Source organism: Anastrepha ludens, chromosome 6 (genome assembly GCF_028408465.1).
Source record: "Anastrepha ludens isolate Willacy chromosome 6, idAnaLude1.1, whole genome shotgun sequence".
In the NCBI taxonomy this organism is placed as follows: domain Eukaryota; kingdom Metazoa; phylum Arthropoda; class Insecta; order Diptera; family Tephritidae; genus Anastrepha; species Anastrepha ludens.
This window is the reverse complement of record NC_071502.1, coordinates 59,190,198-59,302,742: the sequence shown is the minus strand read 5'-3', so window position 1 is coordinate 59,302,742 and position 112,545 is coordinate 59,190,198. Positions and strand designations below refer to the sequence as shown.

The following is a 112,545-nucleotide window of genomic DNA, read 5'->3' as shown; positions in this document are numbered from 1 at the left end:
CTGAGATATCTTGCAATCCATCAAACTATGGTCCCTCCAGATATTTTAAGTATTTTTTGAATAACGCAGGACGGCCGCAAAGGAGATACTCTACACTTTGCCTCGAGCCCTGCTCACCACATTTCCTGCTTTCCTCACTGTCCGAGATTCTTATTTGATAAGCATAACCTGCTGCTGGGCTATGTCCCATCAGCACGTCTACCATAGTTCTACAATCTCTTCATATTAATTATAGCATAAATCGAGTACGACTGTGATCGTCATGTTTATGCATGATCTTAGCATTCTTGCTAGTGGACTAGCTCTCCCATCTCATTGTATAGTGTTCGTATTGACTTTGGTACTTCGTTGACAAAATCCGAGAATAAATAGACCCCGTTTTTCGCTATATTGTCTACTATCTCGTCCCCTACAATACCCTAATGGCCAGGAACCCTATAGAAATGGGGGCTGCAATTCGCTGCTAACCTCTCTACTGCCTCCCTGCTCTGAAAAACGATCTTGGACGTTATACTAGACGGTGTAATTGCCAAGTGGCTTACTGACTATCTTTGTAAAAGTTAGCTTTGGAGTTGGTCCCAGTTCTAATTGCGAAAGCCGGCAGTGATCTGGAAGCTTATACGACTTTCTTAGGTTTAACTCTGGACAGTATATCCCAACGCCTACTCCACTAGCCATTTTAGAACCATCCGTATAAAAGTGAAGTGTATTATGTTTGGAGCTAAAGCCCTTACGCCACCTTCTTCTTCGATAGTAATCTGCAACCTTGTTTCCTCTTTAAAAACCGGAGCCTAATAGTCCATATTGACTATATTTTACCAGTTTATTGAGCTATGTCCATAGGTCTTGTATGAGAGTTCGTTTAGTGTTTTTAGACTTCGTGCAGATTTCGCTGCAAGGTTTTCTGCAAAAAGATCGCCGTTAGAGTAATTCTTAGTGCTTTCGTAATGCATAAAGCAGCTAGTCGCTGAATCTTTGTCATAGGCGCACAAGTTAATTCTTCAGAGAACTAAGTTGATTTAAGTAAGCAGGCGAGCAGCTGGTTATGTGCAAACATCGCTTCCTATGCCGAAGAAGATCAGACGAATGCATGTATGCGCACCAACCGGACCTGACTAGATTCGATTAATAACTTTGGTAAATTTTTTAGTTATTTCCGTAATACATTGGGAAAATTTCTAGGCAGTGATATAAAAAGAGAGGTTTGTATAGCTTCACTAAGAAACCATTCATCTCAGAATACATATGATTTATTGCACATAAAATTTTATAAAAATATTCCAGAAAATGTTATAATTATGTGCAATATTATTACCTCACAAGTAGGCTGCGTGATCCATCTATGGTTGCTTGAATTGATTTTGAAATCCGTTACCCTCCTATCCAACTTATTCGCGATGCAATTTCCAGGTATGTCTCTGAGTCCAAGGTCCCACACACCGCTTAGTTAGCTCATTTAGAAAAGCTCTATGATCCATTGTTACTTTAGATGAAGCAGAGAGAAGTTGAAGTTGTAGAGATTTTTAGGCTGCTTGACTGTCAGATTTGATCAACAGACAAGTCCCTGACCCACCACAATGCCGCCTCTTTTATAGCTATAAACTCAACTGGAGAGACACTGCAGTAGTCAGGTAGTCGCATACTTGGTTCAGCTTCTACACTTCTACGTGGATAGCACTCCCGACCAAACAATATGATCTTGAGCCGTTAGTGAATATCGCCACTGACTCTGGGTCAAGGTTTTTCACGTTATTCTCTACATATCTTTCTAGGATTTGTGTGGAAAAATTATTTTCAAAACAGAATTGTTGAGCACTGTAATCTTCCTCATCCGGGAAGAGTTAGGTGAATTTTTGAGCGACCGAATTTCAAATATTTCCAGGATAGGCATGCATTCTGTCTGAGAGCGTTGCAATTAGCCCGAAATTTAGCATAGATATCTGCAGGCAGCAGGTCTTATAGAGCTCCAATAGCTTTGGCAAGTATAGAAGGCGATTTACGATAAGAATGTAGTAAATAAAAATAAAAAATTCCATGCTTTTGATAATGTTGACTTAGAAGAAGATTCTGAGGAATTTCAGAGGCAATCAAATCTTTGGTATAAAATAAGTTGCCATATCAATTCTGAGTAAAGGCTAAAAACTGTTGTCAAAGCCATTGAACTGTGTCGAAAAAGTACACTGCCGAATTTGTATAATTCTTGAGAAATCATTCATCCATAGAAACTTGCGAGAATGAAAGACCGAGCCAAAACATACATATTTATGGAGAAAGATGTCACAAAAGCAGTTGAATGGGCCAGCTCATCTTTATATCCATATAAACATATACCTATAAGCGTATGGCACCGTTTATTTTCTTCATTTCCGCTGTTAAGGGAAGAACTTCTTCAGTTTTTCAACTGATGGCGTTGAAAAAAAAAACATATAGTAAAGTATTGTATCACTGGTACTACCGCCGGTTATATCTTGGCAGTATTTTTAAGGTTAATTGCTGAAAATTTACAAAGTCTGTATTGGGAAGCATACGGCTTGGGAAAACCTTGAGTGAATACGAGTATTCGTATTAAAGCTGCCAGTTTTGAAATTTTTTAACTTAATATTTTCAGGTTTTATTTATAGTAGTGCCATATTTTTTTATAACTAATACAAGCATACGTAAATAAAAAAAAAATAAAGTTTCTTATTTTTTCGTTAAATATTTTATTTAAGTCTATACAACTAAAGCTAATTTGTAATTGCACCTACGAGAAAAAGCAAAACTTATTCATTGCTTCCTTGTACCTTTACTTCTATAAAACAGACAGACAGACTATTCTACATATAAACAGTTAAATAATGAAACGCTTGAAAAAAACACAAATTTTATTATTTATGTAACAAAAAATTAAATCAACTCAAAAACAAACGCATTCCACAAACAAATCAATTTACGCAGTAGTTTCAAACTTCATTTGACTTTGGTCTTGTTGTTGTAAATTTTTCAAATAATTATTTAAAATAGCATAAGCAAAATCAAGCAGCTAAATAAAATATTTTAAACCATATTTACTTAAATTTTAAATTTCTGCAGCGTTGATATTTTTCTTTGTTTTTTTGTTTTTCTTACTATTTTTCAAGATTTATTTGTACATATTATTAAATATAAATTAATAAGTTTATGTAGTTAGACAATTTACAAATACTTTTTCGACACAATGGAAAAAGTGGAAATAATTTCACACACACTGTACAAGTCCATAATGAATTTAAACTTTAAGCTCTTCCAAGAGCTTGCTGAGCGAGCAAGTGTATCTGAGAGTGTGTTGAAGCAAACGCACATACTTTGTACACATACACATACATAGACACTTTTCATTTAATAAATATCACCAAGATTCTTTCACTTTGGGCTATCAGTTAAGTTTTTTTGACTTTGTGATGTGTTTGACGTATGCTGTGATGTATGACTTCGGGACGAGAAAGCAAACGTTTCAATAGATAGTAGAGTAAATAGATGGCGCCCATGTAGAGAGCGACTACATCGACAAGGTAGTATTGGATCCAACTGAAAAGAAATAGATGAGGTGAAATTTGAATTGTTTATTTGTATTTTGTGGAGTCTCGAATGATCTTCATTTAATAGTTTAAAAAAAAGGATTATTAACAGCTTCTGTGTGAAACTTCATCGAATAGGATAGATTGAAAGAGTAACGATGTGAAGATATGCAGATTAATAATTATTGCACAGGAATTTATGGAACAATTTTGACGATTTATTTATTTCTTTTTCCATTTTAATATATTTTTTATAAAAATGTAGTTTATTCTCCTGCAAAGCTATATAACTCCAAGTTTCAAACTTTGTGCAAATTTAAAACCAAAATGCAATTTACTTTCATCCATGAAAATGTCGAACATTTTAATTTTAATTTTTAGAACAATTTCGAGTAGGTACAATAGTTTGAAGTTTGGATTTATATGGCTGTTATAGGCGAATGAACTATATTTTTATTAAAAAAAAATTTTAAATAAAAACAAATAAATTATCAAACTTGTCGATGAGTTCCTTTCCCTATTAAATGCATCGTATCAAAATAAAACATTTTACAGCGTCATTTTCATTATTTCATAGCCATACCTCGGTCATCGGGATGAAAGTTGACAGTTCTTACAAGTGTTAATATTCAAAGTTTGTGAGACTCGAAGCTTTGTCTGAAGTTGTTTTGCCAACAAAAGATTGCTGAAACTTGAAAACCTGAATAGGAAGTCTTGATTTGATCCAGAAAGCAAATTAGGTGTTCGAATACCAAACGAAAGTCAAAATGTTCCAAATTCATACGTTCCAATCGTTCCAATATATACCTTACATTTTGCGAAAAAAGGTTCACGTTTTCAGAAAAATGTTAAAAACGTTACCACTTAAATCATTAATGTGGAGAAAACATTGATTAATAAGTTGGGTTAACGCCGTGTTGCCGCATAGTTGGTCCCAAAGAACCTGAATTTCGTGCAAAATACAATAAAGGGACCGTGTTGATATCGCCAAAGATATTTCCAAGGCGGAATCCGACCCAATATTCACCAATCACATCATTACTAAAGACTGGAGACGAGGTGCTGGTTTATAAGTAAAGCACGCAATCCAGACATCAGGCGAGTGAGCGAAGAGCTTCGAAATAACCAAGACCATAAAAATCACCTCGTCTTCAGTCAAAAAAGAAAGCTGTGATGACTAATTTTATGGATTGCAACTGTATGTAGACCACAAATTTTAGTCACAGTTAATATGGACTATTACTTGGGTGCTATGAGACGTTTATGTGAAGCAATTTGCAAACAAAAAGGATCTATGGGAAAATAACTCGGTGACTTTACACCATGATAACGCACCGTCGTACAGTGCCATCATTATCCGTGAATTTTTGACCAAGAACGATACAAATACCATTCAATAGCCATTAAATTCACCCGACATAGCACCCTGCAATTTTTATCTTTTTGATTTTTATCTGAATCAAACGCTGGCATAAGTGCGTTATGTTTGAAGGGGAGTAATTTGAAGGCGATAATATCACTTCTGCGGAATAAGCTTGTATTTTGAATTTTCAGAATATATTCAGGAAACTTTTTGATCTAGGTGGTATACAATCAAAATTATCAGTCGATAGTGTGACGTGAAATATGGCCATATACATATATATTACCTATTTAAATAAACTCAACAAGACAAAGAAAAATTCTAAAGGAAAAATTTAACCATAAAATTTTTTTTTTGAATTTCGTGGTTTCAAACTACAGTACAATCGTGATAGTCCGACATTTCTTAATCCGACACGTTCGGTAATCCGACAACCTCATAACGTCTATGGATGCAATTGGCATTATTTTATTTTGATCAGTCGCAGCAGAGCAGCAGAGGGGGATTGTGTTTTGTTTCCCGGTCACAACGTATTTGTCATTAAATTTGAACGACGCCAGTTCTCTCGCGAATTCTGACGGTGTTGATGTGATTTTTTTCTGTCTTTTCGTGTCGTTATTTTCTGATTTGCTTTTACTTAGTGATGGCATCGACGTCAAACAAATGTAAACATACAACACTTACGCTGAATGAGAAATGGGCCATAATTCAGCGATACGAGTGTGGTGAAACACCTCTTTACCTAAGTGGGATCTACGGAGTTGAACCTTCGGTAGTCCGGAATATTTGATAATCCGACAACGAGTCGGTCCCGTATGTGTCGGACTATCACGATTGGACTGTACATAAAAAATAATAGTAGTTCAGGATGGATATCTATATACATTTTTTCCATTACTTTTGATCCAAGTATTTTGCATATTATCGTACTTGTTTCTAAAAATTGGCTTTCAGGTTGAAATATAAGTAAAGTAGAAGAAAACTGAAAATATTTGAAAGCGAAACTTATAATTCATATTATATTATAATTTATAATTGTCTTAAATGGTAAAAAACATGTACCAAGTTTTTTTAAAGGAAATATTCCCTTCTTTGTTTAGGATAAAGCAAACAAAATTATTCGGGAAAAAATTTAATTCCAAAATTTTTGGGAAGCATTTTTTTTTTTTTGACAATTTTCGAAAAATTCTTTGTCTCAAATTTTGTCTTATTCTTTTATTGGTAACGTAGACTGTGTTCGGTAATATCAAAATGTGATTCTCATAACTTTTCGTGTTATATTCACATATGAGCAGCGAATCAATGAAAAATACCACTTTAGCGAAGCGCGAACACACACGTTAGGTACTGATTTATAGAATAGTATCAGTTATTAATAAAAAATATATGAGAAAAAAATCCGAGGAGGGTGTTTTTTAAAATTAACAAAAAAAATTTAGCCCAACAATTTTAAACAGAAAAATTTAATTTTTCCTCCAAAAAACATTTTGTCCTCAAAAATTAAAAAAAAAAATTATAAAAATGTTAAAAAACTATACCCATATTTTCAGTTTTGAGTAAATCTTTTATTAAATTTGTTCCAAAATTTTTTCATTTTACGTTTTGAAGTGAAACTTCTTAGGCGTCGATGGACGAGCGAGAATGGAGAGTAAAATTTCAAGGCCATGCAACGTTTTGAGCATTTTCGTTCCGCGAGAAAGAAAAAGATATAACGTAGAGGAAAAGGAGAGAGAGAGCTATACCCTATATATATCTTAGATACACTTTAGGCTATTTTTCCTGAGTTTTTCCCTGTGGTTGCTAATTTCTAGGGAGAAATAACACTGCCTACTTTTTGGCGTTGTTGTTGTTGCTGCAAACTTGTAGGAAATATATTTTTGGTGCCTACTGTTTAAGGCGTTGTTTAGTCCAAATTTTCTTGACGATTTTGGTGCCTACTTTTTGGCACTTATTTCCGTTTCCTGGCTAGTGCTTGTGCGTACTATAAAGTGCTATCCATTCCGGCGTCGAATTTATTGGTATTATAGCTGCTGGTGACGCTCAAGCATGCATGCCCTGCAGCCTATATGTGTGCGTGTTGGGTGCATGACGCTAATATCTAAAATTTTTGATTTTCATCATGCGAAAGCCGACAACATGTATGTGTGACACGAAGCAAGTCCGAGTGTCACCCGACACGCACACATATAAGCCTACTGGGCATGCATGCTTGAGCGTCACCAGGAGCTATTACCTTGCAGTAATTTGTGCCGTTGCTGCGGTCCTGCTGATAAACGCTCGGAGTAGTGCGCGTTGTTGCCACGGTTTGTGTTCGGCGTTTACCTACACCGGTCGACCCTTCTCCGTTTTTTGTAAATTTTGTCTATTTGTATTTTCTGCAAATGTTGTGAATTTATTTAGATATATATTATTTCTCTCTCTCTCTCTCTCTCTCATTCTCTCTCGGGTCTCTCCCTCTTTCTTTGTCTGCCTTGAAAGTTTCACTTCTGTTATGTGTACTACGCCACAAGCACTTTTTAGGGTATTCAAGGAGGACTAACTACCTTTTTCTCTGTTTTTATTCTTTCCTAAGTCTTTCTCTGATACTTTTCTCCTTTCTTGCTTGACTATCTACACTCTTTCAAGAACTCTAAATACAATGGGTTTTTTTAGCCTGAAGGGTTTGGTTCTCCTTGGCTCGACCTTTCAAATTTCAATTTCAAGTTTTGTATATGAATACATCCCCACCTCAGGACCATTTAACGGCATATTTGTTTGCATTGCTCTCACGTAATCGCTAGCAATGCTTACCTCAAATTTCTGGCGGGCGATTGCAAATGGTAGGCTCCTTTGTGACGCAATACATATTCAGTCCAGTATATAGATGTCTCCAACGGCGTAGTACGCTGATCAGTCAACAATTTTTGACGGAATCTGCAAGAATTTGGAAACAAAAAATTATATTCAACATGACAATATTTTATTGTACACATATTTTTTGATTTACCTCGCCGCTTTCCTATATTGTGGATCGTGTATGACCTTCATTATCGCCTTGTACAGTTGACTAACTGTCAAAGTCTCCAATTGCAATTTGATTGCGTAACCATCTACCTCCGCCTTAGCCGAGTTAACATCATGATCGCAGAACACTGGCATCGTCACTACGGGCACGCCATGGTACACCGTCTCAAACATGCTCAGCAAACCGCCATGTGTAACGAAAGCGCGTAGCTTGTAATGCCCCAAGATGTCCTGCTGTGGCAACCAACGGCTGAGGCGCACATTTGGTGTAAGATCATGCATTTCCGATGCGTCGCCCTCGTACTTCCAAAGCACATGATAAGGCAGGCGGGCGAACGTCTTCACTAGCAATCGTCGCAATGACTCCGGCATATTGGCGGCCTTCACCGAGGAGCCCATCGAGACATAAATGAAACCCGATTCGCCAGCGGAAGCAATGAATTCTTCGAGATCTTTAGGAAGCGCTTTGGCTGGTTTGCAATGTATGCAGGCGATTTCGGCGACATTTGGGTTAAGTGCGCGTGGATATGACACTACAGCGTGGCCATTTTGCAATATGAAACTGACATTTTTCGAGATGTCATAGGGGTGTGGTATATGTGTGCCAATGCGTTCACGCAACACGCGATAAACGAGCGCTATAACGAACTGTGGAAGATGGAAGCAAGCGTGAGTTTTTTATTTAAGAGTCGGCCATAAAAGATAGTAAGTTTTCATAGTTTACCCTATGCATAATATTCTGAAAGACTTGTATGCCTGTATTTGCAGCGCGCTGCAAAATATTCATTGTGTCTGTAAAACCCGTATAGAAATTCGGCGTTATCGCATATGAGCCCGGATTGCCCGATTTCGCCAGACTGCCCGTATAGAAGCCGACAGTATTCATATACATGAATGGTATTTTGTAATGATAGACCATGCCCAGTGCGCATTCGGGAAATGCGCCATCCAAGATGGCCAAGTCAAAGTTGCGATTCATCAGCTCTTTGGCTTCAGCATCCTCCAGCATAGCATCGCAGGACTGAGTAAGAAAATGGTTATATGCATTGAATTAGAAATGATAATAAAAAACTAAAAACTTCAAATGAACAAAATATTTGTTATATTGAAGTTTAAATATTTTTTCCTCAGCAAATTACAGCTAACCGAATTCGAATTGAAAATACGTAACACGTAATGTTGAGTAAAGCTAGTAAAAGCTCAGCAACGGCTTAGTCAAGTTGGACGTGCCAACCTTGAATGATTAAATGACTATTGTAAAAATCATAGCAAAGAAAAACTAAAGGTTTTGTTCAGGGGCGTATTAAGGCAACTAGTATGACCTATGGTGGGTGTAGCGCAGTTGCCTCCGTGTACCACTTTCTTGAGGCAAAACGAAACAGAAAAGGGAAAGAGTAAAAGATTTATAAAAAATTAGGTTTTTAGTGCTGTTCAAATGTTGTTTCTAGAAAAAATTTCTTCGCTATCACTTGCGCTTCAAATAGGCATGTATAACAGTAATACTATTTATTTATAATATTTAAAAAAATTCTTCTTACAAGCTTAAACTCTAATCTTAACTAAACTACCCGTATTTTCGGTCTCTTTAATTAATTTATTTTTCTTGGACTCTTTGGCAAAACAAACTCTTCTATTTATAGTTTAGAATTTCAAGTTCAGAAAATAATTCGGTTTCATCAGGATCGTTTTCATAGTACACCATTCTATGCAAGAAACTCATTCAATTTACATTCATTTATAACGTTTGAAAAACCCGTTTGAAAAAATCAAAAACGTCTAATTATTTTGTATGTGAAAATTGCAAATTACATCAAGAAATTTTGTTTCAGGGCGCCAAAAAACACTAACTCGAAACTGGTATTCGGGTTCGATTATTCTACTAAATAGGGTATATTGAGATGTTATTTGTGTTCCAATAAGTAGAAGAAGAGAAAATCTTTTTACTATTTTAGCAGTAGAAAAATTGGGTAAAGTCTTCGATTTCTTTAACTGATTGGTTAATTTAATTTAAAAGTGCAGAAAGGTCAATATGAAAGCATAATAAATTGATGCCGCAGCTTGTGATGCTGTTACCGACTCGTTAAAAAAATTTGCGTCCGCAGCGTGCGTAAAAGAAAGATCAAATATTTCCTCAAATATTATAGAAGTTCAAGGGTTATCTAGTGGAAAAATATACCTGGAAGTCCGTGGAAAATTTGGATTGCTCAGATTTGATACGGCAATATAAAGCAGATCGTGTAAAAGACGAGCCTGTCGCACTTAGTAAACAAGACGAAAAAAAAATCCAGTAAAAACGAAACTTGCAACAGTGGACACACCAGTGCTGCTGAAAGCATATGCAACTTCAGAAAATACAGGGTGGCGCACGAATCGTGCTACAAAAACAAAACGTAATAACTTTTTTTCTGTGTGAGTAATCGGCTTCTTTTTTTTTTTTATTTTGCAGATTAGTATTTAGATTTACAAAAAATGGAGGCTTGGGATACCGAAAAGAGGATTTGGATAGTGCAGCGGTACCATGCTTTGCAGTCCATCATTTCCGTCCAAAGGGAATTTAGGCGGGAGTTTGGCGGCACTCCCCCGAGCAGATGGACCATTATGAGGCTGGTGAACATGTTTGCTAAATCTGGAAGCATCGCACGCAGACCGTACCATCGAGATCCCCATGTTCGGGTCGAAGCCACAATCGCGGCTGTAGCATCGTCAATTCAGGCAAATCCAAGAGTTTCGACTCGTAACTTGTCGGCGCAAATTGGAGTTAGCAGACGGTCATTGCAGCGGATAGTTCATGATGACTTAAACTTGTTTCCGTACAAAGTTCAAATCACAAGCAAATTAAACCCTCTGGATTTGCCTATTCGCCTGGAATTTTGCCAAAAAATTATTGAAATGGCCGAAGAAGACAACAACTTCATAAATTGCTTGTTTATGTCTGATGAGGCCCATTTTGATCTAAACGGCAATGTAAACAAGCAAAATTGCCGTATATGGAGTCAATCAAATCCGCAAATACTCCATGAGATGGAACTGCACCCAGAACGAGTCACAGTGTGGTGCGCAGTTTCATCAAGGTGCATTGTCGGGGCATACTTCTTCGAAGAAAACGGTGTAACAGCGACTGTAAATGGGGACCGTTATTTAAACATGTTGAAGGAGTTTTTTTATCCAGAACTGCGGCGAAGACGTATCCCTTTTAACAGCATTTGGTTCCAGCAAGATGGAGCAACTGCACATATAGCCAGACCGGTTATGGAGGAGCTCCAACGAAAATTTAGAAATAAATTGATATCCAGAAATTCCACTTTCCGCTGGCCCCCAAGGTCACCTGACCTCACTGCACCAGATTTTTTTTTTATGGGGTTATCTCAAACAAGAGGTGTATAAAGCAAAACCAAGTAATTTGACTGAATTGAAGCAGTCCATCACAACAATAATTGAGGCAATCCCGACTTCAACCCTTCAGTGCGCAATGAACAATTTTCTCATCAGGTGTCGCATATGCGTGAATGAGCATGGAGGTCATTTACGTTCTATTATTTTCAAAACTAATTAGTTACATAAAATAAAATTGAATTATCTATACAATAAAAAAACAAAAAGTTAAATACATTGATTAGAAAAAAAGTTATTACGTTTTGTTTTTGTAGCACGATTCGTGCGCCACCCTGTATAAGGGAGCAAGAAAAAAATCGGTGTAACTACTTTAAATCATAAACGGACAATTAGTCAGTGTCCGATGTTTCATCGCATACCTCTGAGCGCACAGGCTTTGATGAAGGGCTAGAAGGCTTGGCGCCTCAGACTCGCGTGGTGGCTTGGCCTTCCTTATACAATTTCAGGATGCCCTGGTCTCTTTTTTTTTGGAAAATTCCTTATGGAGCCTTTTTCCATACTCACCGCTAACATCCCCAAGACTTTTAGGAAAAAAGTAGAGAGTGGTAAGAGTATAAAAATCGAAGTTTTAGTGGCATATTACTTATATTGTATAACCCAATGCTTGTTATATCATACTTGTAGTTCTTCTATCGAATTTTTGTAGTTACTCGCTTTGAGGTTGCCCAAACAATTTTTCACGTCATTTTTGAAACTTTTCCAAACAGATTTCTCTAATGATCAAGTTTTCTTCTAATATTTCCTTTTGGAGAATTTTCTGACCTGAGGTCTAACAAAAACTCCTTCCTTTGTTTTAGTGTCACTAGAACCTGAAATCGAGTTCATCACATATAGTATGTAGGTAGCAAAAACTGTTAGGAAAACTGGATGCACTTCCTTTGCAAGTTGAGAAACTAACAACGATTATCTTAATGAGTGCTACACTCGACATTTTACCCTATGTTGATCTTGAAACTTAGTTAAAAATATAGTAAAATCATAAGTAGCTGTCACAACAAAACAAAAATTATTTCTACGATAATAAAGATTGTAGTAAAGTAATAATAATAAAAAAATGGTGCAGCATCCATGTGGCAAAAAACTTGTTGATCAGCGTTTAATATACAAGAAAATAGAATTTTGCCAATTAAAAAGGTTTCGTTGACGGAACTGGTAAAGCGAATCAAGAAACAAGTCTCTCATACGGCGTTGTCTAAATTTATACCTGAATTATTTTTTTATTTTTTTTTTAGGCGGTCAAATTTTACCTCTGTTTAGGTTGAAAAGACATAAGAAATTTCAGAATCTTTATGTGCAATACTGTGAGGATTATTATTATTGTTTTTTTTCTGGACATATTACACCCGCAACTATTTCACATATAGGTCTCTTTTGTCGCCTTCGTGGAAAATTGGGGTAAAATCATAAAACTAGTGTTTGGGGCTTAAAATACAGTATCAGAATTTTTTTCTGCTAATATCCGGCAAAGAGTTCGGAAAACGGATCACTTTTTTCACGATAAAAAGTAACATAGAATGGTTCTTTTTAGAATACATCTCAATGTAAATGTTTTCCCAAACTATTTCAAAAATGTACATTAACTATTGGCAAATTTATTAAAGATTTAAAGTTTTTGGCCCTTTTCTTAAATGTTCCTAGAATTTAAATGACGCATTTTGATTAAATTTTGTCGGAATAAGAAGTGTTCAAAATTTCATAAATATTGCACGAAAATAATTTAATTGCGAAAAAACAATGGTTTTCAATTTACAAATTTTATTTACAATTTTTTATAACTACCTCAAAGATTTGATGCAAACTTTTTTACTCCTTGCATTTGCCAGTATTTTTGAGGGAATAAATTTAAAAAAATGTTGGATTTTTAAAGCACAAACGAGTGGCATTCATTTCTGAAATTGCGCCCAATTGCGATACGTAAGTTTTGCCCAATTACCAGACGTTAAAACCCAGTGCTTTCGATACTGCTTAGGGATTCTGAATGAAAGTAGGGATCCCTCTGTGTGAATGTGCCGGGAAAAAATGAAAGAAAAATATACAATTCGCATGAAATACAAACGAAAAATACAAAATTGAGTACAAGTTAAAATATATAAAGTAACACTTAAATGCTTCTTTTGACTCTGAGCAATCCTATATCGTTACCAAAGGGTGCCTAGCAAAAGTGGAAAACAGACTTATGTTAGTATTATTGCTTCTAAATAATTTTGAATTATCTTCAAACTGGAAAAAATACCTTTCGGCACCAGAATTTCTGACACTCAAACAAATCTAGCATTCTTTGTTAGGGGTTTGGCCAAGCTGTTTTTGCTACTTGGGGTATATGTTTTGATGTTGTCCTACAAAATGGAGAGATATACAATTTAATACCAACTTCGAATAGCAAATAGTTTTTATTAGAAACTTATTCATAGCCGAAATACTGTTAGTGGTCTGCCATGCCTGCTGAGGCGGAAAATGCTATTGCAAAAAAAACCTTTTTTTATCGTTTCACGTTTCATGTCCACAGTGAGTTTCATAAGCTGAGTCAACTGAAGGACCGTCAAACGTAAACTCGATCAATGACGGCGGTCACCTATCAGAAGCAACATGTGTTTTAAAATTAATGAAAATTTTCCGCCCTCGCCCTTTGCCTAGATTGCCTTTGTAATAGATCCGCCCCTGCTCATGTTGTTACATTCATTTGCATACATAAACAAAGCAAATTTACGCTGCACGTTTGTTGCAGTTGTTTGACGTCTCGTCTATGCCACGTAATTTGTTGGGAAAATACTTTAAAATACTATTCATGTAGTAACCTGCAAAAAATGTAGAAATACACTAATTTTTAATATACAGTAATGCTTCAGAAAACAATCAAAATTGCTTAAATTACATTTCTTCAAATTTATTAGTAGCTTTTTATTTATTATTCTTCACATGTTGTGTTTTTATAAAATTTACAGAAGTGAAGGAGAGTGTTGTTAAGATTAATTTGCTACTATGACAGCAAATAATTTAACAAACTCTAATACGGGCAGCTCAATACGCTCTCATATTTGTTTAACATGTGTTGAGTGCCAGAAATTACACTAATGATTGACTTTAATTATTTTAAAAGCTATTTCCGTAAACAATTATTTATGAATTACCAGCTAACAGCTGGCGTGGGTTGCTACGCATCAGTAAGTATGTAAAATCTTAAAAAAATTTGGTTGAAAATTTAAACAAAGTTGGTGGCAGGCCATTTGCACTGCTTGACTTCAATTTCACATGTAACCATCACTCACCTGAAACGCATATCGGAACGCATCCCATAGCGATAACGGCATTTCACCAGACATGCGTGACCCCAGTAAGTCCCAATTCGTATAGTTCTGTATGTACTCAACCAGGCCAGCTGGTGTAATTTCATGCAAGCCGTTTATGTGAAAATCTGATGGAAAACCATTGAGGAAAGTTATGTTGTGACCTCTGAAAAAAATATATAGAAAATTAATGCATAAATGTTAATAATATAAAATAAGTTGTGTACAATATTTGTACTATGTATAATATTTATGTGTGGGTATCTTTTCCAATTGATTCTAAAACTCGGGTAGCACAGAGCCTCAGGTAAGCAAATTAAAGATGACTAAGGTGGTAAAAGTGGTATATTTGCGTATTACACTAACAAAAAATGTTGAATAATCTTGGACCAAACTATGTACACAACTTCCTTCTGGAGGTGGTTTGGGAATCATCCAAGTTCGAAATTCACTATGAACGTGAAACACAAAGCAATAGAGAAGGTCGGCAAACAATGGCACACATCCATGTGTAGTATTTTTGCCAAAAAAACAGCTTCCCATACAAAATTATGAAAGGATTCGGAGGCCGCATAAAAATGTAAGTTCATCCATTTGTGTAGAAAGTTGTACGTGCCAATTACATGCCCTATGATAAGAAAGTACGGGGAATGTTTAATTTAAACGAACCGAAAGCGCAGTGCACCATGAGTACCTTCCATCGGGGCAGACAGTCAATAAAGAATATTACGTACCCATTTTAAAGCATTTTGAGAGATGGTGTACGTCGCAAACGGCCGGAAATATGTACTTAAGTATACAATGACGAGCATAACTGAGATCATAATGATTTCTATTTATTATTAACAATGGGTTTGAGTAAGAATTTTTTCGTAATTTTTTTTTTTTTGTTATAATTTTTGTTTTCTTTTACCTAAACAATAGGCGACCGCCGTAGCCGAATGGGTTGGTGCGTGACTACCGTTTGGAATTCACAGAGAGAACGTTGGTTCGAATCTCGGTGAAACACCAAAATTAAGAAAAACATTTTTCTAATAGCGGTCGCCCCTCGGCAGGCAATGGCAAACCTCCGAGTGTATTTATGCCATGAAAAAGCTACTCATAAAATATCTGCCGTTCGGAGTCGGCTTTAAACTGTAGGTCCCCCCATTTGTGGAACAACATCAAGACACGCACACCACAAATAGGAGGAGGAGCTCGGCCAAACACCCAAAAAAGGGTGTACGCCCCAATTATATATATGTATAAAGAATATAAGTCAAACTTTCTAACTTTATAAAAAAATTGAAAGTATAATAAATTTTCATCTAAATTTTGAACTAAATTTCGATTAAGCATCTGAATCTATGAAAATTTTCTGGTACGTAGTAACTAACCCATAAAATTTTTGGTGAAAAATGTTCAAATTTTAAGCGGTTAAAAAATCGTTTGCATTTTGAATAATAATACTTTTTTATGTAACTTCCGTTTGCACTTTATTCTGTAAAAAATTAATTTATTGTGGATGAAAATGCGCGTTTGCAAAAAAAAGAATCAAACCAGTTTTTATAAACTGCAAAACAAAAAAACCGGAAGAGCCGCAAACAAAAAGCACAGAAAGGATTTTAAATCAACTGGACTCGGTAGCCTGTTAAAACTTACAATTTATTGCACCAAAATTCAATGGAGCATAAAACTGCATGCTCGAAATTTTTCTAAAAATTCAGATTAAAAAGTTCAAAATTTAGATGCAACTTTTTTGAAAGTTTAATTTATATGGCGTTGGGAAAGAATGAACAATATTAAAGGGAAAAAAAGAAGAAAAAAATTTTACGAGTTAAATTTTAAATAATAAAATTAAAAAAAATCAACATGTACTCAATTGTTACCTCCAGTGTATATGTATACAGTCTACTGCGCAGAATAAACTAATCTGCGTAAGCATGGCCATGTCAAATGTATGGACGATGATGGCCAGACAGTGGCGTTTATCGATATAAACTGGATTGTATCGTTGAAACAACAGTCGTGGCCGGGTGAGGTGCAGTTGAATAATGTAAGGTGGATCTGAAGGTGCTTGTAAGCACTTCAAGTCACGGCACAAGCGGGTTATTGCGCCTAAGTAGATTATATTAGATACATAGTTTTCAACTATTATACCAGGATGCGTGCAAATTTAATTGTTTATGAGTAAATCTCCACTGGTTTTATTCTTATTTTTAAGCTCTATCTTCCGGATTTACTTCAATTCCTCAATATTCGATCTAGTTCACTAAAGATTCAACGGACCGCACCGCGAGTGAAGACGACCTGATCAAAAATAGATCGCATCTCAAGGTGGATAGCACCCCAATATATCAAAACAATGCTGTTGAACTTCAATGAAAATTCAATATACAGACGAAAACTTTCTTTCCAAATTGTCTGTGACCATGTACCAAAAAAAGAAATATTCATATAACTGAATAGAGCACATACCTAAAATGATCTATTGAAATCATGCTTTTAGAATTTGGTTCGGCGGTTTGACGCATGAAGTTCTCCACAAGGGTTTTTCAAATAAAAATTATTTTGATATTCAAAGAAAAATGATATTTTTGAATATAAATGATCGGATGTTTATTTCATTATAAAGAGGAAGGTATGCCGTTAATAGTGAAAAATAACATCAGACAAATGACCACCACGACCACGCTTAGAGGACAATATCCTTTTCATGAAATTTTCCATAACCGAATTGTGGCTGCCCTATGTCCTCAATAGCCATTCCGAATTCCATCTTTGAAGTCTTGAATCGACTCTAGTCTGTTGGCGTAGACCATCTCTTTCACGTGGCCCCAAAGAAAAAAGTCACAAGGTGTTAAACCACAAGATCTCGATGGCCAATTGTGATCACCTCTTCGAGAGATAACACGGTCCAGAAACTTTTCCCGTAAAATATCAATGGTTTCGTTGCTTGTGTGGCACGTAGCGCCGTCTTGTTGAAAATAAACGTAGTCCAGATCAATATCATCTAATTTCGCCAATAAAAATCGTTAATCATCTCTCGATAGCGATAGTTAACACCTGCTATTGGAAAACCCTTTATACTGAAGAACATGGACGTTCTATCAAAAAAATGTTTCTATATAGTTTAGGAGCTTATTGAAATATCGAGTCCGTGTTGAATGCCTTCATTTAAAACATCATAGGCATGTTGTCCAATTTTCAGAATTTTTGGGTTTTGGTTTTGCTAAATAACGACATTCACTCTCTATTATCCCCCTATCTCCCTTTCATGAATAACGGCATCTACGACTCTTATGCCGCTATGACGAAGCACGTGAAGAGTAGCAATGCTGTAGGGACCTATTCAAATCAGGTCATAAGCAGATTTAAAAGGGCGTGTAACTACTCCTTGCAAAACGTACAAAAAAAGGTATTAGCTTACATGTTTGAACTTGTAGACTTCGAGTTCAAATCCTAAATCCAGGTATCAGTATTATATTAGAGCAATCCGTGTAAGTGTTCCAAATATTTTAGACATGCTCTTAACTTTTTTTGAAAATTGATTTATTTGAAGGTTTAAGTAAGCAGACTAAACGAATTTTGAAAAAATTTAGGTGTTTAAGGTTTGTTCAATGTAGACAATTCCGATATGGAGTTTGTAAAGTCATTTCTTTTCAGCAGTTTCTGTATATTTCTTTAAGTTTTTAAATAATTTAAGTATAAAATATAGTTTTAAAAAAGTTTTTTGGAAAATAATTCTGGGAAAAATTTGTTAAATTTTTTTTTTTTTTGGACAATAAAATATTTTTGTCAATTGCAAAATTTTTCTTATTTTTAGCACTAATAGCTGAAAAGTAGCTCTGTAATTTCTGCTAGTTTCATAGAGGGCTTTAATTAACCTCTTGAGTTATATTCAAATATTCCTAGCGAATCAGTGTAAAATACTGCCCTAGCGAGGCGCTAGCCTACGTTACTTGTAATATGTATAAATATACTCGCATTGCTAAGCAGATGAAGGAAATTTTTCACTGACTCAGTATGTGGATCAGTATTTAATTACAGGCCCAAAAGTTATGGGAATCCCACTATGAAACTTGTTTTTGGGGTTACTGAGTATAGTCTCAGCTATTAATAAAAAAAGAAAAACTCTGAAAGGTGTTTTTTGCAAACGAAAAAAAAAAGCAAATTCTTCACAAAAATGTTTAACAAAAAAATTTAATTAAAAAAAAAAAAATTTCTTTCCAAAGGTATTTTATCTAAAAAATATTTGTTTAAATGATGAAAATATCTTCAGATAGTTAACTTTAAAAAATTCTATACCAACATTTTCTTCATTGAATAAATCTAAGAAAAACTCTCCCTTTTTCAAAATTGTTTCAGTTTACTTCTTACCCAAGCCTACAAATAAACCAATTTTCAGAAAAACTGAAGGCTTTAACTAAAATACTTGAATCACTTGGCATGGAATCGCCTAACAGTAAATGTCTCGAATAGTTTTGAAACGGAACTATAGAATCCTGTACACAGCTAGTCAAAACAATCTCCTAAGATTTTGAATAAGTACACACACATTTTTTTTAATCCACTCACCTGTGTATTAATCCCTTCGCCAACTCCCAAAAGGGTATTTTATGTGATTTGGTGCCGCCCATTGTAACCATCAGAATATCAGCTGCCATGATGTTGGCAGCGCAAAGCAGCAGCGCCACACCGTACCACACTCGATTCGCCATATTGAAATCTAGCATGTTCCAGGTCAAATAAAATATATAAAATTTGAATTTAGTAGGTTTTTAAATTTTCGCGTAGATTCTAAGTAATAAAAACACCTTTGTGTAGAATATTCTAAAACTATTCAATAATACGCACTATCCACCGCCCTTTATAGGCAATGTGGAGCGGGTAAGATAGCAATCAAGCGATTGTGGTTTTAATATATTTTTAATTGTTGCATGTCAAATTATTTGTGCTTATATTTTTTATAATTATTTAAATAAAAACAAAAAAGTACTAAAATACAATAAGCCAAAATGCCGCTATATTGAGCCAAATAAATTAAACTGGCATGTGTTTTTTTTTGTACTCATAGTTACAGTGTTGGCGAAAATGTGGGTTTTCGATTGTCTCACATGCATGGCCAATTTTATGTGGCATTCAGTTTAGCGAAAATGACGCAAACAACGACGTATCTGCCAATGAGTTGCGTCAAAAACGGTACTAAAAAAAAACATGGCATGTCGCTGGTTGTGTTAATAATAAAAGGGCAACTAAATAGACGAAACTGTTTAAGCAACACCAATTCATTTTTATATAAAAAGATTTCAAAATTCAGTTACTACAGATTTCACAGTGCTCAGTGCTTCCTCTTATGTGGAACAACGATCAAAACTCGTTTTCCCTGAAACTGAATGATATTTCGCAATGATGCACTCATTGCCCATTCTAGACTGGTACTGCTTTAGACGTTATCGTATCAAAACTAGATCTACGTTCTATATAACGGTACTTTTAGAAAATGCAAAAACTGCGTAATTTAAGTAACTATTGGATCCAAGAAAAAAGTTAGTCGAAGCCACTAATTACTATGACTTTAACAGGAACACTATCTAAGGCGATGGTACAAGGAAAAATCTCTCAGCCTTTCGATGATTTCACGGGAGTCACGTAATTTTTAACTTAGTTTTGAACTTTGTTATCAACGGCTGCGACACTGGCGCGACTATTTTCTCCAAGATCGTTCAGATCTGTGATTATGCAACGATATTGCTATCATCGTAAGAAAGCAACATGTGCTTGCCGAAACTCCGTTAAATCTAATTAACAAAGCAAAGCTAGTTAGTCTTGAAGTAAATATCGAAAGGACTAAATAGCTGGTTAAATCGTGAAGCAATGGTCGTTACGGTAACCTGAAAATCGGCATCACATATTCCAAAAGGCAAGACCTTCAAGTACCTAAGAGTAAACTTAAGTAGTACAGCAGATCCGCTTATCTGTATAAGCGACAGACTGCAGGCTGTAAATGGAAGCTATTATGCACACCTCAAACTGCTTAAAAGCTTACTCTTGTCATGGACGTATAAGCTACATATACATATATAGGACTTTTATAAGGCAAATGGCCACATATGAATGTGAAACATGGGTTCTGACTATTAATATATACTTGTAGAACTATCTCTTACGGTTTGAGCGTAAAATTTTAAGAAGAATTTTTGGTTCTTTACTATCAGATTCTCGTCTTGTCTTATAGATAAAACATAATAATGAGATCGAATAATTTATAAATGTGCAAAATGCTTCGTGAAGGCGAATGTCTGAGGTAGGTAGGGCACGTACTTCGAATGGATGACAACAGAATTGCAAAAAAGACTTTAAACTCCACCAAGAAGGTAGGCATATGTTGTGAAAGACAATTTGTGTTGTACGAACGCGCGATGAAGCCATGCAATGAACCGAAACGTATGGAGCGTAATAGTAAAGGAGCTCACCCCGAGCTGTAAATCCTATGATGATGATGACTGGATCCATTTCACCATTTTTACCTAAACTTAGCCAACGTATTTCTCTTCACTTAGAAATCTAGGGAGGAAGGTGAAACCAGCAAACATGTGCTGCCCAACATATTTTACCAGAGGAGGAAGAAAACTAAAAAAAAGTACAAATACTAAAATTTATTGAAGATGCTAAGCTCAGGGAAATACTCTGAGTCTATGAAGAATGCGCAATATATATTTCAAGTCGCAGAGCTAAGTCCCCTCATAAGCATAGTAATAGTACACCCATTGTAATTTGCAAAAATTCTTTGCAGCTCTTGAAAACCAGACAAAACCACGCTCACCTTCCATGTAACGGTATTTTTAAAAGATATACTTATAATTTCCGCAATATTTCACTATGTTATAATGTTAAATTTCTCAGGTTTGTATTGGGTGTTTATTAAGAGCTTGAGAACTTAAAATGATAATACAAAACTTAAATATTGTTGGAATGCATTTTTTTGTATTATAATCTGGTAGATAATTTCATGGCATTTATTTTTTGAATACGATATCTGGAATATGTCCGCCGCAGCTACAAGTCACATGGTCCAGTCGAACTACATGGTCGAACAGTCCCATTTTTGACTACTTTTTTCAATTAATCTGGCCGTATGGCGTCAATGATCGCTTGAATAGTTTTTCCCCCTTTATTTTATACATCTGTCCATTGACATTAAGTACGTTGTTTAACAATTTGGCCAGGATTTACATACATCGCTTAATGACCAGTGCCAAAGCGATAAAAATTTAAATAAACGAAATAATATACAATTAAATAATATTCAATACAAGTTTTACTCTACATAATTACAATTGTACAACAATATAACAGCAATTTAACCCCTTTTGCACATTTATTATTTTTTAGGATTCATTAAGTCGCTTGATCGAGTTCTCTTTAGGCGTCTTTCAGTGTTTTCCCCCCTTTCCAGAAGTTTGTTGATTTCTGCATTATTGTGTTCCTGTATTTTTTCAAAGTGGCTTCTTGCTATTTTTTTGGTCTCTTCCTCTACTGTTGCTATATTAAAAGTCCTGTGGATGTCATCATTTTTCGTGTACCTGTCAGACATGGTCAAAATTCGAAGAATCTTCGATTGTTGTCGTTGAATTTTTACTATATGAGAGTTTTTAGCCGTTCCCCACACCTGTAGTCCATATAGCCAGATTGGTTTAATCATGGCTTTGTACAATAATAGCTTGTTCTGTATAGTAAGTCTGGATTTTGTGCTGACTAACCAATGAAGTTGTCGCAGTTTTTCTTTTATTTGTTTGACCTTTTGCTTTACGTGGTGATTCCAATTTAGTTTCGATTCCAAATGTATTCCAAGGTATTTAGTAGTTGGTTTAATTGTAATTGCTTTGCCATTTATTTTAATTGGAACTGCAGTAAATTTAGTTTTGGTAGTAAATATAACCTGTACGGTTTTGTTTTCATTTATTTTTAAGCATCAATTATTGAATATTGCAATAAATCGATTTTTAAGCGCGCTGTATGGCAAGTTGTGCCGTCTCGTTGGAGCCAAATGTCGTCAAAGTTTAGTTCAATACTTTTTGGAAACAAAAATTTAGTCAGAATGGCTCGATAGCTCTCGCCATTCACCGTAACGGCAGCTTCTTTCTCATTTCGAAAGAAATAAAGACCGATGATGCCGCCAGTGCTTTAAGAACTTATCAAACAGGTTTATTTTTTCTAATGTAATTGTCCACAATTTGCATGCGTTGTTCTGGCGTTAAAAGATTCATGATTACTTGCCAACCCTGTCAACACAATTTGCCATTCTCAGCGGTCAAGCCATAGTTATTGATATCGATCGTTCTCATGCAGCTAAAAATTTAGATTCATAAAACAGAACAGCTCTCAAAAATAATTAGGTTCAGTAGAATGCAATAAGTTATCGATTCATATTAAATCCCTACAAAAATTTGGCAAAAATATAGAACTACAAATATAAGAACAGTAAGTCCAAGGCCGTTCGCCGCATCATTATTTCTATCTTCTTTGATAGCTTACTTAGGCCAGTAATGAAGGATTCGGAGCTCAAACTCAACTAACTTATTTGATAAAAATTAATTTTGAAGCGAAACTTTTATATTTTCTTAAAATTTAGGCATTTTACTTATCGTAATAAGTAATGACAGTGACAAAAAGAGGAAACACCTTTTTTGTTTTAGTTTTTTCTATGGCGGAGATCACTGTATAGAGAAATTGTAACGTATTGATGCAAAACGATGTGGCCAGCTTCGGAAACTTTTGTTATAATATTATATTTTTCTTATATTTGCGTATGTCAAATGGAAAAAAAAATTTGTTTCACTCAAATAGCCACCTACGAATGCTAATGCGAAATGGTTTTGTATTTATTTGTGTAAGTACTTTTTTAATTTACATATTAAATTTTTTGTAAATATGTTAGCTTTAATAAATCAGTAAAGTGCAAAATTTCGAAAATTATTTTCTTATATATTTTTTTCAAATTAAATTTTAAGCCTTCCCACATTTGGTACAAGAAAACAGTTTTTCTTAATATTTTTGAATAAAATAGTTTTTGCTATCGAATGATAAAAATATTGTGTTTTAGTGCTCTATTTTGAATTTTAGCAGTAATAAAAGTATTAAAAATAATTATATTTAATAGCAAAATGTCTCCAAAATGCGTGAATGATCCGGCTTATTTTTGGAACATTTGTAGTGCTGTGATACTTAGTAAACAAAGGGCGACTGCAATAGAAAGGTATTTTCTTATTACTTTTACTTATTAAGGGCATAAGACACCAAGACAAAAGCAGGATTCCTCATTTCTGCTGTAATCCGTGTGCAACAAATTTGAGAAATTGGCTGAGTGGCAAAAAAACATAATTTCGTTTATCGTGTCAATGCAGTGACGAGAATCAACAATCCAAATATTTGATAGTCATTTCCGGCTGACAACTCATATATTCGGAAAGGGCAAGGGTATTTCCAAAAAAAAGAAGAATACCATACTGTATCCAAATATACCGTCGACTATGTGTCCTCTGTCACACAGCAATCTGCACCCGATTCCGAAACATCCCAATATTGACGACAGCGAAGATAAAATCAACAAAATCGTCAACAATTTCTTCAATGTCAGAGTACGAAGTACCTGACACATAATCACAGCCACATAGGATAACGCAAGCTGAGTTCAATGATCTCGTAAGTGATTTAGTCTTGCCAAAGAACAAAGCATATTTCAAAACTCGCGACTGAAACAGTGGGTCCTTTTAGAAAATGATATCAACATGCCGTTTTTCACTGACACAATATTTTGAAATCATTGAAAGTTTACTCATCTCCAAAGATCAGGACCCAAATGGTTTGATGGGATCCCTTAATATTGCATATAAACAGAACGAATGGAGACTTTCATTGATAATAAAATACTGCTGCTGCAGATTAAGACTGATCAACACAAATAGCAATTCTGCGGAGATTTCAAAGTCGTTTATCTTCTATTTGGCTTGCTCTTAAGTTACAGGTATATGAAGTTTTGTTGCTTTACTTACAAATGGGATAGTCGGGATAGAAAATGGCATTTTAAACGAGAAATTTGGTCTCAGAACCAATCATTTTCACCTGGGCAAAAAAAACGTTAAGCAAGACCCTTCAGTTGATCCAAAGAAACTGCTACTTCCACCGTGACATATTAGACTGGGCTGATTAAAAATTTCATTAAAGCAATTAACAAAGATGGAGCTACTTTTCAATACCTTCGCCAGAAATTTTTAAGGTAAAGAGAAGCTAAGATCAAGGAAGGTTTATTTGTCGGTCTTGAATTAAGAAATTTATTTAAAGATGTTAACTGTTACTCTCTTTTAAAAGGGAAAACAGAGCCTGGGAGAATTTTTGCCTTGTCGCAAAAAAATTCTTGGGAAATAAGAGGAATATAATTGTCTCTCCTAATGTTGTTGAATTTGTCGATAAAATGTGTTCTCATCATATTAAGAACTGGGCTGCAACATGTTCATAAAAATTCACTTTTTTCCTTTCACATTTTTCCAGACAATTGTGGAGCCTTCAGCGGTGAACATGGGAGCGATTCCATTAGGATATCGCAAACTTGGAAAAAACTTAAACTTATCAAGTGGAACGTTGCAGTGTTAGCGAATTATTGCTAGCCTCTTTGTCGGGGTGATGTAGAAGCAGAATGCAAGAGGAAAGCAAGAAAGCCATATCCCAATTCCACAAACGAATAGAAGAACGATTTAATTTCTGTTGTTGTTTTTTTTTTCAAAAAACCTGATATTTTCTCGAAGAAATAAAAGCTAATTTTAAATATAAAAATAACTGCTTTGCTTAAAAATATTTTTTTAAATAAAAATTTGTAGACTAGTGTTATTAATAGTCCAAAGATCGCAAATTAAGTTATCAATAATTTCGTATATCATTTAGTTTAATCAGATCAGGGATTATCCAGATATTAGAAACTTTAACAAGAAAGAAACGTTTTCTTCGCCGCTATGTACATTTGCTATGGAGCTATTTCCGGCCCGAGTCGACACTTCTCGGTATATACATACATAGAAAAAGAACTACAGCTCAATAAATGCTCCTTAAAATAATGATAGCCTCCTGATGGCATAGCACGGGAACATTACTAAAACCCTATGTCATTTCAGATTATTATAATTTCAGGAAGAAAAATACAACAGTTTATATTTAAGCCCATTCAGTATGTTCAGTAAAGTGCAAGAGGATTGAAATGGTGAAAAATATGTAAGCATACCTATTTGCTCAGGATATTTCATATTATCACTAGCACCTTTCACTTATCACATTTTAACTAATTTTAACAACAGAGAGAGCAAAAATGTTGCGCTTCCCTTTGTTGACACATAAAAAGGATGATATGCTCATTCAGGAAGTTAACCAGATAATTTAATGATTGCTTATTTATTTATTTATTTATGGTGGTCCTATTTATATTTTTGGTTACTTCTGCAAACTGAATTCTGAGACACTATCTGTTAAAGTAAATTATTATCGATTGAACAAAAAGAGCTTTATGTTGCTTATACGCCATAGTGTACTACTTATTGCATATAAGAAGCCATTACAATGTTAGCGAATCGGTTTTACGGATACAAAATGCGGTTTGATATAAGTATATCACATGAAATAACTGTAAAAAATTTAATAGATCAAAACTCCATCTGTAAAACACCACTAAAATGGAACGAATTCGCATAACTTTGAAAGCGAATGAGAGGAATGAAAACAGATAACTATTACTAGTATTAGAAATGGCTCTCATACGATAATTATATACATATTAAAAATTTAACTAGGCAAGCTGAAGGCTCTAAAATAACATTTCAAAGCCGGAATTGGGACTAAGATAGTTATTGCTGTGTGTTTTATGCGATCGGAAGAGAATGGAACTTTATGAGCTCTTATCAATTGGCCACACAATTAATTCTGTCTAAAGCTGCCAACAGTTGATCAAATTGATAATAACCAACTACTCAACTGACATGAGTAGCGCAGTTCACCTAACTAAAACCTCACTTTTGCGTTGGCGCCAGGCCAAGAGAGGTAGAGGTAGAAATTTTTTAAGCGTCGAGATCTAAAACTGTTCAGCTTAAAGAAAAAGTAAATTATTTATGAAGAAAATTATAAAGGAAAATATCGTTTTCACAATACTAAAAAACTGTTCAATCTATCAAAGCTGCTGAAATGAGAGTTGAAGTTTTAATATAAAAATTGAAATGCTTCATTTAGTTCGTAGTTTGTTTGAGAGGGTTTTAAAAAAGTAGCTCAAACTGTCATATTATTCGAGGAGGCACATTAAGGTTACCTTCCGCCAAAGTAAATAAGCTAGAAACCGATGCTGTAAGCAGTTTAACCAAAACTATTATTCCAAGTATTTTTCTACGACTAAAAAAAAAAGATTAATTAAAATTGCAAAAGATAATTAAAATTTAGATTACTACTGGATAGGACTAAATCACAGAGCAAGACTAATTGAAATTATCTTAAAACAAGGAGTAAAAAGTGTTTTTGAATAGATGCCAGCCGATCTAAGTAAATTTAGTAATGCGAGTTTCAGACTATCGAATCATATTCCAATATGAAACAAGTAATTCGAATGAAATGGTCAGAATCAATCAAGAGGGGGGTCATCGTACCATTACGGCAACGCATGACTACATTATTTTTCAAACGAGAGACGATGACTAGGAATAGCCCTGACAGCCAGCGCTCAACCTTCGACTTTAAAAAAAAAAATACGTAGTAGAACAAACCGCTACGGAATTTGTTGTGCCAAAAAGTGGTCCCTCTTATTACTGGAAAGCATTACTGTACTTTGTATAGTACATGTATGTGAACATACATACATTTATGCATGTATTTTTTCACAATTCTAATAAAGCAAATTTCAGAGTAACAAATGGTGAGTTTTCCTATGCGAATGTTATCTTACATATGAATTTTTTCTTGGCGGAAAGAGACTTTTGCACTATATTATTAAAACTACCGCAAATTCTTGTTAATTTCAAAACGATTGACGCCTAATTCTGCTCAGGAGCTCGCACTCTAACTCTAGTGTCGTATATATCGGAATATTTCCACATTTGCCCCACCACTGCACTTTAGTTAGCCACTTTTTTTAATCGGCCATGACCATATTTAAGCACTTATTTCATTATTTTGGATTTTACTACAGTTTCTAGCTTACTATTGTTTCTGTGTTCGCATTATTCTTTCCAAATACTCGAAACTTGCTTAACACGATTTCGATTTAACCATTCTAGTTCAACGCCGCTAATTCGTATCACGAGTACCACTAACACAACAATAAAAAATGCACACTTGCAATTAAAATATTTGACCACTTTTTAGTCCCATGCACTTTATATGATACATATACACATGCACATTTCGTTGTATGTATGTATTAACGTTAGCCGCTAAGTTACACAAAAGTCATTGTTCGCACTTGTGTTGGTTCATGGTTGGGCAACACGATGTTGCAATTGAAACTCAGCTGCACTTAATACATTTTAATTTCATGTGCAACGAAATTTGTTTGATTTTCTAAAGATTAAAATGCTTGAAACACACACATAAAATTAGCTAAACGGCACGAGTCAAGGTTCGGATTTTTATAAGTTTTTATTTCTGTTATTTTTTTCACAATATAATAAGAAGTATTTATTTTGATGAAAAAATGTAATTAAGCTTTAGAATTAATTGGTTTGTTTGTACTTGATGAAATTAATTGACCACAAACAGGTGTATTTACCAATAACCCTCAATTGAATTTAAGAGGTGGCAGTACTGTGGAAATTCTGCATCATTCTTTCAAGCTTAAACATTTCTACCATCTGAAGTGATTTTTTGGTAAACATGTTTTCAGAAAGTAATTTCATTTATAAGAAACTAGATTTTTGGAGGTATTTTCTAGGTAGGTACACTGAAATATTTTGACAAAAATCTTAAAATATAATATAAAAAGTTCCATTGTCCATTGCTTTTGACAATGTAAACCACACAAAATTGATTGAAATTCTACATAAAATAGACCTTGACGAAACAGAAATAAGTTGTAATGCTAATTTGTATTGGGGGCAAACCGCAAATGTATAATTGGAAAATGTTCTGACCGTCGATGTTAAAATTAAAAAAGGAGTCCGACAGGGATGCAATTTATCGCCAATGCTCTTCAATATATATTTGGAATATGTTTTTGAGGAAGCTGTAACTTCAAAATATATGGGCATCAAAGTAAATGGAGAATTCATAAACAATATAAGATTTGCTGATGACACCACAATATTGGCTGATAACATAGCTGATTTTCAAACCCTACTACAAGCTGACAGTGAAATAAGTCTCCAAAAAACCCTACGCATTAATACTCAACAGACAAAAACATGGTTGTCTCCAAATACCATGAACAACTGAATTTCATTGAATTCAAAGAGTGCCATGTTTCAAATACTTGGGGTGATGGCTTAACGACAGCTGGCAAAGCGATAAAGAAATTCGCTGTCGAATAGAAGTAGCTAGAACAGCCTTTTGCAACTACAGGAAGATTCTCTGTAAGAGTAACTTAAATTTAAAAATGCGGCGCCGGTATCTTAAATGCTATAAGAGGTATGTTTGGCTGTACGGTGCTGAGTCTTGAACACTGAAGGCTACGACTATGAATAAATTGGAGGCTTTTGAAATGCGAAGATATCGAAGAATATAGCTGCAGATGGACTAAACAGAGGGGAGTGCAGACGGCTGGTTGAACTGATAACGAGCCGTTTTCTATGGCCAAATGGAAAAGGTAGGCATCTCAGACAGTGCACCCTACCCAGCTTGTGAAGAGGAGGATGAGACAACGGACCACTTTCTGTGCATCTGCCCCGCCTTCGCTTGAATCAGGCTTGAAGTATTTGGCACTGATGTGTTAAGAAGCGACCATCTTGGCTCCTTGGCACCACAAGATCTACTCAAATTTCTTCGGAGATCGGGTAGATTTAAAGAAAATTAAAAGGGAATCCACGTCTACTACAATGGGCTTAATTACGGTCTGAGTGCTGCACTTGCTAGTTGTCCCGACAAAAAACAACAACAAAAAAAATTGGTGGATCACAGATTTTTCCTAGACTTTGTAGTTTTGCAGAACTTGGGTTGCTAAATAACTATTCTAAACAATTTAAAAGAAATTTTGTATTTATTTAATAATATTTTTTGGGAAAATTTTTCTGTTTAAACAATTCATTGAAACATTATATTTTTTTAAATTTGTTTTGTAATATACAAATTTGAACTGCTTCTAAAATTTTGCAACTCCTTTTATTATCGGGCTAATAGTTTTCGATCTAAAATTTCTTTAAAAAAATATTTCCTTCCGCTCGATTTTTTTTAATGTTGGTTCAATGGTCAGATTTTTTTTCAGTTTTTAGTTCGGATAATCGTTGATTTTTTTTTTTTTTGGGAACTTTGCTAACCTCTTTAAGCAGGCTTTTGAAATAAGGAATTTACAATACTTTTTTGACAAAATGTATATCATTTAGTTTTTACACAAACCTCGTTTGAATACACCATTTTGCGCTCGTTAATAACGCACCGAATATTAGATTTGAATGCATAAATCTATTTTCTATTCATCACAGTTTCCGCACGGATGAAATTTACTTTTGATCTGCGATTGCTAAAGTATTTCTTGAACCATCAAAAACGCCAATCCCTCAATGCAAGTACAATACATATGAATCTAATTTATACATTTATATGTAGGTATGTATACATATATTTAAGCCGTCACAAATATTTACTTACTATTTAAATAATTTCAAATTGCAGCCAAATGCCTTTATTGGTGCGAGTGGTGATTAAATTCGCATTTCAAAACGTGCGCATGACAATTTAAATGTTAATCAATATAATAATAGCGTAAACAGACAAAGTAAACACTTCAATTGTCAAACGATTGACGGATATACATATAATATGTATTTTATGCATAGTAACAACAAAAATAAATGCTAATAAATAAAAATATTAAAAAAATAAAATGTACTTATGGTTACTCAATTAAAAACAAAAACACGATGGTATTTATGTATTATTTTTTTTATTTTTATTTTATTTTTTTTTTAATCCGCGCAAAATGTAATTTGCTGTAAACAAGTTTTATAAATTTTTGTTTTATCTTTCAATCACGAGATACAAAAAATTACAATTTTCGGCTGCCCAAACACTTGATAAGAATCTCAACATTAACAGTAGACGAGTAGCAACAGTACACACTTATGTGCGCTAACAGTCTGAGTTACAGAGTAATAAACGCATCCGCTCGTTATTTACTCAATTCAAATGCCATTTACCTCACGTCGCCGCACTTCAAAATCACAGCCACTGCCGCAGCAGCAGCAGCAGCAGTGCGTGTTTCCACTTGTCACTTTCTCGTCTCGTAATTTCATTGCCTTACTTAGATTTGCGATAATTCACGTTCGGCTTTGCTTCGCTGATCTAACACGCATCGATGGCATAGTGATGACGCTGCAATGTTTCGGTGTAATCAGTGGTGTGTAAGCATGTCAACGCACGCGCCATAGCAAATTTCAAGTAGCGTTTAATATACATACTATACATAATTATGTAAGTAATTATGTACATATATAAGATGTAATTAAACTGTAGGATCGACGTGTTTGCATATTGGAAATATTAAAAGAAAAATGATTATACTCGTATATAAAATAGATATATAAGAATGATTATATGAACACACTAGACTCTAAACGATCGAAGCCAAATTTGATTGATGTGTCACTGATAAGTAGAGGAATTTTTCGAGCAGGTTATGGGCTACTGTTTTCTCCTGAAGATATTTACGTCCAAGTGCGCTGACGTCGCAATACTACTAAAAATCCTATGCATGGTCCAATTCCCTATTTTCTAAAAATAAGTATATATTGTATATTGATTAGATATATTGATTTTCTAAAAATAAGTATATATATTGATTAGATGAAAAAAAGTAATTTTCCGGGACCCCTATGATCGTGAAAACTCGCAATATGATTTCAATACATATATGTATGTATGTATGTAGGTGCAGTCAAAATTATGTGGGTCCCTGGGCATGCTGAGATCAGGACAGCCAATGAGGCTAATAATAATACACACTTAATTATAGCACTTGCAATGATAAAAAATGTGACAAAACAACATGCGACAGATAACGTTGTAATTAAATGGAAAATATATCAGCATCCTTACAAAAATGTTAACCCTTCCGGAATAATAAATATTTATCTTCCATCTTCATCGTGCCACCAGATAAAAATCTTTACTCGACTTAGAATTGGTAACTCACTCATGGCACATGCTCACTTGCTCAGCGGATCACAGAAGCCTTCCTGCCATTTTTGTGACACCAACGCTCATAACTTAGTCAAAAATAAACCCATTTTAATGATTCTGAGTTCAAAATGATCGTCATTACTTACACAAATGACTTCATGTAGAAACAATTGCAAAAAAGTAGTTGAAAATTTTTTATTTTCCAAAAAACAAAAAGTGCGAAACAGGTTTTTTACTCAAAAATTCATTACTCAAAAACAACTCATTTTAGCTACTGGGCATTCAGCTCAATTGAAGTTTGAGGTGTCGTCTTGATTTGGAAAAAGTTATAAAAAAAAAAATACACTTTTTGAAATATTGAATTACGAAAAAATTTCAATTTTTTTTCTTTTTTGACTAGAGAGCAACATATTTGAGTTACATGGAAATCGAAGAACATGACCCGAATAGCCCGGTTGAATTGAAATGGAAAGCATCCTATATTAGTAGATGTAAAGAAGAAGAATGTAAGGACATTGGCTGTAAATATAAGGACTGAAACAGGTCCATATAGCGAAATGCTACGTCAAGTGATTAAACTTTTTTTGAGATTGTCATAAATTTTTCTGAAAATTGGTTCATTTGTAGTCTCGAGTATATAAGTGATAAGAAGTAAGTTGAAAAAAAAATTTAATTTTGAAATTTATTCATTGTTGTAAAATTAGGTATAAAGATTTTCAAGAGAAATTTCTTCGGTTCTTCTTAACATTTAATAAAACATTAGTTTTTAATTTTTAGGATACAATATGCTTTGAAATAAACACTTTTTTTACAAGTTTTTGGGAGATCTTTTTTTTGTTTTTGTTTTTGAAAAGCACACATTTGTTTCTTTTTTTCGTTAGTAGCTGCAACTATAGTCAATAATCCGTGAAAGTTTCTTTGAGAGGTTCTGAGTGACGCTTTTATCGATTTGCAGAGGAGCGTTACACACAAGTATGTCCTAGCGCTTTGTTTGAGCAGTATCTTTGATCGGTTCGATGTAAGTAAGTCGAAAACTGACAGTAATCCCACTATGAACCTTTCAGTGATGACGGAGCATAATGTCAGTCTATTAATCAAAAAAGTACAAATTCAGAGCAACACTCCGCTAAAAAATTAAAAACCAAAAAACATTAGGAAAAAAGAATATTTTTTTTCAAAATTGTTTTTTTTAATTTTTAAAAAATAAAATTAAAATTCTTTAATGTTAAAAAGAACCAAAGATATATGTATCACTTTAAAAACATCAATACGAAAACTTTCAGCATAAAATAAATATCAAACCTATAACTTTTTTTTGTTTTGTTTTTCATTTTACTTATTACACTTAAGCCTCACTTAACATAGAATTATATATATAATTGGCGCGTACACCCTTTTTTGGTTGTTTGGTCGAGCTCCTCCTCCTATTTGTGGTGTGCGTCTTGCAGTTGTTCCACAAAAGGGGGGACCTACAGTTTCAAGCCGACTGCGAACGGCAGATATTTTTTATTTTTTTATAAGCAACTTTTTCATGGCAGAAATACACTCGGAGGTTTGCCATTGCCTGCCGAGGGGCGACCGCTATTAGAAAAATATTTTTCTTAATTTGGTGTTTCACCGAGATTCGAACCAACGTTCTCTCTGTGAATTCCGAATGGTGGTGACGCACCAACCAATTCGGCTACGGCGGCCGCCGTATTATTATACTGTACTATTATTTTGCTCTGGCAAATCAAAATCATTCATTACTCAATGTGGTGTTGAGGTACAATGGGGAAGTACCATAGCAAATAATGCAGGCTTATACGCAGGAAAGCCAATATATTACATTTTAAATTGGGACGCGCTATGACACCTGAGCGACAGTTTCAATACCAGTCACTGTCACTGCCAGAGCGGTCAGGTGAGAGTATGTAATCGATGATGACGTGCCAAGTTAGCTACTCAGCCAACAAGTCAATCAGCCAATTATGAATGAAGCGAAAACGGAATATATTGTAAGTATATTATGTATGTATGTCGACAGTGAGACGTGCATGCGCGCCGGCTGTGGAAATCTAAAAGTATTACAAAAAACCTTAAACACATGCATACATACACTTGTATATGTACATCATATATTTGAGTGGTGAATATTGTTATGCATGCTTGTATATGTGGGGAATAACAATTATTTGAATATTTACTTTTCTAAAGCATTTTTAAATTTTATATTATTATTATTTTATTCCATTTGCCTTAGTATCTCTTCGCTTATGCATAGTTTACATCATTATGCATGTCGTTGCATATTTTGAAATAATCAATAAAAATGAATTTAGAAATATTTAATGTGGCAACATAACCAATGCGAAGCGACAAAGCCTGACTTGAAGCGTTAAGTGTAATCAATTATTTGCGGCTTGTCTAATAAGTAGGTTTTACATGTGCACACACGCACTCGCATACACACAAAAGTGTCTTAATTGGTCACGGTGTCAGTTTTTGCGCAAAGGAAAAAGTGATACATTAAAAATTTAAGTAAAATTATTGCAACTGCTTTGCAATAAAATAATTAAAAATATTTAAAGCATATGATTTCAATTATTTTTTCTTCTTGCTTATCCAAAACATCAATTCGCAACATTCAATAGCTTACTTAAAATGCATAAATAATTATTGTGATACAGTTTTTTTCTGCATTAAAATGCAGCCATTTACTTTCGCTCAACGAATTTAGACAACTTCAAAAATTACCCAGATATTCAGTTAATGAGCAAATTAAAATCATTTAGTTATGCAAAAAAGTGTTCACACTATCTCCTTTTAGGTTTTGATTCAGCAAATCTAAATATGCAAATTTCAGTGTCTTTCTTTTTTTCAACTTTATTAGCGCTACTTCTAACAGCACCGGCACATTTTATGCTTGTAAAATTCCACTTAAGTATTATAAAACTCGAGTATAATAAATTACCATTGATTTACATAATTTAATTGCCTTTCAAAGGAGTTTTGTTTACACAAAGCTTAGCAAATTTAAAATTCAAAAGCATAATTCAATCCAGAGATTTACAAAGTTACCAATGCTTAGCCACCGGGTTTCAGCAAGAGATTTTCACTTAAGTCTACTGTTTTACTTTGTTGCGTTAAACCACAGCTGCATGATGTAACATCTGTTAACTGTTGTTTTCGTTCTGCTTGCAAATAAGTATTTTATTTCTATTTGGTTACTAAGGCGGCGGTAGGCGAGAATGATAGAGCATAGCATATTGGCTGTTAGACTGAAGCACGTGTTTTGATGATTAAAAAAAGTTGCTTTCTGAGCGGGGCTTCCCCTGGACAAGCACCCTTGGAAACATGACACAACAGAAATTGGCGTAAAAACCATTTAACATTTTGACTGAAACTGAAGAGATAATAATGAAGCAATACCCAGCATAAGAAAAGCTCGTGACGAATACATTATTGATGATTTTGTTATTAAAGTAAGACACCTTTTTAGAAATTTAAAAAAAATTTAAATTTTAATATGTTATAACAACTGGACTGAAAAGTCCCAGGCCTAACAATGGAAACCCTTTTTTTGTTCAAAATTAACTTCATTCATCATCGTGATTTTCATTAAGAACAACTCAACCATTCCAGCTCCGCTCTAACATTTCAATATCACTTTTGTAGAACGATTTATCTTTTGCCTCAAAATAAACCTCAGTTTCAGCGATAACCTCTTCATTGGAGTAAAATTTCTTACCGGCGAGCTTTTTTTTAGCCAGTAGTCGCTGGGAGCAAAATCTGACGAATACGGGGTATGTGGAAGCAATTCTAAGTTCAATTCATGTAGTTTTGCCATTGTTTTGAACCATCAACACGTTCTTGCTTTTGGTCAACAGTGAGCTAACGCGGCTCCCACTTTAAACAAAGCTTTCTCATAGTGAAATGCTCATGCAATATAAAGCCAATACGTTCTTTTGATATCTTTACGATGTCAGCTAACCCATCCAACTTCTCTTTTCGATCATTCAAAACGATTTTGTGGATTATTTGATATTGTCTGGTATTACCATCTCATTTGGACGTCTACTGCTTTGTGCATAATCGGTGTCTCTACGACCATGTTTGAAGTCAGCAACCCATCGTTTTATTGTTGTTTCTGATGGAGCTGAGGTCCCATAACACTTTCCAGGCTATTGCTACGCTCGAGCGATATTTATATCATCCCTGTATCCCATAAAGAAATTTTCCGGAGAATAAATTTGTGGAATTTTTAACCCTCTATCGATCTTACTAGCTTCATAGTTTTCAGATTTTAAAAATTAAGGTCAATATGACACATAGGGGTAAGAAAATGTTGTTAAAATGTTACCCATTAAATTTGATTATCGACTCTTAAGGACAATGTTGATGGCAAAATGTAGTACGAGTAAATGTAGGCGGTCGCTGTAACCGAATGGGTTGGTGCGTAACTACCATTGGGAATTCAGAGAGAACGTAGGATCGAGTTTCGGTGAGACACTAAAATGAGGAAAAATTTTTTCTAATAGCGATCGCCCTTCGGCAGGCGAAGGCGAACCTCCGAGTGTATTTTTGCAATGAAAAAGCTCCTTATAAAAAATATCTGCCGTTCGAAGTTGGCTTGAAACAGCAGGTCCCTCAATTTGTGAAGCAACACCAAGACGCACGTCAGAAATAGGAAGAGAAGCTCGGCCAAACATCCAAAAAGGTTATTATATATATAGGTATATATATATATAAATGTAGTTTTGTAAGTGTTTTGTTTTTTTTCAACAACTCAAAAAAACTTGAGACCAAATTAGGAAAACTTCAATACGAAATCGCCACATTTATGGACAAAACTGCAGGTAGTTCAATATTATACAATTCTCTCTTTTTCAAAATTGATATACCGCATTCAATTCATAAATTCTGATCTAATGGGATAAATAGCCTCGTAAATATCCATAAACCATATTGGCTCATCTCTCGCGACTATAAACTATTCCGTGACAAAAGGTTAAGGTGACATCAGATTAACTTCTTCTGTCCATCGTCCTCGACACACTCTAACTAAGCTAAGCAGGAAGATATTTTTTTATTAATAAAGTAAGGAAAAATGGCATAAGATGATAATCAACTACACACATTTACCAAAATTCTGCAAGCAAGGTAAGCCACTGGGGGAAATTACTTTGAGCACTGGAACAAGGCAAATGTGCCCTTAGCTCACATAAATTATGTCGAAAATAATTATTTTTCCTTCTCTATCGACTTTGCTTTGTTATATAATGGTCTTCATGTTTTCAATACTGGAAAAACAAATGACGCACTTGATTGAATCCAGCTAAAATAGGCAAGGTAGATCATTTAAAGTGGGAACCATTGTTTCTGAAAAAAAATCTTAAACAAAAATTGGTTTGTTGTTTATTTGAAAAATATTTTTTTTAGTTGAAGCGGATTTGCTCTATTTAGTTTCTGATGATGGCCTAATGTGACTCTTTTTAGCGTTCAATGTATCGACCAACATGGCTTTGCTTTCACGTCGTGTGTTGGCATTCAATGAAGCTAAATTCTTTGGCTTGTTGACATTTATCTTAATCTCAAATGACATCCCAAACTTCTTCTTACATTTAGAGATATAGATGTACAGTCAAAATCGCTTTTTCGATATGAATGGCTCTGAGAGCACAGACGCAAATTTTTCGTTGTAGAGCTCAGTGAGCGAGCAGGGGCGATTCGCTTATTGATTCATCTGAAATGGCTGCCAAAAGTTATAAATTTACTCCCACTTTAAATGGACAACCCTGATTAAAAATGGTTACCACTAGATTTACGGACCCGCCATTTTGACGGATTTCTGATTTAATACCTAATAAATTCAGAGCATGCAAATATTATTTTAATCCGCAAATATTAATTTGACTAAATCCAAATATGCAAAAATCTTTCCAAATTGAGGTTTTAAGAAAAATTGTCGTTGCACTAAGTGTAATAAATATGTATGTGGAAAATGTCGTACCCTCAAGATGGTATAATAAATAAAAAGTTTATTGAAGACAACAATAAATAAAAATCTATAATTTTTTAATAAATAATTTACAAAAAATTCCATTTTAATATACTCATCAAAAAAAGTACATATAAAGTCAATGCACGCAAATCTAGTGCAAAATTAACAACTTTGTCCGACACCTGCATGTTAAGAAAATGAATATAGAAAGAATTTGAAGTGAATTAATTATATTAGAATTAAAGCTAAGAAATTGAACAAACAAAATACTCGCACTGATGTGAAAAAAAAAATTGTTTACTAAAAATAATCTAACAAATTTACATACATTATTCAGACTAACGCGCTGACACATTCATATAAAGGGTATTTCAAAAGACGCGCCTAGATGTTGTTCTAAAGTAAAATATAAATATAATATTTAGATTCTTTGAGGTTTCACTATATCTAATTCAAAATACGGCTCTTACCAAATAACAACATACGACATAAGCACGTCTACAGGTAAAATCCGCCAAACAATCGATTCATAAAGTAGTTATGGAGAACGTCGAGATATCGATGTTGAAGGTTGTTCAACTGTGAATCGCGCTACACCAGCAATATTTTCAACACAACATCCAATTTTTACTCTGTCAGTCCTTATCCTATCCTCGACATAACCAGAACCAGTTTCTTGACATTTTTCACCAACCTTTGACGATGATTTCCTTTCTAACGAATCACGAAATTTGCGACATGTTGTTCTTAACGATCGACTATTTTTGTTCTAAAATACATTAATTTTAACGCGTGTTCTATCGTGTAAAACTCTGCATCTGTCTACTGGGCAAAAATCAAAGATGACATAAAAAAAGTACCGTCAAGGAATTTTGAAATTCTCTTTTTATTTAATTTGAAATTAAAAAAAATTTCAAACAATTTTTAGGCAAGACTTGAGAAAAGTTTTTAGAACGCAGTTTCGCAGCCAATCAATTTTAGTATAACAGAGTTCAAGGTTTAAGCGGTTGAAAATGCATTCACATTGATTTCTGATAATTTTTTTATTAAGGCCCTCGCCTCATTTCAAATGGCGTTTCTTTAACAGCGTGTAAAACGGAAACGAAAAAATATGTTTTATTTTGTTCTCATTATTTTATTTTTTGATCCATTCTTACAAAATAAAACTTTTTTCCCCATACGAGGTTCATTCAAAAAGTTGTCAACCTTCAAAAAATGGTCTTCACATGGACAATGAACACAGATATAGCCGGTTCTACTGAAGCGATTTTGATTACAATTACGTAGTATTGATATCGTTATCGTGATCATTCAGTATTAGTATTTTTTTCGGATCTTTACAAAAAAAAAAGGTAAAAAAGCGATTGTAATCTTTTAACGTCCGCCATTTTTGTAAATTTTTTTTAAGATCGTAGTTCACACGATAATGGCATTCATAATGAACAAGAACGTTTTTGTCTTTTTGATTTCAGACACCTGTGAGTCCCGGAATCCGTGTCGCCAGCGTCATACCTCTTTTTGAAAGAGCATTTTTTGAAGGCTGACAACTTTTTGAATGAACCTAAAATGGGCAAAAAATTTTTTTTTATTTTTTAAAACTATGTAGATCAAAAAATAAAATACAGAAAACAAAAATAATTTTTTTTTCGTTTTTGTTTTACACGCTTTTAAAGAAACACCCAAAAACACAATTTCAAATGAGACGAGGGCATTAACGGTGCCATGCTTCTTCTTCCATATAATGAATGCTTGAAATTTTTCTTATGTGGAAAAATCCACAAGACTGCCAGGAACCAATTGTCAAGCATGAACGCGATTTTTGAGCCACTTCAAACCTGCATTTTATTCTATCAAATTTAATGAGCTATAAAACTGCATACCTAGGATTTTCTATACTTATGGATTCCGATAAAAGAACCAAACATTTGTATTAAATTTTTTGAAATTTGTTAAATTTTTGTGAATTTTGTACAAAGTTTAGAGATTTGAAATACAAGGTGTTTGCGATATATTAATTGCATACTTAACATTTTCTTTTAATTCTGACAAAATAGTTTGAAATTAGTGTGAACATGTATTGAACTCATTTTTAATTTTTGTTTTATTTTTGTTTTTTTTTTTTCATTTTTAAAATTTCTTTAATTTGGTAAAAATAATAAATGAACAAATAGTCAAAAAATTCCAGTATGTTGCGCTGCTATTATTTTGAACACAAGTGTTCATGCAATCTCTTCTCAAGCGCAAATAATTTGCACCAACTTATGAAATCAAAACATTTGATGTGTACAAATAAAACATTAGATAAGAAACTATTTCGCGCAACCGAGTTCTTTCACCGCATCATTAAGTTTTACGCCTGCATCACTTTCAATCCAGCTCAACACTTTTCCTTAACGAAATAAACTACGGATATAAAAAAATCAAAATAAACAGCGCTATTGGCACAATGGCACGTGTGAACTGATACACATACATACATACAAACGTAACTCTCATTTAGCTTGACTAAATTGCAATTAAATTTTAGTTATGGTGCCATGAGGTAACAGTCAGCAACCAGTCGAAAAAAAGAAAAGAAAAAACAATACAAAGCCGGCTCCGTAAGTTAAGAAAATGGCAACACCTTCACCACCAGCGAAATGCATTCACTTTGAAGAAACTTTAACGAAATTAATGAAAGCACAAAAACCGTTAAGACACACACACAAATATTTTAATGTATGTGCCTACGTACGAGTATAAACAACCAACACCATATAATGGCAGTGCAGTCCACAGCCACCGATTTTGACGCCGCACACCGTCAGCCCGCATTTGGTTGTGTATTTATGTAATATCGCTCTGTGCGGTCACATTTGCACTTGCGCGAGTAAATAACAGCAACTGCAACAGCGAAATGCAATGAAAGTATTGCAATTGTGCTCCTTTATTTTGTTTTTATTTTGCTTTCCCTCCTCACCCGTTGTAGCACCTTCCGCCTACATATGTACATATGTAAGTCGTTAGACAGCGCCGGTGCCGTCACAAGCATGTGGCATGCCGCAATTAAATTACTCATAGTAGCAGAGACGACTGCAGCTGACGATTGGCCTTTTTGTTTTGTCGTACTGTGGCGATGGTGCCGTTTCTGCACAACACAACAATAAGAGCAATAAAATCTACTTTTCTTTTGACTTTGCTGTCTTTCTTCACTGCTTCTTATCTTCATTTCCAGTTTGAGCGGCGGTTTAACCCAGTCAACGGATTGTGTTACTCTTGCAAAAAATTTCAAAAAAAAACTACCAAATTTTCAAAATGCTTAACTTATATTTATGCACTTGTACTCTTAAGCCTTCAGCTACCTGAACGCTGCATGGTTTGCAGGCTGCACTGAAGGCAATAAGGAAAGTTGTTCTCGAAAATTCCCACGCAGGGGTATAATTTCTTTCACATACTCGTATGCTCGGAAGCCTTTTATACGGAAAAAAATGCTCAGCATCGTATGCAAAAAAAAAGGTTAAAAGCAACGGGATTTTCGAGCGGTTTGGAACTTTCACTTTATTATACTAAAATTAAAAGAGCTGTAAAGTTGCATACCCGAAATTGTTTTAAAAATTCTAAAGAAAAAGTTGAAAATTTTGATCATTATTTTTTGATATTTGGTAAATTTGTGGTACAAAATGTGGCGCTTGTATTTATAAGGTTTTTGCTATATAAAAAAAAAATTAAACGAGAGCACAATATACACACTGTATAGAACACCAGCCATCTCAATCTCACAACATTACACATTAGCAATAGCACAATGAAGTCCTGCTCGCCATATTATTGTTGTTACCATAATTGTATAGACCTACGGTGACCAGGACAGATGGACAGGTCCACCCGTTTTGTAAGACCGTAATATTTGCCCTGAGTAATTTTTCAAAACAAAAGAATCTAAAAATGTGCGGTTTTCCCCTAGCTTTGTTACGCATTCGATGTTTTAAAATTCATAGCAGAAGCTCTTTATTGATCAAACTACCACAGCTCCCATCCATTGGGCGTATAATTTTTGCAAGATTATTTTCGTGAGTGCTGTGCAGCGATTGATTTTCGCACAGAAATTATGTAGTATGCCTTTCGAAAATTTCCTTAAAAATTTCAATTAACGAAGCTTATTTGCAGGAAATTAATTTCATTCCCATTTTTGATCATTTTTTGCCGACGTTGTTGTGCACTCTCTTTCATATAAAAATAAAATGATCGGCTACAAAGCTGCATACCAAACATTTTTCAAGAAATTCCAATTGAAAAGCCTGGGTTTTGATGAAATTTTTATTTTTTATTTTTGTACTAAGTTTAAAATTTCAATTTATATATTTTTGTTGCATAATGAATAATACTTTTTTTTAAATGAATGAGGAAATGAACGAATAAAAAAAATACTCAAAACTGGTAAAAATATTGAGGTGTATTATTTGGACAACCGTTTTGGATTTTATTATTATAAAATTTTTGAAATATTCATACAAAAAAATTAATACGAATGAAGTGTATGTGATTTATATTTAAAATTGTGTTAAGAAATACATTTACTTTTGTGTATTATTTTTACATTACGCCAATATCGCCAAAACTTAACAATTTTTTTTATTGAAGAAAACACCCAACACCATCAGAAACAAAATTGTAAAAATTCAACGCAATTTTTTAATTAGTTATTTGCAGCTTGCTCATTATTATAGCAAACTTCTATGGTATATGAAACTGCATACTAAATTTTTTTCTAATTCTGATTCAAAAGGTAATGAAAATTGCTTGATTTTTTATAAGTCTTGTACAAAATTTTAAACTTTGTTTCTACAAAAAGTGTATGAAAACTAAAAACACAACGAGAAGCAGTCAAAATTTGGCAAAAAGACTTTTAGAAATTCTTATTACAAAGTGTGAAATTTGTATAAAAAAAAAACTTTAAAAAGTGTAAAATTATTATAAAAAAATTTTAACTTTTTTAAATTTGCACAAAGTCTGAAACTTAGATTTATATAATTTTTCCGGAATTAAAAAGTGTGAAATTTTTATGGAAATTTTTAATTTTTTTTTTAAAGGATGAAACTTGAATTTGTATGGTTTTCATAGGAAAATGAGCAATATTTTCAAGACAAATTATTCAAATTAAATAAGAAACAAATAAGTTGCCACAAAATCCACATACTATAATATGACGCAGGTATGTACCTGTAAAGATGGAAGACACGCTTCTAGTGTATTAGATGTACGTACGATCCGAGGGCCCAACATTGACTCGGACTGTGCAGCAAAAAACGTACATCTACCTACGCAAAGAATGTTCGACATCGAAAAGCTGCAATCACAACAGACAGCTAGAAGATTCGCCACTCGACTCTCACTCCTGCTCTCAGAGAGCACTTCCCAACAAACCGGCATGCACGAGCAATGGAGCAACATTTCTCGTTCCCTACGTACCGCCGCCGAAGAAGAAATCGGATTCCGGCGAGCTCGAAAAAACAATTGGTACGACGAGGAATGTCATGCTGCCGCAGAAAGAAAGGATGCCGCCTATAGAGCTACGCTGCGATCGGGCGCAACGCGAGCCATGTGGGATCGCTACAGAGAGCTGAAAAAGGAAGAGAGACGTATTATCCGACAAAAAAAACGAGAGGCCGAAATACGTGAGTGCGAGGAGCTTGAGATGCTGGCCAACAGGAACAACGCCCGAAAATTTTATCAGAAAGTTCGACGACTTACAGAAGGTTTTAAGACCGAGGCGTTTTCCTGTAAGAACAAAGACGGCGAACTGGTGACTGACATCCAGAGCAATCTTAAATTATGGAGCGAACACTTCTCGAACCTATTAAACAGTGACAGCTGCGCATGTCACCGAGAATGTGAAGATCCCGATACCCCAATCGACGACGACGGAATTGTCGTTCCGCTACCCGACCATGACGAGGTGAGAATAGCGATAACGCGGCTAAAGAACAACAAAGCCGCAGGCGCCGACGGACTGCCGGCTGACCTATTTAAACATGGCGGCGAGGGGCTGGTAAGGTGCATGCATCAGCTCTTATGCAAAATATGGTCGGATGAAAGCATGCCTGCCGATTGGAATTTAAGTGTGCTCTGCCCAATCCATAAGAAGGGGGATCCTGCAATCTGTGCCAATTACCGCGGGATAAGTCTTCTAAATATCGCCTATAAGGTTCTAGCGAGCGTATTGTGTGAAAGGCTGAAGCCCACCGTCAACGAACTGATTGGACCTTATCAGTGTAGCTTTAGACCGGGAAAGTCTACCATCGACCAAATATTTACAATACGCCAAATCTTGGAAAAGACCCACGAAAGGAGAATCGACACACACCATCTTTTCGTCGATTTCAAAGCTGCATTCGACAGTACGAAAAGGAGTTATCTGTATGCCGCTATGTCTGAATTTGGTACCCTCAAAAAACTAATACGGCATTGCAAGATGACGTTGCTCAACACCAGCAGCGCCGTCAGAATTGGGAAGGACCTATCCGAGCCGTTTGATACCAAACGAGGTTTCAGACTCTTTCAGGTCTGACTTCTTTAACCTGATGTTGGGGAGCATCGTACGAGCCGCAGAACTTAATCGTTCAGGTACAATTTTTTATAAGAGCGTACAATTGCTGGCGTATGCCGATGATATTGACATCATCGGCCTTAACAACCGCGCTGTTAGTTCTGCCTTCTCCAAACTGGATAAAGAGGCAAAGCGAATGGGTCTGGTGGTGAACGAGGACAAAACGAAGTGTCTCCTGTCTTCAAACAGACAGTCGGCGCACTCGCGTATCGGCACCCACGTCACTGTTTACAGTTACAATTTCGAGGTTGGAAAAGACTTCGTTTATTTAGGAACCAGCATTAACACCGATAACAATGTCAGCCTTGAAATCCAACGGAGAATCTCTCTTGCCAACAAGTGCTACTTTGGACTAAGTAGGCAACTGAACAGTAAAGACCTCTCTCGACGAACAAAACTAACACTCTACGAAACTCTCATCATGCCCGTCCTAACGTATGGAGCAGAAGTTTGGACGATGACAGCATCCGATGAAGCGACGCTTGGAGTGTTCGAGAGAAAGATTCTGCGTAAGATTTTTGGACCTTTGCACGTTCTCAACGGCGAATATCGCAGACGATGGAACGATGAGCTGTATGAGCTTTACGACGACATAGATACAAATAGAATATATCCGAATGGATACAAATGCTCCGGCTTTAAAAGCATTCGATGCGGTACCAGCTGGTGGTAGTAGAGGAAGAGGAAGGCCTCCTCTGCGTTGGAAAGATCAGGTGAAGAAGCACTTGGCTTCACTTGGTGTGTCCAATTGGCGTCGGTTAGCACGAGAAAGAAACGACTGGCGCACTTTGTTAAACTCGGCCAAAATCGCGTAAGCGGTTATCGCGCCAATTAAGAAGAAGAAGATGTACCTGTAAAGTAGCTTAAGACTTGAATTTTTACTCCTTCAGATCTACGGTGAAAGTGTACAATCGCAAAACGCATTTAAAAATATAGACCACAGCAGAATGTTCCAAGTTGTTTCCAAATATACATTTTTTCTTTAACGCCCATTGGAGCATAGGGCATCAATTACGCCTCTTCACCATTGGACACGGTTTTGAGCTATATATGCCAGTTCGTTCCACATAACAAAAAGAGCTTCTCTTCAGCTTCTGTTGAGCATCTCCAGGCGGTACGTGGCCTACCCACTCCTCGGCCAGATTGTTGAAAGGAGTTCCAACGCAGGGGCTGTCTTAATTACTAATTAGTGATTACTAATTAATTCTCTCTAAGCTAGAACTTTTAGTTAACCTTGAGACACAACATCTCTTTCATGTCTCTAGGCACCGATGTCTTTACTCATATCCAGATAGTCTTTAAAGCCCTTGTCTCTGTTTCACCTTCATTTAAAACATTTTGTCTCTTAACAGGACATATTGCAGATCACTTTAAAATAATCATATACCATGAATTGTCAAAAAATAAAATCAGGCTAGTGTGCAAAATATGGCATTGTTCTTTAACTAGACATGTGTAGTATCCAACATCTTAGTGACAGAGCTTCTCAAAGGATCTCCATTGCTTATTTAGTGCGAATGCTCATGGTTTATATTTTGATTGATAATACGGCCCAGTGGAAAAGCTTTTGATAAAAATACGATAGCGGGTAAACTACTTCAGAGAAAATGTTTGGATAGCAGAAAGTAAAAACAAATATATCCACTGACTTTATATGAACATTTCTTTTAGCAATACAGCGTTGCTAAAAACAATAAAATAAATAGTTTTCCCCAAAAAGCACCACGAAGTGGTCAGATAGCTTTGATATTTGGTTTTTGGTTTTTAAATCCAGCCATATTCCTGTTAAATATGCCAGATTTTGGCTATGGTGAAAATATGTTAATATCTCATTTTCTATGCCTCAGTGATTAAAGTGCCTTCTGATTAAAAAATTTGAAATTTTTATGATAATTTTTCAATTTTTTTATTACTCTTGTACAGAATTATAAATACTGACAATATACGATATTTGTTGTATGTAATGAAATATATTTCCATACAAAACTTTATTAAAATTAAAAGCCCAAAAGAGGAGTAGCCAAAATTTGACAACTTTTGCATTTTTATTATTTTTATTCCACAGTAAATAAAGTTTTGAGCAGCCAACACGAGTTGTGGGCAGGGTTAACGCTTTGTGCTTGTCAACGTCATAGCTAGCTCTGCTATACCTGGTGGCACAAAATTAATCACCCTATCGAGAGATTTATAATTTTTGCAAATGGCACTATATACATATATATAATTGCCACGTACAACCTTTTTGGGTGTTTAGCCGAGCTCCTCCTCCTATTTGTGGCTTGCGTCTTGATGTTGTTCGACAAAATGGAGGGACCTACAGTTTCAAGCCGACGCCGAACGCCAGATATTTTTATGAAGAGCTTTTTCATGGCAGAAATACACTCGAGGGTTTGCCATTGCCTGCCGAGAGGTGACCGCTATTAGAAAAATGTTTTTCTTAATTTTTGGTGTTTCACCGAAATTCGAACCTACGTTCTCTCTGTGAATTCCGAATGGTAGTCACACACCAACCCATTGGGCTACGGCGGCCGCTATACGATCCATAAAAAGATTTGCGTCATTCAAACTATTTTTTTAGTAAAAAAGTTATGAAATAAAACGAAATGGATGATTAATTTTATGCCACCTTGTTTTATGTATGTATGTGTGTACATAAAGCGTCTTTCAGAAGTGACGCCTAGATGTCAGTAATGAATAATTTCTAGGCAGTCGCTTTTTTTATGTCACTTTTGACATTTGAGAATATGTCTGCTTTGGGGCAAAGTGTTGCTGAACAACTTTCAACATCCATATCTCGACTTGCTTAACAATTAGACGTTCATGAATCGACTGTTTGGCGGAGTTTCCCTGTAGACGTGCTCACGGTGGACATTTAAATGATGTGATTTTTCATATATAATTGTTAAAAGTCGTATTTTAAATAAAACTTGTGAAACCTGAAAGAAAGATTTTGATCCGATAGGTTGTGCTAGTGGACTACTTTTTTTTAAGGTTTTTTTTACCTAACCAAAATGAGTTCGGATTAGAAATTTTAGACATACTGCGACTCAGCGTGACCTATACATATACATCCCTTGTTAGATGTTTGACCGAGTCCCTTCTCTAGTATATGGTGGCGTCTTGTTACTGTTCCACAAATGAAGCGACCCACAGTTGTATACCACCTCCGACCGGCAGATGTTCTTGCTTCATGGCTGAAATATACTCGGAGGTTTGTCATTGCCTGCCGAGGGGTGACTGCTATTAGTAGCCCATAACCTACTTTGAAAATTCCTCTACCTAACAGTGAAACTTCCGTCAAATGCGATTTATCGAGTACGGAGATTAGCTTGTTCAATCAGACAAATAGACAGAAAAAGTAAAGAAATGGTCTTATTGTAGTAATTATATACATATACAAATTTATTCTTTTGGGTTGGCAACTAAGTACGAGTAAGTGCGCATTTCACCCACAGATGAAAATGATCCATTTTTAAAAAGACTGATAACTGACGATGAAAAATGGGTTGTTTATAACAATATCAAGCGGAAAAGATCGTGGAGCAGACCAGGTGAACCAACTCAAACAACATCAAAAGCTGAAATTCATCAAAAGAAGATTTTGTTATTAGTTTGGTGGGATGACAAAGGAATTATCTACTTTGAACTCTTCCCACCCAACAGAACAATCAATTCTGATGTCTGCATTGAACAACTAACGAAATTAAACAATGCAGTTGGAGAAAAGCGGCTCGAATTGACAAACTGAAAAAGTATTGCATTCCATCATGACCATGCCAGGCCACACACATCTTTGGCCACTCGGCAAAAATTATTGGGGCTTTGTTGACTCTCCGACCTTCGAGAGAAGAGTGGGAACAGGACGTGGTAAGACAGAGCAAGTCCATCCATGTATACACAGATGGCTCAAAGCTCGATGGCAGGGTGGGCTGAGGTGTATATTCCGAGCATCTGGGGATCTCCTTCATTTTTCGGCTTCCCGACTACTGTACTGTACTGCTTCCGTGACACTGGTATAGCATGATGCGAAACCTGGAGGTGATATTTACATTTTCACTGATAGCCAGGGGGCGATAAAATCCCTTACAAAACAGTCGACAACCTCCAAGGTAGCCATGAAGTGCAGCGCATCTCTTAACGAGATGGCTGAGTCATTTCACCTAAAGGTAACATGGGTTCCTGGCCATTGCGACATTGAGGAGAACTGCAGAGCCGATGAACTAGAGAGAATCGGTACCAAATTGACTGAAGAGTATATAGACAGTGATATAGGTATACCCTTGCAAACATGCAGACTTCGTATCCGCGAGGAAATTGTAAGAGTAGCGAATGAAAGATGGCGTAATGAAGCCACTTGCAAAATCGCCTGACAGATGCGGCTGCCTCTCAATGCTAAACGCACGGAACTTCTACTAAGAAGAGATAAGCATAGTCTTAGCACACTGATTTCAGTTATTACGGGCCACTGCCAAATCCGTAGGCACGCCCAGAGAATGGGTGTGCACCCACATGACTTCTGCAGAAGTTGTCTAGACGAGGAAGAGATGATCCCGCACCTTCTGTGTCACTGTCCTGCTCTATCCAGACGTAGACTCGCCATTTTGGGCGCATATTTCTTTAATAAATTAGGAGATCTCGACTCTGTCGAAATTAGGGATCTTATCAAATTCTTGAAAAGTACACATTGGTTTCAGGAGAGATAAGGGCTAGTTTCCCACGCGGCATCACAATGGGCCATGAGCCTGAGTGTGTCCTACAGTGGACAACCGCTCCAACCTAATCTAACCTAACCTTAGTGGGGATGTTTTGCCACATCCACCATATAGTCCTGACCTTGCACCATCTGATTACTTTTTGTTTCGATTTTTACAAAACTCCATGAATGGTAGAAATTTCAATAATGATGATGATGTCAAATCGTAACTGATTCAGTTATTCGCTAATAAAAACCAGAAGTTTTATGAGCGTGGGGTTATGATGCTGGCTGAAAGATGGCAAAAGGTCATTGATCAAAATGGGCAATACAATACAGAACAAAGTTATTAAGTTCCATAAAAAAAATTGTCTTTGATTTTCTAAAAAAAATCCGCAATTACTAAGTTGCCAACCCAATATTATACTGCTAACTTTTTCACTTTCATTTTTTTTATAATATTTTCAATATACGAGCAAAGACATGACAGTCCTAAAACTTTATTATGGTACAGATAGTTCCACTATTTCCTAACTTTTTGCTGCATCATCGTAAATTATCCCCTAGGCAATATATGTATGTAAATATGTAACTCTATTAATGATGATTCATTTTTTTTCTCTTTTTTTTATTTTTGTTTTCTCCACTTTTATGTCAAGGCCAACGCGTTTGACCATCGATATGAAACTAATAGCATCTGCTTGTAGGTCGCTGAACTTGTCAGCGACGAGACGATTCAATGTGTTTCTACCGCAATCATTTAATTTGTATTTTCGAGTTTTATTTACATCATTTAAATAAATTAATATTCACTCCCAAAAGGTTATTGAGTAGGTAAATATTTCGAAAAAAAATACCAACTGGATGCTGGTTGTAACTATTAAAAATCAATTCTGGGGTCATAAGCAACAACCGCTTAAGTCGGAATTCGTGCTTTCGGGAAAAAGCACCCTATGTATGCATGCAATAGAACATATCTTTATTAAAAACTGCGGGAAAAGAGCTCGAGAGGTGGGTGTTTCAGGTAAATATATATTTTTATTAGCAGAATATGGTAGCATACATACGAGTAGATAAATCAAAGCTCACCTCAATCGACTAAGGCGTTTACTGCTTGTAACCACAGAATTAGTTTACTTATATTAAAAAATGTTTTCGAAAAACTTTATTTTCTGGCAGAAAACTACTTAAACTAGATATATGTATATGTGAAGTCCCTAAATTTTTGCTGGGTAACTATCAAACCAGATTTTCATTTACAACTACTCATACATACGAATGTATAGTATACTCGTATACTATCTTACAGCTGCATACAGATTAAATTACGTTTTCATATAAGTATTTGTAAATATTTTCACTCATTTACAGGTATCTCCAATTTTAGCAATACAAAATAAATAATTTCGCTTATCGTCGCAAGCGGACGCGAAACCGCAAAAAACAACAACAACTGTTGAACAAACATAAAGATATTGCATGTGCAATGTTACATATTCGTAATTCATTAAGGAAACAATAATGAAAAAATTATACAAAAATTACAACACAAAGCCGCTTAACACAATATTTGTCGTATATTATAAAAAATATACAAAATGCTGCAAAATTTCAACAAAATATTAACAACAAACATGATTTCACTAGTCACGAGGCTAAAATGGCGTTTAGTTGCACCTGAAATGCTTACATCTACCCTGTGATCTGAAAGTACCGGGAATGTTTAAATAAAACAAAACAGAGTTAAATTTCAGGCAAATTTATTTTATCTCCTTCAAAATATGACCCGTCTGAAGCAGCACACATGTACCAACTTTTAACCCAGTTTTCCATGCACCCCTAGTAGGCCGACGAAGGGAGGGCCTTCAGCTCCTTCGTCGCATTCTCTTTGATCTCCTCTACCGACTGAAATCTCCTTCCACGAAGTGGTAACTTCAACTTGGGAAACAAACAGAAGTCGCACGGGGCCATATCAGGTGAATAAGGTGCTTGCACGATGGTAGTTACTTGGTGTTTGGTAAAATAATCCAGCACAATTTGGGCCCGGTGCAATGGCGCGTTATCATCATGCAAAGTCCAAGAATTTTTTGCCCACATGTAAATAAACACCAGGCAGACACTAATACTGCGATGGCGCTAAAAAGTGACAGATGTGTGTCTTACAGTCCTATGAACATAAGAAAACAATATAAGCCGGTTTCCACGTGCGCGGTTCGTTTAAATTAAGCATTCCCGGTACTTTCTGATCATAGGGTACACTTACAAAGCTATACTCGTGCGAATATGTACATACATATGCATAATTAATAACGGTAGCCAAAAATATTCAAATTAATTTCTACTTACTGGTGCAATTGCTTCCTTATAAAATGAAGTCTCAAAGTATATATGTTGATCCTTGAATGGAGGGGCCTACAGTTTCAAGCCGACTCCAAACGACAGATATTTTATGAGGAGCTTTTTCATGGCAGAAATACACTCGGAGGTTTGACATTGCCTGCCGAGGGGCGACCGCTATAAGAAAACCCGTTTTCCTCATTTTTGGTCTTTCACCGAGATTCGAACCTACGTTCTCTACAAATGGTAGTCACGCACCAACCCATTCGGCTACGGCGGCCAAAGTGTAACACATACATACATATGTAAGCTAATAACTATGCACTGAATGTCCTGATTCGCACAGGGTTTCTTGTACCTTGCAGCTTATCTCTCCAGGGAGGTTTATTTCGACAAAAAAAATTTTAAACTTACGAAAAGGGAGTTTCTATAAACCAAAATATGCTAAAAACCCGTAAAGTTAATAGTCAAGCTGCAGCAAATCAAAAATTACTCAACCGATTGGAGTATTTTTGTTGTTGTAAAACTTTGAAATGTTTGCTACCACTCTGCATGTATGAAATTTATTCACAATTTCCTATTACTATTAGAAGCTTTGGAGAACAAAAGGACTTTGTTTTTTTTTTAATCTATTTACATATACGTTGATTTTTGTGAAGAGTGAACAATTTAGAGTTATCGGATTTTAAATAGAAATAAAACAACATAAATTCAAATTGATTGGGCAATCTTTATCATTTTTGTGTAGAACCATTCATTTTATTTGATTTATTTTTTAAGGATAATCCCTTTCAAATGTTCCCCGCAACTGCGGCCATCCGTAAATACCAATTTTGAATGACCCGCTGAAGGATTTCGGTTGGTTATGCGTGAATAGCTTAAGTAATATTGGCTTCCAATGCCTCGGAAGCTGGTTTATCCACAAAACATTTAGACTTTACATATCCCCACAAATAAAAGCACAAAGGTGTGAAATCACACGATCTTGGTGGCCAATCCACTGGTCCGAGATGAGAGATAATTTACTCACCGAAACGACGGCGCAGAAAATACATTGCTTCACGTCTTGTTGAAACCAAATGTTGTGGAGATCACGAACTTCAATTTCCGGCATCAAAAAGTCGTTTGCGTTCGTCATTCACTGTTACACCTCGTCTTTAGAAAAGTATAGACCGATGATTCCTTCTAGGCCGCAGCACACGGTTGTTTTCAATGGATGTAATGGCTGTTGTTGAATGGCTTCGGGTTGTTCTGCAGCGCAAATACGGCAATTTTGCTATTAACGCAGCCATTAAGCCAAAAATGGGTATCATCGCTGAATGGTTATCTACATGATAAGTTGGCCTCAGCGCGCGATGAACACTTTTCATAGAACGTCGATTTTCGTAATGCAAATGTACAATTTATAAATGTTGTTGAGACGTAAGTCTTTCCATGATGAAATGACAGTGAATAATGAAAAACATTATGTATTTAGTTTAACAGTAGTCACGCGTGATTTGTCAAAAAACTCCTTTGGAAAAAGTACCATCGATCTGATCACGCTTTATATCCGGCCACTCACCCCTAACAGAGTTACTTTACGGTATACAAATAATCGTTCCTTCGATTGTTCCTCTTTATTTGTTTGTTAAAATTTTTCCTCCATATTACAATGAATTATTCAACAAAGGTCTAGCTGCCTCTCCATAATCTCAATCATAGGATTGGGCCCGTCTTTACAGCATCGAGGACTCTCGCAACCGCGTATAAGCCAATATTTGAGCTTAACTGATTTTCAACCAACCGATTCATCACTAAAAGATGAAAGTAAAAGCGTAGTAAGTAGATAGGGTGGAAATGGGATCCCACGTATACGTAGGTTTTTATTTATCTTTTAGTAAAAAGTAGAACTAATGCTGAAACTGAATGCCAACTGTGTTTCGAGGATAATGAAATGTCTAGCCAAAATATGTGTGATACCCAGTCATAAGTCAAATTTTTTATAGAGATCTCTTAGTAGTCCATTCGGCTAGGATGGCAGCCTATACATGAAACATATCCCGTATTACCTCATACAACACAGTATTAAAAGCCAGATTTAAGCAAAGTCACAGTGCCACTGAACCGTATTTCCCTCAATTAAATTATCTATCAAGCACAGATTTGGAATAAATACGGAATGACAAATTTATAAATGAAGTTACCCTTAAATTTGCTTATAGTACTTACAGAGTGAGCAACTGAATACATATCTATCAACCAAGCAGAGCGTTTTTCTAACCCAACAGGGTCCAAATCAATTCTGAAGCCCAAATAATTCTTGATTTAAAACAAAAGCCTCAGATGTAGTCTCCCTTTAGTATAAAAATGGGTCGACAAAAAGTCAACATCTATTTACTTTGAAAAATACTTTCAAAAATCTGTTTATCTGTCCTATTTATGTCAGAATATTCGATATTGACGGAGAAGTTGAAATTTTCTACAGATGGTATCCCACATCTAGAAACAATCATTGTACGTGTCGTCTTTATCTTCTGTAAAGTAGTATCTACCGCTTGAATAGTATATAGAAAGGTTTATTTCCACCAAAATACATGAAGGAACCCAGTACTGAAGGCACTCATCTAGCACAAATTCGATACGTAAATATCACTCCTTTTTAAAAAGTTGCCTGATCTATGACAGCACAATTTTCAAATGTAATCAAAGCGAACAAATCTTTTAAAATTCTGGAATCAAATCTGAATTTTTGGTTTTCGAATCTTCATACTACTAGAAATTCAGTGAAAAGATGATTTTAAAACTTTTTCATGTAAACTAATTTTTTTTTAAATATGTGATTAAACAACCCAGAATTTTTTAAAGGACTAGATGCTCTGGCATCTACGGCGGCCGCCGTAGCCGAATGGGTTGGTGCGTGATTACCATTCGGAAATCACAGAGAGGTCGTTGGTTCGAATCTCGGTGAAAGCAAAATCAATAAAAACATTTTTCTAATAGCGGTCGCCCCTCGGCAGGCAATGGCAAACCTCCGATTGTATTTCTGCCATGAAAAAGCTCCTCATAAAAATATCTGCCGTTCGGAGTCGGCTTGAAACTGTAGGTCCCTCCATTTGTGGAACAACATCAAGACGCACACCACAAATAGGAGGAGGAGCTCGGCCAAACACCTAACAGAAGTGTACGCGCCAATTATTTATTTATTTATTTTTTAGATGCTCTGGCGCACCCTCTATAGTCACCATAAACCCAATTTACATTTTATTGTAAGCAAATAATTAAATTAATTTGAAGAAAAAAAGAAACAAATATATTTCCAAACAAAATTCTTGAAGCAGACAAACGCCTCTAAAACAAGTTAAACAAGTTGCTTGAAAAATCTCTTGCAAAAAGTCCCTGAGTATCCCAAAAATCCAAATTCACAAATTAGCCTAAGTATTAACTCATATGTAAATGTGTATATGCGTGTACTATTTATGTGTGAGTGTGATTTTGCATGAAATTATGCCGACCACTCATGCATATTTAACATTGACAGTGAAAGTGCAGGTGAGCAGGTACATACGAGCATATGCGTGTGTATGTAAGCGTATGTGTATTATGATATACAATTCGTCAACGACGCGTTGTTCCAGTTTTAGTTGCCGTTTTTTCACTAACCATGCAATACATAAGTTATTTTATTTTTTGTTTTGTTTTGTTTACCATTTAGTTCCTCCTGCTTAACTACCGATGAATTTTAATTTCGCCGTCAGACTATTGAACGCTAAAGTGGGTATGAGCAAGCGAGTGTGTGTTTGTGTACGGCGATTTGTGTATTGCTAAGCTTACATGAATTTTCATAAATTTTAATAAGGTTACAATATTTGTTAAGAAATAAGGTTACCTCACAGCTAAAACACATACAGGCGCGCATACATTTACGTTTTTAAAAAATGTATAATCGTAATTTGTATATATTGATTGAAGGGATGTCCGTAAATGCTCTTGACAGTGAACTCTTGAAGCACTCATCCGATTCACCTCCGAATTTCAGAAAGTATTCTGTGAGCTGTGAGTATGGTTTTCGTTAAGTTTGCAATAGTCTCGCTAGATGGCGCTCGGTCGTTATATTTAGAAAAACAGTATTTATGGTACGATTTGGTCGATATTCTAAATATATATTTGCAAAATATTAACCCGTTAGATGATGCTGGAGTCGAAGTAAAAAAAAATGTTTTTTTTGCGCTTTGAATTTTAATTGCCCCAAAAAGTTTCTAAATCGTTTGAACTATCAGAACTCACATCAATTATGCATTAGAAAAAACATCACGTTAGCAATTTAAGGGAGAACACCACCGTGAACGCGTGAAAATTAAGTGATTTTCATAATTTTTTTTTTTTTTATAAGAAGCGATGATTATTTGAGGTTCGGACAAATTATGATATAATATATAAGTCAAATAACCTTATATATAATATTAGATGTGGGTACTGTGGGCAAAAAGTAAGGTGAATTTGGTTGTAAAATGAAAAATCTTTATTTATTCTTGTAAATCAATTTCATCCCCTTCAAAATAATCGCCTCTCGATGAAATACACTTATGCCAACGATTTTTCCAATCCCCGAAACATGCCAAATAGTCCATTTCCGGTATAGCCATCAGCACCTTCTTCGATTCAGCTTCTATCTCCTCAATCGACTCAAAACGCGTTCCCCGGAGTGGTTTCTTGAGTTTTGGGAATAACCAGAAGTCACACGGAGCCAAATCTGGCGAATACGGTGGTTGTGGAACGATATGCGTGGAATTTTTGGCGAAATGGTCACGAAGAACGGGTGCAGTGTGAGACGGTGCATTATCGTGATGCAAAAACCAAGAGTTGTTGGCCCATAATTCTGGTCTTTTTAGACGAATTGCTTCACGTAAAAGACGCATAACGCTCAAATAATATTCCTTATTAACATTTTGGCCAGGTGGAAGGAATTCATAGTGCACCACACCACGAAAATCGAAAAAAACTGTCATCATGACCTTTATTTTTGAACGACTTTGACGTGCTCTTTTCGGTCTGGCCTCGCCTTTAGCACGATATTCGCTTGATTGGTCGGTTGTGTCAGGGTCGTAAGCATAAATCCAAGTCTCATCTCCCGTAATGATGCATTTGAGCTTGTCCTGATAGTCTGAAAGCATTGTTTCACACTCATCAACGCGACGACTTCTTTCCAAGAAATTGAGAGTTTTCGGTACCAAACGAGACTTGACTTTTGGTGGGCCCAAATGGTCTTTCAAAATGGTTTTCACAGATCCTGCTGATATTCCCATCATATCAGTAAGGCCTTTAACAGTCAACCGACGGTTTTTCAGCACTAACTCCTTCATTTTATTGACGTGTTGGTCATCTGTTGACGTCGATGGTCGTCCGGAGCGCTCCAAGTCATCAACACGTTCTCGACCCTCTTTGAAGTCTTTGTACCACTTATAAACATTTTTCTGCGACATGGTCGAATCACCAAATGCCTTCTGCAACATGCTAAACGTTTCCGCAGCCGAAATTTCATTCCGCAAACAAAATTTGATGGCACTTCTCTGGTCAATCAAATCAGACATTGTAAAAATCGAAAAATGCACTCTTGGTCGTTTGGTAAACACAAGCGTAAGTATATTACTGATAATGACATTCACATGAAAGTTGGCCCAGATGTTATTAACAGTGCTGCCAACTCATGGAAAAAATAACTAGAGCGAAATTTTAATCCCGCGAAGTTTGACAAATAAATTCACCTTACTTTTTGCCCATAGTATATTCAACTATACTGACTCAAATTTTTATTAAAAAATATTAAAAATTACAATTGTTATTAATATTAATGCAATGACGTCATAAAAAAGTGAAGCTCCCTGGTGGCCACGATACAGCGGTGAAAAATCATCTGAAATCAAAAAACCCAAAACAATTCTTAATCTATACATCAATGGCTATCGACGTATTTTTTTTCTTTTTTTGAGAAAATGGTGCAGGTTTGAAAAATGAGTTTGTGTTTTTACCCTTTTTTTTGTTTTCTAAAGGCTTCAAAAAATATTAATTTTTGGAATTTAAAAAACGGCTATGTACGACTGTAGCCAATAATTGTACAAAAACTAAAAAAAAAAATTAAAATCGGTTCATAAGTCTTCGAGAGGTCGTTTTGAGAAAAACGCTTTTAAAGTTTTCATTGGCGGCGCTCAGTGAGAGCACTCAGTAGTAAGTAGCGATAATTGAAATGATATGTAAAGTATAACTTCGTCAATTTTCAAGATTTTAGGTTAACATTTTTTTTACATATTTTTGAATATATCTACTTTAAGAAAATGCAAAAAACAATCGATTTTTTTGAAAAATCACAGTGGTGTTCCCCCTTAAGGCTACGGTTTTTCGGTAGTCGAACTGTTACAATGGTAATCCATGGCGGTGGTGTGTTTTCTTACGCCCAGACTTCCGAAAGGGCGCGAACGCGTGTTCGTTCAGCATTTTAGAAAATAAATCAAAATTTCCATTAAACATTCTCGTCACAAAGTAGGGCTTCAGAGTTACTCACTCTGTGGTTAGAGTCAGAACTGATCAGGAAATTGTACTGTGAAATGATTATTGTTGCACTCGCTTCGACTTAAGCGCGAGAAGCTCTTTTCCGAAGGTCAGAATAAATTTCTGAACTTCACATGTACATTTTTTTTAAGTAAAATTAACCCTATTTATATATTAAGTTCTGGCGGCCGCCGTGGCCGAATGGGTTGGTGCGTGACTACCATTCGGAATTCAGAGAGAGAACGTTGGTTCGAATCTCGGTGAAAGGTAAAAAAAAAAATTAAGTAGCCCCTCGGCAGGCAATGGCAAACCTCCGAGTGTATTTCTGCCATGAAAAAGCTCCTCATAAAAAACTAATTGCCGTTCGGAGTCGGCTTGAAACTGTAGGTCCCTCCATTTGTGGAACAACATCGAAACGCACACCACAAATAGGAGGAGGAGCTCGACCAAACACCCAAAAAGGGTGTACCCGCCAATTATATATATATATATTAAGTTCTACCATTACCATACCTGATTGGACTTAGTAATTACAGAGCAAGTCAAAAATGTTCTTCCAAAGAAAATAAATTGCCCAGAAGCACAGGAGCGCGAATGCAAAAAGCCAGATATTCAATATTTTCATTTAACAGATAGCTCGCTTAAATTTTTTTAATTTAAAATGTATTAATTAATAAACAATAATAATATTTATAATATTCGACAGATTAAATTAAACTAAAACAAATAAATATATAGAAAACCGCGGTTTTCGTTTGAGTGTTTCATAAAAAAATATTTTCTTCATTGTTCTTTTAAATAAGAAACTATTTCCAAGTTGACCAATACCTTCGTTTCTTAAGTTTTTATTCAATTTTACATGTAACCACATAAGATCTGATATGCAGTTTGATACTCTGTACTTTTTTTACCCGAAGACAAATTTAGGGCTGTATCCTGCACAAAGAAGAAAACGCTCACGACCCAATATATTCCAATCTAGCCTTACTCATTTTTTGAATACGGAAGTGATTTTTAAGCTCTTTAAGGACTTCTTATGCTCCCGCGTTGTGTGGAGAAACCTCCCGAGGTAGTTTTGAAAAACTTACCCGCCATTTTACATTTTTGAAATCTGAATTTCGTTACGTAAACAGCAGCCTCGGAAATCTCAATTACTCACTTTGCTAAGAAAATAATTTCGCCATTTTGAATTAGTCAGCTTTGACCACAAATTTAAGTTTAGTAGATCAACAAACCTTAATAAATATCCGACATTTGTTTAATCTTTTTTAACCGTTAACGGGTTAACATGGGCATAAAATACATATATAAATTTACATTCACTAGCATAACTGAGTGCTTGATGATTTTGTGTTAAATTTGCAATGTTTCTCGAGCAAGAATTTTTTTGTTATTTTTTTTTTTAAATATTGTACATTTTTTAAGCAAAACCATGTAATTCCAAGTTTCAAACTCTGCGCAAGTTAAAAGAACACTTCAACACGTTTTTTAAGCTACTTGGAATTTGCACATTGTTATACCAAGATTGGCCTTAAAATTGCATATTCGGAATTTTCCCAAAAATTCACTTAAAAATGTTCAAATTTAGATGAACAATTGGTTAAATTTTTCTACATTTTTTATAAAGTTGAAAGTGTGATTTATATGGTGATGGTTAAAGAATGAACAACTCTTCTAAAAAAAAAACATAACTTCATAGACATTGTAAATATTAAAAAAAATCATCATACACTCAGTTATGCTCGCCACTGTATATGTACATACATACATGTGTACAAGTTTGTATTGAGTCATTTGATGTTGTATTGAAAGGCTATCAGCTGATTTGTCTAGCCGGTGAATGACTTCATAATACTTGAGTCCGCGCTCTGGTAATGTCGTACGCATACGCAGCTACTTAGTTGCTCTTCATAGCCTCCACTTAGTTACCAGCTGTTCCTGTTAACTCGGTCATTTTGTTTTTTTTTTTTTTTTGATTTTCGAATTGTTAAATTGTTTTCACAAAGCCTCGCGCAGAAATAGTTTGGCCATAATATTTTTTCTTAATTTTCTTTTTTGTTTTCGTTTTCGTTAATCAAAATTTTTACTGATCACCTCCGTATTGTGTTGGTTTCTCCTCTCTTGCACTTTTTCTGCAAATTAGCAGACACACACACTGATGGCATCGTTGACGCTGTCATCGCTACCTCCACTACTTTTGTATTTTCTTTGCGCATTTTCCGTTTTTTATCGCCAGTGGTTGACCAAAATTGTCATATGTTACTTCTTGTTGTTTTAATTTGTTTGCCTAAATACCGGCATATGTACATACTTACATAGTAACTTTGAATACAGTCGTACAAACTTACGTGCATATACACTTGCTTTTTTGGTATAAATATTTATTGACACTATCGCCGCTACAAAGCTTACAACATCATCGCAAACTCATAGCTACGCAGGCGCATGCACAAAATCGTTTTAGTGCTTAGTCGAAAAAAAATGTTCAAAGTAGTTACATGAAAAGAAATTTAGCCAGAAATACGCCATCACAAAATGTTTAGTAATCGTCCCACACAAGCACTTAAGCGCATGCATGCATGTGTACATATTAGTAAGTAGACAGAAATAGTAACGCCTTGGTTGATAAAACTTTCTATGCTAATTTTTCGTGAACGTCTTCTTTTGTGCATTCAACTAAATCGCGTTCAATGCGGTCTATTCAATTTTAATTGTTCGCCATTTGTCAGTTATTGTCTTTTTATATATAAATTAATAAAAATTATTTGCCAATTTGATGATGGTAACAACGGTTAGTTTTCATGTTGAACAATTTAGACCTAAGTAAATTACATGCGCTTAAAATTCTCTCTTTGATACCCCCAACACCAATTTGAATTTAGATCAAATCATTCAACAATCAAGCAGGTTCATAGAGTGATCCATAAAATTAATGACGACTTGAATGAAAAAAGTGTGCATATCCATATACAGGTACCTCGACTTAGCTAAAGCTTTTGACGAAGTATGGCACTCCGGACTGCTCCATAAATTAAAAACATTGCTACCTAATGACCTGATGCTTAAGAGTTACATCCAAGACAGGAAATTCTATGTTAAATACTATGATGCACGTTCAGACATCCAACCTATTAACGCGAGTATTGCCCAAGTCGGAATTGGATGGCATTGATTTGGACAACGTTTATTTTCAACAAAACGGAGTTATGTGAAAAGTTTCGGACCGTGTTATCTCTCGAAGAGGTAATCACAATTGGCCACCGAGATCTTGTGATTTAACACTATGTGACTTTTTCCTTTGGGGCCACGTGAAATAGAAGGTCTACGCCAACAGCCCAGGGTCGATTCAAGACCTCAAAGATGGCATTCGTGAGGACATCGAGGACATAGGGCAGCCACTTTGCAATTCGGTTATGGAAAATTTCATGAAAAAAACATTGTCCTGTAAGCGTGCTAGTGGTGGTCATTTGCCTGATGTTATTTTCCACTATTAACGGCAAACCTTCCTCTTTATAATGAAATAAACATCCGACCATTTATATTAAAAAATAGCATTTTTCTTTGAATATCAAAATAACACCTCTTATTGGAAACCCCTTTAGTATCTCTTACAGACGGTTGATCTATCAGTAGCGAAGTCAAAAAGAGGTTGATTGCAACATTTGCGGATGGCAAAGACCTAATGGTATCTCATAAAGATACGAAATTCGCAAAATAAAATTTACAAAACTTTAAATGTGACATTAAACTGGTTCAAAAAAGGGATCATCGCAATACAAGTAAGCCACACGAACCCAAGGACAACCACCGAACCAATTAGGGCTATTAGCACCAAAGCAAAACAACTGGGCATCACGATCGACTCAAAATTAAACTGGCAGCAACATCTAAAGAACAAAACGAAATGAAGTTAAAAATTGTTTTAAGAAAATTGTACTGGCTGCTTGGACCTCAGTCCAAATTATCATTGCAAAATGAAGTCCTTATATATCGAACGTCAATTGCACCGATCTGGAAATATGGAATTGAGGCTTGGGGCACTGCTGCAAAAAGTAATATAAGTATAGTACAACGAATCCAGTCTAAAATATTAAGGACCATGACTGGTGCACCTTGGTACATACCCAACGCAGATATTCATCGCGGCCTTGACATTGATTCCATTGAAGAGACAATACAAAGGCTAGCAGAAGACAAATAAGCATACTATTGTCACACACAAATCCTGTGATGAGAAGGTTCCCAAATAAAGAGAAATCTACTCAAAGTCGGCTTAACTGTCAAAGACCAACAGATCTTGCAAAATCTTGTAGTTAATCGTCAACTAATCGTGTTTGTCTTTGTTTGTTATTCACTCGTTTTAAATGCTATGTATATTTCTTCCAACTGAGCTTAAGGGTACTGGCCCTTTCATATCACTCTCATTCCATCTCGTTATTATCTAACGACAGGTGTAGTATTTTATGGAAGCAAAAAAAAACATAAAAAAAATGCTCTGTGTTTGATTTTGTATTAAAAAATTTGCATTAATTTGCTAAGGTGTCAAATGTCCAGTGAAAAGTTAATCATCACTGTTCGAACCAACTATGAAAACAGATTCAAAATGCGGATTTATATGGAATAAGGCTGTGCGCACCAACCGTAAGCATTTTCGTTTACATATCTAACAGTCTTTGTTAACATTTTTATTCCAAAGAGAAAATGGTAAATAACTCAATTTAAATTAAAATAATAAAATTTAATAGATAACTCATTTCATAGAATGCCGACAAGAAAAATACGATCATAAAGACATTAACATTGCGATAGTGACATTGGGATTGGGTTCATATTTCAAATCTTCCGCAGCAGTACTTTGAATTGTAAAACGATGGCGTTACTCATCAGGCGGTAATGTAACTTGTAATTGTAATTCCATATATTTTATAATGGCACTTGAGAAGCCAATAAATTCGTGCGGCACAAAAGTGAGTATTTTTTCTACCGATGTTTTCACAATTTTTAGAACGAGTTTTGAACGAATTTCTCTGCATAAATTCCGTTTTCTTTATTTTTCTCTACGATGTTGCCACATGACCACTACTAAGAAATAAATATTCAACGGGATGTTGTGAAAATGAAATCGATTGTTTCATGACTGACTTTTTGCTTTTTTTTTCTGACTTTTTCGTAATTTGCACAATAGCGGGAAGTTAAGAGACCGATGTTTAAACACTTGACCTCTGCGTAAATCGAAAAACATTTAGCGAATTTAACTAGGGCATGGAGTTGACAACCAACCAAACACTAGCACTCACAACTTCGAAAACCGTATTTCTGAACATTTGCAAAGTTTTAGATTAAGAAAAAGGTAAAATTTCTAAATTTTAACTACGATTATTTTTCGTGAGATTTTTGTGACCTTAAATTTTTTTTTAAATTTTGTCCCCATTTTTACAATAATTTATATGTGAAGGTGAAATGTTGAGCCCCAGTAAAAGTCGTAATTAGCTGATCTGCAACCTTTTGGTTCATCATTTTGTGTTTTTGAAAGTGACGGCCAAGCGAGGGTAGGTATTATATGCGAGTATTTATGAATGTGTGCATGTATATGTATGTATGTTTATGCATTATTTTGCCAATTTTGGCAATACCCTCCACTAACAATGAATTGCATTTGCATGTCACGTGAAATCTAATCAATTTATCAAAAACGTTTAACAATTGTTATGTGGCCTAGATGACTGACGTACCCACATAGACAATCAACAGCTTCATATTGCAAGAAAAAAAACACATATAAAAAATTTAATTAAATAACAAAAATAAAAACAAAAACTATTAGAGTCATAGCAACAACAATACTTATCTATGAAAACTTGAATGCCAACAACAGCAATGAAATGCAAAAAAGGAAGCGTAAATTGCTTAAAATGGCCCGCAAATAGGCAGAAGAGTTGCTAAAAACGCAGTGAAGAGACAACACACGCACAGTTAACAGCACAAAAATATTTGAACGAAACAGTAAATGAATGAAATTGACAACAAAATTTATAAAAAAATTATATAGACAAAACTACGCAAATACACAACAACAACAGCAGCGACAACAACATAGCATTGCACAGCTCAATAAGTGACAGCCATGAAGATGAGTTATTGCTACAACAACATTAATAAAAAATGTCTACAATCTATTATTTGAAGTTTGAAAATTTTAACGTACGCCATGAACACTAACAACAATAACAAGTGCACTTATCTATGTTGAGGCAATTGCATGTGCAAAAATGTTTTATGCGTTCCTGGCTCGACGTTACTGATAGCGAACAAAACACAACAATATTTTTACAAATAAAAATACAAAAACAATTTATTGCTAGGAAGGCTATTCGTGTGGTAATAGACAAAATAAAAATTGTATTTGCTTCTTGTGTTTTTGTTTTTTGTTTTGTAGAAGTTAAGACGGTAGGTCTTGTTCAATGTAAAAAAAAATATGTTTTTATTATGAAAAATATTTATTCATTTTTTAAACACATTTACTGCATAATGTGACATAAGTATCGGGTGTTTTTTAGCTGCATGAGAACTATCCATATCGATAACTATGGTTTAACAGCTGAAAATGGCAAACTGTGTTAACAAATCGTGGAAATTTTCTTGGAAAAAATAAATCTGCTCGTGAAGTTCATAGAGCAAAGTGTTAAAGAAGACGTCAAAATGTCGATTCGTTGTCGTTATCAACTTATTGGCCTTTGTCCTTCGACTACGTGGAAAAGTTTACGAAAGGATCTTGGCTTACGTGCCTATAAATGCAGCTCGTGGAAGAATCGAAGCCAAATGACCATTGTTTGCGTAGCATTTTTGCTGATTGGGCTAATTTAGATTTATTATTCAGATTTATTGGAAAAAGTAGAAAAAATTAGAATGATCGAGGGGAAAATCTGCATCGAAGCTTGTACCTCTGACTTCACTGACGGTTCCAAGATGGAATCGGAAGTCGGAGCAGGGGTTTTCTCTAAATCAGCCAATTTATCTATCTCCTTTAAACTGCCGAACACTGCTAGTGTTTTTCAAGCAGAAGTCTTTGCGATCCTGCAGACTTGCAAAATGCTTAAGAAACGCGGGAGCGAGGGAGATATTAGCATTTTCTGCGATAGTCAAGCCACGATCAAGGCGCTGACGACGCTATAGTGCAGAACGAAATTAGTAAACTCCTGTAAGGAGGAGATCAAATATCTTGGCTGTGCATTTCTTCATGTGACATTTCGAAAACGTTTTGGGCTCAATACGATATACGAAAGACTCAGAAAGTTCTTTGGACTCCTCGTCATTCAATTTCCAAACTCGTAGCTGCGTTTACCGGTCACTGGACGATCGGTACGCCCGCGGAAAAGCTAGGGTTACCTTTTAACTCCCAGAAGCGGTGGGGAGCTTTCAGAGAAGGAGGCTGTTGAACACTTTCTCTGTAAATGTCCGGGTTTGCCAGCTAGACGATTAAGGTCACTGGGTGCTCCTTACTTCGACAGCCTGGGGCAGTGCGCCAACCTAAATCCTATCAATCTTTGGCTGGCTGTAGATATCTGCCTGTTGGAGGTCTCATAATGGTATCAAAACGGCGCTTCAGTGCTACTTAAGGAGTGCCAGACTGACACTTCAACCATTCCACCTACCAAGACTGATCGCATGAACAATGCAACTTGTAGCCGCGACCAACATACATATCATATGTATTCAAAAGTAAATGCCATGAAGTTATCTCCCAGATTATAATAAAAAAAATTCATTCCAACAATATTTTTTTTTTATTACCATTAGAAGTTCTCAAGCTCTTAAAAAAACACCCAATAGTTAAGAGTTGCGTAGTTTTTCTGTGTACGCAAATTTTGTTTTACCGTTATATTCGACAATAAAATCTTTTCATCACATCTCGACACGTCAGTCAAATAAAACGTACCGCGGTCTTAGAATACGCCTCTTAAAACCAAATTCCATTAACATATTTTGGCACATCTCATATGATGCGTTCAGCCTTGCAGGTGTGCGGTGAATCCAAGGCAAATGGTGTGATATGATCCTTCTAGTAGGAGATGAATCTGAAAGGCGATCAACAGAGATTCCCAACCTACCCAAGCCACATCTTTCGACGATTTTGAAAGTCTTAAATAGATATTATCTAACAGGAGTCCATACAGTGCAGCTTATCATCATTTATAGTCCTTATCAGGGTAAAAGGTGGTGGCATAAAATTAATCAGTCTATCGGAAGCTTTATTATATTTGCAAATGGCCACACTTGTGAGTATACAAACAGACAAGCAAGGGTCAAAATAAAGTAAAAAAGTTATTCCAAAACAAAATTGGATACATAGGCAACGAGATGGAATCAACTCAACATCTTCTACTTAGCTCGCCTATTCTGGTACTAACTTTTTTAAGTTAAATTTCAATTTCTATATAGTTTTCCCCACTTAAGTATTTGTCACTCTTTTTAAGTCTAAGTATGCTTTTCGAGGTAGCCGCGAGCTACTTCAGTCAAACCCAGCAATATGAAAGCTACCCACATTTGCTAACTGCCATGAGAAACATACTATAATACCCTTTTCCATTTAAAGCTAGCATCGCTTAGACCACCTCAATACGAAAAATGGCTGTGAAGATCAGGTTGAACTGCACAGAAAAACTACGGTATGCCAATATCACAAACGAAAGTGGCGTTGTTACTGAAAAAAGTTACATCTGCAACATCTACGCTCGCTAAACGTTGCTAAGGATCCAACATGCTCCTAAGTAACTAAGAGATTCCAACTAGCATAGTAGATTATTTCTACCAACAGCTCACACCAAGATTCTTCAGGACCAGATTTGAATAGCTCAGCTGGCGATCCGTTGATTGAGGCAACTTTAGCAAAGATTTTTATTAATCATTTATGATGAAATATATACTACATTATATACTAAATACATATACAGTAGATTCTGTTTTTATGCGGTTTTTTTTTGCTGTTTTGAAATAGTGCGGTATTTTAAAAAATTAAAAAATGCATGTGGACCTATCGGGAATTGTACATATAAACAAGATTCTAAACCAGCTAAGCAAAAACTCATCACAGATTACATCAAAAATGCTAACTCTACAAGTATAGAACCGCCTGCATCACCATCCAGATCAGTCGTGCACATTTCCTCAAGTGACGGAAGTGATTTTACGCCAAATCCTAACCGAATGCGCAACATGCGGGTATGGTCTGATTCTATTTCTGACGATGTAAATTTGTTTTTCGATTCTGACGTTTCTTAAATATTGATATAATTTTCAAAAATACAATTTTTTGTTTATGCGATTTTATTTAATTATTTCAGATTCATGCGGGTCTATGGAACGTATCTATAGTTATAATATGGGACTAGTACCCTTTTTTATGCGATTTTATTACATTAATTCAGATTTATGCGGTTCTTAGCACTTTTGAAACGTATCTATATTTTTACTATAGAACTGATAGCTTTTTTTATGATGTTTCTTGCGGAACGTATATACCGCATAAAAACAGAATCTACTGTATACTATACGAATGTACTAATAGCAGTGAAGCTGACTGTAGCACTTCAATCAGTCTGCTCACTTCTTGACGAACGAAGAACACAAAAATTAGTGAAGTTTACTAAACCGAATATAGGATTTCATAGGACGAATATGAACTGTAATTATTGCCCTTGGTTGGTTGGTTGGTTTAAGGGTGACCCCGCATCGGAGTGCCACATAGACCGCAAGTTGGATCCGTTGTGTTCCCTCATTATGTTATATGATTTCCCCACCTAACCGAGATTTTTATTGTAGATTTTGGTCAAAGATATTAATTCGTTTCGAGAATTTGATGAGAGATTCGATTTTCATGTTCGAGAGTACTGAAAGATTGACAATTGTTGGATAGCCAAGAAGAGCGAGTCGACTTCTGGCTAGACCGGGACAACTGCACAGCAAATGTCTGCTCGATACTTCCTCATCTTCGTCCTCGCAGTATCTGCACAGGTCGTTTTGAGGAACCCCGAGCCGACGTGCGTGAGTGCCCAAAAGGCAGTGGCCGGTGATAAGAGATGTTATATGCCTTAGTTCGTGTTTCGAAAGACTTATAAGGGCTTTTGTCTGTTTCAGATTGTAGGATGGCCAGATTTGTCTGGTCGTAACGCAAGTAGTTTCCACTCGCCACCTCCGATCAGCAATGCTGTGAAATTCTCGATCGATGAGCATTTTACATGTTGAGAGCGGAATGTGGATTGTGGGTAAGTTACTAACATTTGATTGCGCAGATCCAGCTCTTGCCAGCTCATCAGCTTTGCAGTTACATTCGAATCCATTGTGACCCGGTATCCAGATAACTTGGACAGAATTCTGAGAGATAAGAGAAAGGATCGAACCACATCTGAGTGGGTAAAAGAGGAGCTGAGTGCTCGAACGGCCGCTTGACTGTCGGTGAAAAAGCGGATATCCTCTAGTGATATTCTATTTTCTAAGAGAGTTTTCGCAGTATACCAGATAGCGCATACTTCCGCTTGGAATACGCTACAGTAGTCGGGTAATCTAAATGATAGATTGATGTGAGGAGAATTGGAAAAGATTCCAAATCCTAATTTGCCGTCTTGTTTTGAACCATCTGTATATATAATCAGAGGGCCATCGATTTCGGTTAGATTCGTCTTCCATTCTTCCCTAGTTGGGAGTGAACAGGAGAATAGCAAGGGTGGTGATGGAAGACTAACATGATAGTCTATCTCGGAGGAGATAACAGTGTTCCTGTTCAGTATGGCCGAATGGCCAAGATACTTATTCCATTTCGATATAGCATTCATGCGTGTCGCTGCTTTCGCTGCAATCGCTTTGCCAGCCAGATCGATAGGGAACAAGTGAAGCAACGTATTTAGAGCCTTAGTAGGTGTTGTACTTAAGCATCCTGTTATCAGGAGGCAGGCTGTTCTTTGGACTCGTTCAATTGTGGCTACTCTACACCGTTTTTCGAGTGCTGTCCACCATACAACCACACCGTAGAAGAGTATCGGTTTGATGATCGAGGTATATATCCAATAAATGATCCGAGGTGAAAAACCCCAGGTTTTGCCTATAGCTTTCTTACAAGAGCTATGAAAGCTTTTTTACATCTGTTTTCAATGTTCAATTTCCAACTCAACTTCCTATCTACAATAACTCCTAGATATTTAGCTGAATCAGATAGGAGTAATGATTCCCCTGTTAAAGTTATTGTTTGCAGTGGAGGAGATTGTTGTTTCCTATTGAAGAGAACAAGATCTGTCTTTGCTGGATTCGCATTTAGTCCGCATTCGGTGCACCATTTTGATAGAATATTGATTGAGCGTTGCATGAGCTCAGTGAGGGTATTCAGGTGTTTGCCTGACACGCAGAGAGCAATATCATCTGCATAGGCTACAACCTTGCAGCCTGCTTTTTCGACATTTCGAAGCAAACTGTTTACAGCGAGATTCCAGAGAAGGGGTGAAAGTACTCCGCCTTGAGGAGTGCCTTTGACGGCGTATATTCTCATGCGGCTTAACCCAAGCTCTGAAGTGATTATTCTATTTTGGAGCATTTGTTCGATCATCTTTCGGATGGAGTGATTAATACCAAATTTGGCAATTTCAGACAAAATAGCGTTGGGTTCAATATTATTAAAAGCACCTTCTATGTCCATAAATGCGACAAGAGAGTACTCCTTATTGTGAAGGGAAGTTTCCACTGTTTGCACCAGTGAATGAAGTGCCGTTTCAGTCGATTTCCCTTTAGTGTACGCATATTGTGCCTCAGAGATCAACTTAGTATCAAGTTGGGTTTTGATTTGCTCATCTAAGACCTTTTTAAAAGCCTTTAAGCAAAAAGAGGTTAGGCTTATGGGCCTGAAGTCGTTTGGTTTGCAGTGTGAAGGCTTCCCCGTTTTCGGAATGAATACTACAATACCTTCGATTTCTTCCAAATTGTCGGAAGGTAAGAGAGATTTAAATACTTGTTAAAGATCCTTGTTAACCGAGGCAATAGAATTTCCAGTCCTTCTTGAAGTTCTGCTGGAATGATGTTGTCAGGACCTGGTGATTTAAATTTTTTAAAACTTAGTATTGCTGTAGAGATGCTATTAGAGCTGATTAGATCTGATCTATTCCCATAATTACTCTGAATAGTGCTGGGAAGTGCAGGTAAGTTGGCAACACAGCCTGAAAAGTGAGATTCTAGAAGTATTCTAAGAGTGTGGTCAGTTGAAGTAGTCCAAGTTCCAACTTGAGTCATGATAAAACTGGGAGAGACTGGGTTTGATGCAAGAATCTTGCGTAGTCTGCTTACTTCTGAAGTGTTCTCTAACATCCCTTACATCTTTTATAACCCTCACCGGAACTCCGAACATTGAGTTCTGTAGTAGCTTGCATCAAGAAGGAATCAAATTGTTCTACATAATTGCGCGTGAACGTCCAGCACTGCCATTTGTTCAATGGCCTTGACAGTTTACTAGGTACTATCTCGAACGTACAGTCTTGAAGGAAAGAAATGTATTAGCCCAATTATGAGTGCAATTTCCAGATTTAGGAAAAGAGGAGATGTACATATAAGGTGGTGATAAGGTTACCACACATTAATAAGTTTTGACTATATAAATTTTTTGTTTAACAATTTTTTATATAAAAAAATATAAATTAAAAAAGTAACTGTGTGAAATTAACTGGCTAGTTCAAAAGTGTCAAATATGACTGACGTACGACGCAAATATTATAAATCTTGCCCCACATTTCATTCTATAACAAAAAGCACGTAAGACAAAGTGTCAAACTATCCGCTATATTTGTAAAAAATCCACAATTTTTCATCGAAATTTTTAATTTTATATTCAGAATTAAAAAAAAAAATTTTGCGGTATGCAACTTTATGGTCTATTTAATTCTGGTATAATAAAGTGCAAGTTTGAAGTGGCTCAAAACTTTCAACTTTGGAAAACTTCTTCATATTGCTCTAAAAAATGTCGTGTATATATGCGCGGAGAAAGTGCGCAACAGCTTGGGGAAAAAATTAAAAATTAATCGGATTTTTTCGCAACTTCAAACTCACAACTTTTTATACTAACATTTAATTGGCTATAAAATTGCATACCCAAATTTCTTCTTCGAATTCCGATTAAAAAGTTTTTATTTTTTTTTTAAACTTGTGGAATTTTTATAAACCTAATACAAAGTTTGAAACTTAGATTTATATGGCTTATTTACAGGGTCCGGCACTCGAAGTGTAACCAATTAAAAAATTTAGTTTATAAAACTACTATTATTCAATTCAAAGTAAAAAAAGTGTGTGTGTAATACAAAATCAATTTACTTTCCCTCGATATGACCACCTTTTGCCTTGACTATGGCCTGGAGATGTTCCAGAAACGAATCGCAAGCCGCCAGAATGTGACTTGCAGGTATTTTGGGCCACTAGCAGGCAATGGCTTTTTTCCGCGCTCGAGATTGGTGAATCTTATAGTTTGGGCCTTACTCTCCAAAATGGTCCAAAGAGAATATTCCATCGGACTCGGGTCTGGTGAATTTGAAAGCCATTGTGAATGGAATATTGTTTGTTAGCCATTGTTCGTTCACTCGAGCTTTGTAAGACGATGCCGAGTCCTGTTTAAACGTCCATGATCTGCCACCGAAATGTTTCTCTGCCCAAAGCTTCAAAGCAACCTCCAGAATACTTTCCCGATACTATTTTGCATTTACCTTGACGGCAGACTCGTTAGAAATGATTTGAGAGCGCCCATCTGCCAACCATTACCTGTGGCGGATGCTGCGTCCTGGTGGCCAATCGATGCCTCAGATTCTCGTATGAACGGTCGCTCAAATAAACCCTATAGTTTTCGGAGTTTACGAATTACTCAATTTGAAAAATTTTCTCGTCAGAAAACACAATGTTCGGAAATTCACCGAAGCAAAGCAACTCCTTCGTTCTCTCAAGTCTGACTTGTTGCTGCTTTGATGTGAAATCATGCGCCTTTTGAATCTTGCAAGGCTTGGCTTTAAGATCATTTTTCAGTATGCGACGGATGCTACGGTCAGATATTTTCAGTTTTTTCGTCATTTAATTGGCACTTCGTCGGGAATTTCGCTCAAGTCGCTTATTCACTTTTTGAACCATTCCACGTGGCATTGCAGTCTTTTGATGACCACCTCCATGACGTTGCGCGATGCTAACAGTATCATTTAATCGAGTAATGGTGCGATAAACAAAAAATGTATTTACTTTAATGTGCTTGAGCTCACGAACAAATGCTGATTGTGATTTTCCAGCCAAATATAATGCAATCACACTATTACGTTTGAAATCCATTACTCATCTTCTGTTTTCGCGTTTACTCTCGGCAAAATGCTTCTGCGCGCCTATAAACAATACTCTGGACTGTTATTTAGTTAACTAACAGATGCCTGTGTGCCAATCAGCTGCGCGAGCGGTCTGGTTACACTTCGAGTGCCGAACCCTGTAGAAGAATGAACTAAATTTTTATGGAAACTAAAAATTAAAAAAAAAATAAGTTTTATAGAATTTAAGAACTTAAAAATAAATAAATATTCAAATCTGGTCGATACATGGTGCTCTCATAACTTTGCGAGGTGGCATATAATGTAGTTATCACAGAACCAGAGAGCACTGCAATCTAGAAGATCATTTACGAGTATATTTCGTGATGTTACATTTGTAAGCCACAACAATAAAAGTACCTTGATACTCCCTTTGGAAGGATACAAAAACATTTGTAGGCGTATTCCTTACAATCATAGAATCAACTATGCATTTCTTAAAAAATATGCCTCCATGTAAAATGTGCTGAAACTTCTTATCGGCCTTTTGACATAGTCAACCCTTTGGCTCAGCAGTGCAGATCAAAGGTAATCAATTATCAGTTGAGGCTATAGCTCATAACAACCCTGAGAACTAATGAAAACCTATCCATCCCTAACATCAGTGATAGTTGTGCCACCCCACTAAATACTTTATAGTGGCTGCTCTATTCAGCCTAACCCAGTCACAATTCATCTCAATGAGATCTCGCTTGCTTTACTCATTTCAAATACTACCCAAATATTAAACGGCATCTTCATACCTCGCTTACAATTACTACTTTAAGCGCAACTATCGCGTCTTGATATAAAAACTGTAGCTGAATAAACTAATTTTATTTCTTAAGACTTATGACAATGAGCTGAACTATGTAAAGTTTGCGTGCAAGCGGTAAAAGCGACAGTTAATCGGCCCTGCGACATTAACGCCTCTGACCTTGACCACAATTAGCCAAGCGAGATGGATGATGATGATGATGATGACAATGAGATACATCAACGTGGGCTGGGTGCCACGAAATCATATTTGCCCAAATGGAAAGTGTAATTAAAATGAATGAAGTGGTATTTTTGTGATGTGCACAATAATAATACATATTTTCTGTTGAATAATTTTGGTGAATTTGTGACAATGAGTTTTGAGTTTTGAGTTCAATGCATAACATTTAGAATGAAAATTTTACTTTAGACGATTTACTAAAAACTGACTGTTGAGATATTTGCTTGTTAAACAGTGGCATAGATAAATTGTATTTACTTTTTCTGTCGTTAGTTACAATCAGTTAGTCTTGGATATGAAAGCCTTCGAATAAATTTTCTTGTGCGTCAACTTTTAACTCGTTTTTTTTCCACACTAGCTTATCATTTATTTCGATCATTTACTAGGTTCATAATGTGTCCTTGTACTTTTAACTGTCAGTTCTATATTAAAATTCTTCCGTTTCGCGTGAGTTCCCAATTGCTAACTACCTTCGGCGACTGGTTACAAAACAAGTTCGCTCCTTAAGTCTTTTGTATATCCCTAATCTGTTGCATTGCGCGCATATTTCCGCCTTCAAACCTGAATTTACTACACTTTCCCATATTTTTTAAGATGCTAGCATGTACTTTAACCATTAATACAGTCTCATAGTGAAGGGAAACGAAAGAAGCTATTCGGTTTATCGACTCAAACATGCATAAAAATTTGTTTTTAAAAATTCTATTAAATATAATAATAACAAAGGTATACAAAAGAAGAATGCAAGAAAACGCGCGAAAATAACAGTTGTTCTATAAGTTTACTTAATACTTTAAAATTTAGTAGAAAATTTCACAACGTCTCGTATACTTCCATTTATTTCATATGCCTCTTTACAACTTTTCCATGCAACTCGTCACATATTAATTATCGGAACAAGTATGCAAGTGTCACAAGACACCTTGCCATCGAGTTCGAACTTTTTTAATAGGAATTGAAACAAAAACAAACTGTGTTGAAAAGCAACATTTCCAACTTTTTGCGGCTCAAGAGTGCCAATTTCGGTGCTGACCGTCGTCATTAGGTAACTACCACCGTGTATATAAGCAATCATCACTGGCTTAGTGGGTCACATACAACTTCTGTGTTGGTTTGGAAAATTAAAATCTTGTTTCTAAAGTGATTTTGTTGTTTCTTCTTTAAACTTATTTGATTTTTCGTTTTAAGTCAATCATGTCTGCCAATATAATGCAGATAATAAAATAATTGAAATGAATTCGCTGAAGTTTGTAAACTGTGTGCAAGCAGACTGCGATTTTCGTCCACAAACGAGCAGACAAACTTGATTTTAATGCGTTCAGTTGCATATGGGAGGGCATGCACTGTATATGTGTATGTATGTATATATGCTTAGGTGTATGTATATGGATGAATATGCACTTTATTTTGGTATTGCAGTTGTTGTTAACCTAATTGCACACGGGCGTTCTATCGAACAATCAGTATGGCTTTGGTAGTGCTACGTGACAATTGGCGATCAACACCAAATTTACAAAAATGAATGGCCCCATTTTAAAGAAAAATATCGTACACATATTAATAAACGAAACTCCTGTGATTGATGATATTAATTGTAATATGCAAGGTGTGTATTTTAAAAGAAAGCAAAATATAAAATTACTAATATATTTTTTTTCTAAAGTCTGGGAATTGTCAAGACTTCGCAGTTTGAAGGTCTGCGCTTTACGCTCATAGGACATGGAGCTTGCACGAAGTATGCAACAACAACTGCTTCTTTTACCGAATGTCTCAGTAGGCGAAATTTGTAAATTTCTAAAACATTTAAAATGATTAATTGGCTGCTTCGGCATCACTAGTGGCTCAGCCGAGAAATCCAACAAAATATGGCTGAGGGCACTACCACCAACCGTTAAAATTTAAACAAATTTTAATAAGTGCATTTTTTAACTTTAATTAAATCTCGTCTCGTTGCCTTTGACTTATTTAAATTTAATGTATTTTCTTTACTACTTTTTACATATCTTTAAAATATTTAATTCAATGCAAATGTGATTTTATTTGAATACATTTTAATTTTTTACTCTATTTTCAATTCATCGCACTTCTTTTATTATTCTTAACAAGAAAGTAATTACTTTTTACTTTATTTCATTTTATTTAATATAATTTAATTTAAGCTAATTGATTCTCTAATTTAATTTATTCTTATTTTTTTATTTACCTATATCTGGTTTTAGTTTATATTTCTATTTATTCTGAAGTTGTACTTATTTTATTTGTATTTTTTGTATTTTATATTATATTATTTTTTCACAATATTTGGCTTTATTTTTTTATTCCATCTTCTCTTATTTTGTTTTATTTTTTTATTGTAATTTTTTATGATTATTATTTTTTATTTTTTTTTAAGTTGTTTTTTATCTTTAAATAAACACAACTCTACAACGTACAAAAGTTATATTTTATTGTAAAATAAATAAAACTTTACAATTTTAATTTATTTTATTTTATTTCCTTTTATTGAACTTCATTTTATTTTTTTTTTTTTACTTTAATGTTCTAATTTTTTTATGTGCTTTATTTTATTTGATTATATTTTGCTGTATTTTATTTTTATTATTTGTTTTTGTGGTATTTTATTTTATTTTATTTGATTATATTATATTTTGCTTTATTTTATTTATTCATTTATATATATTTTTTTTTTGGTATTTGATTTTATTTTATTTTATATTTTTTTATTTTACATTAGTTCATTTTTCTTTTTTATTTTATTTGATTATAGTATATTTTATTTTATTTTGCTTTATTTTATTTAATTATTTTTTTATTTTTTGTATTTGATTTTATTTTATTTGATTTGTTTTTTAATTCACATTGTTTTATTTTTGTTTTTTATTTAATTGGATAATTTTATTTTTATTGGATAATATTTTATTTCACATTCGTTATTTTACTTTAGTTTGTATTATTTTTCACATTGCTTGTCTTTATTTAATTTTATTTCACATCACATTCTGCTTTATTTCATCTTATTTTATTTCGTTTTATTTTATTTTATTTCACAATATTTATCTTCAATTTATTTTATGTCCTTTTATTTTATTTGATAATATCGTATTTCACATTCTTTATTTGCTTAATTTATTTGTATTTTTTAGTTTATATTGTTTTTTCACATTATTGTTATTTAATATCAAATATTTTATTTTATTTTCCATTCCATATTTCATTTCGTGTTGTTTCATTTAATATAATTTAATTTAATTTTAATTTTTTTATTTTATTTACTTATTTTTTTTTGTGTATTTGATTTTATTTTATGTTATTTTTATGTTTTTTTTTCTCCCTTTGTATTTTTTGTTTATTGGATTTTATTTTAAGTCTTTTTAATTTATTTCATATTATTTTATTTCACATTTTTTATTTTTTTTTCTATTTTTTATTTACTGCATCCCAAAGAGGAGTAACCAACATTAAATGGCGGCAGCTTGTCTGCAAGCCAATAATATATAATAGGTACGTAAGTTATAACTAATATTCAATGAGAAATATTAAATGATTGACAATTTGATAAAGAATAAAGCGTTCACTGTAAAAAGTTTCGAGCTGTATGGCAAGAATTAAGTAGAACTGCTTTCTGCATATCAAAAAACAGAGATTCCGGGAGCTGAAATGTTTTGACGTTGTCTGCTAAATTTGTACGCACTAATCCATGCGCTCAGATGACAATTGGCAGGATGTACGCCTTCCTTAACTTCCATTGGCGTTTGACATCAAGCCCTAAGTCAGAATATTTTGATATTTTTCCTGCATATGTTTTTTGCATGTTTTTTTTCGTTTTATTTTCTTTGATTATATTTTATTTAACTTTGCGTTTTTTTTATTTATTTTTTTGTTTTTTTTTTGTTATTTGATGTTATTTTATTTCATATTATTTTATTTCGCATTATTTAATTTTTATTTTTTATTTTATGTCGTTTTATTTAATTTGATAGTATTTTTCTTTATTTTATTTGTATTTTTTTAGTTTATATTCTTTTTCACATTATTTATCTCTACTTAGTTTTATTTCCCATTCTTCATTTTATTTTATTATACTTGATCTCATTTCGTTTTGTTTCATTTAATATCATTTTATTTTATTTTTTGTTTTATTTACTTTTTTTTTTGGCATTTGATTTTTTTTATTTCATTTAATTTTTTATTTATTTTTTTTTATGTTATTTTATTTTTATTTTATGTCGTTTTATTTTATTTGATAATATTTTATTTCACATTCTTTATTTTATTTTATTTGTATTTTTTTAGTTTATATTCTTTATTATTATATTCATTATTTGTCTCTATTTAGTTTTATTTCATATTATTTTATTTCCCATTCTTCATTTTCGTTTCGTTTTGTTTCATTTAATATCATTTTATTTTATTTTTTGTTTTATTTACTTTTTTTTGATATTTGCTTTTTTATTTCATTTAATTTTTTATTTATTTATGTTTTTTATGTTATTTTATTTCATATTATTCTATTTCGCATTATTTTTTTTTTAAGTCGTTTTATTTTATTTGTATTTTTTTAGTTTATATTCGTTTTCACATTATTTATCTCTATTTAGTTTTATTTTATATTATTTTATTTCCCATTCTTCGTTTTCGTTTCGTTTTGTTTAATTTAATATCATTTTATTTTATTTTTTATTTTATTTAGTTTTTTTTGCATTTGATTTTTTTAATTTCATTTCATTTATTATTTATTAATTTTTTTTTTATGTTATTTTATTTCATATTATTTTATTTCGCATTATTTTATTTTTATTTTATGTCGTTTTATTTTATTTCATAATATTTTATTTCACATTCTTTATTTTATTTTATTTGTATTTTTTTAGTTTATATTCTTTATTATTATATTCATTATTTGTCTCTATTTAGTTTTATTTCATATTATTTTATTTCCCATTCTTTAATTTATTTTATTTTGTTTTATCTTATTTCGTTCAGTTTCATTTAATATTATTTTATTTTATTTTTTTTTTTTATTTTATTAATTTTTTTTATTGGTATTTGGTTTTTTTATTTCATTTCATTTTATCTTATTCCGTTTTATTTCGTTTGATTTCATTTTTATCTTTTTCTATTTTTTCTATTTTCCATTTTGTGTTTTTTGTTTATTGTATTTTATTTTAGGTCTTTTTCTATCATTTCATTTCATATTATTTCATTTGATTTTATTTTACTTTACTTTATTTTTTTCTTCTTTTTTTCATTTTAATTTCGTATCAGTGCCACTGCTATATTTCAAAAGTACACCTACCTTGTCTTTCTGTCTTTCCTTAAACTTCTTGTTATTGCTGTTTTTTTTTCATTCACAACCACCAGCACCGCCTTAAACAGGTTTTAAATATCCTTCCTTTCTATTCAGTCGCGTGCTCTGGCCTAGTCTGTTCGTGATGTCTCCGTTGTCGGAAGTTAACCTCCTGTTTTTCCTTTAACGGCAAATTATGTAGCGATAAATCGACGCGGCACGCCGATCAACGCTATTCACTTGCAGCACAATGCAACAAATAGTTGCAACACAGCTTCACTTTTCGTTGGTGGCTTTCAAATCGGTCACTGACTACTTTATTACTTTTATTTTTGATTTCAATTTTTATATTTCGTATTATTTTGGCGCTATATAGTTGCACATTGCATGCATGTACATATTTTAGGCGGTTTATTTTCGGTTGCGACAACGCACTTTCACCATGAAGTTGCACAATTAAACTAAAAAATTTTACATACATACACAAGTTAAACTATTTAAAGATTTTGCAACTGCAAATGCAATATTTTTCGCGAAGTAATTACAGTAATTTGCAATATATTTTGCTTTTTCATATTTTAATTAGAAACTTGCACATACAGACATACATAAGTGTACACTAAATTAAACCACAACGACTAAGCGATGCAAACATAGCTCCCAAAAGAGTTGTTGATGCTTATAATAATTTTTTTCACAATTTCTTTACTTTGTTTATTTGCTTTTTAACATCAAACGTCGTTGAAGGAAAGGGAAATCCACCGGAACTATTGTCGCTTTTTCACGCTTCACTTGTTATCAACAGAAAGTGATCAGTGTTTAATAGGAAAAACGCAAAATAGTAGAAATTATTTGTTTTCGGGAAAAAATGCCGAAGAAAAAACGCTACATATGTATGTATTATCATTACGTTGCAATGTTGTTTCAGCCTTCTTTACACAAACTTCCTTTGGTTCGCCAATACCGCAACGGGCACTGTCTTAAGACGTCACAAACGCGCCAACAGTCGAAAACTAACTGAAGGGGCACTGATAAAGCTGGTGAAGTTTTGGTCAAACAGCAGACAACAGACGATGGAAACAGCGCAAATCGAATTTTTTGAGCCAAGCTTACGACGGCCACAAGCGCAATTGAGACATACCGACAAACAAACTGTCTTACAACTCGTAATCAGAAATCGTCAGTCAAAAGTAGACAACGAGCGCTCAATTTTTCTGTTACATTCTGCAGTCAAGCGATTTCAAGTGTTGATTTTGTATGATTTTCTCAGTTGTTAAGAGAAATACAGTATTTGGCACCTAGGCGCTCTTCGTTTTAATTAAGAGTAAGTTGATAATTTCGATAAGCAAGCGGAATAATTTTAACATTATTGGATATTATTCTTATTCTCCTGGGCGGCATTACCTTTAAACTTCAAAGCAACAGCAAACACGGAGATTGGCTAAATTACGTTCCCACGACAGTCGGTTCTACGTAACCGGATTTATATCCGGCCAACGACTGTCACTTCAGCAGCATTCCCTGTATACATATGTATAGAGAATGTTTATGCTGCTACAACAACAACAACAACACTGGCTAAATTATTTGTCCACACATTCGAAAGTGTCTAGGATTATATGAAGTTACGGGAACACAGTAAATCGTAAAGCTGGAGTACACTCCTAGTTTATATCTCTCTAAACTGGTGGCCTTATTTTTATGCTTTAATAATTTCCTATTTATAGAAGCAAAAACAAATTACATCTGACCTACTCACCTAACACCCCTCTCGCTCTAGACCCAACCTGTCGAAGTAGCACGTTTTCTGGGTCTACCGTTAGATGCGTTAGACGAAGACAACGTAACTATATCACACTGATAGAGTTTAGTAAGCTGCTACAACAACAACTACTAAAGCGCAGCTATATCCTAGAACAAACTTAGCTACGGTTTTTTAAACCATTTAAAAAAGTAAAACACAAGAAAATTCTGACTAAATTTTCCTTTATTTGAGAATTCTACGCATTTTTGAATTTTATCTGGACTGTCATTTATTACACATATATAATTTCTATAAATATTCATGTGTAGTCATATGATTTTTTGAAGACGGCGACTGATGACTAACATAGCTCATGCTCCATAAGCATTTATGTTCTTTCTTTGCCATTTTATATGCGTGTAGTATGTATTGTAAATGTATTCATATTTTATTTTTCTATTATGGAATACAATAGGCGGATATCAACTAGTCAATTTGAACATCAGTAAACATGCTCTATGAATATAGATGAAAGTTTGATTTGCTTCAGATACTTATGTATTTAGTTACATAGCTAGATAAGAATGTACGTGTCAATTAAGTTTTTAAAATATATATGTTATGTAGGTATATTGTAGTATAAGTCTATGTAGGATTTAATTGTTATTATTGCGCCTTGTCTGACGTAGGTTCTTTTCAATTTCGAATTGCCGTAAATCGGTGCGTTGCAGGAAGTCTTGGCGCTCCAAGTAGCTGCAAATCAAAAAAATCATGTATTTTTTAATTAAATCATTTAAATAAGCTTTTGCTGTTTTACCAAAATAAACATATTTCAAATACATAATACTATTCTACATATTCTTTTAAAAGGGTTATAGCGTTTAAATATAATTTTATAATTGCAAAAAAGTAAAAAACAAATTAGCATTTGCGTCTTTAAACCACGCTTTTTCAATTATGAATATATATTTAAACATTTCCAAACCTTTCAAATTAAGTTTTTATATTTTTTGCTATCTACTGGGATCAATATAAATATTTTGCAAAACTTATAGAGTGACGCGAAACATTGACTGAAAATTGTGTGGGGAATGTTTTATGGTGAACTAGAAAACATCGATGACTGTATTATATAAAAATTTCAATTAAATTCGAATGTAAAACATCTGATTTAAATTTTAAATACATACATCAATTCACCATTGAAATGTTTATTTCCGAAATTAATACTCCACATATGGAATATTCATGCAAAGTAAATGATTAAAAAACCTTTTATTTAGATAAAAACAATTCAAGCACGTTTTTTGGGTATAACGTTTCGCGAATTAGATAATCATAAAACAAATTTATAAATTTCACAGCAACAAAAAAACAATTATAATTACCCGTCTTTGCCTTTGTTGAATGTTTTCAGCTCTTCATCAATACCTTCGCCTTGCTTGAAATTCTTCCAATCCAACTGTGATTTCTCTAACACTGATATTTTCTTCGTTTTTCCTATCTTATTGAGTATTGAGCCCAAACCACTGCTTCCACTGCTACCAGCCATTGGTCGTTTTAATCCAACAGGTAATCCGACACGCAATGCCGACGATCCTGCAGCTGTCCGTTGCACCATCGCTTTATTCTCCTTAACACTGTCGGCATTGACAACTTTCTCTACCCGCACTTCTTCTCCCGCAAAATCTAAGATTTCTGTTACTGTAGTGGTCTCGTGTTTTTTAGTTTCCGTTGGCTTTTCCTTAGAGGTAGATTTTTCTTCTCTTTTTACATCTTGCTGGGAGCTATCAAGTCCCTTTTCCGTATTAGCTCCTGACGCGCTATTAACCTTTGCGATACTACTTAACTCTTTTGTGGAGTTATGCACTTGGACAGATTGTTTTGGTTTTACATCATTCAGAAAATTTGCCCAGAGTGCATTAGATCTGGATTTATCTTCCTCTTCTGAATCCAACGTATTCCTCTCTTTACCACTACATAATCGCTTCGAAGCATCTGTTTGTCGCGTGTTGCGTCTGCGCTCTGTGTCTGCTTTAATCGCACTCTCATCGTCGGAATCACTCGAACATGACTCGTCTTGGGCACGTGCACGTTTTCGACCTTTTAACTTTTTCACCTGTTTTTTAAGATCACTATTCTTTGGCTTTACTTTTTGTGGTATTTTTGCGTTACTCTCATCTTCGTCGGTACAACTAGAAAGTTCACTAGATGCCTCCTCAGAAACCTCATTACCGGCTTCTTTCTCTGGGCAGAAGTCGCTATCACTTGCATCGCTATCATTCAATTCCTAAAAGCAAATGTATTATAAAATGTCCATTTTATTAATAGCAAAAATGGCTTACCACGTCCCGATTCATTTTAAGTTGTATTGCCTAGAGTAAATAATACTTGAAAAAAATCGAACAACACTTTGATTCCGACGACAAGTAATTAAATTCTATAAACTTTTGTCATTTGCTAAATCGCTTTTGTAATTTCCTTCCGCTTTTGTCTTCTCATTCGTTTCAGCGATGCTTTGTAAGCAGCAACAGCTGACTTTTTGGTTTGGTGTTGCCGCGTAGGTCGAAATTATTAGAGATTAAAAATGTGATTTATAAAATATAATACATTTTTAATATCAATACATAGATATGGATTGAAAATAAAACATGAATTGAATTTTTTTATTAAAGTAGGACAAACTCTTTTTAATGTGCAAATGTACGCTTAACTGTCAATTTGAGTGAAACTAAATAGAGTAACGTTTTAAATTCAAATCCGATAACGCTAAAATATCTTTGGCGCCAACGCAGGCAATTAGTATTCAAGAAAATAACTTAAGTGAATAAAATCGAGCACATATTTTAAACAAAAACAAATGGACACTAAAGCGAATAAATTACATAAAAAGGCAATACGTGACCAGCAAAAACGCATGAAACCTGGAGAATGTCAGAAGTATGTGCGCCTAGTTTTGGACAACGAGATACTATTTACCAGCACTACAGGTCTTGGAAGCCATTTACAATCAGAAATAGAGCAACATCAGCTGAAATATGTAGTCCGTAGCTTGCCAGCTAAAATGTCTATATTGTGGGAACGCCAATCAGGACAACACGAATTAAAACCCACAGATAATGCAGCACAGTCTTTGAGTGCTCAGTGGGAAATGGAGAATCAAGTTATCCAGTTCCACACTGCAGATGAGCTAAAGAAAAATACAACAGTAGATCAAATCGCTCAAAGTCTCCAAACACTTTTCCCCAACGCGAAACCCACGGTAGCGGTATTGACCCAGGGCGATAAAAACTCAGATTCAAGTACACTTACGGCTGCGCTCATAGACTTACAAGTAATACACCAAGTAGCAACCTTGGAGATACCTCCCGTAGCCAGCGAAGTAGCGGCAATGTTACATCGTTTCACCAAAGCCATTGCAGAAGCACCATACAAGCAACAAAAGTCCGAACACTTGGACACATTCAAGAAATTCCTGGCGAACGATAAGAAACAATGTGTACGCGTGGTGGGAACCAGCGGTTTTGGACGTCTGTGGCAACAACACTTGAATCGCTTACCTTTGGTTACCTTGGAAGTAGCGGAAACTATAATCGCTCAGTATCCATGCCCAAAGCGACTTTTGGACGCATATGAACGGGATGCGGAAGAAGAGAAAAACAGAATAGCCGATTTAAAGATCAACCGTGGTGGCCCGCAACCATTTCAAGCAGATAGACGCATCGGAAACGTGCTAAGCGGAAAATTACATCTACTATATACTAGCAGAGATCCAAATGCGATTATTTAATATTTTTTAAGGTGACACCTGCAATTACACTATAGAAAATGACTCATACACTAACATATTTACATAAGAGAATTTATATAAGTTTTATATATTTCATTTGTTTATTTACTTGCGTTCTTAACATTAGTCATATATTAACATTAGGCTTCTCATATATGTACGTACGTAATTAGTCATTTGGTCATTAATATTAATATTGATTTAATGTAGTTCCTAAGACTAAATATTTTTAAGTATAATAATTATTAAATATAATACCATAATACCGTAAGTTAGAATATTATTTGATTATACACAATTGCTAATAGTATTTATTAATTATAATTAAAAATCACATATTTGCATATTCCGTAATTTTGTTAAAAATATTCACTAATTTTTTGCTATCTTTGTAGTATATATTTGCTTAAGTAATTTGACAAATTGTACATTGAAAACGCTGTGGCCACGACCGGCTGCCAATAAATTTGTGAGATACTCGTATTAATAATTTTTTGTTTTTGGTAATTTCTGTCATCCCTAAGCGATTGCTCGCGTTCAGTAAAAATATAATAAGCAATAGAAATGTATGTATTTGTATAATTAGGTGTTTAGAAAAAAAAAATAACTGTCTTAAGAAGTGTACATACACATATGCAGACATTAATGGAGTATTAAAATCTTAGCTAGTTGTTTAACTGTTTTTTTTCTTGTATATCCGGTTTTCTTGCCAAGTTGATAATAATTTGGAGAGAAAGTTTGGGCTGCACATAAATTAAAGGACTAGCAAAAAGTTTTAATCAGCGAAGGGTACCATCTGGCGCAAGTCTTCCACCTCAGCGATAGCGAATTCATACATTTCCTGGGGCATCCTTTATTTAAACAAAAGCAGATGGTAGTTTTTCACGAACCTGTTGATATTGTAGGCATTTAGAATTGAATCCGTTTTTTTTTTTTTTTGGTACGAATTGGTTTTAAATGCTGTTCAGTTGCGGATTTATACTTTGAATTTGAGTTGAATTCTGACAGGTAATTTAGCAAATTGTGTGAAAAATTTGATATGTAGGCCAGACTTTGATCTTAGGCAAGCCAACCAACTAATGTTATGTAGCAAATGTGCACGAATTATGAAACGATCGAATATTTTGCCTATAAATAATTTTTATGTATGTATATATTTTTTGGGATTTTAAGGAAATATACTATATATTAATCTAATTGGCCGAAAATTTGTACAATTTTCATACAGTAAAATTAAGTTCGTTGGCGTTTTAGCAGGGTGTGGAATGCACTCCATTCGAGTTTTTAGTTTTTTTTTTTACATCTTTTGAAAAGCCCAGTTCTAGTTTTTTTGTTTTAGCATGAAATATATGGCTATGTCATGGCTATTATTTTTTATGAATTGATTTACTACATTTGGCTAATTTACGCTTACTGTATATGTTTTTATGTGTAAAAAGTTTAATGAATGAATGTATGTTTTTTTAAATACTTGTATAAATGATTTATTATTTTTTTTTACAAGTTGGTATATATGTATATTATTTCGATAAATTGTCAACAAAGCAAACACTGAAATAAAAAAAAACTTAAAATATAAAAATAAAATACACAAATTTACATTGTAAGAAATATATATAATATTATGAAGACATAAATGTTTGTGGAAAAACTTAATTACAAAAATACATAAAAAACCAAACTAATTTTATATATACATGAACATTAAGGGAGTTAATATTTTTTGTATCTGAAAACAAATTTCTTTTCATTTTTTTACAATCGTAATTATTATATTAGACTTAAAACACTAATTGATTATCACTAAGACTTTACGTGTGTATCTGTATATGTATATGGAACTGTCCGTCTGTCGGTCACTCACTCTTTGCCATTTTTCCCCCATGTTAGTTCCCATTTTCTATAGTGTGGCCAAAATTCGTGTAAACCCTAAACACGCCGACACTATTGTTTGGCCTACTCCCCACACCATCGCATAAATTGGAGACATTGGCAAACTGGAGGCCCGATGAACGAATGCTATCACTGCACTACTGACTATCCCGCCCATCGCTGGTGATACAAATCCCATTACCAGAATAAGTATGGAGAAGAAGCGTCCGAATTTGTGTCTGCGCAGTGTCACAAAGGCAACTAATGCGGCGCATGTGTGTATGAAGATAGATGAGAATAACGCCCACAGAAAAATGTGGTACCACATTTCGCGAAATGTATTGAGACGGTTCTGTGAGCGCAAGCCCATTACATCGGCAATGGTGTCCAACTCATCGGTGTCATCGAGGTCGGACAACATTACAAGCTGGATGGTAGACGTGTTGACGGTGGTGAGGTTACTGGTGGTGGCGAATGTAAAGATGTAAACAGCGCAAAGCCAATTTCTTTTTGTTGATCGATATTGCGCGCTCTATGCAGAACACCTGATAGTTTGTGTATCTTTAGTTGATATATGGCATTTCGTGACAATCTTAACTAATACTAGATTTTTTTATGTCTTTGTTTACTATTTCTTATTGCTGTGTATAGTATGTCGTTTCAGTTTTTAATTTACTCGGCTGTAATCGTACTTATAGTAGACGAAAATATCACAAAACTTATTTGCTGATGTACCACTTTGGCGGGAGTACATGTGTGTATGTAGCTGTCTGATAAAGTCTATCTGCGGTGCCGCGTTTAACTAGTGCAAGTCTTGCGTTCACTGGTATATTCATACAAGGATTTCATTGCTATAGAGCTGATAAGCATAACATCATTTGCCAACAGATTATCCCAAACAATAATATTTATGTGGTCGTTTGTATGGCGTGTTTTCGATGTTAGCAAACGCGGCGGTGTTTTAAAGACGTTTTGGAAGGCTTTGGCATGGCTTAATATTATTTTCAATCGCATTATTGTATCTAAAAAGATTTCAGACAAATGACAAACAATTATTTAATAAATGAGAAAATAAAGACAAGCAGTCATAATATATATATATATATATTTTATATTTTTTTATCATGAAAAGAAGTGAATTTTTTTATTGTACCGAACCGATAAGCTATTAATTTGTATATAAATGATAGGAATGGGGAGGATCCAGAATCTTTGTATTTATAACAGAACTTTATAAAACAAAGCAGTTTTAGAGACAAGGAAATTTAAACTTTTATTTAATATTCTTAAATATCTATTATTTATGGGCAAGCAGATATATTATATTTCATTTGCACCATAAATATATAATATTTCATATGAAACACTTCTTGGTATTTGTTTTTATAGTAGAAATAGATCCGGATTTCGGTATCTTAAACACGACTGTTGTAGGATCAGCAAGATACAATTTCTCCGACAGTATTTTTTAATTATTTATACTACCTTCAAAACAGAGCCAGCGCCTTTCTCAATGCCCTCCGCAGCTTCCCTCCAGCAGCAATTTTCTTTGTGTCCAGTGTATATATATATGTGTTTCAGCACATCTATACTGGAATTAATCATATTTCTCCAGTCCTCGTTTATTACTAAATTTGCTTTAGTTGTTAGCTATTTGATTACAAATCTAATAAGCATTTTCCCATAAAATGCCAATCGATTTGCAAATTACGGCCGCTACACCCTACTACCGCTGCCTTAACGTACACCACCCGCTTCGCTGACAAATTTTTTACAAGTATTATTTGCAATTCAACACTAATACGGTATCAATTGCGATCAATCACTATAGTACAAATAACCACTTCAATTTACAACATCAATAACTGTTGCAAAATTAGTTTTCTGTGCAAATTATTACTTTTTCTACAAGAAATCGTTTCGTCCATAACAAAGAAAATTAACAATGTACTCTTCTTCTTCCTACTTAATGTGGTTGCCAGAAATCATTTACTGCAACTAATTTACTCTTTTGAATGTTTTATTTTCTTATATGTATACAAATACTTGTAAATATATTTAGAAAGTTATAATCGATATCAAAGACACGTGTTGAATGGAAACCAAGATTAATTAAAAAATTAAATAGGCCTTGGGGGCAACAATAGAAAAATAATTTCATCAGAACGGATTACCCAGTGTTTAATACTTCTTTCCCACTCTCAAATTAAAAAAATTGTGTGAGATAAGTGGCATCTTTCTGTACTTAAACAGCTGTGTCTCCAGAAATTCACAATAAATTTTAGTTCTGACATTTCTCATTGAGGAGCTGTGCAAAACACGTGTGAAATAAATAAATCGCATCGTTTACTTTATTTTAAAATTTTTTAATAAAATGTATCTTATGTACACATTGAATGAAAAAGGAGAACGCGTCTACACATTGAAGGCAAGATATATTATATTTAACACATGTATGTACAAAAACTAAGAGTTTAATTTTTTAAATAGAAACGCACTGAAGATGGACACCCAACAATTTCTGCTCATCCAGCTCGTTTCTCGCCAGAAGATAAATACTCGCGCCAACGTTTGACTATAAAGAAACGTTTTGGATTATTAATCACACAACAGCCTGAACCAGTTTACTAATTTCCAAGCCTAATATCATCAACCTGTATATCAATAAGTTCGCTCCTAAGTAATTAACGTACTGAATATGAGTAAATAAACACTTTTATTAACTAAGCAGTAAAACTAGCAGCACATGTTTTTAATCAATACGTCGCTTCAAGCCTGCGGTATGATCAAATAACTTTGGATTTCGAAACTCCCCACGCATGTCAAGTACATAATAAAGAACACGATTTTTCACTTTGATGGGTAGTTGGGAGCGTGCTAAATCGCGTGACTCCTGAGCTGAAACATATTTCAGTGGTACCTGCAATATGCGGTTTTTGTTGAAAGGGCCATATGTTACAAATGCAACGTCCTTTCCACCTTTCCGAAGAATAAGGTAACGCACAGAACGTAACGTGAACAACCAGGCAGCACAGAGGATTCCGTACCCTAAAATAGAATTTAGTTAAGAGTCAGCGTAAACAAAACATCTAACTATACTACCTATTAGAAAACAGAATGTGGTAATGCCGTTCCTATATTTATTTTCTCCAAGATTTATACGTTGATACCATGCTAATTCGTCTTCAGGTAATTCCAGTACAGGCGCATCTTTGAGTGTTGTAAACGCAAAATGTGACAGATACGTCCAGAAAACAAACTGACACAGGGCAAAAATGTTCAGCACATTGTAGTACCTGGGGTTCTCATATTTAAAGAGTATCACATCCTTGGTGACGTTCGTGTTCACATCATAGGCTGGGGAACAACGATTTCGTACCGGTGCTCTTAAAATTACACTTTTTGGTTTGCTGAAGAATGATAAAGCTTTTGGAGCGGTTGCCTTATTTAGTGATTGTGCCAAGAGTGGTGCGCGATGTAGTAAGCGGTGTGTACTATTACGAAATATATTTGCAGTTGTATTTACGGTGATATTTAAAAAATTACTCATTCTGAAAAATACTTTTTATTGTACTACGCAACCACACTAACCTCAACATTTCCCATAAATTAGGTTGAAATATCGAGCAGCTGTTTTTGTTGATTTGTTTTGCAGCAGGATTGTGTGAAGCATGCAGGCTGATAAACTACTTTTTTTCGAGACAGGCCAAGGCCTGTAGAGCAGATCGTAGATAAATAAACTTTATAGTATGTAAATGTAATATATATTATATATACATACAGAAGCAAGTGAGGGAGTTTGTTGAAATAGAAATATTAGACAAACTTAGGTCGATTCTAAAGTTATAAACCACGTTCGAAAAAAAATTCAAATTGGAAGATTCAGCTGTCAGTTGTCGATTGTATAGGAAACATTTTCTTTAGTTTTTAACTTTTAACTTAATAGTCAATGCATATGCCTAAGACGACTCCTAAAAACTTATTCTGTTAACCGCCGAGTAACTATCACTTTGGTTAACAGGTATTCTAATTGTTTTTCTTCTGGTAATTTATATCTTACGGCAGCCGCCGTATCCGAATGAGTGGGTGCGTGACTACTATTCGGAAGACGTAGGTTTGAATCTCCGTGCATGAAACACGAAAATGAGGAAAGGAAGGCAAAGGCTAACCTCCGAGTGCATTTCTGCCATGAAAACGCTCCTCATAAAAAAGTCTGCCGTTCAGAGTCGGCTTAAAACTGTGAGCCCCTCAATTTGTGAAACGCATGCCACAAATTGGAGGAGGAGCTCGGCCAACCACCCAAAAAGGGTGTAAGTGCCAAATATGTATATATGTAGATAATTTACATCTTAAAATTCACATTTATAAAAATTCGTCAAATTGAATTTGCATTAGAAACTGAAAGTAGGTGAGAAAAGATAATATTTTACGGCGAAAATAGTTTTCCTTATGGATTTCAATATATCTGCTTATAATAACTATTCGGTACAATAAATATTATATATGCTTGCATGCAATTCAAACTGACAATTGATGAACTCAGATGTATATTTGTTCCCTCGAGTAATGACAGCTTCTATTACTTGTAAAGGAGCACAAAAACTGCTCAGCAAACAGTTTCTGCTTGAGTGCTACCGCAGGTTTCACCCATGTAGACACCTGCTTTAGCCAAAGCCGTCTCCCAGGCACGTCAGGAGGCACCTCCTCAATTACGCCGACGACAAAACGAACAGGCAACTACTGGACCAGACAGCGTTTGAGCAGACAATAAACGACATACATCGGGAGATCCTTACCATCTTCTTAAGCTCCCGAAGAAGTCACTTCTTGGTCGGCGTATCCATGCTGTATGTTCGCGATTACATACAAACGTTATTTTGATTTTAGCCATACAGTTATCCAGTCATATTATTAACGATGCTATTAAATGTGGGTCGGGTTCGCCAATTGTTTTGAGGCCTGCCCACTATTTGATGTTGTCAAGCCAAGTCATTACTGTTGTGCCAAATTATCATCTTCCTTAAATTTTGAAACTATGTCCCAAATAAGCGATTTTACTTCTTATTCCTTGAGAAAGAAACTACTAGTACTCTCACTTTGGCAATCAGCTGATGAATCAGCACCACCTTGTATGGATTCGCTTTGAAAGCCGCGAATAATTGTATGGAACCGTTTTTCAGAGCTAGTTTAACTGTGGTAAACTTTTAAAATTGGGTTTAAGCCTGAGAAAGTGGTCATTTAATTATAGTTTAACTGGAAATCATAGCACTGAAAAACCTGCCCTGAATAGAGCTATCGACAGTCGGTTGTGCGTTACCAAACGACCCGGATTTACTTTATAATGGGCCAAGGACTGTCACTCCTGCAGCATTCCCCGTACATGTATGGGAAATGTTTTTGCTATTACAAAAACAACAACAAGAGCTACCTATATAGTCTATCATATATTTATTGATGTTTCAACAACAACAAGGGCAACTTCATTGATTTTCAATAGAATTTAAATAAAAATGGTAGTATAAATTCAATAGTTTTTGTACAATTTGTGCTCAAACTGTTTTGATTCTGTCTTAGAAAGACCTTTTTGACTAGTAATAAATAAAATACGCCTTGAGTAGACGTTCTATACAACCCTGCTGGGCTCTGGTCATCTCTTGGTTCATTAGTTCATTCATCTGACAGCTGTCAGCAGTAGTGCGCTCATTAAACAAACCAGGAATTATTGTTGTCTTGTGAATGATAGTGACACATTATAGCGGACGGTCGTTTGTCAGTTCAAAAAAATTAATCGAGTAAAAATTTATTTTTAGTGGTTGAAAAATACAAAAAAATATTTTCAAAGGTTTTGAGTTAATTGAAGAAAGGCGATTTCTACTTGAATTGTTTGAATATTGTGGATTTTATGATTTAAACCTAACGTTAGCGAGATTGGGATGCATTTTTGGAGCGCTGAATATACAATTTTAACTTGAAAGGTAAATTTGGTTTTATTTTAATAATTATGTAGTGAGTTAAGTGTTAAGAATTACTTATTTTATAGTAGTTTTGGAAGTAATGATATGTAAAAGAGCTAATATTTGGAGGTAATGATATGCAGAAGAGCTAACATCCCGCGTTTAAAATCACTACCTAACTTTTGTCTTGTGGTTTTACATATAGGAAAGAGTTGCCAATATTCGATAAACATTTTTTTCCTCAACATTGGACTTCGTGCCTTATTGGATGTCACTATTTATTTTGACAAACTGTTTAAATGTGTTTGATTGAGAGAAATCGTTTAACCATATAGCTTTTTTTTTGTTCGTATAATTTTTACTGCATGGCCTTATTCATAATGCTTCTATGCCTTAGGTGGTTGTAATGATAAACTGTAAGAATGGCATATTCAACAGGGCATTCATGTAATGATGTGAGTGTCGAAAAAGCAGTTTTATGTTGATATGGAAATAAATATTTTTGAATGGGATTTATTCAAAAGGGATTTAATCTCAAAAAGTTCTTAAACTCGTGCTTTATATAGTTGATTCTCCATCAAAATGCACCTTTATGAAAAACTACATTTTGTACAGAACAAAATGTGAAGCATTTTCTCTAAGGCATGCGTTTAAAAGGATATGATTAAATATTTATTAGATAAGTGGTGAAACTTGGAAATTATTCTGGTAATATAGAATTATTACATTGTAGGTGTTTTGCTACCCATGGCAACCCTATTGACAATGATGTACATCACAAGGCGATATGACTTGCCTAGAAAACGTATGATATGAAGTACACCTTTAATGCCGACTTAATATGTTCCAACCGATTTCAATGTTGAATACAGTGCGTCTATATACTGCCAGACTTTATTTATTTCGTGCCACCTGCCAAAGAATTTCAGGCCAATATATACGCCTGTGACCAACTGACGGATTTGTACCGTGAATTTAGAGCACATAGTTAAAAAAATTAAGCGTTGGGGTACGATTGGTAAATTTATTACAAAATGTGTTTTTGTCTACGATTACGAAAAACCTAACCTCAAAAAAAATCTACAATCGATAATATAGACACAGGAAAAAAAGAAGCAGAACGAAAAATGTGAACAAGCTATATACAGCATACGCTTAAACATCGGCAAATAAGCGTATGCATATGTACATACATCCATACAAACGTACAAACTAATACATGCAGCCGGTGAAGAGCGACGTATCAGTGAAGAAAACAAGAGAAACCAAACCGATGAAATATGGATAATGAAATTTCGATTTTAATTTCTGAACCGATTTGGATAGCACCGTAGGAAGAACAGCTAGAAAACCTCGTATGAATTTGAAGGGTTAGGTCGAAACCTTTCAAAGGGTTTAAGTAAACAATTTTTTTGGAATATATCTGCGAGTATAATTAGGATGAAATTGTAAATAAAATTTAAAAATAATGTAACATTTTAAGAAGGATGTTGCAAATAGATATTCATTTAAAACTTATTTGCATTTAATAGTTTTTCGACCCAAACCAATATGGCTGCCATCGTTGGTCGTGTAGTGCCGTCGTACGCTTCGCTTAAGTGGCGTAACTTAGTGTAGTATCACCATAGACGAGGCGACGTATCGGGACGGGCATACGTTTGTTCGTTATAAATTTATTTTGTGTATGTATACTATTGGGTAGAAATGCTACGGGCTTGGTCTTCTGCTATATACTTGCACAACTTCTAGATTTTGGAACGTAACAATCAGAAATGTCGTCTTCGAAAATATTGTTTTGTTTTATTAACGCTATGGCTTCTTTTTACCGCCGGTTTTTCATACTTTCAGTGCATAGCACATAGCATGCATAGCAAAGGTGGCGGGTAAAGGATTGAGAGAGGGCGAATAGCCAATGTGCTAATATTGAATGTATGCTACTAAAAATATATCCTTAACATTTTTCCGTTAGTTAAATTAGACACTACGATGATACGACTGGGTATATGCCTATGAATCTATATTTGTTTCTAATTTTTAATTTATCTTTCATTGCCTACAGTCCTGAAAATAATTCAATGCTCAATAAAGCGAATAAGAAATTACATATACACAGATTTAATTTATTAATTAGTGATTTTTTTTCCGTAATTTATATATTTTGTCTGTCATTTATACATTAACGTGTATGCTTGTTTTGCTGGCGTTCGTTTTTTTCTTTCAACTTTTTCGTTAAATGGGGAACGAGTAACGTCGTTGATGCCATAGCGACTCTGTCGTATAGTAATTTCATAGCTGCATATATCGGTGTATTTCGTGCGTTTCTCAATAATGCTTTCTTTGCATTTTTTAACGGTATCTGGTATGCTTTTTTATATTAAAATCTTGGTATTTCGAAAATATCGATTTTTCTATAAAACGATGGATATATTTTCCTTCATATAAGTATATTATTTATATATGTAGGTATGTTTATATTTCGTACATGAATGCCTAAAAAATATAGCTCTATCGCATTCATACACATCCGTCGGTATTGGTTATATTACGCTGTTTTGAGCTGGTGTGCCTCTTTCAGCATTTACACGAGTGCACCAGTGCTTGCCGGATTCTATGTGTAACTGTGGTTGTGTGTACTCGTATGCTCACTGCAATCAGGTTTTTCTCGTGGTGATTGCTGCTATGTGGACTCTGTTTTTGGTTAGGTATATATCTCGTTAATTTGTCCGACTATCGGAATATCTGGTGAACTGATGAATCGAATAAAATTCACACAGAACTTAAGCTCGAACCAAATTAAGAAATAAATTTTTTTTTAGATTTATATTTAAGAAAGTAAAGTAAACAGCGTTATCTGTTCGTGAAAACTTGTTTCATTTCTACTTTTTAATTCTATTCGAAGAAAATAAATACAATTTATTTTACCTTTACCTTGTTAACCCAAAAATAACTAACACGTACGAGTACATACGTAGCCTAGCAAACTTGCCACTTACATTATTTAGCTTTACACTTCAATCTGCTCGTTTATTAGCCATCGCTTCTTGGGTGCCTATTTCTATTGGCGAAAATACCTGATTTCTTTTTTTTTGCTAATATTTAGTTATTATTTTTATATTTATCGTAACAGCATCAGGGCGTTTATTTGGAAGAAAGATTGCTTTACCTTATTTTATTTTAAAAATATGGGTGTGTTATAGACCGACTTTTCAATCCTCTATTCATACTGACGCTTCAAATAAAGAAAATGTGCGCATTTCTGCTACTTAGAAATGGCAGCAAGGCTGGCGTCTTTTTGGTAGGTATGTAGGTAGGTAGGTGCGTCTTTTTGCACTTGAGGTAATTTTCCTCTAGAGCCTGGATTTGGTTTTTTAAATCACTAAACGATTTTTATAAAAGCTATAGATCTACATTTTTTTTAAATAAAATGATGTCACTTTCCTTCTCATAAATTCTCTTAAACTTGCTGTAACCTTCAGTTATCGCTCTCCGAGGCTCTCTTAGTTGTCTGCTGCTTTTTATTGTATGTAGCTGTGTAGACTGTACACACACATGTGCAATTTCTTCAATTGTCTGCTAGAGATATAATTGTGCAAAAGAACGAAACAAATTAAAAAATCATATTGAATCAAAATTTTTAGTTTTGAACTTGTTTTGGCTAGATCTCATAAGTAATGCAGTCTTCGGTAATTTTGTTATTGTGGGACATTTGTGAGTTTACAAGTCATATCGGTATACATACACATTTTGGGTAATTCTCAGGTACATATATACAGATATGCATACATATGTACGGTACGTGTAAATAAAATTATTAGTAATGCAATGTGGCAACATTTTTCATCTCATTGTTATCTTTGTTATATCTATTGTACTCGCATGAATCCAGAAAACAGTTGAAAATAAAAATTGTCTGTGCTACTTATAAAATTTCAAATAATTAAAAAATACTAAATCGAATTTGTTGCTATCTCAAGTTTTGATAATATATATTTTTCAAATACTTTGGTCTCCTTATTTTTTTAACTTTGCTTCTTCTATTTTGTCAAAATTTTATTAAAACTTTATCCAAACATTTTAATAAATAATTTCTTTCAACGTACTAAATTTAATAAAAATTTCCAAAACTTGTAGTATACCTGAGCTTATGCATTAATTGTCACGTTGGTTTGTCTGAGCACACAATTTTATGTCTCGCTCTTTTTACGCTCTCGTGAGCACGAGCGCAGACACATACACACAGACAAACTTACGCAGATACAGATTTCGTAATTGCCTATTGGCGCTGGTCAGTTATCGGTCGAAAAGTGTTCCGCAGATCTAATACTTAAAATAACCGCCCTTCATTCCATAAAATGATGTTTTAATTTCTTTATCATAAAATTTTTTATGAAAAGAAAGAAAAACGCAAAAATTTTCTTCTCCACAAGATATTGCCCGCTTGTTTGCCGCAATCACCTAACAAACAGCTCTTCATTCATTAAGTTTTTGCAACTTTTGTTGTTGTTCTTCGTAAGTTACGCGTTGTTTATTCGCCATATTCCTCTAAGGTCTGCGGCGTTTGCTGCTCTACTTACTTGCTCCATCCCAACAGGTTTTAAGTTTTGTAATATACTTGGTTTATATTCACATTGCAAAGCTGGTAGTTATATAAGATTTTTAAAATTCTTTTTCTACGCCTATTTGTATTTTATATTTCGGTTATTTATTCTTTAATTTCGAATTTTTTTAATTTCATATAATTTCGCATTATCTATCACTCTCATAATTCTAAAATATATTTATGTGGATGGTCTTCGTGGTTCTTCGGTCGGTGGGGAATTCAACAAATGCACACCCAGCCTAACAATACAGATGCAGATTTTTCCATACATATTTAGGTACACGATAAAATTTTATACCAATTGGATTGACGGTAGAGAGCGAAATTTCGCTTGCTTTGAAAGAGATACTATGATATTTATCGTGTGTATCTACTTGTGTATAGGAAAATTTGCGTGTTTAAATGTAAGTATGATTTTTATTGGCATTGTACCATATATAGTACTTGTCCGTCCACTAGAATTGGATATTTGTTTTCTTATGTAATGCCAAATCTAGTCATAACTCAAATTTACTTATGCAATAATATCATTTCATTTGCTCCAAGGATGTGGAGTTGCTAAGAGAAATTACTTATTTGGTAATTTCTGTGGTTTTGCTGAAATTCAATTGACCAAAAAATAAAGTTGAATAAAGATAAAATATATGGATTATTAGAAAAATACTACGTTTTTTAAAACAGTGAACCACACCTATTTTATTATACATATACCTACACACATACAGTTGTGTTCAAAATAATAGTGCATGTCATAAGGCCATTGGGAATTTTTTGCTTGCTTCTATGGGAATTGGATTCACAGCTGCTTTAAAAAAAATCTTGCATTAAGAAAGCTTCTTCAAGCGGGCAAGCAAAATATGTGCTGCAGAACCCACATGTGGGATAGCTTGTCCGATGTGGTTCAGATGCGATAAAAGAAGATCCAACGCGCTCTTTTCTTTAAGTTTGTTTTATTATATAAGTAACGCTTACTTCCAAGCCAATGTCACTGAAGGCTCTGGAAAGGGAAACGTTATGAAATTCCAGAACAAAAGGACGTATGTAAGAGCCTAATTTCCCAGACATGACATCAATAAGACCAGTAATTTTGAGAAAAAGTTCAGAATGGCACCAGGAAAATAAGGCAAGCTGTAATGACTATCTTAAATTGGTATTTAAAAGCCCAGAAGAGATAAGAACTGGAGTCTCAGTAAATGAGTAAGTTTTTGAGTATTTTCCACACGGAAGAAGCGAAAAAATCATAAAAAAATGTACGAAATCAAGTAATTGGTAAGAAGTGTTACATCAAGAAACAAGAACAGCTGAGAAAGCAGAAGGATTACTAAGATAAATCCCCTGAAACTAAAAAACGGGACAGCACCGGATATTGTATATTGCATTACTGCTACAAATAAAAAAAATAACACCAGATAAAGAAGCTTACTGGGAAAATATAACAGAGATAAAAATTTCATTAACCGCTCGAAAAAATAGTATGTCGTCGTCTATTTTAAAAAGTTAGTATAGACAGAAAACAAAAAAAAAATATGTGACAGCACCTAGCGCAGGTAAGCTACTAGGGAGAGTGTAATTGGAAAAGATACCAGAAAGAAGAAATGTACACAGGATCGGTACATGATTTTTGTGTCACTGCCGTAGAGGCTTCTGAGCATGTGCTTCTAGAGAGCGCAGTTTCACCAAGAAGACAGCTAAAGCATTTACGGTCATTATCATCGAACTCTTTTAGGTCACCAGTAGATCTTTACATCGAGGAGCACACGTTCTCACGACAGTCGGTTCTGCGTTGCCACGACGACCCAGATTTATATTTGGCCGTGGACTGTTGGTCCAGCAGTATTCCCATACAGTTGTGTTCAAAATAATAATAGTGTACCTAACCGCATATTATTGAAATTTTATCGGATAGTTGTACGTGCAAATGAAAATTATCGCTTGTCAAGACAATTGACGGAATATGCCGAAATAAACAACTACAAAGTAATATAAAATGGAAGTCCGCTTGAAATCAGTTCGCGGCAGTCGTTTTTATTATTGGAGTGCGAAAGATCCTGTTCAAAATAATAATAGTGAAAGTTGTAAAGAGAAAATATTTCGTCTAATTGCATCTGTATTTCAAAATAAGTAAAAAGAATGTATTTTCTAAATTGAACATTTTGTCTAGTGGGAAAGGGAAAACATTGAACGGAAGAAAAGTGTAATCTCATTATAAAATGAAGATACGAAGGCAAAACGTATGCCGAGAGGCATGTTATGCAGTTAATGAAATAAAGTATGTAAAAATGCAGGAAGAAGAAAGCAGGAAAAGAAAGGCGAGTAGACGATCGGTGCATTGCTCGCAAAACAGTAAAAATTACACGTAAGTGCAGTGACCTTTCGTAGACGACTATTAGAAGAAAATGTATATGCCCGAAGCCCGCGGAAAGTGCCCCTTTTACCAAGAAGAAAACAACTTGTCGATAACTGCCTTGAATTTGCAGGTAATAGTAAAGCTAATTCGACAGTATGTGCGTGGGCCACAAAATACTGAATACCAGCCTAGATATACTACTAAGACGGTGAAACATGGAGGGTCAAAAATATTAGTTTGGGCATGATTTTTTATGATATAATAGGGCCAATACTTCTTATTGACAATGCCATGGATCAACATGCCTACGTGGACATCCTGAATACGAATATGCTACCAAATGCAGAATACGAAATGCTTTTGAAATGGGTATTCCTAAGATCTTTAAAAGTTTTTGTCCCTTATCCCTCTTATAGCTTCCACTTGTTATTAACCGGGTTGTTCTGGTTACGTAAAACCGATTGCCTTGCAGAAGGTCGATTCTATCGCTTTTTTTTGTCTTGAATGTAATTCAAGGTGACATTGATTGTGTGTTTCTTTTGCAACGCATTAATTTTCTTATTTCGGCGAGAACTTTACGAACCTTATCCTTTTTATCTCAAGATATTTCGAGTCCAATGCACTTATTGCTCGGACTCTACACGAATTTTATGAGATTTCAAATTCCATATCGTTAGATATTACAACAACTAATAATCAATTCTCTTCTTTCATCATTTCATCTTTCATTCGCTAAAATATATTAATTGTCAAGAGTCAGTAAGAACCTTTATGTTTTTTGACTGAATTAAATAAATTAAAAACTCCGAGGCTAGAGAACAAAAAAATGTTAAATCAAGTTTCGAAAATGGTAATCTGGCCACACAGATCACCAATTGGGCTAGGGTGACGTCACTGAAATTGTCAAATTCGTTGAGAGCAAAGAAACGGAACCACGATGTCAATGGGATGTCCACAAAAATTCTCCAGTGAATCGAAATCTGTAAGCATTTCTCTTGGCAAGCATTTGAAATATGTTTGTATATCATGAACATTCATGGTGGCCGTTATTCGGTTTGTGCGAATTTGACAGATATGCGGACGGCTTCCGTTTTGTTTGTTTCACCAAGCTAAAGCTAAATTTTGTGAAACACGAAACGAATGACATGGAATCCAAAGTTCCCCTCAAAACATTTTTTTATCACCATATCTAACGAGCAAACCTGGTGATTGAATGTTCACCAGACAGATCTAGTTTACTGGGGCGGTCCCTTGGTCGAGAAAAGCCCGAGTCATTCCGTTAACGTAGAACCGGCTGCCATGGGAATGCCGACGAGATCCAGGACAAATCAAACAGAGTCCTAGTTTAGACAGACATTAAACGACATTCACCGGGAGACTGTTACCACCCTCATAAGCTTCCGTCTAGTGAATGCCGTAATCGGAGTCCAACCACCATCCATTGCAGATGAAGAGCTTCAGCTTCCCCGTGAGACGCGCGTAACACTGGCATAATTACGTTCTGGATATTGTAGCAGGTTATACTCCTACTTATCCAGAATTGACCCCGACATACTTAACCTATGTCCGGCATGTGAAGGCACCCCGCACGACACTAACCAACTTTTCACATGTCCTTTAAAACCCACTCATCTAACACCCCTCTCCCTCTGGACCCAACCCGTCGAAACAGCATGTTGCCTGGGCCTATCCTTAGATGAGCCTGAGGAATACGACCGATGATACATTCTACACTGACGGGGCTTCTCTTACTACTACAACAACAGCAAACCTGGAATCTATCATCCTTGATTTACATTCCTGAATTGAATATTATAAAATAAATCTTCTTCTTGATTGGTGCGTTATACGCTCAAGCGATTTTGGCTGAGTGCAATAAAGCGTGCCGGTCGTTTCTTTCTCGTGATAACCGGCCCCAGTTGGACACACCAAATGAAGTGTTCTGCGGCTCGCACGATCTTTTCCAGCATCAGGTTAAAGAAGTCACACGACAGCGAGTCACTTACGTCACGCCCTTTTCCAAAGAAATTCAGTTACTATTTTTGAAATCGAACGTCGCGCGACTAAGGCCCATATTACTTCTTAAAATTGTCTGAATTGCCATTATCAAGAAAACAATAATAAAATCAACAAGATCTCGAAATGTAACTACGAAACTTGTACACGTAATACCATGAAATTTTACATAGACGTCAATGACCATACTATCAACCTAAAAAATAAAGAACTGATTTGATAGATCCGCGAAATTTTAGTTGGAAAGCGATTTCTAAATTTAATCACATCAGTACTGTAGATTAAAATTTGTATGCAATTTTTTTGACCGGAACTGTATGCTTATGTGAATGTATTTGGGTACGTGTGAGCTTAGGCAGTGATCCTTTCTTGCTACTTTGCTTGTGTAATGACATCCGCTCTTCAGTTTTATTGCTGTAGCGGTAATTTTGCCTCTGATTTTTAAGGCGTGGTTGTTTGGGAAATTGGGAAATTGTTATGCAACTTTTTTTACGAAAATTAATGGAATCTTAATTACATATTAGCATGCACGTTAATCAAACTCGAATTAGCTTAGTTCAAGTTTTAAACATTTCTGTCGCATTAGAGCTTTAGCATTTTTTGGGTTAAGTACATTTACTTTTGAGCAAATTTTCTGATTCGTTTATTAATTTTATGATGCTAATTTATTTAATACTATGCATGCTATGTGTTGAATATGTATGAGCGTATATGCAATACATACTTAACTAGATAAATTCCCATGCAATTTTCTTTTCCCGACTTGATTCCTAACGCCTTGAACTAATGTCTCGAAGGAGAATATTTTACTTACATACATATATGTATGTATGTATATGTATGTATGTACATATGTATGTGGGCTTGGTATAAAACTGTAATATGTTTGTATTTCATATTGGTTTTTTTTCTTTAATTTATACATTTTTCCTATTTTATCATATATAATATTATCAAATTTTTTTTTCAACTTCACCGAAATATTTCCATCGATTTTACAAAATTTGCCGAATACACATTCTCTTCCAACACAACTCTTCCATACATACATATATTTATAATACGTCCTCCCCCTTCTATCTCGGATCCACTTGCTACATCGACGAACGACCTAGTATTCATGCGAGTGTATGTAGCTTTTTCATTTAAACGAACAACTTCGGTGTTTTAGTTTTCTTATTGTGGTTTGCTCTCCGGACGCTCGTTTTCGTCGTCTTGCTTACTTGTACTACTTTGTAGCCTAGGCCTTTGGTATTTTTATACGCCATATTGTTTTTGGAAGCTTGTAACTTTTTTTTGTGTGTTTTATTGCTTAAGTTTAATCTCTACTTAAAGTCTATAGAGATTTATTGCATTATACCAGGTACGTAATTCAATTCTGCATATAACTGTATTCATTTACCTTTTGCCTTATGATTTGAACTTTAGTACCCTCACAACAACACAATTAATGCTACAAATTACAGTTTTCCTCAACTTAGGTTTCGTATAACAAAAATTAAGTTTGTGTCTAAAATATGTATGTTTTCATAAAAATATCTACCAAAAAGTTTGCCTTTGCCCCCATTCAGACTCGGTACAGTAGCTACTAGTAGTTACCTCTCGCTTTTACTGCTTAAGGCGCACATCGTTCGTTTTCATTCGTGGCTTTGCTATGCTTGACGCATTGTGCGTGTGTTTGTTGGTGTCTACGGTTTCTCAGGTATAATTTTGTTCGTCGTACTACTCCTGAACTCGTAAACATTTCCATAGTTTGTTGTATATTTTGTTAATTTTTATTAATATTTTGCCTTTGAGTCCTCGCCTATAAAAATCGTATTTGTATTGAATGCTTATCACCTACATACATTCATATCTTCTTTCCGCATACACAGCGCCCTCTTCGGCAATATACCCTACTTATTTTTTTATCACATCTGTATTTATTGTTTCCTAAGCTTGGTATATACATACATACATATGTACAGATATTTGCTTATTTGAAACATTGAGCAACTAAAAATCTAAAACACCATTGTATTACATTTGAGAATCAAGAAATCGGGTCTTAAACTCTGTGTAAAATTTGCACAGAAGTTCAGCATCCACATAAGACTGTGGATGGTAAGTGCGTACTCTACATACATATACATTGGTATTTGTGAATGTATTTGTTTTTGCGTTTACATATGCACTAGCGCAACAATACTTTAACTTACTGCGGCTTTACGAATTTGACGTTTTGTTGTTTCAGGAGGCACCACTGGCGAAGTCAATAACTAACAGGCATCTCAGCAGTGCGTGTTGCGAGATGCATTCAATTGCTCCGGTAGTTTTTTCAGCCTGATTTGTTTTTGATTTATACTTTGGTATTGATAGTAGTAAGCATTTATTCCAGAGGGATTTGATATACTAAAGTGCGTGCTACATTCTTGCTTTTCTCCGAACCTGTTTTCCCTTTAACCCACCCTGCGACCTTTTAGGTTAAATAAAAAATTTTGCTAAGCATTTGTTTTCATTTTTTTAATATTTTTTTTTTATTTTTATTTTTTATTTTCATCCTTACATCTGTGCTCATTTGCTTAGCAAAATATTTCATTCAATGAATTTTCAATCATTTTATTTTCTTCTATGAATAAAAGACAAAGCTGCGAGTAAACTGAAAGCTTTGTTTTTAGCGGCGCTTTAATGGAAAAAAGCTTTCGCATGTAGGTAGGTGGTATAAGGTATTTTTATTGTCTAATTTCGCCAATTTGTCAACCATACAGTTTTTGTTTAACTGTACTGTAAGTATATCATATAGTTAGAGGCGATATTGATAGGATGTTATTTTAAGACCGCTTGTGTATGTTCTTTTTCGTTACCTTGTATGATTATGGTGACGCCATCCGTACAAGTATTGTATGTAGGTATTCTAACCTAACAAATTTTTTACTACTTTTGGTCATCAATATTTAGTTTTTAATTGTTGATATATATTTAAATACGGCCCTTATATGAGATATATGAGATATAGTTGCATAATATGCACCTTTGTACATACATATGTATCTATCATCAAGGAACTTGTCAAACCACGCGCTTGTCGTGCATAACACAAAATCCACTTGCGTTCCACATGATGTACGTGTAGCATGTTCTTCCTCATTTTGATATATATGTACATACATATATGACCTGGTAATTTCACTTCTGTGTTTTCCTAGAAAATTTAGCTTTTCAATTAATTTGGGCCTCTGACATTTATTCAATCTATTAATTAATCATTTGGCACCTTGACGGCGATTATATCGTAAAACGTCTTTAGAAACCCCTGTAAAATATTAATATCTACATATATGTAGTTAGCAGTACCAGTTCACTTTTTGACCTATTCACTTCTTCGAGCCGAGTAAACAACTTTACCTAGTAGCGCATCGGCGTACGAGAAATCATACGAGCTACCGAGCTAAAGTTTAGACAGTTTGTTCAAAATTCTCTGCTCGCCACATTTTCAGTTCTTTGCGTCACGTGAAATCGACCGGTTGTGTTTTGTGTCGTCTATGTAAACGTTGCCTGCCCGCCGTTTATTGGAGTTTCAACTGAGTGTGTGTTTGTTGTATGCGTGTGTATGATTGCGCGATAGTGTGCTCTTCGTTAATCACAGCATTGACAGATTCAGTTTTGCCGTCCTGAAACGAAAGTTGATCTAAATTGTAAGTTCGAAACTAATTTTTTCGAAACTTTTTTATTTATTAATAATTTTGAAAGCTTTATTCTTTATTTTGTAGTTATTCTTTTTTCATTTAATTTACTTTTGTTTCTTTTTGCACGCTCTTTTGATTTGGCATACGCTCTTTTGCTCTCTTTTTGTTTGCGTTACTTTTCTTAGTCTCTTTTTGCGCTCTTTCGACTACACTGATTGTTGACGGTTCGCCTGTTTCCTGTAACGTTGTTGCTTTTATTTTGGCAATCATCTCTTCTGATGTACATATGTACGTACGTATATGTATGTATGGAATCGCGTTCAGTTTACTTTCAATGTGTTTTTCATGTTTCTTATTGCAATGTTTTTATGTTCTTTTCTCATTGGATTCCTTAAGTTTCTCGTTTCGGTTTTGCCCTTTCTTTTCATAAAATTGAATTTTTTGTAGTACTAAGTTTTTTTGCCTTTTCTGACTTGTGTGCAGTAATTTTGAGTAGCTGATTTTTGTTGCTAAGATTGTATCACCGGTAGCTAAGACGTTTTAAGGTTTATAAAATCATATATGCTAAGATTTAAGTGTGATTTGTACTTCTTTCTTCCAGGTAACTTTAATGCAGAGCTCACAGTAAATACTACTCCCCACAAGCGTAAAAATGATGGAAGTTAAGCAGAGCACGCCAACTGACTTCAATGCTTTATCAGCCGCTACTAGTAATGGCAAAACCAATGACATAGATGTTATGTCCGACTTGGAGCCGACTAAACTGAAAAATGATTTATTAAATTCAAATGGTAAATGAAGGGCAATTTTATTTAAATTGATAGATCTCAGTATGGTAGTTAAGTACACAAATAAGGATTTCATAAAATTGTTCTCCGTTCTCAAAACAGTCAGAACGGCCTAGATTTATATCAGTAAGACGTCAAACAAAAAAGTGGCAAGTGTTTTATGCCCTTAATATTTTAATATCAACCAGAACAACAAAAGTCTCTGATCTGCAAACGTTTAGCAGGAAAATCCGGGGACTGTAGCACAAGAATCCTGAGATGGATGTACATCATGATAATAAGACTAATATATGATATATAGAGCTGTCGCTTGGGCATCGAGAGTCACTCACTCTCTCGACGGCGCGAGCCGCGCTAACTAAGCTTCAGCGCTTAGTATGCGTGTGCATCACGGGGCGATGCGGACCTGCCCTACAGCTGCGATGGAGGTGATGTTGCGAGCTGACACCGCTTCATATACTTATTCAGCAACATGGAAGTGTTGAGGCTACAGCTCCCACTTACCTAGTTACCCATGATATCACTAAAGTCATCAAATTCGAAAAGAAGTTCAGAATTGAACTAAACGATAAGATAAATTGCAGCATACCTGCATTTGAAAAGAAACTTCACGAGTGTACCGTGCTCTGGTACACAGATGGCTCGAAGACCTCGGAAGGCGTAGGCGCTGGAATCTACAACCCCAGAACCAAGCGCTCTGTGCCGATTTGTAGTTTTCCAAGCATCTTCAAAGCGGAGATCTATGCCATCTGTCTAAATGCAGAGAAAAACTTAGACATAAATTTCCGGAAGGAGCGAATTGCCGTTCTGAGCGACAGTCAGGCGGCGCTCATAGTCTTATCGTCCTGTAAGATCAAGTCCTCATTGGTGCTTGACTGTATCGAGAAACTTAATATACTAAAAACGCACAATCATATCCGGTTGATTTGGGTTCCAGGTCACAGCGGTATAACTGGGAAAGAAATAGGGGACGTATTGGCGAGAGAGGCTGCGACCTCGCCTTTAATAGAACCGAACCCTTCCTTGCTATGGGACAACACATTATCAAGGAGAAGCTTAGGAGTGAATAGCAAGGGGCTACGCCAGACGAAATCCTCACTGGGAGGGTGCAACCAAAAGAGGTTTAATAAACTCATAACCCTCCGCAAGCATAAACTGGGAATGCTCACGGGCCTTCTCACAGGGTACTGCAGACTGCGCAGTAATTTGCGCATGATCGGGATTTGGTCTACGGACCCCTGTCGTTTCTGCCACCAATCTCAGGAGATTGCATCTTCTGGAATGCAGAGCAATATAAGACATCTTGGCCAACTGCAGCCACAGGAAAGGCACATACACTCCATGCAACCCAACTCTATCCTGGTTCTGAATGAGGTACTGTGATGAGTAGAGGGCACGAAAGACCATGAGGTCGAAGTGCAAACCTCATAAAGTATCTATCTAACCACCACATGTAGTAAAAATTTGGTAACTTTTTTTCCAACTGAGCTCTATCAATTGCATACTTAAAAAATGTTACCATAGTATTTTTCAATAATGATTTAATTTTTAGATTTGCCTCAGAATGGCTTACTTAATGACGCTTCAAATGGTTTTACCGACCCCGACCCCGGCGATGGCTTGGATCTTGATGAATTAATTGATTTAAATGAAGCCGTAAATCCTGAATTGGAAGACGCGCTCTTGGGTGAAGATGATGATAGCAGTTCAAATGTAGTAGACAAATTGCTGGCTGAGGTGGTACCCAAAGCAGCATCTGTTATCGGCACTAAGACGGACGGTAGCTTAACAACGGCTAGTCTACACAACCCGGGTGATGATCTCGATAGGCTAATCTCAAAAATTAATGATCTCGAAGACTGCATTGAGACATCAACGGACAAAGATGAGGCTGTGAGCAGTACTGTAGCAAATAATAAAACAACAAGCGAAGAGGAATTAGTGGAAAATGTCGAAGAAAAGAGAGATTCTGAAGAAAAAGCGGACCTTCATGAGGCAGGAGATGCTCAAAAGGAGGAAAGTGATAGTGAACAAATTAAAGCGAATGAAGAATTCGTTCTTGATGAAGATAGAGAAAGTGACAAAAAACAAGACAATGATGTCAAAAGTAGTGAGGATAAGACGGAAAGTTGTGCAAGTGTTATAGCGGTTGAAAAGGAAAAGAGTGAAGTAGTTAGTACAAAAGTAAATAGCGAAAGTGTTGCAAAGGATGATGATGGCAAGATAGGTGAAACTATAACCAGAAAAACTAGCGAATCCATGGAGCAAACTAATAAGCCGGTGCAGAATGAGGAGTCTGATGACATTGATGGAAAACAACTTGAAAAAGAAACAGAAATATCTGAAAAAAGACAGACTGAAACGTCTGAAGAGATTTTGGAAATTAGCGACGATAAAATTGAAATTACAGCGAATGATGCTGCGGAAAAAACTGAACAAGATAACGAAGAACTAGTAACTAAGTTAGTTTCAGAAGAAAGTGCAGAGCACGGCAATATAAAGGTGGCGCAGAAAACGTGCAACCCTGAAGCAAACGAGATTGCCGAAAATAAAAATACTGAAAAGAACGAAATCTCTAAATTACATTTAGATATTGAAGAAAATGTTGTGACGCCAACAGAGAGTAAAGATGAGAAAGATAGTGCGTCCACATCGCAAGCGGAGGAACTTGAATCAATCAATAGTGAAGTGGAAAAAGTAAATAAAGCACTTAAAGCAGCACCGGACACCAAGAGCAAGTCGGAAGAAGCAGATGATTCTGATGATGATATAATTTTCTTTGTCGGCAAGCCTGAGGAGTTAAAAAATAAGGGCCTTATTGAAGTAACTCAAGAAAATGCTAAAGCAGCAAGCGATAGCAATGAAAAACAATCAGATTTGGAAGAGGTTGGTGCGCGCATGGATGTCGATGAAGATGACGACGTTGTGCTGCTGCTCGATGACGATGATGAGTCGATGGCGGGACAAAAGAGCAAAGATACTGTTGAAAAAGCAGATATCACGGAAGCTAATAAAATGGAAGGTACCACTGAAGAAATGAAATCAAAAGAGTCGAAAGATAGCAGCGAAATAACATCGGAATTGAAAACGGATAAAAATGAGTCTGAAGCCGCCAAATCTGAGTTACAATCCGACAACTCGGATAATGCTTGTGACAAATTTGAAACCGATAAATCTGCTACTTTACAAAAAGATGATGAAGCTAAATCAAAATCTTTGGACGCCGTCGACGAAACCAACAGCAATTGCAGCAGTAGCAGCAATTTGTTACAAGAGACTCAAACCATCGATAAAATGGGTACAAGCAGCATTTGTGATGAGGATGCTGATGCAGTTGACGAGCCAGATAATGATGATGATGCCGATGATGCAGAGAGCAGCAGCGCTATTGAATTGGTGGAGGACGATAGTCGCGCCGCAGGTGAAGAAAAAGAGTCTGCGCCACCTGCCAAACGCATTCGACTAAGTGTTGAAGTCGATGACAGCTTGAAGGCCGAGCAATCAGAAGAATCGCGTAGCAGCAACAAATCCGCCGAATCAGAACAAAAGGAAGTATTTGAAGTAATAAAAATTGCTGAAGACAGCAATGATGCTGACAACGAAAAATCATTGGGCGGTGGTGTTAAGCGTTCGCATGAGTCGCTGGAGTTGAATTGTGTTCAAGTGTCTAAAGACGATTCGTTAGAAGAAGTGGCTAACAAGAAGTCAAAGATAGAAGAAGCCTCCACAACTCTGGCTTCGCAACAACTGGAAACTGCAACAGTGACTGAAAGTAATGTTGTGGCAATTGATAAAAAGGAATCTGTTGATATTAAAGATCCGAAATTGGAAAATTTGGAAGAAAAAATCGAATTCGGCAAGGTGTTGCCACAATTACGTGCAATCGCTTCAAACATTCCAATACCCCTCTATCCTGCGCCACAATTTGTAACTTCCAAGCCGCCTACATTAAGCTTAGACTTCCTTAAACGTTTTCGCAAAAATTTCGACAATCTTACGAAAACCGATTTGGAAGAGCTGATATTGCAGAAGGTCGTCGAAGCGATCGTGCACAAAAGTGAATTTGCGGAAATGCGTGAAATCATCGATAAACAAGAGAAACAAATAACAACACACCGGGCTAAAATTGCCGAAATTTCAAAGCAATTCCGCGATTTGGAAATGGTACACAATCGAGTGTTAAAGGACATTGAAACAAAGAACTCACAATTCATTATGCCCGTTAAAATCACCCGCGCTGTTGGCTTACAGGTATATGTACCGAGTAAGCGAGGCTCAGATGCTGCATCAGTTAACAATTTAGCCGGTAGTCATCTTCAAGTGTCCACATCACCGCAACGCAGCAACATGCCACCGCCCTCTTCGCCGCCCCGCCTACCGACTAGTGCGTCTGAAACGCGTACCGGTAATACGGCGCTAGCTTCAGCGGCAGTAGCTGCCGCAATGAATGCGCGACGTGGTTGCGTGCAAAAGGTGACACCCCAGCGGCCAGTGAACACCGATAACAACATGTCTACATCCCCTGGTGTCTCCACGTATCGTATAGGTAGTGGTGCTCTGCAATCGGCTTTGACGCAGGGTTCGCAAACAACAGCAGCTGCTGCGGCAACGCAACAGACGAGTGGCATGCCGCGCGTATTGAATAAAGGTGTGGCGTCGGGACAACCGCGCCCAGGACGTTTTCTACCAACAGAACAACAGCGTGCACAGCAATTGCAACAACAACAATACGCGCGACAACAAGCGCAAAGTGTTAGCCTGTAAGTATCCATTTTTTGTATTTTTGAAAATAATTGAATTTGAAAATGAAGCAGTTCCAAAGTTTGAACCGCATATATTTGTTTGAATGTAAAAGAAAAAAATTAAATGCGCATCCTACCTTTCGCAACATTTCATTTGCTATAATTGCATTACATTCTTTACTTGCTGATGCGCGATGTCCAATTCTTTTTCTTAACTTTCGCTAACCAATTTCAAAAATATACTATTAAAAATATTATTTTTTCTCAGTCGGAAGTTGGCTCCAAAGTCTACTATCGGCACCTTGCCAGCACAACCAACACAATTCCGCCGCCCCGCCGAAACGACGATCTCCTCTAACGCATCCGTGGATCACTACATGAACCAGTTGAATCAAGCCTCGCCAGCAGTGGGCACTGTTACAATAACTTCGGCTAAGCCGAAGGAAAAGGCAGTAATTGATCTAACAGATGAAGATGAGGTGGCTAGCGCCGCTGCAACACCGCCAGCTCGCCAGCGCAGTGTTAACACTAGCGTTGCCATTAACACACAGTTGTTGAGCGCTACACGTGCTGTGCCTCCACTTGCACGCATGCCCTTGAACCAGCAGACACCTGTGCGAGCGACTGCTGGTGTGCGACAACAACATCCAGTGACAGGTGAGTGGTTGATGCTTAATATAATTTTTTAAAGGAAACCAATTAATGAATTACTTTTTACAACTTTTTTTGGTACAGCAGCACCAAAAAACAACAGTGCACTCATGTCGAACATCTCTACACCGCCCGGCACAAGCATTACACGTGTACACATCAGTTCGGCGAGTATGCCAGCGGCGCCGATACGCAAATACAACCATCCAGCGCCACTGCCAAACACACCGCCACAACCATTCAATCCTGGCTGGAAGTTACCTCCTCCCAGACCCACTATACGTATCAGCAATCTCGATAATGGCATTGTCATTTCTTGGACCATGGAGGATTCTATGGATCGGTTTGCTGAATGCGTAACTTATCAGATATATGCATACCAAGAGACATCCGGTCCGCCAGTGGTTGATTCATGGCGACATGTAGGTGATGTGAAAGCAATGCTACTGCCCATGGCTGTGACGCTAACACAGTTTCAAGAGGGCCAACGCTACTACTTTGCAGTGCGTGCGGTGGACGAACACAAACGTCTGGGGCCATTTAGTTTGCCTAAAACGTGGAGTTAAATGCATATATAGAAGTTTTTAATTTTATGGGCGGGAGCTGAGGATATTGACAATTGACTAGGCAGTTGGTAATTTTCGCATGAATTTTCATTCTTATTATTTAATTTTCACAATAGTTAAGTGTTTTAATTATAGGGTTTACAACCTCATATTTATTTACTTTTATGTAACATAAAAAACTTAATTTTAGTTGCTTTAAGTTTAGTTTGAAAACAAAAACAAAAAGAAAATAATAGTAAAGGAAATCTTACAAAACTAAAATCACATGCAGTCATACGTAAAATAATATTACAATAGATATTTTTATTGTTTATATTTCACCATATTATGATGTTTTCGGTGAATTTGTAACACCATAATTGGATAATGTAGAAATAGAGATTTACTCATAATTCTTAAATTAGGACTCAATTAAAATAAATATTAATAAAACTGAAATAATGGCATGTTTGGGTACATTAACCGCATCATATGTTTAACATAAGTACTTTTAATCTACATTAAAATAAATATTACCTAAATGGCATACCTAAATAATTGAGCAGAGGTAGCAAGATATGAAGATTATACACAAAATCACACAAACATGCGAATAAAATTATTTAATTAATGTACATATGTGGCAAGCGTATTAATTTTTCTTGTAAAAGGGGTTCTTGCGACCTTTGACCGGTATATGATTTTAAAAGAACTTCAAAATGCAAATGTATTTGTCAATTAAAAATGTATACAACACCATCATACTATAAGAAGCTTGCAAGGGGCGAGGTTCAGCGCACGAGACAGGCTAGTGAATACTTGCCCCCACTAAATCAGCGGCCCTTACTCGATGCTTTCAGTCAAAGTTCCATAACTCCCTTAGTTTTGCACCGATTTGCTTAAGGTTGTGTCACAAAATTACAGCAGCGTTAAGCGTTTTAAATACGCAAAAACACATATCGGTTAAAAAGCCCAAATCAGTCACTAGTACTTAAAGTCTCACTAGTACCAAGTCGAAGCTTTATAACTCCCTCAGTTTTCTTCTGATTTGCTTGAAATTTTTACACAAAATTAAGGATGCGTTAACCTTTTTAAATCTGCAAAAACACAAATGTATATATATATATTAGGGCGGGTCGATTTGAAAATCGCTCATTGCTCTGGC

General features: G+C 35.1%; 7 protein-coding genes across 9 annotated transcripts; 3 read left to right on the top strand and 4 right to left on the bottom strand.

Annotated features, from left to right (window-relative positions):
* Positions 1–2,670: 2,670 nt before the first annotated feature.
* On the bottom strand, positions 2,671–79,958 carry LOC128867843 (2-hydroxyacylsphingosine 1-beta-galactosyltransferase). Its single transcript, XM_054109395.1, has 7 exons — positions 78,676–79,958; positions 19,137–19,287; positions 14,562–14,745; positions 8,627–8,923; positions 7,886–8,550; positions 7,690–7,812; positions 2,671–3,546 (listed from the first exon to the last, which is right to left on the bottom strand). Exons 2-7 carry the CDS (start codon positions 19,277–19,279, stop codon positions 3,399–3,401), a joined length of 1,560 nt encoding a protein of 519 aa, XP_053965370.1. The 5' UTR covers positions 19,280–19,287; positions 78,676–79,958; the 3' UTR covers positions 2,671–3,398.
* A 677-nt stretch (positions 79,959–80,635) lies between these two features.
* On the bottom strand, positions 80,636–82,904 carry LOC128868908 (craniofacial development protein 1). The gene is made up of 3 exons (XM_054111507.1): positions 82,756–82,904; positions 81,799–82,700; positions 80,636–81,163 (listed from the first exon to the last, which is right to left on the bottom strand). The coding sequence occupies exons 1-3, from the start codon at positions 82,768–82,770 to the stop codon at positions 81,067–81,069; spliced, it is 1,014 nt and encodes a 337-aa protein (XP_053967482.1). The 5' UTR covers positions 82,771–82,904; the 3' UTR covers positions 80,636–81,066.
* Positions 82,905–83,176: 272 nt separating this feature from the next.
* LOC128868909 (crossover junction endonuclease EME1) lies at positions 83,177–85,902 on the top strand. The gene has a single exon (XM_054111508.1). The coding sequence runs from the start codon at positions 83,271–83,273 to the stop codon at positions 84,198–84,200; it is 930 nt and encodes a 309-aa protein (XP_053967483.1). The 5' UTR covers positions 83,177–83,270; the 3' UTR covers positions 84,201–85,902.
* LOC128868911 (transmembrane protein 170B) lies at positions 85,796–88,041 on the bottom strand. The gene is made up of 2 exons (XM_054111511.1): positions 87,558–88,041; positions 85,796–87,094 (listed from the first exon to the last, which is right to left on the bottom strand). The coding sequence occupies exon 2, from the start codon at positions 86,491–86,493 to the stop codon at positions 86,101–86,103; it is 393 nt and encodes a 130-aa protein (XP_053967486.1). The 5' UTR covers positions 86,494–87,094; positions 87,558–88,041; the 3' UTR covers positions 85,796–86,100.
* Positions 88,042–88,357: 316 nt separating this feature from the next.
* On the top strand, positions 88,358–88,811 carry LOC128868912 (H/ACA ribonucleoprotein complex subunit 3). The gene is made up of 2 exons (XM_054111512.1): positions 88,358–88,500; positions 88,563–88,811. Exons 1-2 carry the CDS (start codon positions 88,447–88,449, stop codon positions 88,701–88,703), a joined length of 195 nt encoding a protein of 64 aa, XP_053967487.1. The 5' UTR covers positions 88,358–88,446; the 3' UTR covers positions 88,704–88,811.
* On the bottom strand, positions 88,366–89,712 carry LOC128868910 (transmembrane protein 223). The gene is made up of 2 exons (XM_054111510.1): positions 89,175–89,712; positions 88,366–89,120 (listed from the first exon to the last, which is right to left on the bottom strand). Exons 1-2 carry the CDS (start codon positions 89,620–89,622, stop codon positions 88,825–88,827), a joined length of 744 nt encoding a protein of 247 aa, XP_053967485.1. The 5' UTR covers positions 89,623–89,712; the 3' UTR covers positions 88,366–88,824.
* A 2,073-nt stretch (positions 89,713–91,785) lies between these two features.
* Positions 91,786–112,019, top strand: LOC128865860 (activating transcription factor 7-interacting protein 1). 3 transcript variants are annotated; one of them, XM_054106243.1, is made up of 5 exons: positions 91,786–92,047; positions 105,256–105,445; positions 106,995–110,202; positions 110,453–110,841; positions 110,923–112,019. In XM_054106243.1, the coding sequence occupies exons 2-5, from the start codon at positions 105,307–105,309 to the stop codon at positions 111,399–111,401; spliced, it is 4,215 nt and encodes a 1,404-aa protein (XP_053962218.1). In that variant the 5' UTR covers positions 91,786–92,047; positions 105,256–105,306; the 3' UTR covers positions 111,402–112,019. The 3 variants fall into 3 exon arrangements, with proteins under 3 accessions (XP_053962218.1, XP_053962216.1, XP_053962217.1); XM_054106241.1 differs by having other exon boundaries at positions 110,920–112,019; XM_054106242.1 differs by lacking the exon at positions 91,786–92,047 and adding an exon at positions 104,465–104,663 and having other exon boundaries at positions 110,920–112,019.
* The last annotated feature ends 526 nt before the right edge of the window (positions 112,020–112,545 follow it).

Excerpts from the sequence above, each read along its gene's own strand:
- LOC128865860 (XM_054106241.1), top strand. The coding sequence starts at position 105,307 with ATGATGGAAGTTAAGCAGAGCACGCCAACTGACTTCAATGCTTTATCA. Across the intron at positions 105,446-106,994 it reads TGATTTATTAAATTCAAATG|ATTTGCCTCAGAATGGCTTA; the intron begins GTAAATGAAGGG and ends TTTAATTTTTAG. Across the intron at positions 110,842-110,919 it reads ACAACAACATCCAGTGACAG|CAGCACCAAAAAACAACAGT; the intron begins GTGAGTGGTTGA and ends TTTTTGGTACAG.
- LOC128868909 (XM_054111508.1), top strand. The coding sequence starts at position 83,271 with ATGGACACTAAAGCGAATAAATTACATAAAAAGGCAATACGTGACCAG.
- LOC128868911 (XM_054111511.1), bottom strand. The coding sequence starts at position 86,493 with ATGTTGTCCGACCTCGATGACACCGATGAGTTGGACACCATTGCCGAT.
- LOC128868910 (XM_054111510.1), bottom strand. The coding sequence starts at position 89,622 with ATGAGTAATTTTTTAAATATCACCGTAAATACAACTGCAAATATATTT. Across the intron at positions 89,121-89,174 it reads CACATTCTGTTTTCTAATAG|GGTACGGAATCCTCTGTGCT; the intron begins GTAGTATAGTTA and ends ATTCTATTTTAG.
- LOC128868908 (XM_054111507.1), bottom strand. Across the intron at positions 81,164-81,798 it reads TTCAACAAAGGCAAAGACGG|CTACTTGGAGCGCCAAGACT; the intron begins GTAATTATAATT and ends TTTGATTTGCAG.
- LOC128868912 (XM_054111512.1), top strand. The coding sequence starts at position 88,447 with ATGTATCTTATGTACACATTGAATGAAAAAGGAGAACGCGTCTACACA. Across the intron at positions 88,501-88,562 it reads AACGCGTCTACACATTGAAG|AAACGCACTGAAGATGGACA; the intron begins GCAAGATATATT and ends TTTTTTAAATAG.
- LOC128867843 (XM_054109395.1), bottom strand. The coding sequence starts at position 19,279 with ATGGCGAATCGAGTGTGGTACGGTGTGGCGCTGCTGCTTTGCGCTGCC. Across the intron at positions 8,551-8,626 it reads TTCAGAATATTATGCATAGG|TTCGTTATAGCGCTCGTTTA; the intron begins GTAAACTATGAA and ends CATCTTCCACAG. Across the intron at positions 3,547-7,689 it reads TCGCCCGCCAGAAATTTGAG|TTGGATCCAATACTACCTTG; the intron begins GTAAGCATTGCT and ends ATTTCTTTTCAG.